At 44.2% G+C, this 144,179-nt stretch overlaps 2 protein-coding genes across 3 annotated transcripts; both read right to left on the bottom strand.

The window, feature by feature from the left end:
* Positions 1 to 2,060: 2,060 nt before the first annotated feature.
* gfra2b (GDNF family receptor alpha 2b) lies at positions 2,061 to 120,054 on the bottom strand. Of its 2 annotated transcripts, XR_005613558.1 has the most exons (11): positions 119,433 to 120,054; positions 115,210 to 115,509; positions 73,665 to 73,742; positions 46,354 to 46,553; positions 43,281 to 43,468; positions 24,224 to 24,333; positions 22,863 to 23,003; positions 18,760 to 18,944; positions 8,130 to 8,177; positions 3,335 to 5,694; positions 2,061 to 3,047 (listed from the first exon to the last, which is right to left on the bottom strand). XR_005613558.1 is itself a non-coding variant. In XM_039614191.1 (10 exons), the coding sequence occupies exons 1-10, from the start codon at positions 119,503 to 119,505 to the stop codon at positions 5,551 to 5,553; spliced, it is 1,467 nt and encodes a 488-aa protein (XP_039470125.1). In that variant the 5' UTR covers positions 119,506 to 120,054; the 3' UTR covers positions 2,061 to 5,550. The 2 variants fall into 2 exon arrangements, 1 of the variants encoding a protein (XP_039470125.1); XM_039614191.1 differs by having other exon boundaries at positions 2,061 to 5,694.
* A 6,139-nt stretch (positions 120,055 to 126,193) lies between these two features.
* On the bottom strand, positions 126,194 to 130,217 carry LOC116321399 (tripartite motif-containing protein 29-like). The gene is made up of 2 exons (XM_039614727.1): positions 130,198 to 130,217; positions 126,194 to 127,112 (listed from the first exon to the last, which is right to left on the bottom strand). Exon 2 carries the CDS (start codon positions 126,980 to 126,982, stop codon positions 126,194 to 126,196), a length of 789 nt encoding a protein of 262 aa, XP_039470661.1. The 5' UTR covers positions 126,983 to 127,112; positions 130,198 to 130,217.
* Between the last annotated feature and the right edge of the window lie 13,962 nt (positions 130,218 to 144,179).

A 144,179-nucleotide genomic window follows, 5' to 3' on the forward strand; every position in this document is an offset into this window, starting at 1 on the left:
GATTGATCTGCAGCTCTTTGGATTCAGGATGAAATATTTCAGTCATTTAGGGTAAAAGACTGAAGAGATCCTGCTGTCCTAGCGTGAGGGTTTGAGGCTTTTAATGAAAAGCACAGCCTGACATAAACCTGTAGGATCTCTGAGTAACTTCCTCTCACCTTGTTGTGTGTATTTGCTTTAATCAGCCAAATCCAGCAACACACACACACAGACACACACATACACATAGAGCATGTTCTGGTTGTCACGTATGACTCGATGCCCATTGTCACCAGTTTCGATCCCGGCGAGTCCACAGAGTGTTTCACAGCTCCATGCTTAGTTTGACTTGTTCTGATGCTGTCAGTCTGCAGGTTCCTAACTAGATCCACCTGAGACGGACCTGAACGCTCTGCAGTGGAAACACAAACTCTGAGCGTCTGCTTCATCTAACAGAGCCAGATATTTTTCTGGTTAGGTATGGCTGAAGGAGGCAGTAAAGCACAGCCAGCGATGAGAGGATAATGAGAGGGAAAGACAAAGTGATGAGGAAAGGGCCGGTAGGTGGATCTCAGAAATGAAGACATAAAGGAGGCTGAAGCAGACGTGACAGGCGGATTCGGTGTGGAAATGGAGCGAATGGAGATGGATGGAAGGATGATGATTTCACACAACCTGCTATCAGTGTCGTCTGAATCAAAGCGAGAGAATCAGGATTAGCGGGGAGAGAGGAGGAGATGTGACAGAGCTGAGAGAAAGGCAGAGATAAGAGCAGAGAAGCAAAGACACAAACTCTCACGTGCACATCGTTTCTTTTTATTCTCCCGTCTGCTCACTAATCCGTCTCACGGCGTTTCAATCAGCGGCTTCCTCACGCTCAGCTAAAAATACGGAACAGCAAGAGTCAGGTCAGAGTTCACATTTAAAAAGCCTCTTGTGAGCACATCGGGGGAAGGGTGGCTCTCACTTTATTCCTGAGAGCTGAACAACGCAGAGAGGTTCAGCTAAACTGGGAAAGGGTTTCTGATGAGCTGCAGCTCCAAACGAGCGAAACGCGTTACATAAAGTCTGCATCACCTCCTCAGACAGTGACCTTCAGACGCATCAGCACAGAAACACTTCGTTTACCTCCTGCTAATGCTCACGTTAAACTGACAGTGTCTAATAAAGAGTGTGGTCAGTAAACACTGTGAGCCTGAAGCTCCAAACACTCCGGCTATCACAGTTTCTTCTGCTTGCACATTTTTATGATGTCAGTGAGGGCAGATATCCTTATTTGGCTATGTCAGGGACACAGCATCCCCGTGTGAGCACTGAAACTTTCAAGCCTTCTGTTTATGAGGGACAGCCAATCAGAATAAGGTTGGCTAAAGGGGGAGACAGAGTTTCAGACAGAGGATGAAATAAGGAGCTGCACCGAGGTTCAGGATCACACACCGGGACTAAAAAGTACAGGAACTTAAAAAAAAATCAAGCTTGATGTCCATCTTCAGCTCGTAATCAGGATCATGCAGTAGATGTTAGTGCTAACGTTCGACACTAACATTACAGGTACAAACTGTGAGGCTTTAGTGCAGTTTCACAGCCACAAACACATCAGATCTGCAGAGCTGTGCTCGAGTCAGAGACCTGAAGAGTTTCCAAAGCTTTCAAATGTTGTTAACAGAGCAACACTTTACAAAATGAGCCACAGAGGGCCTGAATGTGTAGATTAAAGCCATGTTGACTGTTTCTGAAGAGAGAGTGGTTTTTGAATGAGTCAACAGATGCCTGAAGAGATGTGTTTGGAGCCAACAGCATGGCTTTGCTCTGCTTTCAGCCTCCAGCCACCATAGTTCCCTCTCGGCTGCACACATGTAGGTTAGTTTGATGCTGAGGAAACCTTCACCAAACTGTAAGACCACACAGAGGGATTTCATCAGGCTAGGAGCAGCACTTTACCGAACACCTGTGTGACGTGTTTGTGGCCTTAACTCAGCACCCACAAAGACAAGTGTAGACTGTGTCAGGTACTCAGGCAGAGGTCATCATTCAGAGAGGCTTCAGGAGAAGAAGAACTTGAAGAAGAAATGTTTGTGGACAGCTGTTACTTTTATTTCCAGACACATATTTCATTACACTGCTGAGCGCTGTTAAAGTTTACAAATAGATCAGCAAATTTACAACCTTCCTCGCCGTCACCTTTGTCCTCATTTTACTCTTTCCCAACACACGGTCGTACCAGCACAAAGCCCTGTTCAGTCATCTTCAACACCAACGTAAAATCAGACATCCATCCTGAACAAACAGTTCTTTGTTTTCAAATACAATTAGTAATGAATGAATTGTTATGAATCAGATATCATGGTGTTCCACAGGGATCGATCGTTGGACTTAAATTAAAAAAACTTAAATTTTGCACTTGCGTCAGTGATTTGCTTTAATTTTAGTTTTTGCTGACGATACCATCCTATTCGTTGGAGATAACCACATTTATACAGGAGGGAAATTAAGTACAAATGTGAAAGATAAACTTGCCTGCCAACAAAAACAGAAGTTACTGTAAATATTGCATTGTGACATTTCTGCCATTCATTTCAAATATTTTTCTCCCAAAATTTGAATTCTTCTACCATTAAACAGATAATTTAGTGATTTGTGTGCTGCTGAAATCGAATGCTTTCATGTTGATGGTGCTTGTAAAACCTTCAGGGGACCGTCAAGCCTGCCAGAGATCATCCTCTGGGGATCATGAAAAGTTACAGTAAAGTTATAGAAATCAGATTTTAATAATTTTGTTATTTATGTAGAAAAAAAAAGTTCTGCACTGTCTTGACACTAGCGCTTTAATTCTGAAATAAAACCTGAAGCTTCAGCAGCACTGAGGCAGTGGAGGGATGAACTACCCCTCTGGAGACCATGAATGTTCACACTGTTAATGAAACACTCAGGATCCCGATGTGCAGGGCATCATGAACAGCCAGCATTACGTTAACACTGAGTTTAATGAAAATCACATTTTTATTCACATTTTAAGAGAGAAAAGGCGTCTGGATGATGCCGGTGAGAAACTCCAGGGAAAAATGCTCCTGGAATAAAAGTAGATGAAAAAAGCAACATGATTACGGAACAAGAGGAAGGCCGAGGTGATTAGAAATATATGACTTCATCGTCCAATTTCAGACACAAAAACAAATCTGTCCTAATAATGATGCTGCTGAAAGCCCGAGGGGAAATATCACAATGTTTACAACAAATTTAATAGCAATCTCACTGATTTGGACAATCGTGTAATGACCCTTCACGGACACGGTAATACGTTTTCCTGACCGCTAGCAGGGATGACAGTAATAATCACACTAAAGTAAGGACGCACCAGCGCCTCTGGAACTGATCTCAGGTCTTCCAGCCCACGGATGGCACAAAGTGACGACTACCTCGAGCTTCGACTGGTGACAACCTTGCAGCACAACAGTTCATGTTCTGCATCCTGGTAGCTTCTATGAAACATAAAAAATACCCCACAGAGTGGCCAGAGGTACCGTACACACTGAGAACCCCACACACACTCACATATTAAACACATTAAGGGAAGCAAACGCAGGAGGAAATGATCCAAATGTTCCAAACAGCTGTATGCCATCCACCTGCCAGTCAGAGGCCACGCCCCCAATAATGTAAACTTTATGATCTGTTTAAATTGTAATAAAGAGTTATTATGAAGGGGAAATTATCTATAGAGACCAAACAGTTTGTGTATCCGGCTGTACATGTGTGTTTTGGGGCTGACTGCAGAAGAACCTGAGCCAGTCTGCTGGAAGCAGTGACCCTGCCCTTTAACACGCTAATGCTAGTGAAATCATTTCCTTGAATTATTGATGTTTTCAGTCACCTAGTTCTCTTGGAAGTTTCATTCTCTCAGAAGAGAATTTTTCTTCCCCACTGTTGACGAGCGTTTCTGTCTAATTGCAGGGTCTTAGAGTATAAACGCCCTTGAGGCGACTGCACTGTGCTTCGCCCCAGACTGCAGTCACTCTCACTGTCATTTCTAACCTGAGTCCGTCTGTGCTGAACGGAGTGGCTCGTCTTTGCGTAGCAGACATGACTCAATGGGCAGGACTCTGGTTCTATTCTTATAGAAAAGCCAGTTCTGCAGATTTATCGCTGTCGTGCAGACACGACGTCACTCTTTATTGAGGAATTTCTGTTTCAGGCCGCTGAGGTTCAGGCTGGACTTTGTGACTGAAGACACCAACATGTTTTTTTGCCGTATTATTAGGAACAGCTTGCATTTAATTGCCAACCTGACCTGTTCAGTCACAGAAGGACAGCAGGCTGCATTGCTGTGTTGGTGCTCCAAAGTTGCTCCAAAGTTGGATCTGACTGTGAGCGGTCACAGCATTGTCCACCACCACTGTCCGCCCTGCTGTAACTGCAGCACCAGCAGCACCCATTTAAACTGAGACTGTGTTAAACTGACAGGGGCTCGGTGGTCTAATACCATGATAACAGCTGTAGCTTTGTTAGCAATACACCTACAACCAATCAAGACAAGAGGAGGAAAAAACCTAAAACTCCCAAATTTAAGAGTCTGAAATGAAAAATTTGTTTGGTTGAGAGTACACACACATCGCTGTGTGTCCTGCAGCTGAGTCCTTCTTCCTTTGTTTGCTTCCACATGTCTGTACATTCACATTCAGCCACCGACACTCATGCACAAACACACACACACTCGCACAATTTTACACTTACATTTGTGAAATATACACTCTTTTTTCATATTCCACATTAAATGAAGTTTTTACAGAATGTCGACAACAAAATGAAGAGAAAGACCTGCGAAAAGCACACTGGTGTACAGCATGAGTGTTTGTGTCCTTGTGGGGACCCTGTTTGCCCGCTAACGAGGTCTAAGGGGAGGGTTACAGCGTGTGCGTTTGTATGTATGCAGTATAGCTTTCTTGCCACCAGAGAGGTCCAGGGAAGTGATAAATTGAGCTGACAAACACAGAGGAATGATCCGTCCCATCTGTCCAGCTCTGTCGTCTCTCTCACCATCGCGCTGCCAACTTTAAGACTTGTTCTCCGTGTGTCTGTGTGTTTGTGCGTGTGTGTGTGTGCAGTTTCAAGCTTGAGCCAAAGTCCCTGTGTTTCTGAGCCCAGCTGTCTCGGATCCCAGAAAGCTGGAGGCAGTGAGTCTGAGCTGGGCTGCACACAAACTCTGCAGACACGGAGCTTTGGAAACGAAGTCAATGTGATCGAAAATCCCAGGAGTCTCTCTGTGTCTGCCTCTCTTATTCTCACCCTCGCTCAAACACACAACACACCCTCTCACGGTGTGTGTGCACCGTGCGTGTGGTGCAGAGAGCTGGCTAATCCGAACGTCCTCCAGAATAACTTCCCTCCTCCTCTGAAAGGCAGTTGTTGATGCTGGACGTCTGCTGGCTGACATTTAGGAGTGTGTGTGTGTGTGTGTGTGTGTGTGTGTGTGTGTGTGTGTGTGTGTGTGTGTGTGTGTGTGTGTGTGTGTGTGTGTGTGAATGTGTGCGTGTGTGTGTGTGTGGGCATGTATGTGTGTATGCTAGTTCACATTTATGAGACGTGGAGCAGGAACGCTGGGAGGGTGGACACACACACAGTCACAGGGAGGAGGTGGAGGAGTGGGGCTGATGGCCGGCTGCTGCTTCTGGGCCCTGCAGAGTCCTGAGAGTCTATCGAGCCCTGGGCCAACAGAGCCTGAGCACAGAGGGGGGGCAAAGGCACGAGCATTAGTGCACAAGTGTTTGTAACGCCTCAGTCTGTGGTGTCCTGAAAATCCTACAAACAATGAAGCTGCTTGTTAGCTGGAAATCAATATACCTGTGAATATATCCATGAAAGTTTGTATAAAGTCCCTCTGACCAGCTCCTGTTCTAATTACAGACAGCCACATTTCATTCTTCAGTACTAATATTATAAATCCATAATTCGTGCGTCACTCATGACTGCAGATTTCTGAAACAAAGCTTTTCTATCGAGCGGGTTCAGTTGTGGGCGGTGTTAGAACGTCTCATACCTCATATCTGGCTTCAGATAAAGTTTTCTACAATTAAATATTAATTCTTCATCAATAATTAATTCCTTACTTTTTCAGATGTGTCCTGTTTAATCCTGTCCTGCTATAATAATATAATAATAAATCTACTTACAGCTGTGTGAAAGTCTCTCACCACTGACTGCATGTCAAACTCTCAGATATCCCAAATTGAATTTTGCTGTCATAAAAATGTTTATTGTGGATCAATAATTGATTTATTTCTTTTCTAACTGTCAGCTGTAGACGGCGGCGTTACTTAACCAGAGCAAGCAACTCGGAGCGTGAACCTCTGAAAACGCAGCTGAAGAGGAAACAGAGAGCGTAAAATCTGTGGTATTACACGTTTGTAACATCGCTGCACTTTTATTCTTTATTTTTATTTTCTTGCAGGAGGAGCAGTATCCTAGTGTGGTCACCGCCCTCAGCACAGATGGTGTGTGGAGGCCGAGCAGGAGAGGTGTCTGCTGGAAGGTAAAGTGAGTCACAGAGCTGAGCTTTTATGGGCTGCTAAATATCTGAGTCTAACTCTCTTGCTTGAGTTTCAGCAGGTAATTCATTTTGTGTCTCTCTGTTTTACAGACAGATCTCCACCGAGACGCAGCTGCTCGTTGCTTTGCCGCCACACTCTCTGCCGCTTCTTATTCGTGCATATTTCATGTTGGAAGTTCATCTCCAGCTTCAGGTTTGGCAATAATATATCAATAAATTCAACAAAGTGCTCCCATGTTCTCCATCTGTCATGTGACTCTCCTCTCCAACCCGGGGTGATAACAGCTGCTGATGAAGATATTAGTGTGGCCAGGTCATCAAGTATTAATACAGAGCAGCTTATTGGAGGGAGCCTCACTTTGTTTCCTCACACAGCACTTTACAGGTCAGCCGTGGATCTTTAACCCGAAAACAGATGGAGGACACTCAGTGAACCGGCCACAGGGAGGCTTACACAGGAAGTCTGGCAGCGAAGTCTTAGAAATGAGAGTGGGCGAAAACACTGAAAACTTCTACTGCTCACTTTTTAATGTGCCAGCTGTGAAACTGAGAGCTGAGTACACACAGCATCCCATCATACACCGTTTCCAAAAGACTACAGACACTACACTCATACGGTCAGTCACAGGTAGCCCCGCCCTAAACCCTTACCTGTTTTCTGGTCCTTTCTGACTAACAGGACCTGAAACTCCAAAATGGAAATGGTGCTTTATTAAATCAGGCCTGAAAGCAGCGACTGACACCATAAGCTCATCAGGAAAGAGTTTCCTGAGCTCAGAGCCAGAGGCAGTTTCACCCATCCTTTAACAGTCTTTCCTGAAGATCACATCTCACCTCAGAATGATCTCCTCATAATCTCACTCGACCATAAAGCCCACGCTGTAATAAAACACCACTTAAGTTTACTTTTTCCATTATGTTGACCTTACAACAATAAAAGCTTTCTCTGTGATGTAATAGTGGCCCTCTCAGACACACAATCAGAAAACGTCTAGTAAACAGGTGTCAAACTTCAGTTCTTGAGGGCTGGTGAGGTGGCAATTCAGCCATTTGATTCATGTTACAGCAGCTCATGAGTGAATGAACAAGGTGCAATAAAAGTACTTTTAGAAGTAAAAATTTTCAAACACTTACATTTACTTACATTTATTTAAAATTACTTGAGAAGGGTTAGGGGTTGCCACCTCCGCATGCAGTCAAGTTCTATTGAGTCTCGCTAATGACCTAATTTTATGAAAGGTGTGTTGCAGCAGGGACACATTTAAAAGTTTCAGGACACCAGCCCTCGAGGACTGGAGTTTGACACCCCTGGTTTAGTATAATCAAGAACTTCCATTGTCTGGACTTCCTGTTCCTTTGGGGGTGCTCCCAGGTCTGTCCAGAATGAACTTGCTCAGATGATTTTAGTGAAAGGGCTCAAAGCCGTCTGTCTCTGATAAAAATCATCTGTTCATTTTTCATCTCATCGACTGATCTGATGATGCACGTCAGCGTCATATAAACAACTTGAACACCACATCAGCTGGTCTAAGTGATGAGGGAGATGGAGACCCCTCCACCCATTACTTCAACCATCGTTTTTAAAGTTTTGATCAGAGCTGCTCACCTCCTCGCACTCGAAGTCATCAGAGGGGATGCACTTCTGTCCTCCGTCCTGTAAAACAAGAGCTCACTGTGAGAAAGTATCAGGCTGAATATTGAATAAGATCCATCCATCCATCCATCCATCCATCCATCCATCCATCCATCCAGATCAGTAATAAAATGTGTGAGTGAACAAGGTGGTTTCTGATGAGTTTCAATAGAAAAATCAAGCCATGGTGCTAGACTGAGACCTGCAGGAATTTGAAGTGTCATCTTCCTCTGCTGAGAGTCTTCATCTGTAATATCGTGAAGAAGCTTGTCAGAGAAAGCTGAAGGCTTTATTTGATCTGTAAAAACTCTCAGATTCTCTCATGGTGCACGCAAAGACCTCCACCATATTTTCAATAAATGATGGCGCCATTTTCCACAGAACTGACTGGCCATTGCATGGGGCTTAATCATGCTGTAACCACTGTGAACCCAGAGTTAAACCTCCCTAAAGTCCAAACCCTGTATCACAGTACAGGCCACAGACTAATAATCATAATGATTTTTGTACTTATACTAAGGTTTTGATGCATGCTCAATCATCCAGGTAAGTAAATCCCCAAAAGTTGATTCTGTTCATCTGGACGTATCGTTTTCAGTGGGAGAAACGTTTCGTCACTTATCCAAGTGACTTCTTCAGTCTCAGCTGACTGCAGGTTTCCACAATCTTATAATGATTCACTCGCTTAAATCAAAAGGATTTAGTTCCAAAGAGTACTCAGAGTCAGGTCCATAAATACCTGGACCCCACAGAGGTTTGAAATGCAGCATGCACACTTCAGCTTTAATTCAGAGGTAAAAATTACAATCAGTGTTTTCACAGGCTCTCGGGTTTTCTGCAGATGTCTGTCAAACTGAGTGGAAACAACAGATTCCTCAGAAACAGATCATCAATAATTAAAGCAGATGGTCAAAACCTGAAGTAAAATGTGGTGTTTGCACCACTGTTTCTGGGAGATCGTTAAAGGAAGCAGCTCCTCCACGTTTCAGCCTCCTCGGGTTGTTAAATCGAGCTTCACCTTCATTGAAATGCAGAGTGCTGATGATGACAAGGATGCACACTTATTTGTCCTCAAACACACACATGCCAGCATTTATCTCCGGCCTCCATCAGCTTCTTTGTCAGTGCTTCATTAGCATATCTCCTCCCGCTGCCTGGGTGGGTGAGCCAATCAGATCTTATCGCTCAGCAAGGAGGAAGAAAATTCTTTTCAGCGTCGGGGAAATCATCGCAAGTGGCCGGATCATTATCGTTTCCCTGAAATATACATGCGCAGAGCCACAAATAGGCATCCATGTGCACGCGCACGGGCTTATTTATCCTGATCATTAAAGCGTGCAGATGATTTGCTATCATATGGACATCTTCCGACGCCGGACGCCTCTGCACGTCTGCTTCCTTTAAAAGAGCTGAAAATGATCGCTGTATTCACGAGCTTTGGGGAAAAGACACCATTCACAAAGCAAATTCAGAACAGTATGCATGAGGTGATATACAGCATCAACAGAGACGCGGCGCACAGCAGTATCACATTCCTGCCGTTCCTTTTCTCTCTTTATCTGCCTGTTTTTCAGATGTAACTCCATCTGCGCTGCCGAATGTCCACAGAGCATTCAGACCCACTCCAAACATGCACGCTGACATCGCAGGTCTTTAGAAAGAGGCTTTGAAAGTGCTGACAGGTAGCTGTCTGTAGCTCTCTGCACCTGATGGAGGGCTGCAGGGTGAATTCATACTGTCACACTATGTTAAACGTGCAGTACAGGTGCCGTGAAATTGGATCATCTGACTCAGGGTTGGTCTCCTGTGGTCGCAGAGCATTTACAGGTGCTCAGAATGCTGCTGCAGGCACTCGGGCATAAAAGGGTTGGTTGAAGAATGGAGACAGGAAAATAAACCATCCATCCATTCATCCAGCCATCTATCTATCCATCGTTCTTCAGCAGTAGCCTTCAGCAGATCGCTGCTATAAGGGTGAAAGTGAATTTAGTTATAGGTTACAGGAAGCCAGAGGTCACGTCCCATTTAGACCTCTGTGATTTGAAGATTGTTCCACTTTTTTAAAAAAAAACCCTGTTTCCTCTCACTTCTGCTCAGAGGTTCTCCTTACTGTCAGCTAGTGGGTTAGGTTTAGGTGGGACTCTGCACCTCATGAAACTTCATGAAAACTTGGGTCTGAGCAGACCACAGCCTACAGGGAGGAGGTGGATCGTCTGGCTGAGTAGTGCAACAGAAACAACCTGCTGCTTAACACTGAGAAGACCAAGGAGCTCATCGTGGACTACAGGAGGAATGCTGACCCACATCCACCCATCCACATTAAGGGGACGGCTGTGGAGCGTGTGAGCAGCTTCAAGTTCCTGGGAGTCCACATCTCCAAGGATCTCATCTGGACGACCAACTGCTCCAAGCTGGTCAAGAAGGCTCACCAGCGCCTCTTCTTCTTGAGGACTCTGAGGAAGAACCACCTGTCCTCAGACATCCTGGTGAACTTCTACCGCTGCACCATCGACAGCATCCTGACCAACTGTATAACAGTCTGGTACGGGAACTGCTCTGCCTCGGACCGGAAGGCGTTGCAGAGGGTCGTGAAAACTGCCCAGCGCATCGCCGTAGCACCACTTCCTGCCATAAAGGACATCTACAGGAAGCGGTGTCTGAAAACCCCAGTCACCCATCACATGGACTCTTCACCCTCCTGCCCTCTGGGAGGCGCTACAGGAGCCTCCGGACTAAGACCACCAGGTACCGGAACAGCTTCTTCCCCACAGCTGTCAGACTCCTGAACTCTGCCTCCTGACATCTGACCCACGTTAAACTCATGGACTGAACATACACACACCCACAACCACCTACACACACACACAATGGACAACTGTACCCTCAAACACACAATAATAACATGGACTGAACCACCACTCACAACCACTAGCACTTTATATAGCCTCTGTAGAAATTATCCACATATCTCACTTATCTTAACTGCACTACTGTATAATTCTGTGTAAATAATCATTCTGTACATACGATAATTTTTAATCCTACAACTGTTCATAACTTGCATAGTTCACATTTCGGTATAGCTGTATATCTCATATTTCTGTATAGTTTTTTTTATTTCATATTTATATCCTGTACATGGCTTGTACTCACTACAGCCTGTACATACTTATAGTTACAGAATATTCATAACATACTTCATACCGTGTACATTGTAACATACCATAATAGACCCATTTCTGTAATATACTTACACATCTATATTATTGCTAATATATATTGTAATATATCTATATCACGACTAAAGCACTTTCTGGATGGATGCAAACTGCATTTCGTTGCCCTGTACCTGTGACATGTGCAATGACAATAAAGTTGAATTCTATTCTATTCTATTCTATTCTATTCTATTCTATTCTATTCTATCACTGTGACCTGATGTGGTGTTTGCCAGCTGAGGCCCGGGAGTTGTGGGAAACACTAAACAGGTCATTATCTTTGTTTGTGTTGTCGTTTTTGGTTTTTGGTTTTCTGACTTTTAGAAGAACTCATCCTTCCTGCGATGATCTGCTTTCACCTCGGGTCTTTATACTTTCCAGCTGGTCTCTCAAAGCCACCTTTAACACGCCAGAGTTTACTTTCCATCTCTTTGCCTCCTTAACGCTTCCATCTTTGCAGTCTGTGAACTTCAAATGAAAACACTAAGCTCTGAACACACACGTCTTCATAAGGATGATCCACTGCAGCACTCTGCACCCACTCAGACATTACAGCTGAAATGATGGCCACGATGTGCTGTTCTGTATGTGGACTGGATGCAGACTCATATCTGTGCTACAAGGATGTCTGCAGGCTGGACATAAAGGGAAGCACCATCGACCCTGAGCCCGGTTGTGTTCAGACGACCATCACAGTGATCAACGCTGCAGCTTTGGACTGAGAGATGGGAAAACAGACACTTGAGCTCCGATTCATCCGAACACTGTGCTCTGTGCAGCAAAAGAATTAAACAGAAAGAAATAAAAATGAATAGAAATGGTACAAAAAGCACGGACAATCCTCATGAGGAGGAACAAACTGAGTCATCTGCTCTGTATCTTAAGCCGAACAAATCCAACCCGTAAAGGTCCCCGAATTGCAAACCCTGGTCTTCATTCTTGCTCCACTGATTATAGAATTACAGAAACTGTTTCCATTCCAGGAAAAGAGGACCAGAACTTTGTGCACTTCCTGTCACAGGGACCACCCTAGTGGGACCTTTTTTACCTCACTGTCACCATAAAGCTGCTGATCCTAAAGTTGGAACCACAGTCATCAGAGGCCATGTGAGAAGTAACTGCAACAAATGCAATGACTGGGAGATGCAGCTTTCAATTTCTAACACCAAAATTTATAAACAGCATCATAGGTGGGTGGAGCTTCTGGGTCTGAAGACTGCAGCCACAGGGGGTGATATATGTGGCTGCAAAACAAATCTACACCCTCTGCAAACACTGTCTGATTTTATGTTCAATAACTTATTTTAGGTCATACTGAATAAAACAAAAAGTCACTTTTGTAAATTTTGGTCGTTTGATGTTTCAGAACGGTTTATCTGGGATACACGCACTGGTAACTGTCAGTCCTAAATCATTAGCCAATGAGAGTTCACTTTCACAGTCTACCCCACCCTGTTCTCGTCACATGTCGTTTGGAAACTTTCATCTCGAGCCTTCAAACTGGGACCTCACAAATGAGTAGGTCAACTGAGTACATGATAATGATATGTAATCTCAAATCTGCTAAAAGGGCCTCTGGTTAAACGTCACTAAAGCGCGCACCGCACAGGAAAAAAAAAGGGTACTCCAGGGTAGGAACTTCTAAAAAACTCTGTAAAACTGCAAGGCAGCCAATCAGTAAACCACAGTTACTGTCACTAAGAGGACAAATCATCCTTCAGTTTCAAAGATCTGTAATGAAGTTCATAAGGGTGTATACTTGCTTGTAGACACTGTAAATGGGCACATTGGTTGGCATGAAGCCATGCTATTCTGACATGGTAGCTGGTACATTGTAGTCTTGGTGAAGTTTGGTAGAAGCTGGAGGCCACATGTCACTCGAAGGTGAACTCACCTTCCAATGACAAAGCTCCAAGCTCACCCAGTCATAACCAGAACTTCAAAACCTAGCATAGCTTAACTTCCTTCTGGTTCTGTTGTTGGGATTATGTGTGGAATTTACAGTGTGACTGAAGCTGTTACCAGTTATCAGACCCTTTGAGTCCAGTGCAGTGGAAACAGGCTGAAGAAGTGTCACCTTTACAGTCCTGCATGGATGCATGGCTTTGTCATTGGAAGATGGAACAACACTGCTAATTAAAGTTTTGTGGAGCCACCCGTCAACCTGAACCATAGGTGTTCTTTTTTTTACTAAAATATCAGCTGATTTCCTGTTTTTGTCCCATCATGATAATTCTGACCACTGGAAAGCTGCTGGTGTTTAAGCACAATTTCCAGAAATGCCTGAGATATCTGCACAAAATAGAGCTACTTTTAGCTGGTTCCTCCTTCACAGCGGGGACCTCCGTATGTTTGATTTGGCAGAATTTCATATTGGATGCTCTTCCTTCAACCCCAGAGGGATTGGTGTCTCATCCGCACAAAATATTAACTGTAAAACTCTTTCTCTACTACAAAGACAAAGAGAATAAAAAAAACATATGTTTAGGTGTACGAGTGCACCAAAACAAATTAAAGTCTTCACATATTCAAGACTTAAGATCTAAAACAGAATGCCAAAATCCACAAACTGCTCCACGGAAGACAAACAAGAAGAAGACTCCAGTCTGCAGAACTGCTAGGATGATGTGAATGATGCAGTTTATTACAGACAAATCAGCTTCAGTTCCAGTTTCAGTGATACTAACTCAGTATTTTGTGACTCCAAAACTGAAATGTATTAGAGGTGTTTCAGGGATGGCATGAATGCTGGAGGCAATGTGCTTAAAAAATAAGAACATTTCAGCTTTGGCTCAACTTTTAATTTTCCATATTGGCACAAGACTGCCAACACAGAGCTCAGACGGACCGAAAGAAAAAATCTGTTAGACATTTGGCTGCATGTGAGGAAACCATCACATAGAAACAGCTGAAGCCAAAACCCTCCAACAGAGGATGGCTGGACTTCAAGACTCAACATAAACTCTATAAAGAATCCAACATTTACATTATAATAATAAATAAACTAATAAAGTAGCCCTCATGTCTGTTTTAAACTAAAGAGAGGTATCAGCTTCTGCAGCTAGTTTAAATCATGGCCCTGGAAATGTGTTGAGGATATTCTGCGGTACCAGTCAGTGTGTGCTGGGTTCACTGGTCCACTTTGTCTCCTGCCTGTGGCTCCAGTCTAACACAGATAGTTTTACACTTTACACTTTTCTGTGTGTACATGTGTATATGGTTTTAAATATGCATTGCATGTTTTTTAGAGGTTTTATTGGAATGGTAAAGTATATGATACCATGTCATAATTGAGAACCAACAACAGGAAGTGACATTTGTGGACTGGTCATTTACTTCAGGTTCTGAGGGTGGTGCAGTCTTTGAGCATGCTGATGTTGTTTAGATGTCCAGGCTTAAATAAGAAGATTCACTGATTCATTGACGTGTGTAAATTGTTACACATCTCAGAAACTTATTAAACTCATTGGTTTGTTGCAGAATTCTCTCTTTTCTGTATTTGAGCCCACATTAAATGAAGCTACAAACTCAGTACACACTGACTTGGTTAACGTGCACACTCATGATCAGCAAAACTAATGTTGGGTATTTTTTGTAGACTTTTCATTTTTTCATCATTAAAAGTTATATGTGTACGTAAGTGGGTTAAAAATGTAAAAGTTCAGTAAAATGTCTCCACATCCATCCCATTATATGATGAAGTTTTCTATAATTCATGCTTTAAATCTCTTTCATAATGCATAGCAATTTATTTTGGCCTATATAACCTCCAGCCTTGCACCTCTTCTCTGTACATAATGGATGGGATTCCACTTTCCCACAATGCAGGCAGGATGACGTTAATGTGTGTGAAGGTGAAGAAGAGCGAAGCACATAAAGCTGCAGTGCTCAGACCTCCTCAGTCATACCTGCTGTCTGCATTTCTCTTTCTATAACCACCCGTTTTTATTATACTGCTATAAAAAATGAGCATTTTCAGATTTATCCCTTTAGAAGCAAATATTCATACTTTATTTTTTGAGGCGATCCACACAGTTTGACTTTAGTCACAGTGCTCCAAAGTTACGCGTTCTCCTGCTTTCGTGGTTTAATCATGGCTGTGAAACATCTTCAAAAGGAGAAACAAAATGAGGGCAAACATATATTTTTATGTGTTTTTTTATTGCTAATAATGAACAGACTAACTTAAAGAAAGAAAATAACACAAGACCTTCCACGATTCTTGCTTCCTACTAATAGCTGATTTAATTTTCCAAAAACTGAAAGTTATCTCAAAGATAAAAATATGCTACTGTGGATGGATGAGGTCAGTTAATTCATCCAAACTCGTGGGGCTGATCTCAATACTTAGCCAGGAATCTTCATTTGCTTCTTTATCAACTTTCCTCGGTTAACCACCACCTGATTTACAGATTTATAATCCGCGGTGTGCCGGTAAAACACCTGTGACTGAGCTCCAGATCTCCTCTCCACACAGGAATGTAAGCTGCACTGTTTGCCTACCTGCTAGAGTTCTGAGACTGAGCTGAAAACACACAGGCAGAGCTATCATGTCCTAAGCTTAAACACATTTTTACTGAGCCCCGGCATGGGAAGTATGAGAGGCATGCTCCTGTGGATTATACTGGACTGAATACAACCTAATATTTAAAGTTTTAAAGAGAAACTAGGTAGTTATATGCGCCTTATATTTGATATAGATTTAAAATGAACAGTAGTTAGCTACCTGGCTGGTTATGGATTTAGACTACCAGCATGGTAAGCCAACAGGTCTGTAAGAATCACACTACTGAGGTGAGGGTCACTGGGGTTGGACGGATGGATGTAAATTTCAGTATCAGAAGGTAAGTTTGAAGCGTGAACTATGCATGCATCCTTGGAGTGGACTGAAAAATACAGTAATGAGAACGGTTTGTCCGTGGTGTCTCAGTCAGCTCTGGAAGTGTTTGGTTAGCTGAGGGTAAACTGCACTAAGCTTTCAATTATTGAAAACTCAAACCAAGTTCACAGCATCTCCCCATGTCCTCTCAGCAGAAACACAACCATTAATAGTACAGCTTCTATAATATATGTTACCACCTCAGCCTCTATACTCCTGCATCATTCTGTAATTAATAATCCAGCTGAAAGTTAGGTGCTTTGGACTTAAATCTTCAAACATCTGGCAAACATGGTGGCATAATCTCTGCCACCTAAAACTGCGCATACATTTTTATGCAGATTACACTGTTTTATATGCCACTGGCTGTTCCTCAGATCTGGCCACTGCAAATATACAGTCTGCTTTTGATACATTTCAAAATTCTCTGATCACACATAAACTTATTTTAAACTCTGATAAAACAAAATGCATGAGTGCATTTAAGGTCAACTAAAAATATCCAGCATACAGTGCATACTAAAATCATGGTCATTAAAATTGTTCTCCGTTATAAATATTTAGGACTCTGGCTGGAAGTTAGACTCACTTTTAAAAACCACCACTGAGGAAAGATGAAGATTAGAGTTTCACATAGAAACAAATCTTGTTTCTCATTCACAAGCACATTGCCAGTCCTGGCAAATGGACTGCTTCTTACAAAGCGCTTTTCTACTGTACCTGAGCAGTCAAGGCACTTTATACAACTTGACTCATTCACTCGTTCACACAAGCACTTTTTCTATGTAAGTGCTTTCTATCTGACATTCACACTCTGATGGATGCATCAAACAGCAACTTGGCTTTAGTACCTCTCCACACAGACTGGAGAACCAGGGCTTGAACCACCAACCTTCCAGTTAGCAGATGACCTGTGCTACAGCCACGCCAAAAGGTTTGTGCCTTGGAAGGTAATGTGATTGATTTGGCAGATGTTCCATTCCTTCCTGCCCTGTGTCTGTAGAGAACCAGTGACCTTTTGCTTGCCATGCAAATGTGTCAACCACCACATTATAAGCAGAACACTAACGATGATATTGTTCATATGCATGCTTCTATATCCACCTCGACGCCTCTTGATTTTGTGTATTATGTGCACTGAATCATGTGTCTTTCCAGGCTCTGCTGCTTACCTCTGCTCCTTCGCTGAATTTAAACACAGCAATTACAATGTCAGTTTGCAGGACATTTTGTGCCTCTTGAAAACTGCATTTAAATACTTCGCTGCCTATAAATGGAATAAGCTAAAAACAAACCCAAGAACGGTATTGTCTGATTTCACAGGAACATTTTAAAGGGTTGCATTTTGTTTATATGCAACTACTCTAGTAGGTTTTTCTTCATCTGTGATAATGTGTAATGGCTTGTTCTATTGTGTAACCGACTGTCTCAATTTTTGAATTTTTTTGTACTGACATTTCTCTTGAAAAAAAGATCTCGTTCTCAGTGAGCTTACCTGTTGTAAAGAATATAATAAATAAGGCAGCAGCCATGTACTGTAGCTCAGGCAGAAACCATAAAAAACTACATCCAGACCAAGCCTCTCATATATTCATCGAGTAATTTAAATAACTCGTTGATAAAAAATCCTCACAGCAATTTTTTTCCTCAATGCTTCGTTCCGTCATCACCATGTAAATGCGAGCAACACATAAACAGGCCAGAGATAGAAACTTATTTAGGAGGAGTTTTCAACAAAAACACTGATAACAGAAGAGCAGCAGAGATGATGACGCAGGCACAGTTTAACGTGGAGGCGGTTTGTTTCACACAGAGAAATCTGCAGTGAGTCTCCAGAAGTTTATTAAAATCTGCAGATGAAATGTTAACTTAGTCTGATACGTGTTTAAATTATACAGCTCGCTGAAAGCTGACGGCAGCCATCCTATTTTACATGGAATTGATACCTGCAGCAAGCAGGGGTGAGTCTAAAGAGGGACATGGGGTGTACTAGTCTTGTATTAATATTTCAAAATATAAATATTTTAAAAATGTAAAAATATATAAATGCAATACCATTAAAAATGTATAAGGGCCAATAAAACTGAGGATTGTTAGGGTGGACAGTGAATTATTATTAATATTAATTAAGGTCTACACCATAATAACATCTTGTTTTCAGCAGCACAGAAAGGCACAGCACACACTTCACAATGCTGATACATTTCTCGTCATCGCAGCCACCACATTTTAAGCCTTTTCTTTAAAGGCTTACAGATACAAACTCACTCACTCTAGAGCACAGTTAAACATGCAGACACACACACACACACGCACAAAAACTCATAAACATAAACACACAGCAAATCCACCTCATCCAGGAGATAAAATGCTGTCACAACTCTTTCTGCCTCCTGTTTTTATTATTGCTCAACAATAAGACAAAAGTACTTCTTATCCGATTGCTCAATTAATCAATGAAATAATCACTAGAATACTCGATTACTAAGGCCTAATCCAAACTCACCTGCAGGTTCGCACAAGTGGAAAACATACAAGCACTGTCCAGGGGTTTGATTGCGTTTCCGTGCAGAGAGGGAGCAGGTTTGGCGATGACTGGAGGCTGTGCAGGGGGCAGGAAAGTGGATGACGGCTCGGTTACGAGAAGAGTCCCTCCCTCCGAGCTGTAACCAAACGACTGGATGGCATTTTCTGTGTGGAGATGGAGACGGGCGGTCAGAGAAAAAGTGAGAACTTTCTACACCTGCTGAGAACCACACTGACCTGACAACCAATTACTGTTTTCTCATCAAGAGGCAGCTGCCACCTGGCCTTCCTCCAGGGAGGTAACAAGAATCTGAAGCTGGTCTGTATCCCAAATCCAGATCAGCACACATGGTTCACTGTTGGGTCCTAAATTCCCCCCAAAACAAGCCAAACCCTCCAAACTCAATCAAACTGGTAATTATTACCGAGGCACACCTGTCAGAATCCAGCCCAAGTGTGCCCAAGTCTAGCCTGAAGTGGCCTAATTCAGCTGGTCACCTGGGTGTCTGGAAATGTTTACTATATTATATATAATATAATATAATACATACCTGAAGTCATATTCATGACCAATGAACCTGTTACTTCCTGGTATCTAATCTAATGCTCAGTTCGAAGAACTACAAATCTAAATGGCTGAGATAACTTTTTATCGACAGAAACAAAAGTCATTGGATTTGTGTCACACTGGAGGATGTGTAGTGTTTCCAGTATGTCCCATCTTTGTGCCATTGTTTCATCTGAGCATATTGTGAGAGTCTTTGCAGATTCTGCAACCATTTATGGTCATGCTACACTCCTAGCTTATCACCTCTGCTGTCTGCAGGCTTCAGGCAAACATAGACACAGGTGTGGTGACTGGGAGAAGAGAAGTTTATGATTATGTTGATTATGTTGCTGCTGCTTTGTGAAAATCTGCAGAAGTTCTTCTTCTTCCAGCTGATTCATTTAAGGGTCACCACAATGGATCATCTGCCTCCATCTATCCCACCATCCTCCTCTGTCCTTCCGAATGTCCTCCTTTACAACATCCATGGGCGTTCTCTGAGGTCATTTCTCCTCCTTTACCATCGTAGTCCCTACTCTCACCTCCTCACTCCCGCCTTTCCTTCTCCCTCACTGCCTTCTAATATGCCCCCCCATCCCACCCCGCTCTATGGCCAACAGGAGCACAGTTTCCACCAGCAACCTGTTAGCTAACAGAGGCCGAGGTGGTCATTGTTAACCTGGTATCTGGTATGGGTACAGTTTAGCCAGATACTGGGGCATACTGGGGGATACTGAAGCGGAGCAGCCTCGAATAAAGTTATCTGTCTACCAGTTAGATGCTGACTCACTCCACCTCTCCTTTATTCACAGCCTCCTCCAAATACCTCACTATCTCACCATCAATTAGAAGGACAGCCATGGTATTTAGTGCAGATACCCATGGTTGATGGAGGATGGGGAATTTTGGTGATCTAACATTTACAGTTTTGGGTGAACTGTTAACCCTGTGTCCATCCCAGATCCCCTGAGGATAAATTGGGATCACTTTGGTTATTATCTGCTGTTTCTTCATTTGAAGGAGTCCAAATACTTTGGTGTTTACTGCACTGAATAATGGGATTTTTGAGTACTGAACCTGAAAAACCTTCACAGTAATAAGTGACGCTATGGCTTCAGACCAGATTCAGATTAGATTTAAGACTTTTAAGAGTTAAAAAATGTAACTCATGATGAAATTCAAGGCCAGCATGACAACTATAAAACTGAAGAAACAAACAGACACAGGGTTGGAGACACAGGTGTTTTCTTTCACTGCAAAGACTTTTAAAAGATTCATTTAACCCCAATTATGTCATTTTTAGTTTAATTAATTCAAGACCTTTTATGGATTGCAGGAATCCTGGTTTATACATATGAATAATGCACGCTGAAAATCAAATTTTAACCTTCTTTTGTGCCTTTGAGTGTTTTTTTCTGGTCTTTTTTACATTCCGGGGATCCACTGGCCTTGGAGATGAAAATATAACCTAACAAACAGAAGATGAATGACTATCGACCATTTTCACGAGGGCTGAATACAGAATAAAGAATATACAAGTTAGTATTTACACCACAGTCTGGGTGAACTGTGTGTGTTTATGGGAATTCATACTGAGACCAGCACAGAGATACACCAACAACTTTTTAAGCCCAACACACTGGTCTGTGGAGTCTGTTGGTAGGACCCATGGTGGTCTGTTTGGAGAATGATTAATGAACACAGCGCTGCAATGCAACCCACTCAACACACGGCAGAGGCTGCTGCTGCCTCAGTGCAGCAAATCATGTTCAGATAACTGAAGGTTATTCTTGCATCTGAACACAAAATGTGTTTGTCCAGGTCTGACTACACCTCGACTGCAGAGAGCATTCTCCGCCCCTGTTACACATTAAAGTGCCGCCGCGTGTCTTCTGACAGACCGGGAGATCATGGAGAGGGTACTCAAGCCCTTACGCTGTGCTCAGGTATCTGCACCAACATGTTAGCAGCAGGTGCTTTCAGGCCGTAACCTGGGAGGTGGACCTCCATGGATTGGACTGTGGGTCCGAAGTTCACCTGCTCCGTGATAAATCCCGCCCACTAACAGGAGCCATGATGAAGAGATAATCAGTGTTATTCTCGTCACCTGACAGAGCTCACAGTGTTGAGCCTGATCAGAGCACAGTCCAGTAATCTGAGTACTTTTGGGTTTGAACATTTGGAGACATGTACATCATAAACAGGCTTCATCCTTCATTAACTGACTGACCTTCACATATACATGAATGCATGAAGTTCAATGTAACGGCATTGTTGTGTTCTTCGCTGCCTGCAGCACATGGATATGTATGTTTGCATCCATAGCAGGAGGAGGAGGAGCGGGTGTGTGATGGAGGAGGTGCAGAGGTGATGTTGGAGCTGGGTCAGTGTTATTTAAAGACGGTATCTGGGGATCTTCAACACATCGGCTCGCACTTTTCTGTTTTTCCTCCTCCACTAACCTTTCCCCTCAATTATCCGCCTCACTCACACCTCTGTTTCTTTAACCATGCCAACGTTTTCAGCATTTCATGTGCTGAGATGACACATTTAACAGTAAAATGTATCATGATTTTATTCATCGATTTAACCTCATGCTGCAGTTCCATACCTCTGCACAGCTTGGGTTAGAGTTTGATAACATTTCTCCATTAAAGTCTGAAAGTCTCATTATTTATGAACCATTTAATGGTTTCCCAAAATGAACGCCTACTTTTAAATGTGAATATTATCTCATTTTCTCTGTAATCATTTCCACAATCAATAATTAAGACATTTAAAAATAAGAAATTATTCAGTGTGAATATTTTCTGCTTTTCTATGCTTCATATTTGTAAACTGAATTATAGTGCTCAAATCACTTTCCTTTTATCGAATAATCAATTACACCACTGACAGAAAAACGCATTGATAATGAAATAGAATATTAAGTACATCAACCCCTCCCCCTTGCCCCACATGGATCAGCAAAGATCAGGTCATGTGACAGGTAATAATGTTATTATTATTGCATCAAATCAATCAGTAACACCTGGAGACGTTCAAACTTCAGTGTTTCCAGAATTTGGGAAATTGTTTGTTTACCCTTCACCCCTCCCACCTGTGGTCGTAGATCAGAGCTAACAGTTTTTGGGAAATGCATAAGCTAAATGTGCAACATCATTGATAAGCAACATAGAAATGAAAAATTCTGTTCTGAGTTCTGTAATATGATAGAGCTGAAATTTTGAATTTTTCATGAATTTCCACAGTTTCAGTGTAAAGGGGGAAGATACATTTCTGTGAGCAGCAGCTTCATAAACTCAGATCCATAAATGACTGAATCCATCAGACAACAAACAGAAAACACATGACGTAAAACTGTACCTGCAGGTATGTTCACATCGTGTTACAGCAATGTGACGGCTGATTGGCTTATAGCCTGTTGGATTAATAATTATGTTTTCTGGATTATTTAGGTAAATATTCTCCAGACTAACTGGAGGAGATCAGCACTTTACAGCTCTGAACCTCCTGATCAGGCATGCAGCACTCACTGAGGCAGGTGTTGTGTGTGAAATCGCGGTGGAAAGCTTCACACTCGTGCTCCTGGTGGCCGGTGCCCCTGCAGGTGCACCACAGGCTCATAGTGATGTTGGACGGGCTGCTGTCGCTGTAGTTTGGCGTTACATCCGAGCCTGAGGCAGGGAGGGGGGAGGAGGAGAGGAATAAGAATTAGGGTGGAGATTAGCCGGGAAGAAAGGTAAAGAGGATTTTTGCAAATTGGGAATTGAATCATTGGATGATTTCCAGAGAAGAAATGAGTCACCAGCAGAATGTTTCTCTGCTCTTAATTCTCAACTGAAAGATTTAAATAACGGTCAAGTGGCTGCTGATCACAGCCAGAAACGAACAGGCTGGCTTTACTAAACAGGTCATGTGGTAAAGTTAGAGGAAGGCACAGTTACCTGAACTCATTACATCTAAACAACTAACTCTGTGCTGGAGGCTCTCTGTACCAAACACCTGTCACAGGTTAGGTCAGGTTCTACTGTAAACAGGAAGATTTTTAGAAAGCAGAATTAATTACTAATGTACGGTGGCCCTGAGAGGCCAAACGGACTGCAACTTAAGAAAAAACCAGCAATAAGAAAAACGCTGCAAAAGCACACAAAACACAACGGATAGGAAAAACGACAACGGAAACAGGAAAAAAGAAAACAGAAATAGGAAAAACAGAAATATGAAAAAACAGATTTCCAAAAGCACAAGGCAAGTGTTTCTGGGGAGACAATAATGGACGGACCAGTTGCAGGAACCAAAATATGCTAAGAATTGCGCTGGGAGACACTTAAAAGAAGTGGAGGATCTAACGGTTTTGTGAGGAAAGAAAAGATGAGAGGTATGTGTGTTAGCCTAACTATTAGCCTAAAAATCTGTCATCAGTATTATATGAATCATGATCAAACACACCTACCATGTTTTGGGTTCCTGCAACTGGTCCGTCGGGTTATTGTCTCCCCAGAAGCACTTCCCTTGTGCTTTTGGAAATCTGTTTTTTCCTATTTCTGTTTTCGTTTTTCCTATTTCTGTTTTCTTTTTTCCTATTTCCGTTGTTGTTTTTTCCTATTTCCGTTGTGTTTTGTATGCTTTTGCAGCGTTTTTCTTATTGCTGGTGTTTTCTTAAGTTGCAGTCCGTTTGGCATCTCAGGGCCACCGTACTAATGAAGTCATTCTGATGTCAGTTTTCAGCATGTGTGACCCAAACTGTGATAAAAGGCAAGCAGTAATGTAATGACAGTCTAACCGACTCCATCAAAGACTTTAATTGTGTTTCCAGTATTTGGGGTTAGGGTTGGGGCCATCACCACTGATGACGTACACATCAGAAGGTTAGCCGAGTGGAGGCTAGACTTACCGATGAGGCCGACGTAGGACATGAGGCAGCCGTGGTAGTTATCGTGAGGGCAGGTGGTGACGGTGTGAGGTGTCACCTGGCAGTTCATGTGGAAATCAGCGAGCCGAGACCTGCAACAGGAAGCAACACAACACAAACACATCAGTAACATGATGTAATTTGGCCAACAGCTACCAGCTTCCTGTGTGAGGGGGTGCTGTTGAGCTTGCCTAGAGTGAATGGGGTTCTTTGCCTCTGGAGAATAAACCTTTGGAAATGACCATCATGTTTTCGACCAAAGGGCTTGAGACAACCGAAACACTTCTATTTTTAGATGTTCATGAAAGACCTTTCTGTCAGTTTAGGAAAACGGTGCCCCTCATCTTGAATTGGGGTGTAAAGCGAGCAGAACCCCCCTGTTAGCATCACCTTCGACCACCACAACCAGCTGCTGCTTCTACACACATGGTAGCTTCTGCTGGGCTTTAACGACGCTGCTAACATCTGCTGGAGTCATCGCTTCGAAACGGACACCATTGAGGGAGGAAGACCTGCCCTAAATCCTGAACCGGCCAATCAGCACACATTAGCAGAGTGCCAGCATTTTATGGCAATCACTGTGAGAAAAACTAAAGGACAGAAGAGTAGTTTTCCTTCATGCTGGACTTATGGAAGCAAAAATGAAACAGACTTTTGTGTACAATCAGCTGGAAATAACATTTTGTTCTATTCACTCCATCGAGCGCCTCCTGGTGTACCCCCAGCTGAACCGCAGGGTCAATGAACAGGCAGTGTAATGCTGTGGGTGGTTCAATGTGAGCGTGTTTTTAAATCCTGCATGCTGCTCGTCACGTCTGCAGAATCATTCCCGTGAACACTGACAGCAAACACGTGTCATTTTGGGGGGTTTTGCAGGAAGGACTGATGGTCACATGACACTGAGTGGTCCTTAGTAATTAAGCCTAACAATGGACTGTAATAAGCAGCAGCTGCACAAACAACCTCTGGGGCTGACTTGTTTTTAAATGGGATTCATCATCGGTTGATGGAGCACAACAGCTGGTGGAGGTGATTTAGCAGGTGTCATTAAACCACAGAAGAAGAAAAGAATGTGGCGAGGTGACGTCAAAGCCCCAGTCAAAGCGTCAACAATGGAGGCGTGTGGGAAACGTGACGTTCAGCTCTGTGTGACCGTTTCGATGCTGAGGACACGCCCTGATAATTGCTGGGCTTCACCCTGTATCTCGCTCAGATCAGCAAACTTTTAAAACAGATGGATTTACAGAGTGACTAACATAAAGAAAGTAAAAAAAGAGCAATTTTATTCAGCTGAAAATGATTCACAGATGGCATCAGACGCCGTAACAGCTACAGAAATGGAAATGAATGTGAGCCGACTCTCGCAGATGTGAAGGGGACAGTTTCTCCTCTCTACATTTATCATACAGACCTGTCCGACACTCACAGACGAGTGGAAGTAAATCCAACAGATTATGTTTGAAGTCTTTCACACCAAAATTTCCAAAGACAAAAAGTGGCTGATTTGGACTCCTTTGAAAGAAGACGGGTTGTTTTGGCAGCAGCATGGATGCTAATGAGACACTGGGGGAAAAATATCCTCCCCTCATGAAAGATGGGCGACGGCAGTGCCACAGTTGGCTGCTTATGAGAGATGAACAAACTGTGTTGAATAAGCTTCATGGGCTTGCCTCTCACTGCCTTGCAGTCTGAACCTCACGCCGAGTCCGATTCAGCCCTCAAAACAAACTGATGAGTCAGCTTTTTGTGCATGTGTAAAAAATTCAGACCTGACTGAAGAAAGAGAGAGAAGGGCCAGACTCTGATGGACTCTTTGCAGGAAGTGATGTCACTGTCCATGCATGCATCCAATTCCTGCTATTTATGAGGGCCAACATAAATGTTAAACCACAGTCCACGGCCTCGCCCACAAACCAACCAGTAACTCTCAGTTAAAGGTGCAGTTTATCAACACATGTTTAGTCAAGAGGAAGGGCGGCACACCAAAGATGCAATAAACATGCATCCCTACGTGAAACCAAACTCTATGACTGACTGAAAACAGGGGAAAACAACCACGGTGAGAGAGAGCAGCCATTTATAAACTACACTTTGGGTGCTTTGGGTGCCTTGAAAAGCGCTATATAAATCCAATCCATTATTATTAGTATTATTATTATTACACAATTTAGTTAACGAGCAGAGAGCAGAGCTACTGTTTCTCCACGAAAAACACTGAATTATCAGAGGTTTGGAGATCGGGGACAGGACCAAAACACTGCTGCTGAGAGCAGGCTCTGTAAAATAGCCGGATGTAGACAGGAACCATTTAGCAGCTGACATGTGGACAGACTAGCCCATGGGTTTAACCAATCAGGTGGAGAGACACATTCTATCTGTTTTGTCCTCGGTCTGTTCCAGGATCCCATCCCGCTGTTTGGATAGGTGATGAGCCACCTCGGCTGACTCCTTTCGATGTGGAGGAGCAGCGGCTCTACTCTGAGCCTGCCTCTCAGGCCGAGCACAGACAGCTTTGAAGGAAGCTTTATTTCTTTTGTTTGGATCATCTGATAATGCCACCATCAGGAAAACTGGACCAGACTGTGAATCAAACGAAGGGAGAGGGTCTCCCCAGACAGATGGGCTTATGGCTGAGACCCTGCCTGAAAGAGCCTGCCCTGCAGTGTTCCCACCACCCGGATGAGGTGCTATAGGGGTCTGATGGTTTGTCACTGGGAAGGCAGTTCAATCCCTGGTAACCAAAACAGCTTGTAAGGACATAATTTACTTTATTTCGATGACAGATTAATCTACTAATATGTTTCCAGTATTTTCTGATAACTGTTTCAAAGAGTCTGCTCTTCTGGATTTAGTTCTTCTTGAGGTAAAAACACAGACATTTCCCAGCCAACCAGTTCAAATCATTCACGCCATGCCCAGTTTATCCACTGAGCAGAGAGATTTCAACACAACGCCTCAGTGTTAATGCTGTTTAAGTGCTGTGAATGGAGTAGAAAGTGGGTATGTAGCACTCAGACTGCTGTTATTTGCACTGTCGAAGTGTAAAGTCCTTCAGAAATGCAAACAGTGTTAAAAACAGATCGAACAGATGCCCAGCAAACTCTCCTGGGAGCTGAAAATCCTCGTGGAAATATCCGCCTGATTCATGCAGTAGTTTGGGAGATTATCTGCTGTTCCTGCGTGCATGTCCTGCAGTATCCACTACATCATGCATATGTTAATGCACAAGAAACTGTCACAGGCAATAAGAGTAAAGCTGCTGAGCTTAATCTACTGCCTGTCCTACTTTTGTGTTTCACATCCCGTCTCTCTTCTTGGTTTCCTTTGTCTCGCTCTCCTCTTAAAGCCTCTCTCCTGCTTCGTCTCTTTAACGTCGCTCTTCTTCTTCTCTCTTGAAAAATGCAACAATGCAGCGTGTTTGACAGACAGGTGAGGTGAAAGGTGGCGTGTGGTGACGGAGACGTGTGATCTTGTCGCTGTTTGAGACCGAGTGATGGGCTTTGTGTTTACGCCGAGCTTTAGCTGGCCGCCATCACAGGACTGCATCATGTCCTCAGAGAGGACACGAGAGCGTGACACGGAAGACATGACTGTGTGGCGGCTGTAGAGAGTGATTGGGTGTGACAGGCCGACTGCAGAGTGACTTTCAAACAGAGGTCACCGAGTGTGTGTCTGTGTGTGTCTCTGTGTGTGGGTCTGCGTGCCTGTGTGTGTGTGTGTGTTTACGCAGGCACATTATGACAAAACTCACTCACTCGAACACATCCTCTAAGCATCTCCAAGGAAGGCTGTCACTGATGAAGGTCAAGTGATCTCAGCTTTCTCAGACCTGCTGCTAAACTTCACAAGTTCCCGGGCCTCAGCAGAACCAGATCCTCCAGAACTTGGTGGAGGCTGGACCAAAAAAATAAAACTCACAAGAACACAGTGCTTTATCGGTCCATCCACTGCAGGCCTGTCTCTGTGAGTGAGTGATGATGTTGTTGTATTTCTGTATTTTGCTGAGTCCCATGTGCTCGTGTCCCGGCCAGTCCAGCTCATAGAAACAATGCGGGGACGTTATACTCTCCAGGAATCTGCTGACATCTGTGAGTCCTTCTGTTGATGATTATGATTATTTTTCTTTATGTTAAGATGATGAGCATTATTCTCTAACTGATAGATTCACAGGAGGAACTGTTGGTGCTGAACAGACCAATGACAGTAGCTGTAGATCTCTAAAAAAGTGAAAGGTCAGGTTACACCGCTGGTTATGGCGCAGATTTCCAGCTGAAGCATAAATCCTCAGTAAGCGTGGAGCCTGTATTACAGCAGAGTGTTTACCACACGAGGCTGTTTTTTAAAGGACTTCAGCCCGTGACCTTCCTGCAGTTTTCCTACTAATGATTCATGGAGTGACCTGAGGATCAGCTCCATCAGTCTGACTTCAAACCTTCATGTTTACTGGGTGAAAGCTTAAAAAGTAGGTCTGCACCTCTATAGTGCCTTTTGCTTTGGGCTTTATGAAGGGCTTTCATTTATGCCTCCTTCTGTCATCACACAGTCACAGACGAATGGTAGCACATATCCTCACCTGCCATCAGCACCAACCTGCTGCTCAGTTTCTTTACTAATGACACTTGTGTACAAGGAAGGCCCAGCACCGAGGACAACCTGCTCAGTGACCTCTCAAATACACAACAGTTTTAGGTAGCAGTATTTAAGGCCAGTTTGAAGCTCTTGGACTTGTTTCAGTCGGTTCAGACGGACTTACCGAGTCCAGTTGGTCTCTCTGTGTTTTCACCACCTTCCCCACAGTAAAAGCAAAAAGCACCGCCTTCATCAAGTTTGCAGCAGTATCACAAAACTACAAAGACCTCAGCTGATCTACCAGCTGATCTATCAGTAATATATGAGTGCTGGCAGTACAGTAACAGCTATAAATCAGTCAGGATGGCCAAGTAGAAAGAGTGAGTGGGTAACGTCCAAAGGTTATCGGGCTGAACCAACACAGAACTCACAATGTTTGATGCTTCAGTTCAAAAAGATTCAAAGTCACGACGAACAGCTTGAAGCAGGAAGGTCATCAAGCAGCGTTTCTAATTCTGTGATTCGAGTCTGCAGACAGCACAGCAAGTCCTCTGTGATGATTTAGAAGGAAAATCTGGAACACAGAGCAAACTACAAGCTCCTGCATTCCAAGAACGGTTGAAGGGAAACAATGAGTGAACATGCACGGGTACGACCAAAGCCTGTTACACCATCTGCACCAGTTATGCTTCCTGTTATGAGTCACCCTGGTGACTGTTGTGTACCTTATGATGGGTTAATTTGGGGGCCGTGCATGTGGCCTGGGCGTGTGTCTGACATCAGCACCAGTTACACTACTGGTACACATTCATAACTCTAGCACCTCCGTCTCCTTCTATCCCAGCATCCTTTCTGTCATACCAGTCCTCAGTATGTCCTCGATAACTGCATCCATCAGTCTTCTCCTCTTGCCTGGCAGCTCCATCTTCATCCTCAACCCTCCCTCCTCTGCACATGTGCAAAACCATCGCAGCCTCTCTGACTCTGAGTTGTCTCTCTGATGGAGCAGTTTGGAACAAGTTAGGCTAAGACTGACGTCAAACACCACGCCTGCATACTTACTGTCATCTCAGTGTTTGGTTACTGCAGTAAGGACAAGGACTGTCGTAAGCCTCTACTCTGCTGCAGCAACACAGTTTTCTAACCAACGTCCTGCTTCGGTTCTTTATCGGCTCTTTGGGGTCAGGTTCTGGAGGATGTCCACCTTCAGTGTTTCAGATTTCTGTTCTCCATTGGCCAGAGGGGGTGGGGGGTGGGGGGGATGCTGAGTTGTTGCTGCTGTTTATCACATGCAGGCTTTTCTACAGTGCAGTTAGAAATATGAGTGCCGAGTTTAGCTACCTTTGACACAGGAAGTCTCTTTTTCCCACCAAAAACCCTTAAACCTCTTTTTCTATTTCTTTTTTTTTTTTAAATAATCATATTTTCAGATCTGTACTTTTTAATTGGGCTTTGGGCTCATTGTGAGGCACTGAATTCACATCAAGTCTGTTAAATATGTCACAATCCTGTCCAGCAGTGTCCAGCACGTGCCTGCACCCGTTCCTGTTTCCGCTGGAGGCTCAGGTGAGCCCATCCAGCAGTTTTTCTCGTGTTCTGGAGGCTTAGGAGAACCAGTTCAGCTTAATGCTTATCCACCACCACTACAAACTTCATTACAACAACTCTGTTGTCAGCTCTGTTACCTGCTCAGCTTTCAGCTCAGTCTTCAGCTCAGGCATCAGCTCCGTTTCCAGTTCACCCATTAGCTCTGTCACCAGCTCAGTCAGTTGCTCAGCCACCTGTTCAGCCGCTTCCATCCTCTGCTGGAAGCTCTGGTGAGCTCATTCAGCCAGCAGGGGACTGCATGTCACTAATAAATCCCGGACAGACTGTTTGCACTGCACAGCCACAGCCGTTGCATCCTGTGCCAGCCATGTGCCCCGTGCAACTACAGTTAGCGTCCCTTCTGCTGGAGGTCTCCATACCTGCTGGCCCTGCCTTTGTTCCTGCTGGAGGCCCAGGAGAGCCCCTCCAGCACTCCGCGGCTCCCTGTTTCCTGGGCTCCTGTGCCTTTCATGGGCCTTTTGTTTTAGACTGTTTGAGTTCCAGGTTTTCTTGTGAACCTTTTTGTTTTATTGGTCAGTTTCAGGGTCAGTTTTAGGTTGTTTATTTAGTCTCCTCTTGTTTGCCTTAGTATTTTTCTATCAGCCATATTAAATGGCTCACTTTGTTTATATCAAGTTTTGTTTCACGTTCATTCGTGTCTGCATTTTGAGTCCACTCCTCACTACATACAGTCTGCCTCAGCCAGACTGTGACAGAATATTTGCTGAAGTTTAGAACGCTCAGTCAAATTAATCAGCTCTTCAAACTTAATACAACAGGCATGGAAGCCATGACCCAGAAAAGTGGAGTCACATCAAATTTTAAACCTGGCTTATAACACTGAACATCTTATTAATCTCTTAATTAATATTTTACTCATGAACAGAAAGACTGAGCAGGCACAGGTTTGGTTTTGACTCATCTTTGGGACCGGATGTTTCAGACTCTTTCCTCCACTCTGTGAGACCCGAGAAGACTGATGACAGGAACCTGAGGGCATCATTGACGGGTTCATATCCAGACTCTCTGAGATCAAAGCTCCTACCATCACCACTAAAATAATCAGAGTATTTTACCCTGAAACAAAGCGCTTTACCCGTGCAGGAAGTAGTTAGCATGGTGACAAATGAAGGTCAGAGAGCGATGATGGCAGAGCCAAAGACAGCAGAGGAGTTGGGGCAGATTTAGCTGAGGAGTGCAATCTGCCGCCTCTGAAACCACTTGATCAAATCCTGCCGAGCGCTCATCTCCCTGCAGGGCTCGTTAAAGTTTCATCTCCAGTAATCATCAACCGGCAGAGAGATGGAGCAGATGTACTGTATGCTGCCTGACCCAGGATGTTTCCTCTGAATTAGACTCAGACCCTCGTAATACCAGGACTCTGGAACAGCATGCATGAAAAAATATGTTTGAAAAAGTGCAGGTTACTGCGCTGAGGCGTTCGTGTGACAGCGGCAGGAAGTTCCTGAGCGTTCAAGTCTTTCTTTGATTTGATGTGTTTCCATCATCTTGTGTTCAGACATGTTTGTATGAACTTCTTCTTACGGTCATTACATTTAGCACGCTCTTTGAATTTTGGTTTAAAGGTACCGGCTTTACAGCCACTGCTCAGACGCTCCAGGCAGCAGCCATCATACAAGTCCTGAACTTAGCCGTCTACATCAGATGACAACCGAGGCTTCGGTTTGCTGCTCCACTTCATGGAGATTTATTCCATTAAGGGACCAATTTCAACTCATTAGCCTCTGATTAGATAACACTTTTATTTGTAACATTAGCTAAGATATTTTTCCATATTTCCTTTAATAATCATTAATATTTTTATTAGAATTTTAGACAGCAAGTGTTCATGAGTCATGTCTACCCTACAATATCTTTTGTTTAGCTGCACGTAGCTAGCCTTTTATACCATCTGTTCAGATTTATGTTCAATCATTTTATTATATTACACTGAATTTTTATGGGCTGTGTCCACAGGCAGGGTTCTCTCTTCAACTTCATGAACATGAAGCCAATTTTTTGAGTACAATGTAACTGAAGTATATAAAATCAAAGATTTATTTACCCAAACAATTAATCTTTAAGTAAGATGTGCTCAGTGTGAAATGAATGTGTAACAGTTGAGTAAATTTAATTCGAGCAGAACATTTTATATTTTACAAAAGTATATCGAAAATTTAAAATTAAAAAGTCAGAATTTCAATGTGAAGTTGAAATTCAGAGTCTCTTCAGCAGAGAGTTTTTTCCTTGCTAAGGTCACAACACAAACACAAAATATAACCAATCAGGATGGAGAGTGTGCAGACATGACAACATCAACACTGTAAATACCCACGGAGCATAAATGCATCACTTGTTCCCAATTAATAAATAACACATTCACACAGCACAGACTATTGCACACACACACACACACACCCACGCACACAAACTCACACATTAATATTTAGTGTTTCTGCGATAAATCAGATCGTCCGTTTCCTCTCATGACATTTCCACGAGTGTAACGGAGTCCTCGCTGCAGCTGCATCGTCTCTGAGCTGCTCTCATTTATCGCTGTGCGGTGTGTTTGTGTCTGTGTGTGCATGTGTGTGTGCGGTGGTGTGTGTGTGTGCAAGTGAAGGTGAAGAATATTAAAATGAAATTACAGCGAGGCTGAGTGAGTCTAAATGCCCTCATTACTGACTGTCAGGCAGCATGATGTATTTGCAGTGACAGACACACTCAGGCCCTGCTGGAACGAATGAATCCAATTAGCTCTGCTGTACATCCTGACAAACACACATTAAAAGTGTATATGGTGATTTATAAGAGCTTCCATCAGCCGTCCATGCAGCATGTATGTTCCCTTATCCTCCACCTCCTCCTCTTCATCATCGACCTCGCCCTCCTCCTCCTCCCCCTCTGACCCTGACTTGTCAGTCATGGTGTAACAGACTCACAGATCCCTCAAGAGTTATTCAATTATCAGGTTTGCATTAACAGGGATAAACAAAGCACAAACACACACACACCTATGTGAATACTCAGCGCAGATTAATGCTCACTAAACAGACCTGTGTGGCGTGGGAGAAAAACAGGACACCAGTGGAAATAAACGTCCTCAAACCTGGAGAAGCTTTCGTGAGCGGGGTATTTCAGCTTTAGGGGGCTCACACTCTTCTACAGTGAGGTGCGTCCATCCTTCAAGAACCCAAGAGGAGCAGTGCAGATCATTGAACCAGCTCCTTGCAGCCTCGAGGGCGTGTGAGAGTTTTTCCAGACAGTCTCTCGTGTTTTCTGGACCTGGAGAAGAAATCTGACTGCAGCCCCTGTACACGTGCTTGGTTTGCATCACCATAATGGACAAACAGGTGGGCCTCACAGCCTGTTTGATGTGTTTCTGCGGGTGTTACCAAGCAATGAGTCCACTGCGGCACTTTCGCCTCAAGTCTGAGGCCAGGGTTCGAGAAGCAGAGCGCTGGGGTGAAGACTGAGGAGAGTGTGAAGGATGTTCTGCCCTCACCTGCTGTATCGAGGTGTGGGCGGTGACTGAGGTGGAAATGAGCTTCCACTGAAGGAGTGTGAGGGCTCTCCATAGGAGAAGAGCCACTGCTCCTTCACATCAACAGCCGACCACAGCTGGGCTGGTTTGACATCTGGCCTGCATGGTGCCTGGGTGACCCGGGGTCAGCGCCGGGACATTACGTCTCTCTGCTGACTTGGGAACGTCTGGAGAAGGAATACAGTTCAACCTTCAGATGAAACAGCTAAGCTGCTGCTAACTTTATAACTCAGCTGAACCTGAATCCTCTCGTTCAGGGACGCCTCGATCGGCGGTGCTGATCCTGTTATTGGAGCCTTTCAGCGTTTTTAACTCAGCCATGTCTCAGACTGATTTTGGGTGCAGAACTGTTTGTTATCAGTTAGAGGATAATCAATGTGACATGTCATAAGCAAACGATCATGAAGTGATCACAAATCCATGGTTGATGAATATGATATGCAGATTTTGTGATGGGCCATTTAATTATGATTAGTCATCTATGGTGTGTAAATGCTCCACATGTCGTCATGAGTTAGGCACACAGTGCGAGTGAGTTCATTCATTCACTCATGTGTAATAAATGATTTATGATTTGAGTACTTGTTGGTGCACATGCCTCGACAAACTTTTGATCTGATTATGAGATTTATTGTGCATGAAAAATTAAAGTGCAGACACTCCAAGGAAAACAGACAGGTTAACACGGTGGATTCACACCTGTTTAAAGAACCACCCCATCAACTTATCAGCACTGAGAAAACACAGGAATAAAAGTTCCACAAAACAACAAGACGCAGTGAAGCTCATCGCTACATCAAGAGCAGCAGAAAAACAGAGCACTGCAATCGCACCATCACACCCATCACTGCTGACATTATAACGAGTTCAGCTTTCAGCAGCTCAACATTACACGTGTGAATACTCCAGGGTCCCTGGACCACTGCTGAACCCCCACATGTTCACTGATGAGAGGATATAAAACTTGAATAAAAGTCTGTGGATGCAGAGGAGTGAAGCTCAACATCAGGTTCCATGTTCAGAAGCAATCAGCGCAATTAGTGCTCACATCAGAAATGTCTGACAGCAGGATGGACTGTCCCTTTAATCCTTCCAGCTGCAGCGTGTTCCTAAATCCAGAAATAATACAGGACCAACAGAGCGCTCTCGTGTGCACGTTTCCTGTCCCTGTCCTTGTAAAGACCTCAGGACATGAATGTGACACCGCCGGGCGCCGCACGTACGTAGATATAATTAGAAAAAGATTCAGTGCATGAGAAAGTGCAGAGAAAAGCCCCGCAGCATGAGGGTAACTGAAATCAGATAACTATAAAACAAGCAGGATGTTCACATCAGTAACACTGAGCTGTGACAGTGGATCATAAATCCATACGGCCGTCTGTATATAAGTACTTTATATGAGTATCACTTTGCTTTCTACTCATTTAGATGAGTAGAGCACCTGAACAGCAGCGTGGTGCTTTGAGCAGAGTCTATTTCACATGAATCTGAGGACGTATATGAGGTAAAGTGTTGAGGGGTCCCACAGGGATCCATTTTGGGTCCCGTGTTAATCACCATGCTAGCCCTGGGGCTAATCGTGCAGAGCGATGGCCTTGGCTGCCTGGTCTCTATGTCCTGTTAAAGCCCGTCAGCTCTGGTGACTCATACACTCGCTCTGCTTCATGGTGCAAAATAATCCCACCCAGCACAAGCACCGCCATTGGTCTGTTCTCTTGTCTGGGCCTCGTGACCTCAGAGTGACCTTTGACTCTGACCTGTCTTTTCTGTCTCAGTAGGACTCAGAGCAGGTCATCCACGCTGTCCTTTGTCCTCCACATCAGTCATCCTCTCACACAGTTGAGCTTCACCCCGGTGGAAATCTGAAGAGCTCAGACAGACGAACTCTGCAGCCTCTTCCTCTTCCTATCTTCTTCTCTCCTTAAATTTTTTAAAACGATGAATGCCGTCTGAAAGTTTGACCTCCTTTTTTTTCATGTGTGTGATTGTAAGAATACTTGCTTTCTCTCATTTCCACTGAGTTAATAGTGATAACAACTGAAATAGTTGAAATAGTTGTTATCACTTAAAGTAACTAAAGGTAAAGTAATAAAGGTCCCTGTGTTTGTTAAGTTCCTGCTGATGATTAACTGTGCAGTTCTCTGCAACTCCAACACTACTCAGATTTCATTAGGAGCCTTTACTCTGCCAGGTTTACTGACATTACCCTTTGTAAGGTGAGTAACTACAGACTGGAGCAAGGAGGTTCATAAATGATTGGGAGGGCAAGTTAGCTCATGATGGGCAAGTTAGCTCATGGTGGGTAAGTTAGCTCATGATGTCGGTGTGTTTCTTTCCTGTCCTCCTCAGTATTTGGAGCTGTTATGGGTCTAAAAGCAGAAGAATTCCTTTTTCTAAATTCTGTGAACTGATCCTTTAATAACTCCTAACTTAACTTGTGATAGACTTGTTGGAGATTTCCGCCGGGACACATCTGGCAAATGTGAGGATTTATGTGCATCAGATTCCTTGTGACCCCCATCAGACTGAGAACGCTCGCTGTAATGACAGCAGGGCGTATGCAAACACATACACACACTCATGTGCCGAGGTGCGTGGCACTAAACTGCTTCCCCAAACCCGCCAGCAGCGACGGAGGCAGCGGCTCAGTGCTGTTTTAAGGCGAGCGAGCCAATCTAGGAGCAGCAGCGCTCCATTACACGGTCAGTGAGGTGGGGTGGTGGCGTGATGGAAATAGCTGCCTCTTTTCTGTAGGTCACAGAGGACGCTGGTACACGCACCAGGCCCGCCCGCTCGCGCCGGCGTGCGTGTGATTCATCGCATTTCCTCTGCACTCGTCTGAAGCCTGCTTTACAGGGGGGGCAGTAAGACGAGCTCACCCTGTGAAGATGGAGCAGAAAGCAATATAACCATGAGTGTGACCGAGGGCGAGCCATCCTGATGCAGACGCTGGCTTGTCAGCTATGCTAATATGTAAATATGCAAATGAGCATTCCCACTCAGGGACTCTTAATTAAAGAAACACCGAGAGAAAACAAAGCAGCTGATCACCAGACACAGACAGGAAACTGCGTGCAGCCAGGTTAAACATTCAGGAGGAGCGCCACGGTGATGCCACCAATCAGAGAGCAGCCCCTACCTGCCGCTCGCCCTCATATTCAGAACAAACAGCGCCATGTTTGCTCATCGTAATGAGATCCAAACCAGGAGCTAAATCACTCCACGGAGCGCTGTTTGGAGTTCAGAGCAGCTTCAATGCCTTGCTTTGTTCTCAGCCCCAGAACCACAGCCGGAACCACAGGCCCAACTAAATACTCACGCCCGAGCCCTCAGACCAAACCGCCGCCATGGCCGGCCTCAGAAAGACCACACCTCTGATACCAGACGCAAACACCACCTCTGTAGACGCACTGAAGAGAGAACATCCACCAGGTCACGGCAGCCACGTGCTAAACAAGTTTCTAAAACCCAGTCACGTCAAGTTATTTATGAGCATGGTGGACCAACGTGCCACACAACTAGCTGGAAAAAAGCAGAGCAAGAAAATACTAAAGATTAGAAGAAAGAAAAGTGTCAGAAACTAAAGATGTAAAGACTTCAAACAAAGGTTTTAAAGATGCTGAGTCTTGGAGAGGTCATAATTTGAAGAGCCAGACCGCTGAGCCGCTGACCTTAATGAGCTGTTAGCACTGTGCTTAGTTAAAGTTCAGAAAGGTAAGAGTGCTAATCCATGTACTGACTTCAAAACAAACAATAAAATCTTAAAATCAATTCTAAAGCGCACTAAAGTGAAAAAGAGGGAAACACAATCTCGTTTACGAGCGCCTGTCAGGAGAAGAGCTGCAGATGCTGGAATCAATAATCAAGCCTGGATGAAGTGAAAGCATGAATTACTTCATCAAAGTCAGCAGATGAGAGAATGTTTTTAGTCTCTGCAAGTCTAAAAGATGATTCCCTTTCAAGTCAGGTGTTATAAGTACAGTTATGTATACCAGGCATGAACAGGTCCACACCTGTATATGGACAAACCCTCAGCAGCCATGATGGACACAAGGACAGTAAATCGTGTAAATTAACAGGTGGTGTATACCATGACTCCATGCAGAGATCTGCAGGTGAAGCCTGAGTGCACACAGGTGAGTGTGTGCTGACAGCGGGAGCTCTGAGAGCTGCCGCCGTCTTTGGCTCAGTGAAAATGAACAGTAGGTGTGACTGCGCTCTTATTTGAAATGCAAATAAAGTCCAAAAACCTTTTAGAGCACCCCGTAGGTTTCTCCTACATTACTTGTGGCAAAGGCCATATTTAATTACTCCTCCTGTCACTCAGAGTCCCTCCCCCAGCAGTCGCTTCATCCCGGCTGCTTTCAGCCTCAGCGGGAGACGAGCCACCCTCCGAGGCCGCCGAGACCCGGAGGACCTGCGGGATTCCCGCGATTATGCAGCTCTCCGCTCTCCATCCGGGGTTAATGGAGGCTAAAAGGAAAAGAACGAGCCTGCTCCGGATTCTATTTACAGGCAATCAAACACGATTCATGCTCCATGTGTGATACCGGCGTGAAGCCGTCACCTGCTGCACAGTGCACTCTGAGGGGCGGGAGGGGACTCGTGGGGGGGTCCTGGGGACATTTATTTGGATTTTTGCCTTCTGGCTCTCAGCTCTGCAGTGCTGAGGTTCTTTTGGTGGTCTTACTCCCACTCCCACTTTCTGATGTATCTGCTGCTTCTCCATAGGTCACACTTAGACACCGAAACCACAGAAACCTCCTGGTGCTGTCACCGAGAGGAGCTTGTAAAAACCTGGGAGCTGTCTGCAGCGGCAAAGGATCATCTAAATACTCCACCAATAACCACGTCATGACTTTTGGGCCACGCCGCGCCCACCCAACAGCTGACATAACCTCTCCATACATAACCCAACATGAGCCACTGCCCGAACTGGACTCTGGACTTCTCTGCCAGGTTTCTCAGTGAGTCCTAAAAGCAGCCCGGGTTAGACCCCGAGGAGTCATCGAGGAGTTGAGTTTCTGAATCAGCTGATTGAAGAGTGGAGGAGCTTTCCTGCATCATATGTTTGAAATACACGTTCCTAAAAACAACCTTTGCACATGTGGGAGCAATAAGAGCATCAATCCATCACCTTCACAGGTTCTTCACAGTGAAGAGATCCAGCCTGCTGTGGAGGAGCATCACTGCTGCTAAAGCAACAAGCTGCTTTTGATGGGAAGGGAGCTCAGCCCAGCAGGCAGGTCAGCTGTTTACATGCTTCTCTCTAAGCATGCTCAACCCGCTGAACTGATACCCACATGGAGGACAAGGTTTGACAGAATATGTGACTGAAAGCTGACAGCAGGACGGATAGAGACGGTAAACCCCGGAAAACTGGCAGAACAACCTCAGAGTGAGTTCTCTCCAGCCACCGTGTGAGAATTAAATATGCCGTCTGGTGCACTACCAAAGGATCTCAGTTCATCCTTCAGGTGTTAGCACCTTTCCTCGAGATTAACAAACCGTCCCACCCACATCGCTGTTTGTTTCATCCAGATGGTTTAAGGTCTGGATTCTGGGAATACCTTTAGCTTGCATCTCCTTCTGGGGTTTTTAAAGGTCGCCTGGCATTTACATGTAAACAGCCAAGTGACTTCAACGTAAGTCACTGTGATTCTTACACCTGCTTCAGAGGTTATCCTCCAAACTACTGTATTTTTCGGACTATAAGGTGCACTTAAAATTCTTTAATTTTCTCAAAAATCGACAGTGCGCCTTATGTATGAATTCTGGTTGTGCTTACTGACCTCAAACCGATTTTTTGTGGTACACGGCGTTCAAAAATCTGTCAAAAATGTTTGAAGCACTGTGCTTCAACATAATATTATGGTGTGTTTATAAGGACCCCAAAATGGCACTTGTTAAGAGACATGCTTACGGGCCGAAATCGCCCACCTGTTAAACTCAGACACTGAAGATCAAGAATTTGATGGATTTCTGGAAGAAGAATGAACTGAAAAAGTGAGTGTATTGTTCTGTATTTTATGTGTTACAACTGAACAATGTTGAGAGTTATTGTGAATGAGTTGAATAAAGTTTGAATTATGTGACAGTTTTGTTTCGCTTAATGCACCTTATAAGCGCCTTATAAGCGCCTTCTGTAACAAAATAGACCCGTTCATTGATATTGTGCCTTATAATCCGGTGCGCCTTATAGTCCAAAAACTACGGTACATTATCAGTTGTAATCACACATAAATAAATCCAGGACCAGGACAAGAGTGGGAGAAGATCCACACAAGGACCCTCTGGCTGTTTGCTGACCGCTGTTTCATTATCAGCTCATTTGAAAAAAGGACCTGATCTCCTCTTTAAAGGCTGAAACTGAAGTTCACATGAAGAGGTGGTTGCATAAATCTTATCTGGACCAAAGCTTCACTTTGTTCACTTTACTGTTTCACCATAGGCACCAAGTGTACTAGGGCTGGCATCTGGAACAATACACAGCTAAAAATGTCATATTAAATTAAAATGTAACATATTTCCAAAGCATAAAGAGTACTTTATGAAACGTACCTGTACATAAAGTTAACCTTCATGTCACAGAGCTTGAATTTCCACCAAACCGCACCAGTGGAGCTCAGGGTGCACTCCCCGTCATCAGATACATGCACGAAACAAACGTTTGACCTTTGAACTGCACCCCGACACTAACACAGAACCAGTGAAAGGACGCTAGCGTTCACAGTGATTGAATGGTTCTGTCTGCTCGAGCCAGTAAGCAGCCTTGGTATTAGCATTCAGAACTACCTGAAAACAATCCAGGGCAGATTTACTAGTTAGGGAAAAAAGCGATCGACAGATATCCATACAGGACGAGACTGAGTACATCAACTTACACCATCTTACACCCCAAAAATCCCTCCAGAAGCTTCAACTGGTTCAAAACTCTGCTGTTTGCATTATCACCAGAACCCCCTCCTACCAGCACATCACCCCTGTTCTTCAGGAACTTCACTGGCTCCCTGTGAAATTCAGGATAATATACAAACTTCTTCTGCTCGCCTTCAAGACCCTTCGTAACCTTGCTCCTCCTTACCTTTTTGACCTGTTAAGCACTACCTGTTCTGCCCACTCACTTCGATCCTCTTCTTCTATCCTCCTTCTATCCTGTGCCTTCTTTCCGCCTCACCACCGTGGGAAGCAGAGCTTTCAGCTGCTCTACTCCCCGGCTGTGGAACTCTCTACCCCCAGATATAAGAAACACTGATTCCCTCCCCCTGTTTAATCTCAACTCAAAACCCAACTGTTCAAATCTGCATATTCACTGTGAACCCACTGTTTGTTTTTGTTTTTATTGTTCTTCATTTTGTCATCTCTATTATATGTTTTATCTTATTGCTAAGTGTCCTTGGGTGTCTTGAAAGGCGCTTTTAAAATAATTTAAATAATAATAATAATTATTATTATTATCATTATTGTTAATATCTATAGAAACTATATACAGGTATAAGTAGGTATGGAAGGACAGGGACTGATGGAAGGCACATTATGAACATCAAGAACAGACGCCCTAAATTATCACTGATCAGCAGGATCACCACGTTTCATAAGGCAGCAGCCATAACCTCTGTCTGTGTGGTCCCTGGCAGCACCCAGGTTGTTATTGATGCTAGCTACGTTAGCATCAATAACAACCTGATCGATATATGGATGACTGATAAACATGTGTCAGAGTTGACTGTATGTCCACTGTGTTCGCTCATTATCTTCCTGCCGCTGTGACGGCTCACCCTGCTCTAACTTCAAGTTCCTCTTCATGTTGTAAGCCCGACTCGTGCAGGTAATCAGTCCTCGTTACAGATGTCTGTGTTTATTTGTATGAAACATCTGGAAACACCGGCCTGACTGTGTGACTGCACATCTGATATTTCTGTTTCTCTGCTGAAGCAGCTTCATCACTCAAAACCACGAAAAGACAGCATGTGCTCACTTTAATCAGACAAGTCCATCAAGTGCTTAACCTCCACCCTCAAGGCTTAGTGCGCACACACACACACTAACACACAAACTCACCACTCATACATGAATAAGCTTGATGAGATGAGTCTGACCCCAACTCTGTGCTGAATGTGTGAAGGTGCTGAAAGGAAACAGTTTGAATCATTAAATGATGGCAGTGAGCTCTGTTAGCTCAGCCTCAACGGCCAGGCTGAACCAATGAAAATGCTGAAAATGTGGAGCAGAAAATAAAAAAACCAAACAGGGAGTGACAGACTGAAGGTGGCGATAAAGCTGACCTACAGGAACAGGAGGCCTGATTCCAGCGTGAGATCTGCTTCCAGAGCCCGACTAACAGGTTCAGGTTCAAATGGTCATCAATCCAAACACAGCTCTGTGATATTAATAAATGACTGAGCTGTAGTCCATGAAGAGCATCCTCACGTAGCTCTTCCTGTTCTCCAGATGGCTCAGCGCTCTCTGTGAAGGGCGATGGACCAATTTGCTCTGGAAGCAAACTGGTGTTGGTGGAGTGAGGGGGGTAGAGAGTCTCTGATGTACAGTTTTCCTCATATTTTCTCACCACTCTTTTCTTCCCACATTTTCATATTTGGAACTTTATTATATAGGATAAACTGTTTTCAGTGTTTTGATTTTTCTAACTGAGGGACAGGAACATATGCACTGTGAGTGCTTTTAAGGTGATGATGAGATTAAGCTTGACTGTCTTCAGATGCGGCTAGTTCAGTGGAGAAGCATAAATCCAGATGTTTAGAAGACCCGACCTGCACATGTGGAAAAATAGATTTCTTCTGTTTCAGAGTGTAAATATTTTCCTGCAGCTGTGGGTTTGAAACTGTGCATAGCGTTATTTCTGATGATTCCTCTAAGTGTGTGGCACTAACAGCGCTGTCTCAGGTCAGGTGCTGTCTCCATCAGTGGATTCAGCTCATGCTCACGCAGGGAAAACCATCCAATCACGTGTGAGCCTTTTCCCGCCAGTGCTTCCTTCTCAAGGACGCCTGGCCTGTAGTCGCTAAAGGCAGGTGTGTGCATGAGTGTATGTGCATGTGTGTGTGTGTTTGTGTGTGTGTGTGTGTGTGTGTGTGTGTGTGTGTGTGTGTGTGTGTGTGTGTGTGTGTGTGTGTGTGTGAAATGCTGACTTGCCCACTTTGAGCCTCTCTCACCTTTAAAGCCGGTGCTTATCAATCAAATGTGTAATTTGCACCTGAGAGGCTGTGAGATTTCTCCCCATTAAGCTCTTGAGCTGCTGATTTCTTTGATTAGCTCCTCCTCTGGCTTGGCGGTTATCATGCTGAGGAGCCCTAATAAGGCCTAACAAGGGTGACTCACCTGCACAGGGCGTCTGAGCGGCAGGTGCGCCGCAGCTCCAGACAGCTGGCTTTGTGCCTCTCCTGGTGTGAGCAGGACGGGACGATGGTGCGACGGCGGCGCTCAGCACACGCCTGGTCCGGGCACGAGCAGAAGAGCAGGGGGTAGCTCAGCTCCCATGACACCCGCTCGAAAAACTGTCGCAGGGCCTGAAACACACGGCGCAAAAAAAAAGGTAAACAAGACGAGGAATGGAGGAATGTGGTACAGGTGATTGAGTGCAGCGAAAAAAGTGGGATTTTCGCTAAAAACACGAAACTATTATTCCTTAATATGAGAAAAGAAGCCTGCATTAACAGTATAGCACAGCCTGTTAAATAATAATATCACTTTCCTAAGTGCCGAGGGAGACAACCGCCTGGCCGGGACTGGTGTCTGCATTTATCTGGAATATAAACTAGAAATTCCCAAATTAGGAAAAAATATCTGGAAAGACAAAGGGGCAAAGTGGTCTGTTTCACTGAGGAGGGATCTGCAGCATCACTGGTCCCTTTGATTTAATCCTCACTAGCTTTACGACAAACCAGTGAGACTGGTGTCCACAGGTATCCACATGGTCGGGACGCTGAGTAAAATGTTAAAAAGAAATCTGAATGATTCAAAAAGAGCTTAGATTTTTATTTAAACTGAATTTCCTCAGTTTAAACACGTGACATGTTTTCTGTTTTCTACTGAGAATAAAATCTAGATTTCTGAGATCACTGCATTCTCTTTTTATTCACGTTTAATTCAGTGTGAAAACTTTGTCAGGATTGGGGTTGTACATGGATAAAAGTTGTTCACGTCACACCTGCAGGAGGCCCTCAGCGTGAAGCTCCCTACACACAGCTTCTGTGCTGATGTTAATTCGGAAGGAGATCTGGAACGCCGCAGTGACCTCAGTACTAACATAGCGTTCCACTAATCTCACTTACAGCTGATTAAGGAACAACCAGGAGGAAACACTTTTTCAAGCGTTACAGCACAGTGACCTCTTTAAACGAGTCATTCTTTCACTAATGTTTGTAGAGGCGAGGTGCTGGATCTTATACACCGGTGTGAACGGGTCTGAAACATCTGGGCTCAAAGATCAATAGGTCTAAATGTTTTTGTTAGAATCCCGGTGAAGGCCTAAACTTCTTTGGAGGCAGCTCATTTGTTTTGCTTGTTAGACTTGTCAGAATTGTTTGCGGCATCATTTGGAGTCATAAACTGTAGATAAAAGATGGACTTTGCGTGCAGTCTTTCTCATGTCCATCAGGGGGTGATTCCTCTTGTCTGATTGGATAGAAGTCTGATCGAGAAGTCTGAGCGTCCTGTTCGACTGGTCTCTGAGCTCAGTTAACTGTTTCCTGTCAGGTGTGACTGAATCAAACAGGATGTTACCTTTTGCATTATTATAATTGCAGGGTCGTGACCTTACAATATAAAACGCCCTGAGGCAATATTGAAGCTGAAACACGACGAGTCCAGAATTACTTCAGCCGTGATGTTTCCTGACACGCTCAGAGAGGCTGCTCTGGATCCTCACAGTAAAATCTGCTGCACTGAATCTGTGTTTGAACATCTTCAGTGTCACTGACTCACAGTTGGTTAAAAACTCCTCACTACTCTGAGCTGGGAGCAAAACTGGCAGTTTTTCTGTAGGTGTTTGGCTGTGGCCCGGTGATGAGGACACACAGACTTATTGGATTTTGGAATATTCCCGGGAGTCTGTGATCCATGGAGCCCTGAGGTGTTCAGCTCAGCCTCGGAGCTGTGGAGCTGAATTTAGATGCTTTCTCAGGTGGAAAATAACCGTATTAAAAAAGCATTTTAAATGCTGCACTTTTACTTGACTGTTTTTAAAGGTTTTATTCCAACAAACAGTTTGTGTAATTCTGCCACTGATGTAAAAGCAAAAGCAAGGAGGAGGAAAATGAAACGTTAATAACCTTTTAGCCTTTAGAAAGCTTTTAGCGTCACAGCCTGCACAGCGCTGACACCATAACACCAGCTCTGCAGTCCAGGCGCCGTCACATCATCACCATCATCAGAGAGAACCTCGGACGGTTTAAACATGGAGGCCGCGAGGTTTGAGCCTGAGGGTGCCACAAATGCTATAAATGATGCTCGATCACTGTGAAGTGCGCTGAGACACGGGCAGCTGTCAGTGCTAGCTGTGTGCTAACTGCACATGTGCATGTTTGTGCTGGTGGAGCATTTTTAATGACATCATCTGACCAATAATATGGCTGCTATGAGGTTACTGTACTAAAAGATCGTCTGAGAATAATTACATAATTTACACCTGCAGGTATCATGACCTGATAAACCGATCAGTCTGTGAGTGCTGCATGCTCTCAGTTTACATGAACTGGTTTCAGTCAGAGGCTCATGTGGCTCAGAAGGAAAAATAGTTATTTATTTAATTTTTACGTTGGCCTTATTGACAGATACAGTGAAGAACTGGCAGGAAAGCAGAGGGAGAGAGAGGGGAAGACATGCAGCAAAGGGCCGCGAGTCAGATTTGAACCCGGGCTGGCCGCTCTCAGCCGTACGGCATGTGAGTGCCTGCTCAACGCACTGAGCTCAACTGCCAACCCGAGCAGTTATTAACGAATCAGAAGGTTGGAGGTTTGACCCCCTGCTACTGCAGTCTGCATGTTGAAGTACCGTTGGGCAAGATACTAAAGCCTGGTGCATCCATCAGAGTGAGTGTGAGTTAAACCACTTGCTTCAGTACAGAAAAATGTGCCTGTGTGACCAGGAGGATGAGGTCTGAAGGACTTTCAGCACTCAGAGTAAAACAGGGCTTATTAAGCATCCCCTGCCTGTGACCTGCAGCCTGGGTCAGAGCTACGTTCCCTGTCTTTAAACCGCCTCCCCGCTACATTTCCCACATTCCCTGCCTCTGACGCTGGAGCAGGATGCTGTTGTGGAGAGGTTCTGAGTTTTTTTTATCTACGCTGTGTGAAAGTGTGAAATAAGCTGAGCTTCGTGCAGCTGAGCTGACCGCTGGGCAGTTTTCTCACTGCTTCAGGATTTCCCCTCAAACTTGAGGCGCTGCACCCACCTTCTGACACCGCTTCCTGCTACACGGCTCCTGATAGCCCGCAGAGGGTTGCGGGGGCGTGGTCTTGCTGCAGATGGAGTTATAGGCAGATCGGAGACGTTTACACGTCTCGTTAAGGTTACAAGCCTTCGCCGCATCCAGACAGGGGTTACAGGGTTTCCCTGCCTCAGAGCAGGGGCTCATCTTGGTCAGAGATGAATCTGCAGAGAGAGAAGAGATAAAAGATGAATTAACGAGACTCATACACATCTTTGTGCCCGAGCTTGCACTAATTTGTGCGCTTAATGAAATAATCTGCTGAAAGATAATTGAACGTTTTCAGAGAGCGACTTGACTTTCTGCTCCAATCAGCAAGGCTGTAATCACTCCACTCGCGGTGCTCTCGCATCTCCCAAAAGACACTTTTAGACTGAAAGCTTCGATTTCTGTTTTTCTGCTTCTCCACTTACTTTGAAAAGTCCAAAGGCCGGAGGTCAAAGAAAAACAAAAGCAGAGAAACTCAGAGGAACAACAGAAAGTCACCTTTGACAAAATAATAAGAACACTACTACGGCATGCACCATTAGACACTTCATACTCGGATGGCCACAGAGTCACTCAAAGTCCAAATGTAAGAAAATAAAGGAATTTAACATCTATGAAGACAGTTTGAATAATAACTAGGGATGGGTATCGAAAACCGGTTCTTGTTGAGAACCGGTTCCCACTGTTTCAATTCCTTGGAATCGTTTGCCATTTTTGCAAACGATTCCTTTATCGATTCCAGTCGCCCCGAATGACGTCACCACGTTGCGGAGCGTCGGAGCGTACCTGGCAGGAAACACGGCGCCTAAGCGGCTCAAACGCTTAAAAGTTTGTTTCTACTAGATATTTCATTAAGGGAGGAAATTCAATTCAATTCAATTTTATTTATATAGCGCCAAATCACAACAAAAGTCGCCTCAAGGCGCTTTATATTGTACAGTAGATAGCACAATAATAAATACAGAGAAAAGCCCAACAATCATATGACTACGAATATGCAAAAGCATTTGCTCACAAAACACGCGATGAACTTAAATGAATGTCTTTAATTCCGCTCCGGACTCGTGAATCTCAACCTAGCAGCAGCAGCGGTAACGTTTGCACGTCATCTCCCGTTAATGCGGCAGGTAAATAATCAACTAACAGTGCACATTATGTTAGCGCGATCTGCTTAATTACAAAACCTGCCATTGTGCATTTAGGTGACCATGATGAGACAGACAGAGTCTGGCTGGCGCTCGCTGGCAGCTGTCGCTGCAGTCTACCGGTAGCGTCTCTTTTCAGGCCCGCATGTCACCGAGCAGTGACTAGTTTGTGGTAAAAACCTTGCAGCCATTTGCCACAGCAGATGGTAAGTGAATGTGTTTAATTGTAGGCAGGGACATTACTGGATATTCTTGTGTAATTGCTACAGAATAATTTATGTTATGTTAAGAATATTTATTTTATTATTTTACATTTACATTTTTTTTTCCCGGGGACCCTGTGACACCCCATTGAAGAGCTGTAGGCTGTGGATCTCTTAAGATCTCACTGTTGGGTTTGTAAGGCCATGTTACTCCTAAATTTCTATCTTGTTGAAAGAGAAGATATAAAACAGTTCTAAGCTAATCGACCTTAGTGTTCTCCTTTTTAAAAACAAGAATCGATAAGAGAATCGATAAAGAATCGAATCGTTAAACAGAATCGAAAATGGAATTGGAATCGTTAAAATCTTATCAATACCCATCCCTAATAATAACTACAGAGAAGTTTCACTTATTGTAGAAAAGTGAACATTTCGCCTCCTGTCTATTCTGGCCGGGCTTGTCCTCCAGAGAGGAGGTTAGCCTGGGAACGCCTTGATGGTTCTGGATAAGCTGGAGGACGTGGTGAGAGGGAGGTCTGGGCTTCCCTGCTGCTGCCCCCGAGACCCAACTTCAGATCAGCAGAAGAAAATAACTGAATGATTTAATGTGTTATTTTAGATTTTAACTTTTATTGAAGTGGATGAACAGCGACCAACTTCGATAATGCACGGCACATTGTTCAGTCACAGTTTTAATAACACGTGAACTTTTGTATTAACATGTTTTCATACAACATTTAACATCAGTTTATTTAAAGTGTTTTTCTGCCTCGCTGTCTGGAGTATAACGTGTAATGTTGATAATGAAGCGGCATGGTTCATTATTGAAGAATCTTTTTTTTAGTAGACTAAGAAATTAGTCGCCAGGAACATCTCTGATTTATCTAACCTGCGATCTTTGTGTAAACCCAGTGACATGTTTGTACTGAATAACATATTAAAACCATACGAACGATGTGTGACTGATTGCTCCGTCAGCCCTCTAGCCTGCACCCGCATGTTCATGCCTAATAATCACAGGATGAGAGCAGAGTGATCACAGATCACGTCCATCAACGTGATTGGACAGGTTAAAGGTCATCATTGTAACTGTGTTTCTTCCTAAAACGGAAAACTCTAAATACAAAGCTGAGATTTTATAAATGATATTTTTATCAGGATGTCTGAGTTGTTGTGATGAATTCAGATAAACTTAAATGAAGAAGAGCTGTCTTTCTTTGGCACGCTGTACGAGCTCATGTGACTAATCCTCTGTAATCCTACGTAAACCACTTACTGCTTAAGTTTGCTCCATCATTCAGAGCCAATCAGTCTGCATCCTTCTTCAAATATATAAAACTACTTTTATATATTGGACGTGTTTAATAGAGAGACTCGACATCCACAGAAACATTTTAACAACTCAGACTGTGAAGAAAGAAAACCACACAAAACAGCAATCAGCGCCGCACACAGACCCACAAACAGACACAGAACATGCCTCCGTCAGTCAGGGCTCCCTGCTCTCAGAGCCAGCTCACTGTGACACAATCCTAAACAGCACAGCATCCACCTGCTCGCATCCACCCAACAAACAGCAGCACAGGGGTCTGTCCTCCCTCCATCAACACCTTCAGCTCCATCAGTGCACTCACCATGTGACCTAATTAGGACTGTAACAAGAGGCAGTGTGAGTGGAGGAGATGGAGGTTTGGTTCTGTCCTGCAGCTGTGTTAGGGTTTAACAGTGTGCATGCTGCAGGAGCAGTGAAAGTGCTGTAGTCGTGTCCATGTCAGGTCTGAGTGCTGCAATCACATGTATCCACATGTATTCACATGTAATCACCTGCATTCACATGTACGGTGGTGCTGATTAGCATCTCCTGCCTGTGAGGCAGACTGCTCTGACCACCACCGCTGTGCAGGACGTTTCTGATGAGAGCATGATACACAGGGACATGCCCAGACTGGCTGACCCTGGGTCAGGTGCTAACAGGCAGATAGTCTTATGTGGAGCAGAAGCGGGCCGAAGGACTGGCGGCATGTCTGACGGGTCTCTACTCACTGGCTACAGAACATTACAGGGAGAGGGGGTCAGCTGACAGCCTGTGAGGTGCTGATTAAACGATATCATCAGTAACGTGGTAAGACACCATCAGCATCAGTGTAGCTTCTTTGTTAACAAGCTGAGCTTCATTGAGTCTGATCTGTTTTACCTGAGTTTCTTCTCATGAGCGGCTTCATCCAAATACTGAACATCCTGAGTTTAGTGGGTTTAAATGAAGCTCTCCCTGATCGTACCCAGCTCCGTGTTTCACTCATGGAATTTATCAGAGCGGCTTTGCATGATTCAGTGTTAAGAATCATCCTTCTGTATTATCCTGTTCCCTGATGGCCAACGTCTGGAAACCTACTGAGGGGCAGAACACAGTGTGTGTGTTCATTTCTTTACATTTACTTGCCACCAATGTGTTCTTAGACTTTAATTAAACACTGGCCACTTTATTAGTTACACCTTGTTAGGGTGTGGATAGACTCTTTTCATTAAGAGCGGCTTTAATTCAACAAGCTGCTGGAAACGTTCCTCAGATTTTGTTCCATGGTATGACATCATCATGACATCATCACACAGTTTCTGCAGGTGTGTTGCTGCCTTTGTGATGAAGGTGAAGGTGCTCTGTTGGACCGAGTGCAGCGAACTTGTCGTCATGTTCAGAAACCAGACTGTTTTGTGAGTATGAGTTTCTTGTTCTTACTGACAGGAATGACACAGTGTGGTCTTCTGCTGCTGCAGCCCATCTGCTTGAAGGTTCAGAGATGCTCTTCTGCAGACGTTGGTTGTAATGAGTACCTTTCTATCAGCAGTCTGTCGTTTCTCTTCTGACCTCTGAGCTCAGCAGGGCGTTTTCTCCCAGAGAGCTGATGTCCACTGATGTCTGTGATGGTGGTTTGTGGTCAAATCACAGCAGATTAGCAGATTGTGCAACACTCAGACCAACAACCGTGATGCCCTCAGGCCCTTGAAGCAACTTTCTTATCATTCTGATGCTCAGTTTGAACTTGTGCTGCGCCACTCTGCAGATTGGTGTATATCCTACGCCAAGTAAATACAGGGCCAGTACCACTGATACCGATGCCGATAGTGATATTTTTAACTACCTCTAAAGGCAGCTGATGTCGGGGAGCGCAGTGTGTCCTGATTTATGAGATGAACCATCATCAGTTTGCAAATTCTGAAGACATTTTAAGTATCACTAAATCACTGTGACTTTTACTTTAAAAAATAAGGCATTAACACAGTAAAACACACCTTCCAGCTTTTATTTTGAAACTGAGCTGAATGTAGAGTTGTCTAGCTCAGCGTCTGTAGTTTAACTGTGCTGCAGGCTGTAAATAAAGCAGACAGTCAGCACAGACATGTTTCATAGCTCATGTTCGGGGTGTCGAATTTTATTAAAAAATAACTTATTTACCACACTTCAGTGAGCTGAACATATAGGATAGAAACAAAGCATCGATCTGATACTATCGATACCTGGACGAGACCACCTCTAGTTTGAATTTCAGCACATTTGCACACCTAAAGGCACTGAGCTGCTGCCGTGCGATTGGCTGATTAGACATCAGTGTTAACGAGGGATTGAACAGGTGTACCTAATAAAATGGGCGGTGATTATGTATTTAATGGTGTGCTCAGAGACTCAGGGTGGGTGGGTCGTGATGTTTGTGGCTCTACCTGCAGCAGCAGAGCTGAGCACGTCTGTTGCACTCACACACGATCAGGATCTACAGAACAACGACACCTCCTCGTCTCCAGGGCTACAGTGAGATCCAATCACGCGTGTGAATGTCACACCAGCATGTCGAGTGTGAACACACATGTGTGGACACCATTAAGTCTCAGCCTAACACATCCAATCACACAACTCCAATGGAAAAGACAGCTGTATCTGCGGCTCAGGGACGGATCATGAAGCGTGGCATCGTGACATTTCCCTCAGTGTTTTAGCACATTTACATCAGTGACTGACAACACCTCCAGATTCATGCCCTCCAGTGCTGAGCAGAGAAATCAAAGGCTTCCTGTGAGGCAGAAAACTGGGCACGATCAATGAAGTCCCAGAAAAAATAATCTCATGCAGAGAGTCCTCGAAGGAGTGGAGCCTCCAAACCTCAGAAATATGAATTAAATTGGCTTTTCCTCGGTGGAGGTGTGAGCTCAGTGCGCCAGTTTCTCTGTTTACACAAAAACCATCGGGCTGAACCTCCTCACACTTTAACAGTGAGAGCAGCACGGGACATCGGAGGCAGATTCATCCACTCTGGGTGAGCGGGGGATGACGTCAATACTGCAATCTCAAATACCTAACATGCTGTGCGCTAAACTGAAACCTTTTAAAAATCACTTCTTTAAAGATGATTATGATCATTAGGAAAAGGTGGAGGTGGTGGGTTTTTAGGTAACAGCTGGTCCCTGCAGGTCTTCAGCCTCAAAGCTAGGAACATTTATCTATCCTAGACCTTCAGACAACTTCACCTCTAACTCTGACCTCAAGGTCAGAGGTCCGGTTTTTACAACTCCAGAAGGAAGTGACCTTGGATTTTCATATTTATGCCATCTAGCAAAAACCACTGTCAGTATTTTATACAGCAACAACATGCTTCTGCTTATCGCTGATGTCATTTGCTTCCATGAAGACCCTCAACCTGTGATTGCTGCTCAGATCTGCAGCCGTGCAGCAGCATCGTTTCACCCTTTGAACTTTTGTACCGCATCTGTGTCGATACGGCCGGAGTGAGCCGAGGTGACGGAGAGGACACCGCTGTGAGCTGCCATCACCTCCGACTGACGCCTCACTAATTAAATATGAATGTGGTCACCATCAATGCACCTCTGCAGGGTCCTATCAGCACCTTCACACTGCAGATAACACACACACACACAGACGCACACACACATACACAGACATACACACACACACATAGTTACACGCACAGATACACACACGCGCAGACACACACACACAGACACACTCAGGCTCTCCGTGTGCTACACATGTAGAAGTTTACAGGATGGGATGCTCTCTGGTGCTTTAAAACATTTTATTATCAGTGACAGAGTCTGCACTCATGGAACATGTTCTTCTTTGAGCTCAAACATCTACTGACAGAGTACAATCCACACACACACACACACACTAGCCATTGTGTGTTTCCAGGAAAGCTCGAGCTGTTGAGGTGTTGTTTCGTCGCTCCATGAAAGCAGAAAGTCGAGCCATCGTGAAGACGTCTTCACCACCCACACGTCTTTCAGGAAGCATCACTCGTACTTTGAGTTTTTTCTCACAGTTGTTAAATCTGATGCAGAAAAATAAAAACCAGAAGAAAAGTCTAACCCAGATCTGTTCCAGGTGCTCTTTAAATGACTTCCCTGACTCTCCTGTCAAGTCCTAAAAACTGTGGAATCATTCACATTGTTGGTTACTTATAAAGAGCAGTCAAGTTGCATGAGGAAAGTGGAGATGTTATCCTGCGGGAGCATTGTTTTGATTGTTCTCATTGTTTTCTACTCTGCTTCTATTTTGTGCTTTTACTTGCTGGTCAGCTTGTGGTTTTGGTTCTAAGGGTCTTAGCTGAATATTTACCCTGACACCTCCACAGCAGCATTCCAGGCAAACCCAAACCCACAGCAGGCTGCTGTGGGTTTGGGTTTGCAGAGGCTTTAAGGTTTGGGCGTTGCCCACCCACAGATGTACTGAAAACTGACTTCTGATGAGGAAAAGAATCAATGATAATTTATGAAGGAGGTCCTTTGACAGAAACTGATAATGTTTGAGAGGGTGAAGAGGCAGAGATGCTGTGACTGAGTGATGCTGCTTTATGCATAAACTGCACAAGAGCCAGCGTCCTACATTCCCAGCAGGTGTCTCGCTCATGCTAATGATCTGCAGAAAGTTTTTGTTTTAAGCACTTTCCCCAAAAACTCTGTCTGCCCATCATCTGAGTGCAGAGAGTGAGTCGTCTGGAAATGATGGAGCCGTCCACCGTCGAGCGCTTCCAAACTTTTCACTTTATCCAACTGAGCAGAAAACGTTTGACAGGCAGAGAGAGAAGGTGGAGGTGGAGGTGAAGGAGAAGGAGTACGCTGAATGCAGAGCGATGAGCTGTAACTCTGTTTGTCTCCCACAGCAAACTTTGATCATACTTTTGGGTTGGTAGATCTTTCTCCCAGATCAATCATGAATGAGCTGACCGGGCTGGCAGAGCTGATGATGAGGATGTTTCAGAGCCTCCTGAAGGGATCAAAGATGTTGGAGAGGGCTGCTGATTCACTTGAAGGCCGTCAATTGGGTAGATGTTGTTGACTGTAGTAGATGATGTTGTGCACGGCCTCAGTGTCGCCAACTCTGTAAATGTCTTACCTCAGAGCAACTCCCTGAGACTCGTTCCTATTCTCATTAAAAATTAACATTTTAATTAGCTGGCTGCCCAGTTATTCACACAGCTAGATGTCTGACTTATTTTGGAAGGTTGTTGCTTCGCCTGTTGATGGCGCTGAGCTGCAGATGTGACATGAAGTTGCTCTGATGCAAAAATAAACATTTGTATAAATTTGACTTCAATTTTCTCAAAATATTAAAATATACTAGATCCATTGCTTTGATTTTGTTATTGGTTCATTCAGCTACTGGGTAGTTTTTAGGAGGAGTTAGAATCTTTATACATTTTGATCCAAGCAGTTACATCACTGATACAGCTCATACGGACCAGAGGGAGAACCGGTGGTAATACTGGGAGAGAAAGAGAGATTAACGCAGGAAGGAAACACTCACAAGGTGTTCCTAATTCAAGAGTCTCACTTTCTTAGAGATAAGCTTCTATCTCCTACGTGATCAAGTTAGTGTGTTCAGACGTTATCAGCCTATCATGAGGCTTTTTTCAGTTTTAAGCACCTCCCCTCACAAATCAGAAGCGGCATCTCACCATCCGATAATGTTTTTCTTAGACCTGACCAAGTACTGTTTAAACCAAAGGCAAAAAAACCTCTAAAATAAGTCTTTGTCCTTGAACTGACAGCCACTCAAGGCCTAAAAGCCACTTCATCAGCGCGACATCAGCACCATTTAATAAGGTGAAAACAGATGACTGAGCCTACAACCAGGTGTTGGTCACACCTACTAGAGCTATGCACACCAGTGATGCTGGGCAGCTAATGAGCTGATGAGGTAATCAGGTGCATTAAAGCCAGTATGCAAATATAACTGAGGACAGCGAGGCTGTTTGAACCTTTCTGACTTGCAGCTCATTTACCAGCTTTAATGAAGCTGCTTCATCACCCTGATCGGCCTGATATCACCTCTGCCTCCACAGCAGCTTCAGTAGCTGAACGCACGCTGGCCTGGTTGGTTTCATTAAAGTTCAGCGGTTTGGAGTCGTTCTCGCTGAGCTGAATGTGGCGGAAACTCGACACCTTCATCCTTGACAGACAGCACAGATAAAGCGACAATGTGCTTATATTCCTGCAGGACAGCCGGAACATTCTCATTCTCCACATCCAAACAGCGCCGGCTTTGAAGTGGGACAAAGCAGCGAGAGAACATGCACGAGGATTTAACAGCTTATGTCCAGAAATCGAAACGAAGGTAGCTCAGCGCCGCTGAGGTTTGTGCTGCGCTCGTTATGCACACTGTTTCACGGCGCGTTCAGAGACATACAGGAAACTTGTGCTTCCAGCCCATGAATAATTTCTGAATTTATGCAGCCTTCTCAGTGTTTCCATAGCGTGCTTAGTTAAATGGGCGTGTTTGGTCTCTGAGGGGCAGCTAACACCTCCTCACACCCGATTATATCGATTCTGTGAAATGAAGCAGGCTTCCCCCGCTCCACACACACTCGTCTTAATTTTAAGGCCTGTTTAATGACAGCAGGATAAAGACTGCACAGCAGAGGCAGCTGCTCCCTCTGTGCAGGTTAGAAAGAGTCCATCACCTGGTTAGGCCGTCACTGTAAATATGACACTAAATTCTACATCAGTACATCAACGAGATCGCGGATACAAGCGGCAGAAATGAGCTTCCTCCGACGGGTGGCTGGCCTCTCCCTTAGAGATAGGGTGAGAAGTTCGGCCATCCGGGAGGGGCTCAGAGTAGAGCCGCTGCTCCTCCACATCGAAAGGAGCCAGTTGAGGTGGTTCGGGCATCTGACAAGGATGCCTCCTGGGCGCCTCCTGGGTGAGGTGTTCGGGCACGTCCCCACCGGGAGGAGGCCCGGGGCAGACCCAGGACACGCTGGAGAGATTATATCTCTCGGCTGGCCTGGGAACGCCTTGGTGTTCCCCCGGATAAGCTGGAGGAGGTGGCTGGGGAGAGGGAGGTCTGGGCTTCTCTGCTTAGGCTGCTGCCCCCGCGATCCGGCCTCGGATAAAGCGGATGAAGATGGATGGATGGATGGAATTCTACATCAGCCTAAGGGAATGCATCATTATCAATTTGAACTGCAGAATCCTCTTTAATGCTCCATAACTGAAGAAACACTCAGTTTGGAAGCACAGAAAAGCTGCATAAAACCAATAAAAGGTCACATTTGTTTTCAAAGGATGGCACTTTTTTTTTAACAAAACAGCATAAAGTCGATCAGAAATGTTAATGATTAATGACATCACAAATCACTAATCATTAATGATCTTAATGGGACATCTACGCAGGTGTACAGGAGGATGTTTCCATTTCTTCTCACAAGAACGTCATTATGAGTAAAAATCATAAAGATGCTTGTTAATGCCTTTGCTGTATTTTTTATGCACTCCCTCTTCATGCTGCTCATTTGTTAAATAAAAGTTTGAAAGAAACTTTTCTGGGTTGCCTCAAACTCTTGAGCCATAAAAAGTTCTTTAAAATGAGTATTATGCACTATTAAAATATAAATTATGAGACTACAGCAGGGTGCCAGATTTCCACTGACTGTTGTGTAAAAGTGCTTCACATTGTGCATGTTGCACTTGGATGTGATAAAAATAGCTGCTGGGTTGGAGGATATTTTCATTAACTGTGAAATAACAGCTGCACATTTCAACAGAAACTCTGAGAGCTGCTTTTTTATGACTGACGACAGTTTTTGTTTTTAGGGACTTTTTTTCTTTTCTTTTCTTTTCTTTTTTACATGGAAGCTGCAGACACCAGTATTCACAGACTGGGGAGAGGACATGAATATGATGAAAAGTTGTGCATGTGATTTATTATGGAGCAATAACAAAGAAGAAAAACAGAAAAGCAGCAGAGGCAGCAGTGAGCCAGCCCCCACAGACTCCCATGTTAAATCTTTACAGTAAAAATAAACATGTTTACAGCCTGATACACAAACTTCTTGGTCTCTGTGGATAATTCTAACACCTTCATATCACTTGTACAGTGGGAGGATGTTTTTATAACTCACCTGTTAACTTCCACTGTGGTATAATTGCATAAATTTTGGTAAATCATCCAAATATTTGACATGGTGTCAGTGTCAATTACTGAAGGCATCCTTCAGTGTCACACAGAGAAGCAGAAAAGCTGTGGTTAAATGAGCAGTAGACCTGCTGTATGTATTAAGAGACTGAACACTTCAAATAGCAGCATTTTCTGTTTTAGGAAAAATGAGTCCACATATAAATTAGGGTTTTTCTGGAAGCAGTAACCATCAGAGATCACCGTGAGTCACAAGAAAAGAGAACAGGGCATCACAGAGTTTTCTTGGGGTCGTGGCGTTCCACAGGGCTCTATTATTGATCCTCTACTTTTTACACATTTAAATCATGTTCTTGTTTGTCACAGCACAAAATGTTTCCTCCTTTATAACAACGTTATGGGGCAGAATGTTTTTATAACTCACCTGTTTTAAGGCTTAAAGTTTGCATTATTAGGGGCGTGGCTTCTTTAATTAACAGGTGGATGGTGACAAAGGTGGCTGTAGCTGCTAGCTGTCTGCTAGGCTTTACCTAAACTGGACCTCTGGACCGTGTTTGTGCTGCTGGAGCCTTTTGGAGCATTTTTAATGACATCATGTGACCAATAGTATGACTGCTATGAGGTTACTGTGCTAACAGACCATGCAAGAAGAGCTCCAATTTGGGGGGGTGAGGCAGGTATTAGCAGGTGACCACCATGCAAATGTTGAACAGATCATCATACACTAGTGTGAAGCAACAGTTCAGTTATGTCTATCTTTTATATACCATCCATACCATCCAAATATACCAGTCAGGGAAGCCTGCCTCCACGTGTCATTCATGAACTGGACTTTCTTGTTAAACCTGACTTTAACATCAGCTGTGAACTAAGAGTAGAGAAAAGCTCCATGAATTAAAGATGTACAGGAAAGCACTTTTCCCACTACTGCAGGTGAAAAGATTTCCAAACCTGACTCAGGTACAACGTTTAAATCCTTCCTCACTTCAAACTGCTTCACACCGCAGCACATTCACACCACAGCGCTGCAGAGCTCTGATTGTGTGTTAGCACAAGCTGAATACATAACAGAGCCGCTTCCTCCTCCTTCAGAATGACTGTTTCATTAGAGTCTTTCTCGCTGTTTAACCCTCTCGACCCGCGGCGTCTTCCTCCCTCTACCCGGCTTGCTCTACCTTCCAGCAGAGAAGAAGAAGAAGAAGGAATGATATGAGCGCAATGTTTGAAGAGGAGCAGATATATATAGAGAGAAAGAGAGCGAGTATCCGGGGCAGGAGTGCGGGCCAATTAGAGAGTTGCCCTAGGTTGTCCTGTTATCTTCCTCACAAACAGCCTCAACAGGATATACACACAGAGCCCCGCTCAGGGCTATACGCACGCACACACACACACACACACACACACACACACATAATGTTTTATTAAAACACTGCTCCAGTGTCCGTTATAGATATATACACACCACAGAGACACGATCTAACGAGGTCAGAAACAGAACTGGAGGGAGGATGTGGGCGTAGGAGAGAGAGCGAGCGGGGAGATGAAGGGGAAAAGGAAAAGAGGTCGAGCTGTAACAGAGTGAGAAGATGAAGACAAGAAGGGAAGACGTGACTGCAGCAGGATGGAGCACACCCACACCACCTGCAGCTCTGTCAGCTCCACCTTTCACAGGTGACCCCAAACAGCCTGAGGAGCATTTCTGTGGTACACCGGGGGGTTCACACCTGCATTCAGGGTCACGTGGTGGAGAAATGATCCACCACCCACACAAATAACCTGCAGTCATAGCTGCTGAGTCTGACTGGCTTAGCTCTTTGACTTTCTAAACTTGACGTGTGACAAGTCCATACCCCTAATGAAGAGTTCTGACACTTCCACGTGTATGAGTGAAGATGTGGTCTGAGCACCATTTGAAGAGTCGCCGGGTTTTTGTGAGTGTAGCTGCACTAACTTCTGAACAAACCCAGGAATGTGGTTCTTTAAGCAGCCTGAAATACAACAGAAACCTCACAGCTCAGCAAAGAGCTTCAAGGGTTCCTGCTAGCAGGCTCTCAAGATTTAACGAGTTAATCATTTTACATGTGACAGAATATTGTACCACAACAAGTTCTCCAAACTTCATACTGATACCACTAACCATGTCCAAGTCTAAATCCTCCTTCTCTCCCTAAAAATAACTCCGAGTTAAAAAATAAATTGATGAGTGTCTGTGCTTCCAGCTGTTTCAGTAAAGTTCCGTTCTGACTGAACTAACAAACAACATACAGCACTGCTGTGCCTAAACTAGATTATATAAGAATGGATTAACTGCTGGCTAGCTACCTGCAAAATGGAGGATGAGGGTTACTCAGTAAAGTTCATCTTCAGGGTCCCTGAATGGCAGAGACAAACACCGTCACATGACAGAAGAACGATGCCGAAAACAGAAACCAGGTGAGAGAACGTGAGATGATTCATCCACAGCAGGAGGTCCGTCATTAATCTGCTGGATTACTTGCTTTGGAAACGTCCTGATTTTTAGCTGGGCACAGATAGATGCAACACGTGGCAGCTCCGTTAGAGTACGGTCACAGCCAGAGCAGAGTGAAGACACAACAGCAACACACCTGGTCCCCGGCTCAAAGGCAACGGTTGCTATAACTGCAGTCTCCAACCAATGTTCATATGAGCCTCTCATCTCTCACAGCGAGCATCACTTTGGAGCTGACGGCTCCATACTGGTTGCCTTGGTAACCCAGTAGTGTATCTACCACACTATCATATTAGCGGTGTCCTTTGATCCAGTCCAGTCACCAGCATCGCAGAACGAGTAGTTATTCTGAGTTTCACTTCATCAGCTCTGGGGGTCAACATCCTGCTGTTTGCTCCTGTGGACAGCTGAGCTCCACATATCCATCAGTGAATGTAAGTTCAAAGTAACACCAGTTCATCCAGTTGTGAGATAGAACCTCTCATCACAGACTTCCTGTTTCAAAGCTTTTCCCTATAGATGGTCCAAACCAGGTGGAACCTCTACAAGAACAGATGGACGTTAACCGACACCAGCCTCCACCCGAGCCCTGGATGAGCCGCCGCTGAGATGCTCTGGATGTTTGTAACATTTTCACCATGCTTTTCATTTCAAAAACCAACCCTGAAGTTTGAGTCAAGACAAGATTCTGGAAAGAAAGTAGCTGATTATCGCCGTGCTTAGAGGCTCAAAGGAAATACAAAAAACAAAACTCTAACCAGGAAGAAACTCAGCAAGGAAACATGGTCCTCACACAGCATGAGTGGATGACATGACAACAAGCAGAGGGAGACTATGGAGATAAATACACAGAGGATAACGAGAGAACGGACCACAGTTGGGAACACAGCTGAAACTTGACACTGCAACCCGGGATATACAGACACAGAGGCTCTGAGCCTCTCTGAGGCTCTGTGTGACATAAATATGACCAGCAAACTACGAATCACAGAGAATTTCAATAAACACCAGTAAGTCGGGAAACACAGAAACGCCTGTACCATATTTTCGTTGTAAGCCAATGAGTAAAAAGTATGTGTGGTTCATTACATAACACTCAGAATGTCTGTTTCAATTATGGAAGTGTTGAAGTCTTAAATGAAGAACACTTTAATTTTGTCTTGTAAATATTTAAATATCACGTGTTGTATTCGGGCTGCTGGTCTCCAAAGAGTAGCTGTGCTGCATCGTGTAGCACCGGGCTAATCCTCATCCTAATCCAAATCCTAATGCCAGTGCTAATCCTAATGTCCCCATTAAAGTCAGAATCAAATGGCTTTCTGTAACTATCGTGCTTTTCACACATTTTTCATTAGTTCATGCTGTTGTTGTGTCGACCTGACGGCGGCGTGTCCAGCTGCCTGCTGCTACACAGAACGTTCAGTGAGATTAAACCTAATCTGCTAATTTCATTATGACTGCGAAAGAGCAAAACACAGGAAATATGCTTACTCTGGTAAGTTTTTACTAAAAAAAACAAAGGGGCTTGAAAAATGCACGTTAACAGAGTTTTTCCTGGTGTGTTGGTTTGACAGATGACTGACAGGGTGTGATGCGTCAAACAGGGACGAGTCGGGCAAATTCAACAAAGGGAAGGAAGCTGAAGAGCTGAAAGAAGCCATTTCATCTCTTTTCCTTAAAAACAACCTGAAGGGGTTTGAAGTGTCAAATGATGTTGGAAATAAACTGAAATGTAACCTCTGAAAGCAGATAAACAACACGGGAGGATAAAAGTTTAGCTGTTAAAGCACTGAAAGAAGTGGCAGCCAGAAAACTGCTCCTGAATCGAAATGAACTCTAAAACTAACTGTTAAAGACAAGTTTTCTTTCTTCTTAAAAACAGAGAGGCCGGGGAGAGTGCGAGCACTTAATCACTTAAAGCAGGGGAACTCACAGATTAAAGGACTTGGTGAAAAAGTTGAACTGAAGGTCAAAACAGAGATTCAGAGATAAGTTTAGGTGGAGCAGAAACTAGAAACTTAGGCTGAAGTGGAAGAAGAAATCCAGACGCAGTGGAGCGGGAGTCAGCTCATGTCCCAGAGCTGAGGAAGTGATGGTGAAAGGTACAGGTACAGGTGCAGGTGAGATGTAGCGCGCTGCAGGGACTTCAGTGGATAAGCTGTGTGCTGATGGAGTAATGACATGAAAGCAGCTGAGATCATGAGTCAGGTGACAGCGATCAGACTCCACTCGAGACTCCACTGGTCTCCATCCGGTGCTGTGATGCAGATGAGCTCTGTGGTCCAGGTCACAGTTGGAGCTTTCAGACGTGGACAGGGGTCAGAGGTGATGCTCTGTGCGTCCTATCAGAGTCTGCATAAACGTTTGAGGTCCAACAGCTCGTCTGTTGGATCGGACCACATAGCCAGCCTTCACTCCCTATGTGCATCAATGAGACGCCCATGACCCTGTCGCTGGGTCACCGCTGTTCCTTCCTTGAGTCACTCTGATAGATCCCGCCCCCTGCAGACCGGGAACGCCAACAGTGCTGCAGGTTTGGAGATGTTCTGACCCAAATTGCACATTTTTCTTCTTCTAATATCAACTCTGAGGACAACATGTTCACCTGCTCTCTGCTAGATCCCGCCAACTACCATTAGCCATGATGGAGAGCAGTCGCAGCGCTAGGCCTGAGGATCCTGCATGCTGACATACCTGCAGCACCTTACCTGGCTGTCCTCTGACCTCAGCTCCGTTCAGGTATACGTTCGGCTAACAGTCAGTGACCCCCTCTATACTAAACATAATTTCTCACTTTGCTGTGATGATGAAGTGAACAGTTGCAGGGAAGTGTATGAAGTCAGAGTGAATCTCAGAAAAACCCACTTGTCTCCTCTGAATGCGGAGGACGCCGGGCGGATGGTGTCCTGAGCGAGCGCACAGACGAAGCTGCGTCAGAGGAAACGTCTTCCTCCCCTGTGGTTAAATTATCTGCTCCGCTCTCCTTTCTGCTGCCATCAACTCTCCTCGCTTTCTGCTTTTCCAAGCTCTCGTCTCACATTTCTCCTCCTCTCTTATCATCTCCACTCCTCTCGGTTTTCTTTCCTCCCATCGCTCCCTCCGGACCTCTGGCGTCACCGTTTCTTTCCTTTCCTCATGTCCTTTCCTCTATCTATCCTTTCATTTTCTCTTGTCTCGCCTCCTTTGTCTTTCTTTCTGTCCCTCTCATATCTCTTCCAGATATAATTGAGCCCAAGCTGAAGTTGAACTGAGGACAGCTGAATCCTCACTGTGTCTTTGTATTGTTGTTTCAGATGTAAACGTGGACTCTGAACAGGCTCAGACCTTGATCAGGTCAGACAGCTGAATAAGGGGAAACATCTGGAGCTGTAGAGTCTCTGAAAACATGCAGAGGGGTGTAATGAATGCAGATTAGGGGCTTTAGAGATGAAGATGAAGAAGATGAAGAGCCCTTTATTTGGATGAGTGGTGATGATGAGCCTGGCCATCAGCTGCAGCGTGATTGTGTCTGATTAAGTGAATCATGCAGTTTCTGAATCATCAGCACAAAGAGGAAACAAACAAGCCGTATTTAAACCACACGACCGTGTACGGATGCTTTTCAAAGTAAAACACATCATTACAGTAAATCCAACATTAAAGTGACCACACAGAGACTCTAACTGCTGCTTTTTAGTTTCCAGAGCAAGTGCATCTAAACACCATTAAAAATTGAATACATGCAACACTTTATTTACAACTACAGTATTTCATTTTAACGTCTTGATGCATTCTCAATCATCCAGGAAAGTAAATCTCCAAAAGTTGAATCTGTTCATCTGGACGTAGCGTTTTGTAGGAGAAACGTTTCGTCACTCATCCAAGTGACTTCTTCAGTCTCAGCTGACTGCAGGTTTCCCCAAACCTTATAAACAGTACATTTGCATAATGACTGAAACCAGCCCACTGAAGGAATGGGCTGTGAGGTCAGTTCCTTAATCATAATTATGCAAATTCCCATGACCATTGATCAACAATCACTGACCAAAACCCACTGATCAAAAAACACTGATCAATGGCCATGAGTACCATTCACAGAGAGTTGGGGAATGGCTGCAATCACAGCGTTGTAAGATGGCGAAAGATGTACCCTTAGGCCGCCTCCTCGATCCTTCAGTTCCTTCAGTGGGCTGGTTTCAGTCATTATGCAAATGTGCTGTTTATAAGGTTTGGGGAAACCTGCAGTCAGCTGAGACTGAAGAAGTCACTTGGATGAGTGACGAAACGTTTCTCCCACAAAACGCTACGTCCAGATGAACAGATTCAACTTTTGGATATTTCATTTTAAGATAATTAAAAGAGTTAACATGCGGTAAAATGTTATCCATGACGCTGAGCTGCAGATGTTCAGATGTTCACTGGGAGTCCATCAGAGTCTGAGATGGTTTGAGGATGTGCAGAGGAGGGAGGGTAGAGGATTAAGGTGGAGCTGCAGGGAGGAGGAAGGTGTGAAGGAGGACATGAAGAGGGCTGGTGAGACAGAGGAGGATGCTGGGATAGCTAAAGGAGAAGAACTGAAATTTTATAACAGGATGTTATAAAGTTATAAATGTTATAATTTTTAGCAGGGTGTTATAAGTTAGTGAAATGCACCCTGGGAGTTGTAGTTGTTCACAGGATTTTTAATGATCCTTTTGATTGATTTTCTAAAATACTGAGTTTCGCACTTGTCCGGTGAGGTGATGTAACGTACAAGTTAAAGGAAGTTTCATTGTTTAAGGGCAAGTTTTGGTAAACTTGAATTCTGCCCCGGGTCCCAACCCGATCAGCCTAACACCAAACTCCTCCATCAGAGTGAACCTAACAGAGTTTGACTCTGACGAACTCTCAAGTTGCTTCTGTTGCATTATAATCACAGCTGCTGCTTCTGTGGGCTTTGCTCTGCACATTTCCATCTTTGGGAGGATGAACTCTCAGCTCTGTGGCTGCTGTGTAAACTGAGTCTGACAGCAGCCTCTGGGTCTTTCTGCAGGTCTCTGTCCAGCATCAGCTTCACTTACAACACCTGACAGTGTAACACTACATGCTGCTCACTATAGTATTCTCTCATATCAGATCACATACCTGTTACAGCGCCGCTTCTCTTGCTGCTTAATGACCATCTTGCTTTCTAAGACGCCATTTAGCTTCTGAGCTGCTGTCAGTTTATCACTTTTTGTGTCTGTGAACACAACATTTCATCCAAACTCAAAGTTTACCAACCCATTCATCCACCCACCCACCCATCCATCTGCACATCCATCTACACATTAGGGCTGTGCGATATGACCAAAATCTCATATCCCGATATAAGACATTTATCATCCCGACAACAATATATATCACAAAAAATTTACATTTTCTGGAAATTTTGTGAATCTCGGGCAACTCGACTTGCGTGAAGTGTTTTCAGCTGGGCGTCATGTACCTGGAGTCGAGTGTTACATAAGTTGAAACAGTCACAATTTTCTTTGTGAGTATTTATTACACGGCGTGCTGCTGGAAAAAGCCAGTTCTAAGGTTTATTTTTTAGCACCTGATGGCTCTTTTTAGCTTCTTGTCCGTAAACACTGCATACTATTTCACGTGATTCAGTTTATTTTGAAAAATCTCAACAGGATCTTCAGCTTTTGTGAAAGGTTTATGTGGAAAATAAACAAGCGGACGGCGGAGCCACGCGATGGTTTTACCATCGTTGTTGCTAACGACAACGCATAAAAACAGTCGCTTGTCCATCTGTAGTGTGGTTATATTAAACTTAAGAGAAAGAGAGAACTTTAATAAATTCTACAGTGACCAACAAAAGGATGAAAAAATATTGCCGTAAACAGTTTATTTTGCGACACCACGAAACAAACGATAGCATAATATGAAACGATAGACGTTTTCATATTGTCATCCGATATATATGGTTATATTGAACAGCCCTACTACACATCCATCTGCACATCCATCTATACATCCATCCATCCATGTTCTACTTGCTGTCTTTTTATTTACTTGAGCTCTGTTACTTTTTCTGTCTCAGTAACTTTACCTTGTCAGACTCTGTGTTGCTGAGTTTGACCTAAATATTCTGTTATAGGTTGCACATGAATTTTGCAACTTTTGAGAATAAAGTATATCATCACTGCTTTGCTAACACACCCCTCCACCCTGACCTCCTCTCTGTGCTGATTTTGTGATTCTGGGGAGCTTTGCTGTCCCGTGTTTCAAACGTGACGGATGATGACTGACAGAGGGACACCGCCCTATCGTGCCTCTTTGACTCTCCAAATCTCCAAAATAAGCTTCATGCTTTATTCAGTGCGACCTGAAAGCAGTGACTGAGACCATGAACTCATCAGGATGATGTTCACTGAGCTCAGAGATCAGGGGAGTGGGAGGCTCAATCTCTTAAAGACTTCTATACAATGAGACAGCCAGAGGAGTCGCCCCCTGCTGGCCATCAGAGAAATTTCCAGTTTAAGACACCTGTGCAGTGGATGGGTACCAACATGCATGTTTCATGTGTTCAGGTTATGGCTGCACTGGACTGATGCAGTGCAGACAGAGGAAAAGGTAGCAGGTAGAGTGGGCTTGGCCTTTATTGGAGGTGACCTCAGGGTGGCCGGAGAACTTGATGGATGGACCACATATCTACGTTTGCTGTGGACTGCTGCAAGTACATCAGTTGCTCGCAAAGGACAATTTGACTTCATTCATGTTTCAACTGACATGACAGGAGCTGCCCCCTGTTGGGCATCAGGAGGAACGCAGGTTTAAGGCGCTTCAGTCTGCAGACCCACAAGCTTTGCCCATTTTTTCCGCCTGTGGTGGCGGCGCTCCGAGAATGCAAACAGAGAGTTTGTTTAGAGGAGATCTCCACGGGAACGCTTGATAACAATATTTAAATTTTATAATCAGGTTTGCAGCTGCTTGTACGAGCTGAATCATTACAGCTCTAATTCGCTGCACACGCTAAAGTATTCTCACTGCGCCTCGAGTCTGCAAACAGTTAACAAGTTCTTGAGCACACACACTCACACACTCACAAACACACACACACACACACACACACACTGTATTCACAAACACTCTGTCACGCTTAGCCTTTCCCTCCAATCAATTTGCGACACTCTTGTCTGAAACGTACTTTAATGTTCCAGGGCTCTTTCTTCTTGCCACTGCTGTTTAACACACTTCTATATGATCCTCTTATCCCCCCACCCCCATCTCCTTTTATCAGCATGGAGCATTCGAGCTTCTCTCGCTGTACATCTTCAAATCATGCAGTCAGACTCCTGACGACAGGTGATCGGACTGCAAGCCGGCCCCTCCCCCCACGCGCCTGTCCTGCACACGTGTCAAGGAGCGGCCACAGACTGATGTTGTGTTTGGTGACGCCGTGCTAGAGGAAATAAGGGAAACTTTACTCAGCACCTGCACCAGTGTCCTCTGTGTGTCTGTGTGTGTGCACCATGTTTACATGACTTTGTGAGGACCAAAAATTGCTACTATACTTGCAGGGACAAACAGTAACTTATGGGGACAAAGTGCCCGTCCTCACGAGTCTGAAGACATTTTTGAGACTCAAAATGTGGTTTCAGTGTCAGGGTTACAGGTAGGTTAGGATTATGGTTAGGGTTAGACGTTCATTTTTGATGTTTAGGGTAAGCAGCTAAGGAAAGGGTTATGTCATTTAGATGTCCTCACTAAGATATGAAAACAAGTGTGTGTGTGTGTGTGTGTGTGTGTGTGTGTGTGTGTGTGTGTGTGTGTGTGTGTGTGTGTGTGTGTGTGTGTGTGTGTGTGTGTGAGAGAGAGAGTGTGTGTTAGGGACAGAAAGTGCTTTTGAAGCTGCGTTGGTTGCAGCTCTCCTCCTTTGACCATGTTGTTTGTACTCGTGTTAATCTGAGAGAGCAGAAGCCAATTTACAGAGCTGTGAGTCTATTTCACAGCTGTTTGACCACACACACACACACACACACAGCCACACACACACACACACACAGAAAGAAAGTGTAAATGACGCTGTATCGCTCAGAGCGTCTGACATTTAAACACTCCTCAGAAACGTGTGAGGCCGACACGGAGAGCCATGCACAGCTTTAATGCAGTCCTGCTAACACGCTGACGGAGAGTGAAAAACGCATTTTTAATACATCGATTCATTTAAGTGCATCTTTTCATGAAATCCTCCTTCGACAGCATCCAAAAACATCAAATCCTTTCAGTGTTTTATTTTTTGGTGCTGGCTCACTGCACGAGGATAAAGAAGATAACTCTGCAGGGATCCTGTGGTGATGATAACTGAGTCATCAGCAGCCGTGATATCAACAGCGAGGAGGAGAACACTCTGAATCTACCTCCATCACAGCCATCAGCGTTCTTTGCAACGTATGAAGGAGAAGACTGAACGAACTAGTGCTGGGCGATATGGAAAAAATATTTATCACGATATGAATTATTTTATATCATGATAACGATATATATCACGATATACCACAATGTTTCCAGTTATTCTCTGAAAAGTTTGACATATTTCATTCCTCACTTTTCTCCAACTTTATTTTGAAGAGACATTTAACGGAACTGTCACAATTGAGAAACATACATTTTAGTATAAATGTATCAAATGAAAACAGCTGTGGCCTTCACATTTTTTCCCAAAACGTACATTTAAAATGAATTGTCAAAATAAACTTAAAGTGCACAACAGTTTCAAGTTTCTGAGAAGAAAACTCAGATTTGCACAAAAGTTCAGCTATAAAAAATAAAAAAAAATATTTCTTAACTTTCTGAAATCTGTAACCTTGTACTGCAAAGTTTGCAAACCAATATAAAGTGACAAAAGTAAGCATCAGGGTTGAACAGAACTCTGTTTAAGGCATTAAACATAAATTAAAGTGCAAACAGAAAATGGCTACTTTGCAGAAGTAGATATGTTACTGTTGAATTTACAGGTTGAGTGCAAGGAAGACTAGTTGGTCAACTGTGTTTGGCTTAAGACATGACCTCTTACATGTGACGATGTTCCCACTCGCACTGAAAGCCCTTTCAGATGAAGAAGTAGTAGCAGGAATGCACAAGTACTTTCTGGCCAGTCTGGCCACCAATGGAAAGTTTGTCTCATGCTGCTTCCACCACTCCAGTGGGTCAGTCTCTGAGTCAGGCCCAGGTGTCTGAAGATACATGGAGAGCTCCAGTTCAATGGATGCTCTACTGGGTTGGGAGTGGGTGGTGGATTGACCTGTCTTTTTGAAGTAGCTACCTAAACTTTTCTTTTTCTTTGTGGGACGGGGAAGCTCTGGATCATCTTCAGCAGCTGGGGGTGAACTGGAGGCTGCTGCTGTTTGTGCACTTTCTGGTGCTGTTGCTCCCACCATGTCCACCAGCTCTGCTGCAGCTCTCATCTTTATGAACTCCACCCTCTCTTCCTTGAAGCCGTGGGTCCGTGGGTCAAGAAGTGTTGCCATGTCTAGGAGGTCGTTGGTGGCATGGTCATCATACTTTTCATTGAGGTACTTGAGGATACTGTCTTTGACTGCTTTTGTGAGCTCTGTGTCTCCATCCATCTGACTGAGGATTTCGTTGTTGAAGAGGTGCAGAACTGGCTTCAGAAAAGATACGCTGACGTAACTCTCCCCTGACAAAGCGTCAGTAAACTCAAACAGTGGACCCAGTGCCTTGTTCAAGGACTCTAGCAATGCCACGTCTTGCCGGCTTGGCACCAGATGTCTTGTCTAAGTCAAATAGCAAAAAAGAAAGGGGAAAAAAAGGTTACTTTCATGAGGTGGTGAATCTAGGCTGCAAACATAATCAGAATCCAAAATGAAAAGAATCAATGTGCAATGTCCAGTGGCTGTCTCACCTTCTTGTCTGCAAGGAGAACCTGTGAAAGAGCTTTCTCCTGCTCCAGGAACCTGTCTATCATCATCTGCCGCGAGCCCCATCTTGTAGGGCTTTCAGTGATGAGCTGATGAGGAGGCAAGCCCAGCACCGCTTGCGCCTTGGCCAATTCACGTTTTTTCTTCCATGACTTGGAGAAGGCACTCACCACCTTTTTACACACTCCAACTGCTCGTTCCACAGCCTGTTTTGTAGATACTGGTGTGAGAGCTTTTAGAGCATTCTCTGTTGAAATAAAACAAAAAAGTATGTTATAACATATTTTGACAGCAACTTTATTTTTTATCATAATGTATCACTTAAATTACTTATGAATTGACTTAATAATTAGATACTGTGAGCAGCTAGTATCACAATTCATTCTTTACTGTGACAGGCAAAAAAAAAAAATATATAAATAAAACTTGTTCAATAATGTTTTGTACATGGGCTGATCTAATTTAGATTTACTAATATTTTTGGTGCTACTATACTACTGTCAACACAATATTACACTAAGCCATTTTTAGATTGTTTTACACTAACCAATGGCTAGCTGTAGGCGGTGACCAAAGCATTGTAGCCGTTCCCACTGGTTCAGTTCCATTGCAGAGATGTTGTTAGTGGCGTTATCCGTGGTGACACAGACAAGGTGGCATTCTTGCAATCCCCATGACTCCAGTGTATCTCTCAGACCTAGACACATTAATTCTTAATTAGGAGTGACTCAGAATTATTACAGCCAGAACAGTAGCTGAAAATATTTGTTTTACTAACATGCATATCATATATGGTAGTAAAACTAGTGTGTGTGTGTACATATATATATATATTAGTACTACATGCACGTATATATGCACATAATGTACTTTATGCACGGTTAAATATGTAGCAATGGCGGACTCATACCTTGGGCTAACATGCCTCCAGTGTGGTCTTCTGGAAAGTACGCAGTCTGTAAACAGCGAGAGCAGAGGGTCCAGTCTTTGTTGATGAAATGGATGGTTACGCTCATGTAGGGCTGCGTATCTCTGCTCGTCCATAGGTCAGTAGTCAAGGCATAATGCATGACACTGCAAACATCCTTCTCTACTTTGGCCCGGCATGCGTCATATAAGCGAGGCAACTCAACTTTACTGAAGTGCTTACGACCGGGCATGACGTACCTCGGATCAAGGACTTTGACGAGGTCACGAAAGCTGTCCTTCTCAACTACGTAAACAGGGGCCATGCCTTTACAAATGTAACGTGAGATGGCTTCTGTGATTTGTTTATGGCGCTGGGACGTTTTCTCATACGGCGTCCCTTGTGCGAAAGACTGCTGTATCTTCGGCTGGCTATAGTTTTTCTTTTCCAAAATTGCTCCCGTCGTTCCACAGCTTGGTTTAGCTCGGATTTTCTGGATTCTTGAGTATTCTTTTTCGTGGGCCTTATGTAGGTGATAGAAGAGATTTGTTGTGTTGCCATCGGGCGCGGGAATAGTTTTATAGCATAGCTTGCAAATGGGCGTCTTCTGCTCCGTGTCAGTGCTGTTGAGCCCAAAATGTAACCAAATCTCAGATGTACCCCCTCTTTTCGGTAAAAGTGCTTCTTCTTGGGCTGCCTGTGTAGCTGTCTCTGCCTGTTGCATGTCCGGGCATGAAACTGCAACCTGTCGCGTGTCCATCGTTTGGAGTTTTGAGCATGTCGCAAATCTGGATGCATGTAAAGCAGCACCATGTCGCAAAACCACAAGACGGAGTTTCTTTGTGGATATTTCTTCACCGAAAAATATGATTTTTTATACTTCATTTTCTCTTGCATAAAGTTAGAGTATGAATAGTGACAAAACAACATTAATATATTTGCCCCCAGGCTATTTTATTTTATTTTTTATGTATTAATTTTTAAAATTAGAAATGATAGAAATGATAGAAGACAAATGGCACGATAGACACTTTTCTATCGTCCACACGATATATATCGTCATATCGCCCAGCACTAGAACGCACACATCCAACAGTTTCACTCAGTGACTGCAGGGCGTCTGAACCTCACAAGCAGCTTTCAGCACCTTACATGACCCTGGTAGATTTAGTGCCTGACCCTAACCGCTTTTCTGTTCTCATTTCATCCTTCAAACAGTCCTGATGAGTAACTATGCGTTACATATGCCTTGAGAAAAACCAGTACTTTACCAAAATCAGTTTAGTGAAACTCATTTAAAATTTTTGCCATTTGCACTTCAGCGCATCTGAGAAGCACAGGTGGTACCAACAGTCATGTGACACATGATACAAAACTAGGATAGGTCCTAAAAACTCCCTGAAAAGCCTTTCAGTTATTCAAAATGCTGCAGCAAGAGCATATTTCTCCTATATTAGTTTCCCTTCATTGGCTCCCTGTTAAATCCAGAATTCAAAATCCTGCTCCTCACATACAAGGTACTGGATAATCAGGCTCCGTCTTATTTTAATGACCTTATAGTACCATATCACCCCATTAGAGCACTTCACTCTTACACTGCAGGCTTACTTGTTGTTCCTAGAGTATTTAAAAGTAGAATGGGAGGGAGAGCCTTCAGCTTTCAGCCCACTCTTCTGTGGAACCAGCGTCCAGTTTGGATTTGGACACACACTATCTCTACTTTTATGATTAGGCTTCAAACTTTCCTTTTCAATAGAGCATATAGTTAGGGCTGGACCAGGTGACCCTGAATCCTCCCTTAGTTATCCTGCAATAGGTGTAGGCTGCTGGGGGATTCCCATGATGCACTGAGTGTTTCTTCTTCACTCAGTATGTGTTTATACATCTCTGCATTTAATCATTAGTTATTATTAATCCCTGGCTCTCTTCCACAGCGTGTCTTTGTCCTGTCTTTCTTCTCTCGCCCCAATCGGTCATGGTATATGGACGCCCTTCCCTGAGCCTGGTTCTGCTGGAGGTTTCTTCCTGTTAAAAAGGAGTTTTTCCTTCCCAATGTCACCAAAGTACTTGCTCATAGTCTGATTGTTGGGTTTTCTCTGTATTATTGTAATGTCTTTATCTCACAACAGAAAGCATCTTGAGGTGACAGCTGTTGTGATTTAGTGCTGTATAAATAAAGTTTAATCATGTTAATACAGGTGAGGATAAGTGAGATTTATATACCAGGACCTGTGAGTATATCTCATTATCCTGCCATGGTCTCACTCTGGATGTTTTATAGTTAGAAACAACACGTAACTCTGCCACTGATCTCACACAACACTATGATTACACACATACAGCAGCACAGCAGAGGACCGTCTGCTCCACCAGCAGCACTCTCCACAAAGACCTGTGCTAATCAGAGCTTTTTATTGGCCACTAAACGAGCCACACCACCCACACCTGACACACACACACACACACACACACACACACACACACACACACACACACACACACACACACACACACCTGCACCCCTGTGGCTGTACACACAGGGGTGAAGAGTGAACAAAGGACATGGAAGGACTGCGAGCCTGTGTGCTTTAAACAAAAGACTGCATGACATGCAGAGCGGTTTGTTCCAAAACTGTGAATACTTTCAACTTTCCACAGCAGACGTTTCCACAGAGGTGCGGTGAAAAGCAACAGAAATGTGACAGCGGGAAAAAACTTGAAACATGTCACATTCAGCTCTCCAAAAGTTACTTATGAGCTTTTTTGCAGCATTTTTTCTGCATTTAATAAACTTAATATTTCATAATTTCATTAAGAGTAATCTGCAGGTTAATCAATAATGAAAATATAATAATTAGCTGCAGCCCTGAGGACATTTCCATCCCCACACTGATCCATGTGGGATGTCAACAATATGTGACAGCCTGTAATGAAAAGGAGCAGAGGTTATCTTTCTGCCCTCTGAATAATGAGCGCAGTATGTAGAGGCACAAACGCATTTTGGACGGAAAATAGGTTTTTATGAAAGAGCTGCTTCAGCTGCACGCTCTCTCACACGTCTGTAATTACAAAGACGCATTCATTCACGCACTCACAGATGGAGCGAGTGGCCCGAGCTTAATCAGCCCCTCCTCCACCCACATCAACCTCGATGAGTGTGTGTCCATTGCTTCAGTCTGCTCCCACACACACACGCACGCACACACGCACACACGCACACATACACACATACACACACACGGTGGCGTTACCTGAGATGATGGAGGCATGTCTGAATTCCTCAGAGAAGTGGATCGGCTCGTACGGAGACGTCTCGTAAAACTCCTCCCCTGAGGAACAGGAAACAGAAACATGTTCAGTGTACAGTCCCAACCGTCTGCATCTACTTGCACACGACCTTCAAAGGTCACCTGTCTGTGCACGAAAACTTTTCTCAACCTCCAGAGCCAAAAACCCAACCCTACAGTTCCTCTAACGACCAGCACAGGCAGCAGTGAGTCCCCATGGACTTCCATGTTAACTCACCTGTTTAAATTGTATTGTGGTAACTTTGGTAAATCATCTGAACATTTGACATGGTGTCAGTGTCAGATAAAATACTGACGATAGCCTTTAGTTTCACACAGAGAAGCAGAAGTGCTGTGATTTAATGATACTGTATATATATTAAAAATACACAATAAACTTAACAGAAATGTTTGTGTTAAGAAACATGAGTCCGCATGTATGATGAGCCTCTGAAGGTCCGACCTGAAGTATTTTACATTGAAACCAGAGTTTTATTGGAAGCAGTAACCATCAGAAATCACTATGAGCAACAAAAACCACCACAGAATGCCTTCTTACAGCTCATGGTGTTCCACAGGGCTCAGTCATTGATCCTCTACTGTCAGTCAAAGGGGCGTGGCCTCTTTGACTGACAGGTGGATTGTAACAGAAGTAGCTGTAGCTGCTAGCTGTCTGCTAGGCCTCACCTGAACTCGACCTCTGGTCTGTGTTTGTGCTTCTGGAGCCTTTTGGAGGCTTTTTAATGACATAATGTGACCAATAATATGGCTGCTGTGAAGTTACTGTACTAACAGAGCGTCCACGAAGGCAGAGCTTCAATGTAGATGGGGGTTTTTTTTATACAATTTGGGGATGCAGACTATTAACCACACAAATATAGTCCAAAAAACCCAAAATGGCGATGGCTGAAACACTAAAACCTATGTACAAAATTACGTGCCTTTTTTTTTTAACACTGAGCCTGTTAAACATTAAAAAAAGCATAATCATTTGTCTCCTTTATGAACATTGTGTTGTTTCGAGAATTAAAGAGTAATTTAATGTGAGAATGTGTTGCGGGAACAGTGAAAAACGTTCCTGTATGACAGTTATTTTCTCTTCTTGATCATATCCCCAGTAATTTTTTCCTTTATAGGACTTCCACGCTGAGCCGAACCCGACTGTCATCATTTCTCATGTTTCTAATTTTGTTGGAGCTTTACCCGCCAAAGGTTTCTGTTTGACTGTCAGAGAACGCCGTGTTCACACATCTAAAATGAAGCGAGGACGACAGACAAAAGAAACAGAGCGCTACAGAGAAACCAGGCCTGCAGCACTGAGTCAGACACTCAAACAGGAAATGAGCTCGATCCGGATCATTCTGGAAACTTATCATCACTGCAGCTCATTTAAATCAGACAGAAAACAAACATGGCTGATTACAAAGCAATCTACATATCACGCTTCCGAGAACATTCAGAGCAATTCAGTAGCAGTTTCAGTCCACAGGAGCACAGAAAACAACTGTTAACAGCAACTTTGGTGTACCTGATCTTCTGAAATATAAACAATTTAAGGCTTAAACAAGCTACTTTGACACCATTCCACTTCCTGTTTCAGCTCTACAGCCGTTCATGCAGTCATCGTGCAGTGAAGCATGTATGGAGCATAGAGAAGCTTACACGAATAAAAATAAATTATGTAAAAATAAAGTTATGAAGACTGATGTGACTCACACTGAAGTTTCTGAATTGAAAAATAAAGAATGAATGAAGAATTCTTCAGATGGTTTGAGCCGTCTTTTGGGAATACCCACAGAATTGGTAACCTGAAAGCAGATGGACTGCTCGACAGAGGCACATCTGAAATCTTTCTTGGAAACTGACTGAAAACTACTGAGCACTGCGTCTCTATGGTCGGCAGGTAATTGGATGGAACATCTGTCTCTCACAAATCAGTCACCTGGAACTATTGAATAGTTTTTTTCTGGAGAAAACAATTCGCTGCTGTTCTCTTCTCTCAGAAATCTGAAGGAACAAAAATCTGTAAGGTGTTCCTCAAGGGTCCGTTCTTGGGCCTCTTCATCTTGATGTTTCATAAAGTCTCCTAACATCAGAGCTGAAGATATGACTGATATGATATATGATATGGTGAAAATCTAAATATGTGTTGTATATACGTGGAAAAACTAAAACAACGCAACAATAAGTTTCTGTACACTGTAAAAAAAAATCCTAATATAAAAGTATTTTACTGTGTATTTTACAGTTTTGTTCTGTTCTTCTAGAATATCATTAAATTTACATAAACAGATTGTGATTTCACATTTCAAATGTAAAGTAACATAAAATCACTGTAATGTAATAAAACATAATTTTCTTGTTTTTTAAATGTATTTGTCTGTACATATGCATATTTAGATTGTTAAAATACATTCACAAATGTATCATGATTTCACAAATATGTGTCCATTATTTGAAAGATTGAACTGTTAAATTCAAATGTAATGCTATGGAAAAATATATAAAATGATCCTCATAAACTTTTTTTACATCAAATAACTATTATTATCATTGCTATATAGGGCAATCGTGGCTCAAGAGTTGGCAGTTCGCCTTGTAATCAGAAGGTTGCCGGTTCGAGCCCCGGCTCGGACCCTCTCGGTCGTTGTGTCCTTGGTCAAGACACTTCACCTACCACCTACTGGTGATGGCCAGAGGGGCCGATGGTGCGATATGGCAACCTCCCCTCTGTCAGTCTGTCCCAGGGCATGCAATCCATTATTATTTAAACCAACTGTTAACTGTATGTTTCTGTACATTTAAGTATTATTATTCATATTGCCACATTCATTGACCTTGTTTATAGGTAATTTCATTGTTTAATCACATTAACATGTTCCCAATTTAATGTTTAAAAGCACTTGAAAAAGGCAAAATCCCATGTAACATTAGGGCAACAAACTGTATTGTCATTACTGAAAATAACCGTATTTTTATGAGAAAGTTATTTTCTGTTATTTTATGGTATTATTTTGGCGCCCCAGCTGCCGGAATATTACTGTTTTTCTAGGATTTTTTTTTTAACAGTGTACTCTGTACATCACAAAACTCTGTTTAACTCTTACATACTCTTCAGGTCAGATCTGACACATTTTGACCTTTGACAGCAGTAAAATACCCTAAATTTCATTATTTCAACCTGAAGTTTGATCACTTTTCTCAAAGTGACCTCAAGGTCATATACATATAAAAAAGTTATATACAATGAACCTGTTCCAAATTAAATTTGACCAGTGTTTACCGAGACGTATTTTAGACGTCAAATCAAGGAAAACAGTGATTTTTTGGGAATCGTTAATCTTGAGACCGGCACCAGCTGGACAGGACCATGGTTACATTCTGCTGCAATATGAAACCCATTACTTCCTGTGGCTTGTACTTCATATGAAAGGTTTGCAGCTGCAGTGCAGGCGGACACTCGTATGCCATGACCATGGCATGTTGTGGCAGACATTTTTGAGTGTAAAAGCACACAGTACCCATAAAGACCACGGCTAAGGAAATGACAGAGCAGAGCGTAGCAGGCGGCATTTGTCCAACCTAGTGGTCCGAATAGTGCCTACCCCTTTCTATAATACTGACCATATATGATGGGGTCATACAGAGGTCAGAGGGCGCCATGGTACAGACGTGAGTCCCCTGTGCACCTGCAATCACAAGCACCGTGAGGAGTCACCTTAGCTGTCATTTCAGTGAGTGCAGGAAACACCAGTCAATCTCCCGTCACCGCTCTGAGTGCTCAGGAAGCAGTTCGCAGCCAGTGTGAGTGAAAAGTGTTGATTAATGTTAAAGGAATACTGGTAATTATAGCTGGTGGTCATTAGGGTGTTTTGATAATGTAACAGTGAGGACGGTGCTTGATGGTTTTAATGGTTATATAATAAATCCCAGCAGATCCAGGGTGTTGTTGCAACTATCAGTGAAATATGTTGAAATGATTTTTGCTGTTGTGTTTTCACGTGTTTGGTAACACAGGACCTGATATTGTTCAATAATTAATGTTTTTCTCCAAAAATGAGTGTTGTGAAACCTAAAAACGACACTCTCCCTGCTCTCTGAAACATGAATCATCAGTTTAAAAAGCCAGGCCTTCGTCAGGAACTGGAATTATTGTTTTTTATCACCAAACAATAAATTAGAATCAAAAGGTCACTCACTCAAAGTCCAATACACAAAAATCTACACTTCAGAGCTGCAGGTGAGCCGATTCATTTAACATCCACTTGAAGTGAAACGGTCCTCCTTCCCCCTTTCGAGCAGAGCGGGAGCGACAGGATTCCTGTCTCAGCCAGATATGGAAATAATTTGTGGAATCGTTTATTTTCAGCAGGCGAGACGGTTTTAATTGTGTCTTCACAGGTCTGAGGAAAAAATCACTCAGACAGCTGCAGCTCGTCCACACGGCTGCTGCCAGAGTCCTCAAACACACCAAGAAATTGGATCTGTCCTTAAATAACTGCGTGTCACAGCACACATTCAAAATCCCTTCACCTCTTTAAAGCTCTGACAGAGATGCCCACTCCTCTGCATGAAGAAGCAGGTCGAACCAGGAGAGGTCCGCTCAAGGTGAAGTGGATTTTATCTGCTGAAGCTCTCAGCTCCATTAACCTCTTCAGGCCCAGCAATGAAGAGGCCGATTTTTTTTTTTTTAATCAAGTTTGGCAGATTCCTCAATAACATCACTGAGAATGTTTTAGGCCTCTTTAGGCTGATAGTTGCTGTCTGAGTGGGCGCAGGTACAGCTGACAGCTGATGATGGAGTCTGTCGACCAGGAAAAACCAAAGGAGACTTTTTGTGTTTCCAGTAAAGCTGATAATGTTTTTATTGTTTTTTATGGAATGAGCTTGCCCCACCTCACTCCTCTCTCAGCAGCGTCTATACAACCTTCTCAAACTATCATTTAGATTTTTGTGTGACTCGTCCTCCCAGGACACTGTGCACCGCTGCACAGCCGAAGCCTGGAAAGACAGAGTTTCCCACTGAGGTCATCAAGTTTTTACATCTGTTTTCATTCCCGAGTTTCTGCATTTGTGAGAATGCTCGGCCTCTCCTGACACGTCACTCCCATGTGCCATGTTTCAGCTGCTGTGAGAGCTTTGAGCAAAACCATAATCTTTTCCTAAAACTAACGGAGCCATTTTTCATGCCTAACCCTTACCTGCAACAGAACATACAAAACATGAAGGACAAATTATCCTCTCACAGTTACTTTGCATAACTTTCAGATAAAGTTACTTCCTGCCATAACTCTGCATCTGCCGTACATCTTTAATTTGCTGTGATGTCGGATAAAATGGAATTACAGAAAAAACTTGAGACTTTCTCTGAAGGGACTCCTCTTTCCTTTACAACAGCACGACCAGTGCTGTGGTTGTGCTGCGCGGGGTCCATCAGAGATTCCCGTTATTTTGTTGGTACAAACACAGCACAGGAAGGACTGAACGTGACATCAGGATGATCTGCAGCATCGTCAGCATCACTTTCTGCTGCAGAAATGCTCAGAGTGCAGAGAACGAAACCCACAGACATTGAGAGTCTGAGAGTCCACACTGTTGGATCAGCAGGGAGGTTTGAGGGCCAGACCAACTCCTACCAAACTTCTTCACCTGAACTTTACACCTGTTAACAACCAGCTGTGACCAGCATCATTGAGACTGAATGACTTAACTCTGAAAACCTGCTCAGCTCCTGTTTCTGCCTCACAAGAACAAACAGCCCGCTATATCCTGGAGGGTTTTGGGGTTACTGAGTTCGGGGCTTTCCAGTTTGATCTTCCATCAGAAGCTGCTGCGCTGCTGCTGTTTCTCCATGGCTATGAAGCCCACTAACACAGGTAGGAAATAAAAGTTCCTCAGGTCAGTGTTCTGCCCAGCACACATTAACACTGACTCCACATTATAATCAAATACAGAACTGCAGAGCACATTTTTCAGGTGTCAGGCTGCTGTGGAGGGAAACCTTAAGAAACAGTAACAAACAACTCCATCGACTCTCAGCGTGACTTTGAAACAGCGTGTTTGAATAGGAAGTAGAATCTGTCTGCTGCTTGTTGGAGGGTCTTCAGAGGAGGAAAGCAGAACCGCAGCAGCTGGATTTTCTAATCCTGACCTACTTTTAGCTTTTAATGCCTAAACCTAACCAAAGAAGACGAGTAAGGCCTCACAGGGTCACACAGGCCTACAGGCGACTGATGACGCCACGCCATCCTCACTTGACTAGGGAAAAGAAGCCTTTTCCAGCCAATGTGCGAGTCCTGCTGGATGTCACTGGGTAAACTGTTTTTGGGTAAACTGAGTACGCTGCATCGGAGGTTCATGGATCACAGGAAGGACTACAAAGCAGACTGGTGGGTTCCTGAAACGTGTCTTCCAGTTTGATCGAATTAAGTGGAACAAATTTCCTCTCAGTGTGAATCTGGTATTCTCATAAAAGATGGAAGAGGATCGCTGACTTGAAGAACGTGGAGCGTTGCATGCTGCTGCGTGCATTAGCACGTCCTCTATATTTATACCTGAGCTTTAAGCTGTATGTTCTCTCCCACACAAAACATACAACATGACAGGCGATGAGGCGGCGGGTGGGTTGCAATTATGCAAGCGCCTTTGTTTCCATCTGAATGTGTTGGGCTCTCATCAAGTCTCCAGCAGCTGTTCCTTCACTGCAGCATATACATAACACTGTGCACGAACACCTCACAGACCGACAACCACATGTGATCACACTTCCTCTGTCAGGACAATCCAAACAGGAAGCTGGATCTCTGCTGCATCACAGCGCTGTTCTCCTCACTGCACACCAGTCTCTGTTAAAGAGATGTGTCCACACCAACTGGTGCTTGAGCTGATTTCTTTATTAATGAGTTAATGATAGAAACCTAACCGGCTACAGAAGCCGTGGTTTCAGGCCTCTGCTAGAAGCTCTCACAAGTTCCTGTCGCAATAATGCTAACAGAAACCAAGAGGAAACAGCTTTAACACATTAGCTCAGTGTGTGTGTGTGTGTGTGCACAAGCGTGTGCATGTGTGTTTGTGTGTGATATCAGCGTGCTGCCTTTGACATATTACGTGATGTTTACATCCTGATGTCCCGCTGCTCAGCCTGCAGCAGCTGATATGAGCTCACCGGTGCCTGCAGCACACGGCCGCTGGAAGTCCGAGTGAAACCTGGTGAATTGATTTATTTCATGATCATATTTATTTGCAAAGTTGATTCTGAGCTACAGAGAGTAGCACCAGCTCCACCTGTGCAGGTTCATACTCAGTTAACCCCAGAGTTGGCCATTCACTTCATACAGGAATCCTTAGGGATGGGAATTAGAGATGGGAATTAGAATAAGAGTGTAGCAAATCCGATTCTGTTATCGATATCAGTTATCGATTCGATTCCTTATCAAAAATTAATCACATGCCACATGCTCAAATGCGCGCATGCTGGAGGTATTTCTTCTCTTTTTTATGATCAGTTTTAGGGTCATTACTCAAAAAAGTAATTATTGCACATATTGCACATATACAGAATACTTTTCTTAAAAGTAATGCAGTATGTTACTTAATTACACCCAGGATAAAGACATTTGTTACACTACTTGTTACGTTACTTTCATGTTACTCTGTAAAATAATCTGAAACACACTGTCTCATAATCACCAATCAACAATATAAACCTACAGACGACAGCCCCACACACCAACACAAATCCCTGTCCTAATGAGGACACACGTGATCTTTCTCTTAGTGTTTAGGTATGAACACAAAGCCGATAACACAAAGCAAAGATGAAAAGGCTAAACTCAGCTTCACCATCACTCTGGGTTCTTGGCTAGCTTAGCGTTAGCATGCTGTCTGTGCAGGTGCTTGCGAAGAGCTGAAGTTGTGCTAACAGTATGATGCAGTCTCAACTTTACAATCACGCTCTCATCCTTTTGTGCAATAAAAATAAAAGTAATGTCCATATCCACGCTGGAGACTGACTTACTATTTTCCTCACACACGAACTGAAATCAGCTGATTGTAGCGAGAGTGCAAGAATGGATAAGCGGGAAACTGACGATTGAAAGGAATTGGACTACTGGGAACTGTTCGCTACAAGAACCAGTTCTCGATTCCCATGCCTAGGAATTCTTTTACAGACTTAACTGTTACACTTTTCACCATCGTCCTCATTATCATACAAATCAAACTACTTCTATTTAGACACTCAGAACAATCACAACCTGTGACTCTGTGATGTCATCATAGTCAGGCTGTTTCATCCTTTTTACTTCAAACTAAACAAACATGTGGTTTAAAATCTTCCAATTACTGAAATATGGTCAAATGAGATACCAAATACCGAATAGAATACTTGTCAACAAATGATCCCATAATCCTGCTCAGGGATGTGAGTTAGGTCTACATCTAGCACTATCTGAAGTTTTCAACTGTTGGTCAGCCCTGTGAGGTCAAAGGTCAAACTGTCTGTAAGAGAGCTGATCTGAAAGCTAATATCTGCTAGTAATTTTATCAAACTGTGTTCTTTGTGATCCTGTGTTTTGATCTTCATCTACTTTAAAACAATAAGCATGTCGCGAACTTTGAACTTTAATTTCATTGTGTGATGGTCCTGATGAGGGAAACTCTGCTTTTTTAATGATGCATGTGTGTTTGAGCAACATCGTCTCAGGACCAGACCTAATCAGGAACCGGTGCCCAGGGCAGCTCCTGATCTCACCAGGACCTCAGCCATCTGGCAGGTGGGCTTAACGCGACTTCCAGTGAGTGACTCACGTGAGGCTGTGTCAGGTGCATCATCCCCTCTTCTACATACAGCAGGTATGGTGCTCCTCATGTCACGTCGCGTGGGTCACGTGTGCACGTTCTCAGTCCGCAGCAGGGCGATGCTTCCTGCCGTATGATCATTCCTGAAACACTGACCTAACCGCTGCTCGTCACAAACACTGAGTGTGATGTTGACATGCGAGCTTAGCAACACAGCCGCCGATCAAAGAGCTTTCATCCTGCAGCTGAAGCAGAGAGCGGCTGATTCACCCAGCCCTCAGATGCAGGGCTGGGTGAATGTGACATTTCACAGCGTGCTGAGCCAGGACCTCCAAACCACCGGCTCCCGTTCTTCTTCTGCTGCTGTTTTGTTTACAGGTCTACACTGAGCCCGGAAACCTCAGCAGCTGATTTACTGCCGCATTAACGCTGAATCCCCCCCACAATTGTTTTCCACCCGCGAGCGTTCGTCTGGCATTTAGCAGCACCGCGCCCCCCGCCGCGCCGCTGGCACCGCTCCTGCCTGTAGTCACAGAGCTGAGATCATCGCATCCTGCCGAGTTTCAGCTAATTTACTCTCACAGAGTAAAATGATAGTTTGAGAGAGACAAACCGAGCTGCTGCAACAATAAACAGAGGGAAACACTCCCGCGCCTCACCTGCCCGTCTGATCTCGTTTCATGTGCCGAGGCTTTGACACCAGATGCTCGCTGTGTTCACGAGGAAATAAGAGAAATGCTGACTCCCGTACGGGAAGGATTTCTGATCCAGCAGCCTCTGTAAATAAATGCTGCCTATTTCTGTCCACAGATTGGTACTGAGAGCAGATGAAAGGAGAGAGTGCCACTGTGTGTCTGCAATTACTGCCACGAGCGGCTTTTGCATCCTAAAAATGCATTTTTACAAAGAAACAGCAGAGAAAAGGTCACTGTGACCGGATAACCAACTCTGGTAATGATGTGAGGAAGAGAAACTGGAAACGTAGGACAAAACCAAAAAATGTTCACATATTTAAATCAACCACCACAAAACTCCAGTTACTCCACCATTGTGGTGTAGCTCACCTACATCTGGGTGTTGTCATTCTAGAGTAGCTTTGCATGATTCTGGGAGGGGCTGCAGTTCCTCCGATGCCTCTGTGACATCACACAGACCCAAGCAGAAAAAAACATAATAAACGGAGTGTTTAGAGCATTTACTTGGATCACTGTACCCACACTGAGCTCTGCTTGTGTTTCACATGAACATCCAGCAGATTAAGTCCAGTTTTAGTTTTCTGCTCTTGGGGAGCAGCTTCAAGAGAGCTAGCAGCTACAGCCACCTGTGTCACCATCCACCTGTCAGTCAAAGAGGCCATGCCCCTAATAATGCAAAAAGGTGAGTTATAAAAACATCCTCCCGTACAGGTGCTATGAAGGAGGAAATTATTTACAGAGACCCTGAGAAGGATGAGCGGAAGAGAATGGAATGATGGTTTACGGGGACTGACTTGCATCTGCCTCTGATGGACATCAGAGGAACTGCAGCTTTTGAGAGCTCAGTGTAGTTGTTGTATATTATCTGGATATCCAATCATTAAACAGTGCCTGCAGATATAAGGAAACTGGAAGTGTAGACTGCGCTCTGATCAAAACAATTAACTGAATCAATGAAACAAAAAACTTGTTAAACAGTAAAAATATGAGTCAGAATAATTAAATTTGGTTTTATGAGCATATCTAAAGCATCACTGAGTTAGCTGATATAATCTCAGAGTGTGCACGGCTCGGTTTGATGTCTTAATCACTCTTTACCGGCTCGTAGCTAACTCTCACCTTTAATAAAAGAGGAAAGGAGTTGAGCTCAGGTTTGGACCTTGTAAACAGTTTGTCTGTCCTTGCTCTCACACAGCTTTATATATTCTAATTGTCATTCTTCCCATTTTTCACTCGACCTGCTGCAAACAGAGTAACGTACACTGAAATAAACAGCGAGCCTCCGAGCAAACAGATGCGCAGCAGCCTTAAAGCAAGCCAACAAATACATGCAGTGACCTTAAGATTAAAAAGGCGGCGTAATGAGCGGTCACGGAGCGCTGACATCATTTTAATGCACGTCCTCATTTAAATTTTCTGCTCAGCCATACGGTTAATGATAACACAGCGACTGTCTCCACCTGAAGGTTAATTATCAGCAACGTGTTCCTGAATGATGAGCCACCTCGAAACCAGGAGAGTGTGTCAGGAGCAGAGGAAGTAGAATCATATTCTAATGAAGAGTGTGTGTGTGTGTGTGTGTGTGTGTGTGTGTGCGCGTGTGTGTGTGTGTGTGTGTGTGTAAACAGGTAAACAGAGCTGCTGATTTCAGCCCGCAGGCACACACACCTGCAGTGGCATGCACGTGTCCAATGACTGCCTGTACACATTATGAATACCTGGTGTGAGCTGCAGTACGTCGTACTGACTCATGTAAATACTCTCATAGGATCAACACCTTGTAGTTTCAAGCAGACGAGACTTTTTGTTTGTGTCACGCTCAGCAGAACTTCCAAACGTGTTTCCTGTGAGTCTTTGTTTCTGCTCGGGTTCTACAAATTCAAATGTCTGTTTTCTTCACTGATTCCTCCAACTACAGCTGTATAATTAAACTCACTGCATAAAACAGTACTTTTACAATTGGGACAGATATCGCTCTGTCTTGACTGACTCCGCCCCTAATTCCTTTGAGCAACCTAAGATTGCATCAACTCCATGTTGCTTTACCATTTAATGCTGGAAGGCAACCTGTCTCCCTTAAAGCAGATGACTCGTAAGCTGGAGAGGAAATGGCAAAAAGTCAGAGCTCTGTTGAGCCAACCATTCCTTTATTGTTAACTAGTAATGACTTCATGAAGTTGTTCACAAGTAAAATTTTAACCATTAGAGAAAAAATGACAGATGTAACATTATCTAAAGCTACTCTTAGTACCACTGATATTCATTTAGTCTTTTTCTCCAATTGAGCTTTCTAAGTTAATTTCAGTAATTAGTTCCTCCAAACCATCAAGGTGTCTTTTAGACTAGGGTTGGGCGATTGGACGAATATATTGACTATCGTTTTTACAAGGGCGATTTATTTATTATAGAAGCAGTCAACAGAAAAAAAAAATAATAGCACTGTTTTAACAGCACCCTCTTTCATCTGTGAGCAGGTGCACCCTCCTCAGACTGCGCCCAAATGCTTGTTGATGGTGCTGCAGAAGCTAGTGATCGCCACATACTCAGCCGGATGGTGGACACGTACATGCTCATGCAAATTAGTCGTGTTTGAGTACTTTGCTCATACTATACATCTGGACAAGTGGCACACCGCTTTGGTTACATCCTTAGGTTTACCTCTTTCATCTGGTTTAAAGCCAAAGAAATCCCAAAATGGTGACTTTATATTCTTTTAATGCTGTCAGCGTTAACACGCCGTCATCACGACTAACATGATTAACCATGAACCCATCTGGAGCGCAGACTGAGTCAAAATCCTTGAAATGTCTCTGGCAACGCATTTCGGGCAGTTTGTCCAAAGTTTGTTCATTCTGTGCTCCAGATGAGATTATTGGACTGACGATTGTCAGTCCGAAAATTTTTACATATCGCCCAACCCTATTTCAGACACCATTCCTACAAGACTGCTCAAAGAAGTCCTGCCATTAATTACTGCTTCAATCTTAAATATGATCAACCTATCTCTAATAATCGCACCACAGGCCTTCAAGCTGGCAGTAGGACTGGGTGATATGAGGAAAATCTAATATCATGATATGACAAACAATTGTTATTTTCAACCATATAGTGCCTAAAGTTGCACTTATTCAAACTGACCATTCAATGTTTTCTACTTTGAATACTAAAAATCTGAATGAATTGAAATGTTTTATTTTAACCATCAGCTGCACACAGAGGTTTTCCACGAATGACAATACTGTAATAGTAAGTCTCTGTCTTTGGTCAACATTAGACCTTCAACAAACACAAGATCACAGCAACAAAAAAGGACATTAAGCAAGAATTCACGAGACAAAATAAAACAACTGAAATTGAAAAGGTGCTCTTTGTGCTTATAACACATAAAAATTGTAATATAAAAAATGTGATGGCCAAGAACAGTAGAATGGGAGGCAGAGCCTTCAGCTTTCAGGCCCCTTTTCTGTGGAACCAGCTTCCAGTTTGGATTCAGGAGACAGACACTATCTCCACTTTTAAGATTAGGCTTCAAACTTTCCTTTTTAATAAAGCATATAGTTAGGGCTGGACCAGGTGACCCTAAATCCTCCCTTAGTTATGCTGCAATAGGTGTAGGCTGCTGGGGGATTCCCATGATGCACCGAGTGTTTCGTCTTCACTCACTATGTGTTTATACATCTCTGCGTGTAATCATAAGTTATTATTAATCTCTGGCTCTCTTCCACAGCATGTCTTTGTCCTGTCTTCTTCCCCCAACTGTCTGCCCCTCCCTGAGCCTGGCACTGCTGGAGGTTTCCTGCTGTTAAAAGAGAGTTTTTCCTTCCCACCATCGCCAAAGTGCTTATTCTGTTTGTTGTGGTTTCTCTGTAGTGGGTATATTGTAAGTGTATTTACCTTACAATATAAAGCATCTTGAGGCGACTGCTGCTGTGATTTGGTGCGATATAAATAAAATTGAATTGAAGTAATGGATGTTTGGATGCAGATGTTTTGAATCACTCTGAGTGCTGAAAGGCTCCAGTGTGAACTGCGCTGCTGTTTTCAGATGCATGCCTGCCTAACCCCGCCCCCATAACTTAGTTAGCGACAGCCTGATGATGAGGAGGAGTGATGGCGGTACAAGGACTCTGTCAGCAGCTGGTCTGATGAGCTGCGGCTCCTGTGTGAAGCTGCACGCCTGCTTCATGTCCAGCCTGTGCGTGTGTGTGTGCGTGTGTGTGTCTGTATGTAAAACGCTGATTTTGAAGAATCTCAAAGTGCTTAGTTGCACTCCTCCCTGCTACTCCTCTCTCCTTTCACTCCCCCTGTTTAATTATTCCTGACAGGAGGGAGAGCGTGTCCGCCCTCTGCGGCTACCATCGCCGCCACACATCTTCTTCTACTCTCTGTCAAACGCTTCATCTAAAGTACTCCGGTATCAACTCACCGCCTCTTCACTGTGGGTCCTGTCATCAGCTGCTGCATGAAAACACGAATAATTAATAAATATCATTCACAGCTAACGTCCATCTAAACAGCCGCTGGACTCTCAACCCTCAGACTAAACTCTGAAGCCTGAAGCTGGAGGGTCCTCACCCTCAGCAGCCGGCGGATGCCCCCTGTCAGTCCGTAAGGTACAGTAAGATGTAAGATGAGTGGTGATATTTTAATTCTGGTTCTCCATTGCATTCAAATTAATCTTTATTTATGCATCATGCAGCTCTTTATGCAGCCACTCAGTTCCTCATGTGTGAAACAAGCTTAGACCCAGAAACCACGTCCTTACTTTACACCAAACCTTTGTTTTAACCAGGAACTGAAATCTTTGAGATTAAAGCCCAGATTATACTCTGTTACAGATACAGACAGCCGGAGAGTCGACGCTCGACAACTTCCTGTTACGAGTCAGTTCACAAAAACCAGGCAGGCACACAGACGTCCACTCGGTCCCTCACGTTTGTCAACTGATGGCATTCGAACTGAGTGGACTCTAATTTAATCCAGGATGAGTCGAGCTAGCGAGGAACAGTGATTGCACATAGAAGGGTTAGTGGGGCAGCAGGGATCACCTCTGAACCACAGTGCCATCTGACCATGTGACCTTCACCCTGGTTAGGTGTTCTAGGCCCGACTTTGACTTGGTGGGGGGCATTACTTGCACTTTTACAGATTAATGGTGCCACAGTTCCAACCTACACAACAAATTAAACCACCTGAATCTGAGTCATCAGCCTGCATGCATGAGAACCCAAAACTCAAAGGATGCTCACGCTTTAACGTCAGCCTGATGAGCTGATGACCTTTTCCTGTTCCAAAGACATTTGACGTGTATCAGACTTCATCTACGACTCCTCCGCCTAGCTACTATTACCCCAATAATAATATGGCTTCAGGTGTTACTACAATAACCTGTGGGAATTTAATATTCCCATTACTACATCATGTGACTTCATGTTACTTACAGCTGTAAAAGGAAACTTTGTGAGCTGTTGGACGAGCCCACAGCCTCGTCCACAACGCAGCTTTTTAAACCTGTCATACGCGCTGTGGTCAGGATCTGTTTTGGGGGTCTGAGGAATCATAATCAGACTGCTTGGACCAATACAACACTAAGATAGAGAAGGAGAATTCTTCTAAAGAAGAGTATTAGTACCATTCAAGGCGTAAGAGAGGCAAGGTCATGATATCACTTCCTGTGCAGGCTCTAATATTTGTCTGTAAGTAGAAACTGAAACCTCTGAGTAGAATAACTAAACACATATTCACTCAGATGTCTGCAGGTCCTAACAGAAATCAGAGTGTTTGGTTTGAGAAGTCAGATTAATAATAAATCATTCGTGTGGGTTGTTGGTAAGCCGTGCCAGCAGGATTCAACTTCTCCACCCAACCACAAACAAACTTCAGCAAAATGTAGCTGAAGTCAGCGGCTGAATCCCCACACAGTTATTCATTCATTTGCTGGAACATTTCCACGTGGCCTCTATGGATATTTTTTAAATGTAACCCCAATTTAAACACACTTATCACACTCATGACCCAGCGTGGAGAAAGGTTTGAAGGTTTCTGCTTAAATTATTGAAAAAGTCAATGAGGTTTTTAATGTGGCTGGAATTCCAGTTTCAGCTCTGTCCAAACACAGCCTGCATCTCCACAGCACTCCCACCTGTGGGCAAACACAGACACACCTGCTGGTGTGGTGATGAGACTGTGGCAGTGCTCTGATTGGACGGTCACAGCTCAGGAGAGCTGGAGGTTGATGAGTGCAGGTGTTCCTCCAGAGTCCAGTTTGACTCCGCTGCTTTCCAACAACAAATGTTTCAATCGATTAGTGTGCGCCTCGAACGCTGTCGTTACTATTCCTGTCGAGTGTATGTCTGTCTGTGTGCGTGTCTGTAAATGAGTAAACACAGAGAGAGCGAGTGAGCACTGCCAAATAAGAAAGTGAGAATCATTTCAGGCCTAATCACTGTAATTACTCTGTGTGTGTGTGTGTGTGTGTGTGTGTGTGTGTGTGTGTGTGTGTGTGTGTGTGTGTGTGTGTGTGTGTTCATGTTGTGGGGACATAGCTGTGTTTGCTCAGAGGCAATGCACGGACTCAGTTAAGTCTGGAGTGAGCTCTGGTTTAGATTAAGATCATCTTGCTTCATTCACAGTGCTGCCTTAAACCCACGAGCAAACAGACACCTGCACATGGCGAACAGCTGTGATTGGTCTGTTCACGCTGCTCTTAGACAAATTTCACACAAATCAGAGACTTCAGACCTCAACATGGACAGGAGTGCCTGCAGCCAGAGGGGTTCTGGATTAGTTTGGGATATTTTCTTGAGAACATCAAGATGATGATGTTGGACTCTAACCTGCAGCATGAGTTACCATGGTGATATACCTCAGTGAACCACCTTTAGTGCCCAGAGCCCAGGGTTAACCTTAAGTTACCTGGATAGGGCTAAATCCTGGCTTGCAGTGCAGGGTTCTGGTTTCTCATAGACGTCCATAGAATCAGGCTTCATCTAACACCAGAGGAGCGTGCTCTGATCCAGCTTCAGCTTCACTTTTATTCAGTTCATCTTCAGCAGCTGAACTTTTTCTGCCCGACATTAAAGACAAATGACGCTTTTTAAAACTGTGAGATCTCTGAAATTTTCTGTGTTACCATATTCACTCTGTGTGTGCTGTGAAGTGTAGTTGCTCGCCCCCCCCCCACACACACACACACACTAAAACATACACACACACGTTAATTGTCGATCGGGGAAGTTGTGCAGTCAGCAGCATCCCAAAGCAGCCGATAAACGCGGGCACACTCCTTCTTAACTTTCTGTGCTTTCAGATAATCGATGGCATGCCGTGTCTGGTACCACTGTGTGGCATTAGAGCCGGACCGTCTACTCATAAATAATTAAGCTTCCAAAGAGCTCTGCTGTTGCTATAAAGCTCCACTAAACTGTCTTCTGTTGTGAAACTGCAGCTTGCTGCTTCGATCTTTGTGCTCATTGACTGAGCAGTGGAGCGTTTGAAGACTGTGGGACTAATCTATACCGATTCCTGTCATGTGCAATATCCCGTGTGCGTTACACAGCTGTGAGTTTGCATGTTACAGTTCCAGGTAGGTGTGGGTGTGTGAGGCTTTAGAGAACATTTTTAGGCTCTTTAATGTTTTTATTGTTTAATGTTTAACAGGACGTGTCTATTTGCTATTCTGGTTCAGACAAAAAACATCTCACAAAAACAAACACATTATGTTTCTGTCTTTTCTTATTAACATCAAAAGTTTCTAACTGGCTGTAATTTTAACTTTAACACTTCAGCACATCATCTCTACTAGTATCTGGATGCCACTCATAATGGTAAAACACTGAGGGTGGAATAATTCTCACGGTCAGCAGGTTACCATTATCAATGAGTCCTAATCCAGAAAAGTGAAATGCCCACAGTCTTTCCTAACAGCTCACACCAGAGCGAAAAAACCTCCTTGTGAAAAGCAAAAATCAGTTTTTTGCTGTCATAAACCAACTTTGCTGGTTGCCAGCTCTCCCACTGACCAACTGGTTACCCAGAGTTCAAGCATGCAACTCGCACAACCTCTGAGGAACCCGGTGGAAGGCAACCCGTGTCTAACGATCACAGTGTGACTTGGACCGACTGTGGTCGCTCTCTGTTTGCTGAAGGTTAAATCATTTAAACACACACAGAATGCCAACACGACAGGACCACGCTGAGCTGGTCTGCAGCGATGAGCTCGGTTCATCTGTGTTTGCAGCGCTCGGCTCAGCTGGTCATATTCTGCTGCCGTGCCCATATCACTGTGCAGACACTGCGTCACCGTGTCTGCACCGTTTGGCTGGACTCTGAATTTTTGTGTTCAATCCACGACAGCTGATCACAGTGTCATTAAGAACAGACTGCATGCAGTTACCAACGTAACCCTGTTCGCAGAATGATGACAGACCGACTCAGCCTTAGACAAACCAGTGTCACCTGTCCCCGCCTTCGAAGTGACCATTTAAAAGCCAGTGAGATCGCAGCTCCACTGCACACGGTCGTTCTGCAGCACTTTCTTTGAGTGATGGTGTGAAGTTCAGAGTACGACTCAGAGTTAGTGTTAAGTTGAGGAAATGAAGCTAGAATTAGCTGTTTTCTTTGCGGCGTCCCTGCAGAAACTTCTGCTGAGATGTGAAACACAACGTCAGGAGGGTTTATGTTGTTGCACACAAACAGGGACATTTTCTGCTGCGACACTGACCCGGGCCCTCAATCTCCTGCAGACATTATGACACATGCTGCTCGATCACCAGGATTCAGATTACTGCCATCCCAGCATGTTAGCATTAGCTCTCCATTCACTTTTGACTTCTTGGGTTGGGAGGTTCGCCCTGCATGGGTTCACCTACGAATACCTGTCATGACTTTGTCTTCTCAATACTAAACTCAGCTTTTAGGCAGAGGTGGAAATGCACAGCTATGCAGAAAAGAGGTGGACTTCATTTACAGCACAAGAAATCTGTGGAAAATTACCTTGGAAAAATGGACGATTTATCCTCTTTATGGTCTCATAATTGGTGAAAGTTAAAATCAAATTAAATTCCGATTAACTGCCCAGCCCTGGTTTTTTCTCACGGTTCCGGTGAGGAGAAGGAATGGGTGTGGATTTAATCTGAATAAAAACCTCGTTCTTATGTGTGACTGCAGTCGTTCCCTGCTCACGCTCGCCACACACACACACACTCCGACTCTGTGTGTGTGTGTGACAGGCAGCTGAGAATGAGATGAGTAAACAGCGAACAGTGGTGTCTCTCTGCGGAGCAATACTAATCAGCCTCCAGCTTACTCATTAGCCCGCATGCTAAATACCTCGCTCATTAGCCCGCATGCTAAACACATCAGTCATTAGTCAGACTGGTAAATTAGCCGTTTATTGACTGCATGCTAAATACCAACGTCAGTGTTAAATGTGTAATTTAGCAGGCTGAACTCCAAGCACCTCTGTGATTAGGTGCTGCTACGAGCCAGTCACTGGACAGAATACTTAAAGCCCGGCACATTAGCATGCGTGCTAAATGGCTTCGGTCAATACTAAGTGCCCTGATCTATTAGCTAAAGGATTTGGCAATCTACTCCGAGCAATTACTTAAATACTGTCAGGTCACTGTGTGCCTGAGCCACAGGAAATCCTGCGCGTTCAGCAGCTCGGGCAGCAGCGAGCTGCACGACTCCCAAACGCTTTTATTCATATCTACACAAAGGCAGGAGAGGCAGCTCCACAGGAGGTCCCTGCTACAACAAAAAGGATTTTTACTGTGGCCAACAAAACTCTCGTCTTTATGGACGATTCACTCACTCTGAATGCAGACACAAAGACACCAAACCAATAAAATCATTACAAAAACTGAAACACTGACGGAGGTTATACCGCCTAAAACATCCCAGTCCAAGCCTGCAGACTGTTTATTCCTCACTGTCGTGTAAAGAAACAACCAGCACAGTAATCCCTGTAACGAAGCTCAGGCTGCTTTCAACACTGAAGTTATGGCAAGCTCAGGGATTTTTATTATGTCATACAGAGCGAGAGGATATCCCTGTCCGCCCCCCCCCCCCGCCCTGCACCTTCAGAATGATGGATTGTGCATTGAATACTTTCTTCGTGTCACCCAGGCCGTCTCCCCCCTCTATGCTTTGCAAATGCAACCTACTTCTGGGACCTGTGTTTGGAATAGTAACTAATTTCTTGTTTCAGTGACTTGAGTTTCACGCTTCCGCCCTTTTTCCTCTACCCCTCTTCCCAGGTTCTTGCTCTGGATATTTCCCAGTGTCGGGTTCCCAGCCATGTCCACGACAGCCCCAAGGCTCCCTCATGTACTCCCTCACTGACCACTTAATGATTAATGCGAACCATGTATTCACTGTAAATGTGTACATAGAGTGACTCAGGTAGTGCCTCTTTCAGTAGGGCAGCATCTATAGTATTCACCTGGAGTGTTTTTGTATTGAGCTTGTGTAACTTTCCTAGATTCCAGGGAACCTTAGTTTAACCTTCATAGTGTGACTAGTGACATCCTGTTCTCTGCTGCAGGGATTTATTAGCTCGTTGTGATGATAATCAATTGGATGAACTAGTTGTGTTTTCATTATTTGAAGTCATAGCTGGTCTGAATTTAATTGATCTCCAGGGTTTAGGAAATCATGCCAGGTGTCGTGTTTATTTGAGTTGTCACCCTGTCGGTTCTGTTATATGTTGTAAATAAAGTTTCGAATATTTGCATTCGCTTCACATGTCTCCGAGTGGTGTCTGCACTTGAGTCCTTCCGCCTGTGTCAGCCTGCCGGCCGTGACAGTGGCCCTTGATTAATTTGGCTCAATATCTCTAAAATTAGCAGCAAGCATGCTGACAGGGAGTAGAAAGAGAGAGCCTAGTTCTTCCCAGGTTTCTTCCTGTTAAACATTACTTTTTCCTTCCCACTGTCACCAAGTGCTGCTTATAGGGGTCATGTGATCATTGGGGTTTCTTTCTAATACTGTAGGGTCGGTAAGAACTTGACTTGATACCTCCTTATTCCAGTGTGCCTGGCTTTAAGTATTTGTAGGTAAATATAATTACACTGCGATTTAAAATAAAATATGCTGACATGACATGTAATTACAAGGGAATTACACCCTTATTAACAGGCTTCAATATAAGGTGTTACTGTAGGCTTTTTACCTTACATTAAATAGCACCGGAGGACACCACCTGTGTCACTGAAGGACATTATTTTAGTGCTTTAGAGGGAAGGTGAACAGCCTGGAGGCCTCAGTGTCATATTTAAATGAACCTTAGTTGAACAAGGACAATGTGTAAACGCCACAGTGAAGGTTCTCGGCCTTGTTCCACAGCGCTGTGGGTTACATCAGTCGCTCAGCCTCAGTCTGCTCCCAAAATGAACTTTACAACTTTATTGTGAAACAATCAGCTTCTTCTGTTTGTGTCGAAAGGTTAAACATGATCCTGATGTTTGGCTTCATCCAGCTCATATAAGGTCACCAACAACTGAGGAGCATGATCTGTCCGAAATATGAGATTAAACGTGTCGTCACCCTGTCACCTCAGTCTGTGTTCATGGCTGACATCGAGTCATTTCAAGGTTCCCTCGTTAGCTCTTCTACTGAAAGCCTCAGCAGTAGTATCATGGTAGTGTTGTAGTAGTATTGTAGTATTTTGATTCTGTTATGTGCCTTCCGCAGTTGTTGTTTGCTCATTCGCACTCGCCCTGAGGGGCCTGCCTTCGCTCTTTTTGTCCTAGTCAGCAGCACAGCCTTCATGCCCTGCAGACTGGATGGAAGTGATAGCATTTTCCTTTTTGTTACTTTCCCACATCCCCGGACTTTCAGGAGAACATAACAGGTTGATAAAACAGACTAAGCAGCTCAGGCGTGAGAACGACGTTATATCAATAGTGTTCCAGTGGACGCGTGATTTAGTAAATGAGACTTGTAGTAAAATAGCACTTTGAGTAAGTATATAAGTACCATTTATCATTTATTTATTCAGCAAAAACAATTTCTACCAAACATCTGACTCTAAACAAATTCAGCTTTACTTCAGTTTGTTCTTTGGCTTTGAATAACTGCTCTGAATCTTATTTCAGCATTTTGAATATTTATTTATTTTTTGCAGCCTTTTCAAATGTATATTGTACAGTATGTGTACAATATAACAACACATCCTTTTTATCCTCCATTATTCAGCTGACTGTTCATATTGCATGCCCTGTGTTTAGCTATACGTTACTTTTCATAATGATCTGCTCTTTGAAAGATTTTTATTTTTTGGACTTTTCTGGCTGCTTGTTAATGAGTTTTCATGGCCGCTCTCTCTCTGAGGCAGCACATTGTTTTAAGTTTATTTGGATCCATTACTTTCTTCCTAAACTCAGTATGGACATATTTTTAATATTAAATCATAATTTCCATATTTCCACATTAGCTCCTCGTGCCTGCAGGAAACCGCTGAGCCGTCCTCTGGGATTACAGCACCGCTGGGTGAGAATTATGTGAAGCTGAGGCACTCACATCCTTTATAGTCGACTTTAAATCGTTTCCAGGACAGAAGAGCTCCGTAAATCTGAATATCATTAATGTTCGCAGGCAGATAGGCACAAAAAAAGATGAAAACAAATTTGGGTAAAATTCAGAGAATGTTAAAAACAGCATCTCTTTATCTGAAAGTCTAATTTAAAGTGTATTTTTATGCAGCACTGCCAGGCAGTGAAATAACCTGCCCCATGTGTTCAACTCTAAAAACATCTGGATTTGACGCACATCTGTCACTCTTAATGACTTCTGGGTTATTTTCCTGTAATCGTAAGAAAGCAGCGAGACTGAAGCAAACACAAAAAAACATAAAACCATTAAAGCTGCACATGCGTTTTACCTTTGTGCACAAAGGTAAAACGCATGTGCAGCTGATACATTTGAGAAAGATGGCTGAGGGGAGAATATCTGTATATCCTCAGTGTTTCTGCCTCCTCTGATCACATTAACATAATGAGAGTGCTGTTTACTCGAGCTCTGCCGTTCCCACATTACTCTCTTAATGACTTTTTAATTGCATTTCCATGTAAACTGTGAAGATCACAGAAAGACAGAACAAAGACAGAGGAAGCAGCGCTCTCAGAGGCTGTCGTGGTCACAGTGTTCCACAATTATAACAGAGGAAATAAGCCTCAGACTGGCTTATTTCAAGCAGAGTGCATGCTGAGCCCCGTGTGTAACATTTGTGGTCAGACTACTTCAGACTACTACAGCTGTGACCACACCCACAGGTTCAGTCTTGAAGCCTCAAGCTTCACCGTTAAGAACTGATAGTGATGTCACAAGGAAACATCTGGCCAATACCATCCTTTGATGAGGTGTCAGTCCTTGTTTCTATCTGGCAACCATGGCAATGGTGGCGGTGTGGAGGTGTGTTTCAGGTATGACGCATGCAAACCTGCTCTAATGGAGCACCTGCTACCTCCACAGGTGGCTTCGCCTCACCTACCTCCTCTGCATGTTTCAGCTGCAGGAGATGGAGGTGTTCGGTCGCAGTGGGAGCTCGGAGCGGAGCTGAAGGAATCAACTGACAATGCAGAGAGCTGACTAATGCCTCCCCTCCTCTATCCAACTCCCTCTGGGGACAGCTTAGACTGGCCCAAACCCTCCACCCTCCACCCTGACTCCACTCCCAGCCACACTCGCTCAGATAAAACAATAACTCTGTTCTTTTGGTCCACTCATATCCTCTCATATCCATTCATCTTTCTGTGTGCTAGTCTGTCACAGTGTGACGAGTCCCAATGTGCTTCATCTCTCAGGGACTAGAAATGTGTGGAAGAAGACTGGAATCAAAGCTCATCTTCAGCTCTTGGTTCAGTCTGACAGAAAGTGAGTTATCGTCCTTTCGCCGTACTTTCGCCTGGATGTGCGCCTCCGAGGCGCGAGAAAGGCCAGACGTGTTGATTTCACCCCGATCTGCTGCGACTCTGTGAGAACAAAAGGCTGAATCACACCTCTAACAGCTGTTTGTGCTTCTGTCACTGGCTTCATGCTTTTATTTTCTGTAAAGGTGGCCGTCTGTTGTTACTACCCACTCAGCTTTGTTGGCATTTATGTCTCTGTATATTTTCAGGCAGAAGAAGGTGATTTGTTCTTTTAAGGGCAGCTCAGCATCCAGTGGGTTAGAACTGGAGCTGAGACATGTTGCTACCTGAATCAAGTCTCATCCAATCACATCCATCCACACAGCAGAACACTTTTCATCTTTAACATCTTAGAGGGCAAAACACTAAAGTCACAGAGCGTGGCAGCTGTGGACCAGCAGCTCCCGTGTCAGTTAAAAACGATCCCCGCAGCTGGGGGTCACCGTGAACCCTTCGAGTCTCACATTAGTTGTGATTTTGGTTATTAAAGACAGGAGGATTACACCACATCCACCAAATATGAATCAGTGCAGATGAACATAACGCTCTCCTCTGGATAAAGTAGTCCTGAGCTCTACAAATGAGTTCAGGCCGCTATAATAAAGAGTGTCTGACAGTGAATATTATAAACAATATCAATTATTCTCTTTAGGTGGCTAAAATCTATTTGGCTGTTCACTCTGTCCTGAGGATATATGAAATGGTGGTCCACACCATCTCCTGTGGGTAAAAACTCAATTTTGCCCACGAGTGCCTCATTCAAGCTCAGGTCAAAAACTCAGAACTATCCTTTAAATGGAGAAGAGTCTGTGCAGGCCACACTCAACATGGATGAGAGGCAGTGAGCTCCTGTTTCATCAGCACTGAAATATTAAACAGAAATGTTAACCTGGCCAGTGAACGCGTTATCTGTTTAGAGGTTACCCAAATAACGTAGCTGCTAGCAAACTGTAGTTAGATAAAGATGACTAATTATAGAGGCTGAATGAGTCATAGATGGAATACTGAACAGTGACAGAACGGACTGCAGACATATGAAGCAAGCGAGATCCTGCTGTGCAGTGCAGCGGGGATAACATAGCTGAACAGAGCAGAGAGTCCGGAGCGTGGAGAACCAATCAGAGCAAATAAAGAGTCAAACCTGGACCAAAGCAGCCAATCAGCAGAGGCTGCTTTATTTTTTGTGATTAGTTCAATCTTTCACAGTTAGAAATGTTTTTTATATCTGCTTTGTACTTTATCCAAAGGACATTTGAACTTTTCCATAATCCTCCTCTTCTACAATAATTAAATGATTTAGATGTGTTGGTATTGTGTTGTCTTATTTTATCTTCACACTCCGTGATAAAGTGATCCATCAATAACAATCATTTTAAAAAATACATAAAAACTCTAAATTTATTCTTAATGTATTCTTATTTTGTTCAATCTCACTAATAACTGGAAAAATTAAATGAAAAGAAGTTCACTTTTTTGAGATATCAGTTTTTCGACAATTACTCCTGTTGTTGAAGGACGGGGTCGAGATCTTCCCCATGATATTAAAACAATGGACTACCAAGTATTATCAGGGTGTCAGTATTGACCTTGTCAATCCTCAGGGCTCAGAGGAATTAGAGGATTTTCAAGCTGATGGAGGGAAACAGAGACTCGCCTCAGCACTCCTCCGGCAGTGAAACGATTCAGAGCAAAAAAGCCAAAAGCGCCAAGACTGGACAACAAGTCGCTCATTCACCATTAGACTAATACAGCAGGTCATCAGTGACCAGTCTGCCATCAGTAAGACTATTTAAGGTCAAATCAGTTTTACTCCCAAGTGGAAGGGCACCAATAATAATCATCTGTGAGAACAATAAGATCTGTGTATAGAAATGGCTGTGGTTTCTCTGCAGTGATTAATGCATCATTTTTTACTCTACCCCTCGAACTGCAGCTCAGCCTCTGCCCTTTAACCCCACATTCATCACAGAACTGTAACATGAATGCTTGCCATCAAGATAAAACACCAAAAAAAACACCCAATCTGTTTGTCTTCAAGCATACAGACATCAGTGCACCAAATAATCTTTCTTTATTAGCATTGGATATCCAGGCCCTGTGCGGCTCTTCATCAGCTGCAGATGTTTGTGAATATTTCCATTTTTCTCTGCTTCTGCCTTTAAGTGCTTCTCTTCTCTTTGTTTGTGCTCAAGGACACAGAAACGCCGTGATGGTCGTCACTCTCGGCATCGTTTAATGGACCGGCAAGCGGCACAAACACGTCACCGTACGGCGGGCAGGCACCACGCATCGGTGCCACGGTGATGGATCTGCGCAGGCCAATCAGAAATCAAGTCTCCATACATCACCTCAGCAGCTCGACAGGCCGTAATCAAACAGCCAGCCACTGATTCATGGAGCGTTTTACAGCTCCTGCCACCAAAAACCAGCAAACCCTCCTCAGAGTGAGCGGTGTAAACGGGAAGACTTAACCTGCACCCAAGCTGCCGGTCCGAGTCCTTTAACGACCAGCGGCAGAGAAATAGAGGTTTGTGTCGCCCACCTTCTCGTCTATCTGAACTCATCTCTCTGATCTCTCCCTGCTCTGCTCCATTTCCTCCTCTTTCTGCTCCCTGTCCTCAAATTGCATCTTCGTCTGTCATCTGCTGTCATCACACTTTGATCTGATTCCCGGGGTATCAGTCTTTGATCTGCTGATCCTCTGAGTTACCCTCAGCCCCGCCGTCTCGCTGCTGTTCACACAAACGCTGCAGTTTAATCAGCAGCTTGTTCCTTTCAAACAGCCCGCAGACTCATTCTTTTAACTCCATGACTGCAGACAGCTGTGCACATTAATCTGCTGTCAAACAATATTTGTATGCATTGTGTAAGCAATTAAATAACGCTTAATAATGTAGCTGCATAAGATCTACAGTAAGAGTTGGAATTCATCTCCTACTGATCGCAGCTCAAAACCGTGAACTAGCAACCGATTAAACAGAGAGAAGCATCCAGTTAAAGGCATTGCAAAAACCATAACGTTAAAGGGATCAACAGGAAGCGATACTTGCAATACCTGCTGCAGCTTCATGTGCAAAGGATCTGTGCACGCTGCTGAAGACACATGGGTGGGGTATATCCATCCAATATTTGGCTTGGTGACATTTTATCAATATCAAGGGCCATCAAAAATGGCAAATGGTCTGATTCTTATATAGCACTTTTCTACTCTCCCGGAGCTCTCAAAGCGCTTTGTACATTCCACATGCCACATTCACCCTTTCACACCCACTGCTTTCACAAACACGGATGCAAGGAGAGTGGAAAAACTGGTGAGGAGGGCTGGCTCAGTAATTAGAGTTGGATTGAAAAAAACGAAAGGGGGGGTGGGGGGGTGGATAATAAAATAATACAGTACAAATAGAAATGTATAACATATCACTGACTGCTGCTCCTGTAAGAGAAACAAACATACAGAACCTGGAACACAATACAATAGTTTCTGTGTATTTTATACAACATAAAATACACAGAACACTCCTTATAGTGTGTGTGTGTGTGTGTGTGTGTGTGTGTGTGTGTGTGTGTGTGTGTGTGTGTGTGAAAGAGAGACTGTAAGAGAGAGAGTGAGTGACAGTGAGCAAACACCCACATCCCAGGGAGGGACAGGAGCATCCAGCGCAGAGCGGGACCATGACCCACCAGGGCCAAGGCCCAGCTAGCCCCAGTCCTGACAGAGTTTAACTCTGAGGAAATAATGTGCAGTTAAAAGGTGATAAATCAATAAATTGCAATGATATCATATGATAAGTGAAGTATCGTAGAAATGTCATGGGGATTCACACCTCAGCGAGGAGATGGTGCAACATAAGCTCTGTCAGATGTTATAAGCTCAAAAGAACGACTGCACATGTGAAAACATCTTAACACACTGCCCAGTGAAAGACTGACCCCTGCAGGTGAGTGGTTTTGCAGACAGTACAAGTGTAGTGGTTAACATGGTTACCTAACAAGGCAAAGATCCTGGGTTTGATCCAGGTGGAGATACAAATGCCTTTGGGCCACTTCAGGAAGGACATCCGGGTTAAAAATCTGCCAAATCATACTCGTGGAGGCTCCTGCTGTGGTCACTTGGGAATCAGAGAGCAGCTAAAATCAGCGTCACTTGACTAGTTTGAAAAACAGAAAACGGCCCAAACAGACCTCGGGCTACCAGATGATGTCAGACACAGAGTCCAACAAGGTTGATTCAGGACTGACTGGAAACTACTGATCACATCCTTCGATTTTTAAATCAGATTTTAGAGTTGCTGAAATGTTTGGCTCTTCGCTTCATGCATAACAATCCATAAACTGAGTGTGGCTCACAGTTACAGTTATACATCGGTTCACTGTGACATGGCTGAGCAGCGATGGTTAGCAACAGAGATAACAAGTGGACCCAGCCTTCGTGACATCACCCATCACAGTTTGATTAATATATAATATTTATTAACATATTTTGATCATTTGGCCTAAAGCAGCCTGGTTATCAGTCAGCATCCACGGACTGTACGAGAGCATGTCTCTCACTCACTCACTCACTCACTCACACACACACACACACACACACACACACACACACACACACACACACACACACACACACACTCAGACTGTTAAACAGTAACACACAATCAAAATCCTAGATTTTTGGTGTGCACCCAGCAACTACAGCAGCTCAGCGAAAGGCCATAAACCGTCTTTTATCTACAATCTGTGGTCTTAGAAACGTTTGCTTTACAAGCTGTGTGTGTGTTAAAATAACTGCTTTACTGAAAACGTAGTTCTTTTGTTCCATTGAGCCGTTTCCTGTTTGTAGTTCCTCCATCGTATACGTTTGTGTGTGAGTGTGGTGTGCAGATGCTGTGCTCGGCTGTTGCTCCCGTGTTGCTCGGTGGTCTGCGCTGACGTGATAAATAACATGACTTCTACGGCACTCACCTCCAGGCTGCTGAATAATGTCTGAAATCATCAAGTCCACAAACAACACAAATTAGGATGGATGATGAGCTTTTGCGAGTGGTATTCAAACACAGCCGTTTTATCAGTGTGAAGTCTAAAGTAGGCCAGCGGAGAGGAGAGCCGAGCGCCTCACGCCTCCTAATTGAGATGTCACAGATTCAGCCTGTTTACCTCAGTAAGTGCGTGCTGCAGGAGGGTGGAAAATCTCTCTGGCACACAGGAGGCCGTGAATCCAGAATTAGGACCAAAATAAAATGTCTGTTGAACAGCAACATGTTTAATAGATCCATCAGACAAACAGAGACGTCTGGTCCTGAAGACGGTGTACTGCATGTGTCAGATATCGGCTCTACAGACCAGCTAGAGCTCAAACTTCAGGTTCTGATCCTGATTGCTGTCTCACAGCAGAGAGGTGTGAATGAGTCTGCACTGTTTTCATTTTCACACTTACTGCAGTAAATGAAACGCAGCACACTCCGAACTGCAGGTCAGAGGCTGCATTCACACAGACCCTCCAGCTAGGTGTTGTCCATGTTTCAGCCAGAGAAAGCTGTAATCTTTGGGGTTCGGGGTTGGTCACAGTCCACCTGTGTTTGTAGAATTTCTGCTTATTTGAAAAGGCCAAATAAAAAAGCTATGGAAGGAAAACTGAGAGGTCAGAATGAAACTTCATTTGTCTGGCTCAGGCATCTGAAGGGGATGCGTTCAGGGCTCTTTGGTGGAGATGTTCTGGGCATGTCCAGGGCAGACCCAGGACATGTTGGGTTTCCCAACAAAGTCAAAGAATGTTCCTTCCACCAGTGCTTCTCAAGATCCATCAAGTCATCGTGAACCACTTAGTTGCGTTTCAGCCACATGTTTAACTAACAATGTCTCAGAAACTCCAGGACGTTAGCGTTCACATCAGTTCTCATGTGGTTCTCCTGTAAAAACATTCAGGCTTGCCAAACAGGTGAATCTTACTGTAAGGGGTGGAGATGTGAACCACGGCCCGTCTGGCTGGGATGCGGTGCAGTCTTTGTAGCTGTAAAGCTGGAAGTGATTCACAGCCATGCAGTAACCTTTGATCCTAGAAAGTGAGCCACATTCAACAACATCATGTGATTCTGGGCAAAACAGCGGCTGGTGGCGCAAAGTGGGCAAAACAGCGGCTGGTGGCGCAAAGTGGGTGGGACCTAGGGTTGAGCGATTGGACAAATATATCCACTATAGACGATAGGATCGTTTTTACAAGGGCGATTTATTTATTTATTTGCCCATGAGTAAGTTTGCTATTAATGTTGCTTGAAGCTAACAGAAGCAGTCATCAGAAAATATTAACAGCGCTGTTTTAACGGCACCCTCCTTCAGCTGTGAGCCTACGAACCCTCCTCAGACTGCACCCAAATGCAGCAGCGATTCATTTACTCAAACTCAGAAAGAAAGAACGGCAGTAGCCTATGTTAAGAAAAAACAAAAACATTTTATTTAAATAAAAAAAGCAATGGTGGTGAACGAAAACAAAGAGAAACTGGCTTCTTTTTCCACTATAACTGTGTTTACAGGCTTTTCCATTGTTTATCTGTCTTACACACTCGACCAAACAACAAATACAAAATTAAACAAAAACTACTTTAAAAATCAAAATGTCTCTTCCAGTGCACATAAAAAGATATCTCTGACATAAAGTTAAGTCTTTTGTGCAATTTGGCGCATCTCAAATAAATAAATGAATAATCCAAAAAGTAGCTATATTAATAGTGAAACAAACAAGAAAAGAAGGTAAAATATTCCCTCCAAACAAAACTTATAAATTATTCCATCGCAGGCATCCAGGTAAGCCTGGTGGGTCGCCGGGGGGGGGGGGGGGGCTGCCAAGCCCCGGAAGGCTACATGTGTTTTGGTTTTCCTCTCTCTCTCTCTCTTCGCCGCTCTGCCTGGGCGGAGCTCACTGCGGGCTCCCGCTCTTGGCCCACACACCTGTTCGCTATTATGTTGCCGTTATGTGTCTACCATTTAAGGCCAGGACACAGACCTTCTCGTCGCTGGATGATTGTGCAAGACACGTTAGTGATCCTCTCTGGCTGTTGTGAACGTTAGCTTGTGTAAGATTCGTGACTTTGTGTAACCTGCCTTTCCTGTGTGATAGTTTTCCCCCCCGGACCCGTGACCTCCACGCTGTGTGGACGTGTGTGTGTTTAGGAGAAGAGAACGAGTGCAGGAGAGTTTTCCCTTGGACCCTCAGAACCCCGGATTTTCCCCCACTGTATATATTCTGCACTTGGTGTTTGTAAATAAACTCTGTGTTCAGAACTGACAACCCACTCTGCGCTTAAGTCCCTGCAACAGTTTGTGACAGAATCATCCAGCCACAAAAATGGACTCAGCAGATTCAGCGACCTCGACCCCCACTCTCGCCACATTGGCAGCGATGCTGGAGCGTCATGAGCAAATGTTTATCCACATTCGAGGTGAGCTTGCAAACCTCACGCAGGCTGTGGCCCAGCAAACACCTCTGGCGGTGAATCCACCCACCACACTCCCACAGGAGACGCCAGCACCAGTCGTAAGTGCCACACCACCAGCTCCTACACCTGTTCTATTAGACAGATTTCTCCCTACACCTAGAGCTTTTTCTGGAGAACTTGGTAAATGCGCTGGTTTCCTCACTCAATGTTCCCTCCAGTTTCGTCAGCAGCTGCAAGTTTTTTCTAGTGATGGTGCTAAAATTGCTTATATTGTCCAGTTACTCCAGCATTGCGCACTGACCTGGGTGCAAGCAGTGCTTCACGCTACCCCTGAAATTTCCTTTTCTGACTTTCTTGATAAGTTTTAAAATGTGTTTGACAAAGAGTCCGCTGCAGCCGCCGCTGGCCAATGCTTACTCGCTCTCAAGCAAGGTAAGCGGAGCATGGCCAATTTTTCTATGCTCTCTTCCACTTTGGCTGAGCAGATGAAATGGGGGGAAAAGGCACTCAAGAGTGCGTTACTGACTAACATTAATGATGAACTCAAAAATGAACTGATGCTTCGTGAATTGCCTTGCTCCCTAGATGCTCTCATGACCCTGTGTATTCAAGTGGACAATCGAGTACGCGCACACCGGAGTTCACACGCACGCTCCAGTTATGAACCTCTGGGGCTTCACGAAGCCTGCACAGCGGCTCGTGGGCTGCGCGAATCTGACGCCGGTGAAGAGGAGGAGGAGGAGCCCATGCAGCTGGGATGCTCACGGTGAGTGTGTTTATTGCGGCCACAAGGGCCACTCAGTTTCCTCCTGCCCGGCACTGGCAAAAGGGCACACCCACCAGTAATAGAGAGGGTACTGGTGGGCGATCTGTCGAGCGAGAGTCCTCTCCCCAGACTCCTTTTGCCTGCTAAACTATGTGTTGGGACTGTCTCCTATTCTCTCTCAGTTCTTATCGATTCTAGGGCGGAGCAGAATTTCACTGACACCTCGCTCGCCACTAAACTGAACATCACACTAGAATCACTGCCGAACCCCCTCCGTGTTCACGCACTGTCAGGTCAGCGCCTGCACAACATTACCCATGTTTCAGAGCCTCTCTCTCTCTCCCTTTAGGGCAATCACACAGAGAGTTTGTTTTTTTGCATTTAAGGTACCACTCACCCCACTGGTGTTAGGCCACCCCTGGCTTGTGCTCCACAATCCGCACATAGACTGGGAGAAAGGGGAATTAATGGAATGGAGTGTCAACTGTCACATGCTTTGCCTCCGGGCCGCCACTCCACCCATCTCGCCACAGCCCACTAATGCGCCGCTCGACTCCCCGGACCTTTCAGCGGTCCCGCGGTTTTACCACGACTTGCGGGACGTGTTTTGTAAAGATCGGGCGCGGTCCCTCCCCCCTACTGCCCGTACGATTGCGCTCCTCCCCTCAGCCCCGTTGCCATCCAGCTGGCTGTACAGCCTCTCCCGGCCCAAGAGAGACACCATGGAGCGCTACATCACGGAGTCCCTCGCGGCAGGCTTGATTGGCCCTTCCTCTTCTCCTGTCGCGGCCGGGTTTTTCTTTGTGGCTAAAAAGGATAAGTCTCTGCGGCTGTGCATAGATTATCCCTTGACGTTGCTTTCCTCCGCCTTTGAGCTCCTTCAAGGCATGACTGTTTTTAGCAAGCTAGATTTGCGCAACGCTTACCATCTAGTGCGTATCAGGGAGGGGGATGAGTGGAAAACTGCATTCAACACCCACTTGGGCCACTTTGAATACCTCGTGATGCCTTTTGGTCTAACCAATGCTCCCGCAGTGTTCCAAGCCATGGTTAATGATGTGCTCCGTGACTTCGTCAACCGTTGTATTTTTGCGTACCTGGATGACATGCTTATCTTCTCAAAGATGCTTGCGGAGCACCAAGTTCACGTGAGGCAGGTCCTCAAACACCTCCAGGAGAACCGGCTCTTTGTGAAGGGGGAGACGTGCGAGTTCCACGTGACCTCGGTGGCTTTTCTGGGCTATATCATCGAGAGGGTGAACTTAAGGACCGACCCTCCAAATCGTCAGCAGCTGCAACGTTTTTTGGGATTTGCAAACTTTTACAGGCAATTCATTCGTGATTTGAGTAGAATCACTCTCCCACTCACTAAACTTACTTCTCCCAAAGTTTCTTTCCAGTGGGATTCCGCCGCGCAGCATGCCTTCACCCTGCCTTCACCCTGCTCAAGGAGAGGTTTTCTACAGCGCCCATTCTCCGTCAACCAGACCTCACCCGGCAGTTTATTGTGGAGGTGGATGCATCGGACTCCGGAGTGGGGGCGGTCCTATCCCAGCAGGAGGATGGTAAGCTCCACCCATGTGCCTTCTACTCTTGCCGCCTCTCTCCCACAGAATGTAATTATGACATCGGAGACTGGGAACTATTGGCCATCAAGCTCACCCTGGAGGAGTGGAGGCACTGGTTGGAGGGAACAGCGCAGCCATTCATCGTGTGGATGGATCATAAGAACCTGGAGTACCTTTGTTTGGCCAAATGCCTCAACTCCCGGCAGGCCAGGTGGGCTTTGTTTTTTACCCTCTTTGATTTCACTATCACCTACAGGCCAGGGTCAAGGAATGTGAAGCCGGATGCCCTTTCCCAGCAGTTCGCCACCACGGAGGAGTAATCGGACCCCGGACCCATCCTCCCATCCGCCTGTGTTATCGGGGCAGTTTCATGGGAGATCGAGTCGCTCATCCAGGAGGCACAAGAATCTGAGCCGGACCCGGGAACCGGCCCGCCCGGCCGCCTCTTCAGTACTACATCTGTTCGCCCTCAAGTTCTCCAGTGGGCTCACATCGCCCATTTCTCGTGCCACCCGGGGTTCCTCCGCACCATATCCTTCCTCCGACGCTACGTTTGGTGCCCCACTATAACAAAGGATGCCAGGGAATATGTGTTAGCCTGTTCTACGTGCACCCAGAATAAACTTTCCAACCGTCCTTCTTCAGCCTCTTCCCACACCGGCTCGCCCACAATCACATATCTCCCTGGATTTCATCACTGGATTACTGCCCTCCTCAGGTAACACCGCAATACTTAACATTGTCGAACGTTTCTCCAGAGCCGCTCATTTCGTCGCCCTTCCGAAACTTCCCACGGCCCTGGAGATGGCTCGGCTCCTCACTGCCCACGTGTTCAGGCTCTACGGGATCCCCGAGGATGTCGTTTCGGACAGAGGGCCGCAGTTTACGTCCCTAGTGTGGCGGCGGTTCTGCTCCACTCTGGAAGCAAAGGTCAGTCTCTCTTCCGGGTTTCACCCACAGAGTAATGGACAATCTGAGCAGGCTAACCAGGAGCTTGAGGCTGCCCTCCGCTGCGTCGCCTCCCATAACCAATCGACCTGGGGTGAACAGCTTCCGTGGATTGAGTACGCGCATAACACCCAGTTGGAAAATTTTTACATATTGCCCAACCCTAGTGGGACCTGAGATAAACTTTTCGATACTTTAGCCAGTCCGGTTCAAGCTACTACCAATGAGCAGGACATTATTCTGGGTCAAACAAAGGTCTGCAGGAAAGAAATCTGTGTACGTCTGGTCCAAGGCAAAAGTGCCATGAGAGCCATGAGGGAAGCAAACAAAATAAAATTATGGAGCTCAGACGTGTGTTGTTTTGTAAAGAACTAACCTCCCTGTGTTTTACAGAAAAAAGTAGGTAAGGCCATTTTTCTCTCTGTTCTGGATTATGGAGATATGATTTATAGGCATGCCTCTGCAGCCGCTCTTAAGCCCCTCGGTGCTGTTTATCATTCTGCCCTCAGGCCCCGGCTTACAGTCATCATCACTGCATCTCAGATGGAAAAGCTGAATGGTGTTTTCTGTTTAAAGACGTGATGGGGCGATATTATTGTTTACCATTCTATATTACCTTTATGATAGAACAACTGTGGGTCCACTCACTAGTGCCCACCAAGAGGATGCTCTTGTAGTCCTCAGAGAATTAAATCACATTTCACCTTCTAGTCATACCTGACTACCTGAAATAATCCTATTCAAAGATCTGATACCATCAGGCCTCTGTAGACTAGTGCTTTACACGTTCACCTGACAAGCAAGAGCTCACAGATGCATTTGTGGCCCCACCCCCCAAACCCATTCCTGCTAACGGGATTAGCTTTGCCATGGTTTTATAATGTGTGCAACTATAGCTATGTCTTGCGAACAGATGTGTGTTGCAGGCCAAGTGATGAAATCCTCAATCATCAGTCCACCTTAATTTGGTGGAAATAAAATAAAGAAATATATTAACAAAATGACAGTCAAAATGTTAAACCAACAGATGATGCAGGTCGTTCCACAGGTGAGTCATGGTGACATCACAGTCATCATCATCATAGCTACCACAGTAGCTATGATGATGACGAATAGATTTATTCAGCCTCTCTAATCATATCCAGGTTTTTATTCTCTGCCTCACTTTCTGATAATTTCTAAGTTTCCTTCTCCTATTAAGGTGCTTCCACTCACCTCCTTCACATTCACAGTGCACATAATAACAGGTGGGAGGAAACCTCTGAGAATCTCTGTCACCCCACTTTGTTCCTCCTGGGTGAGTGTTTCCTCTGCAGCCCTCAAAGAACGAATAATGAAAAGAATGCCAGAGGAAAAGCTTTCAGGAAAGACTCCAGTCCTCCGTCTCTGGACTCGGCACTCTCCACCCACAACCAATTTTCTGTCCCTCAGCTCATTACTCATTTCCACCCTTCCCTTCAACACCTTCCTGGCGGCTCTCGGAGGATCTGCCGGGCAGAGAGACTCACTGGAGAGTCTGCAAAGTGAAACCTGGATGCTGCCGTCAATCACAGCTCTCCTAATTAAGCCACAGGCTGCTGATTTACTCAAGTGATTCACAAAGACCATATTTAAGACTAAGTGAAAGACTCTGTATCAGACTATAAAAGCAGCGTCACGCAGGAGTGAACTACGTGTAATTAGCAATTTAAACACATTTCCAGAGCATGCTGGTATTTCACAGACAGTTATCTGCATACATATTCAACCATTTCACTTCTGACTCTTTTCTCTTTCTGTGCACTGAACTAAAGGATCGACAAAATATTTGGAAGAAAAGAAATGATTACTGGCTGTTGCTGGAAGGCAGGTGGGCACGTTACAGAAACCAAAACCACAGTGAGCCAATAAACTAAACAATAAATCCTCAGAAACACAATGACAAGTAAAGATTTCATCACATATTAAAGACTACATTCAGGACTGAAGATGCACTCAGAGAGGATGTGACAGCATTATTTGTGAAAGTTAGCATCACACAGTGACCGAGTCTTCGCTCCTCTACATGAACTTTAATAACAATTGAAGTAACTCTTTGACTAAAAACACACAAATAACCTCCTTGGTGGAAGCATTGCAGTCTCGAGAGGAAAACCTTTCACGGAAATATGTAGAAATGTCTGGAAGGTCTCCTGAACACAGCGCTGAGCCCAGCAGTGAGCAGAGATTAGACTGAAATTTACAGAATTAGGCCTAAAGACAAGACTCAGGTCTAAATGTAACACTAAGGACTAGATGATCTCCGTGAGGCCCTCAGCGACCCCAACCTCTCATTTCCAAAACAAAAGGCATTTCGTTGTGTATTAGTTTGAAGGTTTATTTTTTATTAGCAGCCAAAAATCTGATAATCTGACAGGACTAATCCTGATTAGGTTGGAATTTACTGATGATGATTTAGGCCAGAATAACACACAAAGACTTGGTTAAAAACTTTAGACTGGATTAAAGATGTAAGAATGAAAATCAGACTAAAGACCAAGTTTGAGACCGAGAACTAATTCAGATTAAAAACCTAAGAGTAGATTAAAGATCTCAAACTGGATATCTGCTGCACACTTTAGTTTCCCTCCTGTGTTTGTAGATTTTCTGTGTGTGTGCTGTAACAGTCATAGTAAAATTTGTATTATTATTATTACTATCATTATTATCATTATTTCTTAGTGACATTTTTGTTGTTGTTGTTGTTGTTGTTCTTATTATCATTATGTAGTTAAAGACTGGCTCCTCTGATGACCACAGCTCTGAGTTTGAACCTCTCTCCTAAATCCAGGCTCTCCAGGCACATAAACACAGGCTGAACCTCGTACTGGGAGAAACTTCGGAGTCTTTTTAGCCTCACCTGTTCTTCCTCCTGGCTTCTATTATAAGTTTTAAGCTGAGAAGCCAACACATCCCCTCCTGCTCGTCATGCATGAACGAGACAAACAGTGCATGAGAAAATCTTTTGTTCAGTGTCACATGAAAGAAAAATATAGCTGGAAGCCAAAACTGCAGGAGCACAATTTCTATAAACCCATCAGAAGCAGGATGTAATTAAGCGAGCAGCAGATGAACTTTCCTGTGAGAAACCTTTTAAAGCTTCTTTGTAGTCACGCTGACGTTCGTAGCAATCTGCACAGACTGCTGCCATGTTCAAATCATTTTTAAGATTCATGACTCAAGGCTGCGCGCCACATCAAGCCATTTACCTGCACCCTTGAAATCCTGCTCATTAGCTGAAAGTGCACAAACACTGTTTGAGTTTTTAACTTTGAGTTGTCACCTTGTTCAAGGTTTGGAGAGGACTGTAGCCTCTGATGCGACAGCTTTGTAGCACTGATCATCATCCCTCATAGCCACTAAAAAACAACATAACTATTGATTCAATTCAATTTTATTTTAAATTTTATATATAGCACCAATAAAAAAAGTCACCTCAAGGTGTTTTAATACTGTAAGGTAAAGACACTACAGGATCACAGAAAAATCCCAACAATCACATGATCCCATGTGAGGAAGTACTTTGGCAACAACATGAAGGAAAAACTCCCTTTTAACAGGAAGAAACCTCCAGCAGAACCAGACTCAGGGAGGGGAGGAAGATGGGACATTAAATAACTGAGCTTGTGCAAGTTACATCACATGGACAGATGAGGTATATTATAATAAACACACTCCAATGGTTACCAAATAACTTACCAAAAAACAAACTGTGTGCCGTCACCATGGTAACCCAAACCAGGACCTCACCAGTTCATTCTAGGGTTGGGCAATATGTAAAAATTTTCCAACCGACAATTGCCAGTCCAATAATCGACGATGGGCGATATATTCGCGCATGCGCAGACTTTTTGATGGGTGGAGCAATGTAATCATGCACAGACTGATTTGCACATTTACAAAACAGAAGAAGTCCAAACATGGACGAACTAATTTCCCCCAAAAAATTAGGGCTGTCAGCGTTAATGCATTAATGCAGCGTTAACGCTGTCATCACGATTAACACGATTAAAATTTTTAACGCTCTCAACCCATCTGGAGCGCAGAATGAATAAACTTTGGACAAACTGCCCGAAATGCATTGACAGAGACATTTCAAGGATTTTGACTCAGTAGCGTCGGATTAACAATTAACACTCCAGGTGGGTTAATTGTTAATCGTGTTAGTCAGTGCTGTCAGCACAAAAAAAAATATAAAGTCGCCAATTTGGGATTTCTTTGGCTTTAAACCAGATGAAAGAGGTAAACCTAAGGATGTAACCAAAGTGGCGTGCCGCTTGTGCAGACGTATAATGCAAGCAAAGTACTCAAACACGACTAATTTGCATGAGCATGTACGTGTCCACCATCCGGCTGAGTATGCGGCTATCACTAGATTCTGCAGCTCCATCAACAAGCATGTGGGCGCAGTCTGAGGAGGGTGCATTTGCTCACAGATGAAAGAGGGTGCTGTTAAAACGGCGCTATTATTTTTTTCTGTTGACTGCTTCTATTAGCTCCATCATTATTAGCAAACTTACTCATGGGCAAATAAATAAATAAATCTCCCCTGTAAAAATGATAGTCAATATATTCGTCCAATCTCCCAACCCTAGTTCATCCAGGTGTCCATCATCAGGCTAAATAACCAGGTAATCCTCAAACATCTCACCAAACCTGGAGACCCATCTTCGGTACCTCCCCAGGAGGCTTCCAGCTCTTCTGAAAGAGGACAGCAACAGGCCGACTTCTGCCAAATACTTTCAAGTCATTCAGACGCACAATCGCCTCTACTGAAGCTCCGTGTTGGGAGCTTGATGGTTTCTGAACTCTGCAAGCTTTACTTTGGCCTGAACACCATTAAGTGTGAAGTCATGGCTCCTGTTTCCTTTTCCTCTGCTTTTGTGCAAGTTGGGCCCAGTTGAGGACTGACTTTCAGTTCCACCTCCTCTCGGGGTCCAAACTGGACATATTCTGTGACAGCTAGCATCGTAATTTTCACGCTCAGGTCCTGCCTTTGAATAAACTCAATGTTTCTGGTCATCAGCCTCTAGCAGGGCTGGAGGATTGATCAGATTATAATTTGGCTTTTAGAAATGACGGAAACAAGGCAAGCTCATTTGATTTCGTGTAATAAACCAAACGCTCCCTTTGCCCCTCCCTAAAAGTCATTCGCTGTTGGTTCAGCTTCAGCTAAAAGTCACTAAAAGAGAGATTTTAGTGAACAAGATCAGTGGAGAGGAAATAATAAAGGTTTGGGAGATCATTAAGGACTGCAGGTGACTCTGTCTCTGGATCTCCAAGCGTTTCTCACTGGTCCACCTTCAGCTGTGTGCGACCGAGATGTTTGATCGCCAGGTTAAGATGTGATGCTTTAATGCAAAAAGACTGAAACACACTGCAGAGCTCAGACACATGAACACAGCACGAAGGAAAGCCGTGTGAGCATGTGCGGTGTTAGTGGGTATAGATATTTGTTCTGCTGCGTCTCAGACAGCATGTTTGTGTTTCTGTACATTACAACTTTGTCAGGCTTAAACACACGGCCTGTGTGTGGCCGCACAGCGTTGAGTGTGTGTGTGTGAGCATCTGTGTGTGTGTGTGTGATGTGGAGGCTTTGCTAGCTTTGCTGGCACTACAGAGACATCCTCAGTGGAAAGGAGAACAAAGACAAAGGCTCTTAATGAGCTCTGCCACTGCCGAGACCTAAACTAGGCCAGCCAACGAGCCGTGTGCACGTGTGTGTGTGTGTGTGTGTGGCAGTGGGATGTGGACGAGCCACGGGCGTTATCCAGGTGACTGAGAACACAGCAGCTCTGCAGCGAGCGAGCGTTTCATGTGAGCGGCTCGTTTGTTGTGCTAAAATTCCCAAAGAAGCATCTCGGAAAGCCGTCAGAGGCTCGTCTGTCGGCGCACCGCTGGAGCACTCGCAATGGACACTTTAAAAGGATCAAAATCATTTTTAGGTTCCTCTGCAGAAAACCAAACAGCTAAACAAACACGCCGCCCTCCCTTTGTAAAATCACAAAGTCAGAGCTGACAAAGTTTGGAACACAGCCCCAGGTGAACCTCAGCGTGGCTGCAGGTTTATTTGGACTGAGAGTTTTTGGGTTTTGCAGATTTCAGTTAAACAGGAAGGGACACACTGATGGCTGTAGGGGGTCTGCAGGCAGCCTGGGGTACAGTGCTCTGCTGTAAGAACTGTGTCTCATATACACCTGACCTGGATGTGATGAAGTCACATGTCGAATACATGCTGTGAAGCTATGCTACAGCTAGCTGTCTGTTATTATAGAAATTAAATGGTAGTAAAGCATCTTTACTCTGAGCCTTTACACAAGATTTACTGATAGATAAAAACAACACTCTTTGACTTCATGTATTTACAGCTAACTACCATTTGCTTTTTAAAAATCATTAACTGAGTCCAGTCTGGGGGTCCATAAACACCAATCCCACTTTTGTCAACAGCCCAGCTCACACTCCACCCAACCCCAGGCCCTCTGAGGCGGTGGGCTCACTGAGCAGCAGATCCATGTTATTCAGGAGGTGTCCAACCAAGCCTCACGGACCCAAAACCAGGCACTCGCCTTCAAAGATTGATGAACACATGGTTGGATGGACGGACAGATAGATGGTGGGATGGTTATCAATATCGGCCCTAAAACTCCAGCATCAATAATGAAATAATAGTTTGGTGAAATAAGAGTAATCTTAAAAAAATAGCACAAACACGAGTCGATCTGAACCAGCAGCTGTTCCAGGTTAAAGGTCACCCACTAATCAACATGATTGCAGCAATTTTGTCAAACAATCAGTAATAACTCCCTCAAACCTGACCGCACAGACACGATCCCATCGTCATTAGATTCAGCGTGGCTCATGCTGCTGAGAATTTCACTACGTCTACTGTCCATCACACATAAACAGCCACAAAAACAACTCTGCCCAGGACGCAGAACCTGCAGAGATTGAGGGATCAGTGATGCTTCCCTGACAATCCAGAGGAGCATGAAGAATCCAGCCAATTCAAATTATACTGATGAAAAACAGCAGGGCTCGCACTGCAGACACAGTGTAACTCATCCATTCCCCATTCCTGTCAAATCTCTTCATACTCTGGTGATGATGTCTGAGCTTCTCCTGATAAACATACTTCCTGTCACATCAGACTTCAGGCTGCTCCCCTGCACTCGCTCACGTCTTTACCTGCTGTTTGCAAATGCTCACTGAGTAAAACTTTCTCTACTTTCTGTCTGCCCTCCAGGCCAACAGACGACCTCAAAGTGTGAAGAGAAGACCTGACATAAAAACACCAGCAAGCTGCTGTGCTCCATTGGCGGCAGCAGGAGGCTTCATTAGCTCTGGACAGGGCCCAGCACGGGAGGCTTACCCTCAGTCAGGCCCATGTGGATGCTCCAGTAGTTCTGTAGGCACTGCAGCTCCTTCTTCATGCCTCTCTTGCAGCGGCAGTCGTAGAGCGGCGAGTCCTGCAGCACCTCCAGCGCCCCCTGGCACTCCTTGGAGGCCAGCATGGCGCTGCGCTCCTTGTCCCCGCCCGACAGGCACTGGCGCATGATCCGGTAACGCGAGCTGCACTGGCTGTTCTGGTTGCACAGCTCGGAGGCTCGGACACAGTCCAGAGGTTCCCTCCAGCCGGGGGCACCCAGCTCCGAGTCACAAACGCACACATCTGCAGGAAAACAGGGAGAAGGCGGGAGTTAGACACAGAGGTGTTAGCTTCACTCACTTCCTGTTTACTTTTGTGATCATTTTATGGTAAATGGCCTGTATTTGTATTGCGCCTTACTTAGTTCCTAAGGACCCCAAAGCGCTTTACACTACATTCGGTCATCCACCCATTCACACACTGGTGATGGCAAGCTACATTGTAGCCACAGCTGCCCTGGGGCGCACTGACAGAGGCGAGGCTGCCGGACACTGGCGCCACCGGGCCCTCTGACCACCACCAGTAGGCAACGGGTGAAGTGTCTTGCCCAAGGACACAACAACCGAGACTGTTGGGGCCGGGGCTCGAACCGGCAACCTTCCGATTACAAGACGAACTGCCAACTTTTGTCTCTTTGTAGTTTTTGGCGCCTGTTTACTGTCACTTATTGCTTCTTTGTGATCTTTTTCCATCTCTTTAACATAGCAAAGTAATCAGTTCAAACAGAGCTCGTTTAAAACTAAAAGTCTAAATATTAATGGGACTGTTGGTCAGATAAATGTGCGTCTCTGCAGACTCAGGCAGGCTTTTCCTCTGGTGCAGGTGGAGGTGTGTCTGTATGCTTTGCCTCAGTTTCTCAGCTGTGACTCAGGATTGCAAATTGAAGGCTCACTGCTGGATCTCGGATTGAGATGAGGTGATCTCCTGATAAGAAGCTGAGAATAAAGCCAGCACGTGCTCATAGAGCATCATATCATATATGTCTTCCTGTTGTAAGTTATTGTTGTTCCAGAAACATATCAAACTGAAATAGGAAACATTAGAAGGCATCGCGTGGATGTCCTCAAGAAAATATCCCACACTAATCCGGCTCCACATCTCCTCCAGGGCGCACAGACTCAGTTCCATCTGTGCCGAGCGTGGCCTTTGTCAGGCAGTTCAACAGCTTCCATCCAGCAGAGACAATAACATGTGGGTGAATCCAATTAAGCGAGCATCACAGGGACCAGATAAGGGCGCTCTGCCGCGCTGAAATGAATGTTTACCTGTCGGCAGCCGCAGATAGCAGGTGTGTGCGTTTCGTGGGATTTCGAGGGTTTTCAGAAACAGGAAGTGTGTGTGTGTGCTGCTGGAGTCATTATTTTAGAGACATAACATGCTGAACGCCAACAAACAACACGATCTGACGGTTAACCGGCACAAAACCAGGCAGGAGGGTAAAAGTAATCTATTACATTACATGCCGCTGACATTTTACAGTCCCGACAATTATCTAAGAAAACCAGAAGCATAATCATATAATAAGTCTGTGAATGAATGCAAAGGCTGTGTTATAGAGAGGAAACACGATGTGGAACAAACACACTTTCAGATCCTTGTCCTTCAGCTCTGATTGGTGTCTTTGAGTGCTTCACCTTACAGAAGCGTGCGCAAAGCACCATAGTCCTTCTTCCAAATTAAAAATGTAAAGCGCTGCAGTTCTTCAAAATAAAAGTGCGAAGAGCTGCAGTTCTTCAAAATAAAAGTGCAAAACGCTGTAGTTCTCCTTCAAAGTAAAAGTGCAAAGAGCTGTGGTTCTTCAAAATAAAAGTGCAAAGGGCTGTAGTTCTCCTTCAAAGTAATAGTGAAAGGACTGCAGCACACTCCTCCTTCTCTGCAATTCATAGTCCCACTCTGCACTTGAGGCAAAAATCAAACAGGCACCCAAACACTGATCGATGCAGAGCCTCTCTGACCTCAGCAGATCTGAAGTTCACATAAAAAATTATATTTTTCTGTTTCTTCTGTGAAATGTTTAAACCAGCGAGAAGAGCTCATCACGCAGCAGGAGGCTTAATTCGCTTCCTGCAGGCTAAATCAGCTGTTCACCTTAATGCTGGAGTGAAAGCACCATCAGCACCTCCACAGACTCGTCAGCATCAGTGACACGCCCTGACTGTGACCTCAGCAGGCTAGCAGGTCAGGGAGTGGCAGAAACTCCACCCGCTGAGTGATGACCTGTGCCATGTTCCTTGTCCCTGGTGCAGCTCCTGTAACCTCACATGTGGACCTGAAGCTGGGGATCACGGCTTTCACAGCGAGTAATCCAGACCATGAATGGCTGACCTCATGCTGTGGACGGATCATCTCACCCATTCTCTCGGCTGAAGTTTGGTTCGTTTGGCATCTTCTTTGTGCCTTCTGCCCATTGAGGGACCCTTAAAGTAAACTTTTATTTAGGAAGATTTTCACCCTCATCCTCAATCTTCTCTGTGTTCATACGAGCCCAACCACAGCTCTGCAGGTAACCACTGATATACCTCAACCTGCCCTCCAAATATTGCTGCTGTTCAGTTTTTTCCCAGAGTTTGAGGTGGTAAGATCAGCAAGATGACATGAAGAGCAGTGCAAAAACTAAAGCTAAGCCCACCTCTCGACGAGGCAGCTGTTTCTTACAGGTGAGCAGTCTGTCACAGGCAGGTGGATCGTTAACCCATTACTCTCAACTAACCATGAACCTAAACTCTTTGTAATCCGTGTGGAAAACATTCATGAACGAGGCTGTTACTGTGGGTTCATCCTCATCTTTATCTGTAATTCTATCATCTGCAGTGAATACTGATGTCCCACAAAGGCTGTGGTCCCTGAAGTCCTCCTTAATCCTCACAATCACTCGAGGAGGCTCTTCCTGTCCACCTGGTCTAAGGAGAGCACTGTGGAACCAAGCCACCTCAGAGCAGGAGCTAGTGGAGCTGCTGGAGCTGGTGGCCAGCGCTACACCTTTAAGCTGACTGGACCGGGACTGACGCCTGAGACCTGAGCTGGCCTTCACTGAGCCTCCTATGATGAGTAACTCATGGAAGCTGTGGGACACTATGCAGGTTCCCCTCATCTCACACTTTATCAGCACCTGACGTGATGCCTTCAGGGGACATCTGCACATTGTATCTGTAAAAAATAACCTGGGTGACTCTCCAGACTTTCCTGTGGTTGGTGCTAGGTCAGTAGGGCACCAGGCGCCCCCTGCTGGACCAGTGGGGTAAAATCCTGTGCTGCTCTCATGAAACGTGCATTTAAACTCTGCAGAGACAAAAAAAAAAAAAGGTGGCACGAAAAAACAGGGCTCCACACTCTATTTGTTCCACTGCAGACAGAAACGTTCCAGCACTACGAGCTTGTGTAGCCCACCCCACAGCTCCACCTCAACAAGGTGCAACATATCAGACCAGCGCTCAGAACCAGGGGCAGAGGAACAGCTCCCACAGGTGCGGGCCACACAAAGAGCTAATTACTGGACCTCGGGGTAACGATGTGACCTTTCAGGGGTACGTGGATGTTTGTGCAGCAGTAAAAAGTTCAGATTAAAATATTCAGGATCAGAACGAAGGTTCCTGAGACCTGCTGTCCTCAGTCCTGGTATCAAGCACGGTAACAGCATCTTTTAGTAGAAGTTCACAGTAAGGCAGAGGTGTAGAAGTACTCAAACCCCCGGGGGGTACAAATAGCTACACCCTGTCAGGGATAAAATGGTAGTACCTCAGAGAGTACTGCACCTGAACACACTTCATTTACTGAATGTAACAAAGATGCTCCTTTATGGCTCTGATGAACAATAAACACTGAATAGAAAAATAATAGAAATCCAAACAGAAAGTACAGCAGAGTACACACAGTACTCTGCACACACAGTACTCTGCACTATGCTAACACGTCACAGCTGGTACATGGGTCTGAGGGTAAGGGCGCGCGCTGTTTGTCTGCGGAGGTTTAAAAAAAGTTAACTTCATGCACTGCAACATTTTCACTTGTAATGGAGTATCTCTGTGAGTATCCGAGTACTCCTGCTGACGGTTACTCGGTGTTTCAGAGCGCAAGAGCATCTTTAGACCTAGCTGACTGACAGAGGCGCAAACTGAGCCTCTGCCCTCACCTGTGCGCGTGCACGGGGGCAGCGGAGGTGTACTCACCAAGCACGAGCAGCAGGCAGATGATGCCGATTAGGATCATGTCGCGTGCTGCTGTAATCCCACAGGAAGTCATGGTTCTCTCGCTCTGAGCGTCGGGGTCTCTCACTCTCTATCTCCGCACAGCGCGCGGACTGCCACCGACATGGTGGCGCGAGTACGAACCCCGGACACGGTGGGACCCCCCGCCCCACCCCGCCCTCCCGGGCTTACAGCAGCCCCGGCAGGGACGCAGAAGAAGAAGAAGAAGAAGAGTGGGAGTCCGGGCAGGAGCGCATGCTCCGGAGCGGCTCTCCCGGAGATGGAGCTCTGTCCTCGGTGAAGAACATCAGCTGCCCCCGCTCACTCCGCAGCTGTACTCCAACTTTCCGGGCTCAGTGTGACTCTGTCCGCTACTCTTCCTCCTCTTCGTCACACACACACAGACACACACCGGAGCTGCCCGGTGCGTAACGGCACGCGCGTCTCCCGCCGGTTAGATCCACTCCACCAGCAGCCTCGTGCGTCCTTCAGCAAGCCCAGCGCGTGCGAGCACTGAGGGAAACCTCGAAACCTCCTCATCCTCCTCACCCCCTCCTCACCCGAAACTCAGAGACTCTCTCTCTCTCTCTCTCTCTCTCTCTCTCTTTCTCCCTCTCTCCGGGCGTCTAACGAGCGCCACGCACGCGCGTTTACTACTTACGTTGACCCGGAGTGTGACCTCAGAGCAACGTCATCTGACTGAAGGACACGATCTGCTATTACGTTTTATTTATATTCATTTTTTATTTACATAATAATGCATAGTTTTAATTTAATTTTTTACTTTACATTTTAATTATTGTTATTATTAATTATTAATTTATTTTTATTCTTCGTTTTATTATTTACTTTTTTGTGTTGTAGTTATATTTTTTCTTATTTCCCTTTTCTAAACTTATAATTAAATAAAATTAAACTTATAATTATATAATTATAATTAATTTTTTTTATTATAATTTCTTCTTGACATACTTTTTTTCATCTACCTTTATTATTTTAACATATATCACATAGATTTATTATGTCTTTTATTTGTAATTCCTCTCCAACTCCATAATGCTGTTGTAATTTTATTTCTTTTTCAGTATTCCTGCTCTAATTATTGCTTTTTTAAATCTTTTTAATCTGTGTACTTGATTATTTAATATTTTTTTTAGTATTTGTTTTTTATAGGGGGAGTAATTAGATATAATTTATTTATATAAATATATACATTTATTTTGAATTTTTGATTTAGAGTTATTTTTTATGTGGTCCTGAAGCATTTAGTAAAATGTTTTACATAATATTTTTATTTTATTTATAGTTTTTATCTCAACATTCCATTTGCCATAATTTTTTAAATAATCATGTGTGTGTGTGTGTGTTTGAGGTGTGTGTGTGTGTGTGTGTGTGTGTTTGAGGGCTGTGTGTGTGTGTAAGGAGTGTGTGTGAGGTGTGTATATGTGTGCGCACGCGCGCGTGTGTGTGTGTGTGTGTGGCTGACCGATAGTTGCAGATCGTGGACTCTGTGTCTCAGCTCACAGATGTCGCTCTGATGCTGGTTCAGGATGAGCTTCTGATTGTGCTCGAGCAACAGCACCACCACCACCACCAGCAGCAGCAGCAGCACTCGTCCTGCTGAGCAGTGAAGATGGATGGACAGTCGGCCTTTATCATCCCTGGCCGACACATTTAAATTCACCGCCTGTAGGTGCTCATGTCTCCCAGGAAGAAAAAAACAGAGAGGCTCAGAGCTCAAGAAGAAGACGTATGAATACACAGACTGAGATCTCAGAGCATGCAGGGTGATCAGTCATAGCAGCAGGAGCTGAAATACACTCCCAATGAGCAGCATCACAGTGCTCATTCCTAACTCCAACTCATTGCTGATCTCGGATTATTTGGCTGTAAAAGCGTGAGGTCAGCATGACTTTAACAAACAACAAATGATAAAATGTGTTTTTGTGCTTCCAGAGATGAGGAAGTGTAACAAAGAAAAAAACAGGGCAAACTTATGAGTTCATTCTTACAAAAAATCATTTTAATTTTACTTTCTGTAGATAAAATCAATTAAAAACTTATTTTCATTCTAAACCCTGAGTACAGCCTGGAGGCGGCTGGCATCCAGATGTTATACACAGACAGATGTGGTCTCTGTGACATAAACAACAAAGCTTCTGGGCTTGTGGCAACCACCATGTTGTTTTTCATTTGTTTTGTTTTTTTGGAGCCATAAGTGACAAATGCTAAAATATCACCTAATGCTAGGTCACTTAGGTCACTTGGTTAGACCAGACTATACGAGAGTATCAAACACGTTTTATTGTGTGAATATTCAATGCATCATTTATTCTCTTTTTTTGTTGTCATATTTCTACTTGGACTGAGGGTGTTGTTCAGTGAGTCATTACCCTAAAAACTTGTTTTAACCAAGCCCGGATCGAGAATTTTAGGTCACACTGACTGACATAACTAGGTCCAGATATTTTCTGTTATATGAGTGTTTTATGAGTAACTGAATAAATTTGTGTTTGAGTCATTTTGTTGTCTGTTTTCTGTCATTTAGCACCAGGGGTGCCTCCAGAGATATGGGACATAAATAATAATATCACTTTTTGCACCACCCAATAATACAAACACTGTGCAGACATGAAAAATGGATAAATAGAATTATTGATTTCATGCAAGGTTGATGGGATATATGCTTTTAATAATTTTAATGATAACATTATTATAACTTTATTTGTTTTTTTAAAAAATTTTTATTTCCGTTGATTGGTACCTTACACAAAATACAAATTAAATATACATAAACCTTTGAATAGAAATAAATTTATATTCTCATCTATAAAATGGTGTAAAAGTATTTTTACTGCTAAAACATTTTATTTATAATATTAAGTATTGGGAAATATAACTTAAATAATCCTTTGGATCTCAGTGTTCAAACAAAGTAAATCCGTGTGCAAAATATGTGCAGAGCAACACACACGTCTCCAAAGCCGCTCTGTTAATGTGGGTTATAGGGATAATGTATTATTATTACCAAATAAATAGCGTGTAGAATAAAAATACATTTCCCATGGGTCCTCCTGCGGTCAGACACATGTTTTTAGTTAAAAGAGCTCACCTGTTTCTTCAGGTGTCAGTGGGCTGGTTCAGTGTCAGCAGTGTGGCTGTGGGGAGATGTGAGTGGGACAGCTGAGCCTGAGCTAGAGGTGTGATCTGTGTGGCAGCAGGTAAGTAACGTAGTGCACACGAGTACAAAGGGTCAGGCTTCACCGAGCACATGCTTCCTGTTAGAGATGAAGTAAGCTAGCGGGGATACGCAACAGTTTCTTTCACTTCACCACAAGTTAAAGTTCCACCTGTCTCTCTTTCATTTTTTCAAACCCAGACTTCACTTTTGATGGAGCCGTCCTACCGCAGGCCAGGAGCATGTGCACGTGGAACAAACCAAATCATGAAATAAGAGGGGGGGTCAAAAACACATCCAACTAATGATAGAAAACAAACATGTTCATAAGTACCCACGAAACAAAAATAATTTTATAGTGATAGGTTCTGTTGCGAGTTCAAGCAATGTTGAGCAATGAAACAAACCAACAGAAGCCCAGAAGAGTGCAATCAAACGATGAGTTTATTGAAACACACACAGGAGAAGAAGTATGCAGCATCACATCAGCACACGTCCTCTGCCAAAAATACATTTTGAGAATACTTGTAAAGCATCAGGGATAACGCCCCCTTTATGGCGTCGATTACAGATCAAAGACGTTGATTACAGTAAATGGTACATCTTAAATGGCTAAAAACAGACACCAGAGTTCCTCTTTATTTGACACCTTCCACGTATGGCAATAAATTTGAAGCCCAGAAGGTTCTTAGGGCTGATACTTCTCTTGACTGGTCTCCTGTCATCTGTTACCAAGCAAACTAAAATGCAGTTAGAAGTTAGATGAATTTTGGGCCCTTGGCCTGGCAGATTTCTGGATTATGTGTTTTATAAGCATGTATGTGGCCTTCTATGCTCTTAAGTCACTTACACAATAGATTGTGAAGACATAACGCTTCACAAAGGTTGAAACCTTCAATAGACTGAGCATCAACTCTAAGTGAGCACAAAAATGCAATGTGTGTATAAAATAATTATGGCTGCACCTGTAAAGGAAAGGTTAATACGGTGACAAACATCTTCACTGCAATATCAATGCTGTAGGGTATATTGTTAAGGCAATGTTAATATTATTATTATTTTGTAGCAATAAAATAATTTCTGTATCTCCACAGTTCATATTTTGTAAAAGATTTTTTTAAAGAGATTTAAAAGATTAACTGACTGTTTACTGTTTTGGAATGCCCCTGCCAGTTGCTGTCAGTCGTGGGCCTTTAATATGGTCATCACTTTCTTGTGGGAGAAATACCAAATGACACATGGTGAGCGAACACAGGTGTAAAATTTTGCTTTATCTTAAAAGAGGAGTAACAGCGTACGCAGAAACCCAAATTGGGGAAGTCTGTCCATCACTTTTCATACACCTAGTGACAGAACATAAGGAATTCCTTCCCATATGTTAAACATAGTGAAACTAGTGGGGCTGAATGTGCAATCAACAGGGGGGTGTGTGTGTGTGTGTGAGTGCATGTGTGTGTGTGCTATGTTTATCATCAAACAAACTTTCCTAAAATCAACTATTGGATAACTCTTCTGGCTTTTCCCTATCATTTATGCTATAAGACAGGGGTGGGGAACTCCAGGCCTCAAGGGCTAGTGTCCTGCAGGTTTTAGATATTACCCTGGGTGATAATGATTAGTTCATTATCAGGCCTCTGGAGAACTTCAAGACATGTTGAGGAAGTAATTTAGCCACTTAAATCAGCTGTGTTGGATCAAGGACACATCTAAAATCTGCAGGACACCGGCCCTTGAGGCCTGGAGTTCCCCCACCCCTGCTATAAGGGGTTCTGCTCTCTCTGCAACAGCAGGTTGATTCATGCACCACAAGCAGAGGTTCCTCTTCATGTGCTGAGAGTCTCACAGAGGGAAACATTTCAGCCTCCAGCTCACTGTCCTCTGTCTGAATGTTGGGTGTTCTCTGTATTATAGTAGGGTCTTTATCTTAAAGTATAATGCACTTTGAAGTGACTATTGATTTGATGACTGAAAAGCCAGACAGCAATAAGACATGACCAGGGGAGCAAAGAACTGTAGATGTGGTTAACCTGTAAAGGTGAGGGTGGAAACTCAGACTCTTGGTCATGAGGGTTAGTCTTTGGAGGTGAGTTACAGCTGTGACTGATTTAAAATGAGTCCCTCTATCATTTCTAACAGCCTGTTCAAACAGCCTGCTCTTAATGCCTTAAACGGCTTCAGTTTTTTTTGTTCAAACCCCAACAGTCAGACAACCCCCTATGAGCAGCAATAGGTGAAAAGGGCAAGGAAGAACTCTGGGTTCATGGATAACGCTGGGCATCATCTGGTGGGCAATGAAAATTTTTGCAGTGAAAACAGTATGACTCTGAGTACACAATCCCAATGAACTCCAGTGTGAAGAAGACTCTTTATATTAACAAAAAAACAGACCCTGTTGGATTAAAATGATTCAAACCACTGCAGCACAATACGCTTAATACATCTAAAAATGAAGAGCATGCAGTAAGCATCAAAAAGCATTCACAACAGTCATCTTATTTCCATAGTGGACACTCTAAGGGGCTCAGCTGGAGAAGAGGTGGAGAACATGGATGTATGAATATTTACAAAGTTCTTTGAATATTATCCTGTCTTATCAGTTTTCAGTGAACAGATCAAAAATCCTCACAGACCCAAAATAACCAAACCACTTTTTATCCAGCATAACTCCCCCTCAGCTGAACCCTGACTGCTCCGTATAACACAGACACGTTTTTATATTCACTCAAAGCATTTAACAAACTTGATGAAGCTTTTTGACATTTATTCTCTGTTATTTGGTTTTCATTTCAAGTCTCCATTAGTGGGAGCATTTCCTGATTCAACTTTTCTTCTGTTTGCATCAAATTCCATGAAAATCAAATCAAAGTGTAAATCAGAGTCCCGATAATCATATTTTATTAGAAAACATGGAGACTGTAGAGTATTTACACTGAATATGTTCATTTGTTCCCTTCAATAAAAATCAATCAGTTCATCAAATAAAATCAGTCGTTGATCGACTCAGTTTGATTGACAGGACAGATGATCAGAGGTGCAGAGTTTTTACCACCGTCTTTGTTACAGGGACAGAAGAATGGATGGAGTTTGTGAGTGAAGGAGCAGCCAGTAAAGGAGTAAATAAGAGCTGCAGCACCTACATCATAAAAGGAGACCAGACCCTCCTCATAATCCACAAACACCCCCACCTTCTCAGGACCAGACTGAAGACAGAGGGGGACTGAAGGACCAGCAAGAGCTCTGTATTCATTTCCATTTCTTAGCCACACAGTCCAGAAACCATTCTGAGGAGACAGTGGGATTTCTTCCTTCCTGTTGATCGACTCTCTGGCCACTCCTAAATCCCATTTTGTCTTTCCTTTAACCTGAACCTCAAAGTAAAATCTGCCTGAAGAGAAACTCTGCTTTCCTAAAATATTACAATAACGTGTAAATCTCTCTGGGTTGTCTGGAAGGTTCTTCTTCACATCACTATGATACACTTGTTTTCCATCATCAGACAGGATGAGATAAGGATATGCTGTATTAGGATCCAGAGTCACATCCACTGCATACTGCTAGACCTTCTTCAGCTCAGCCTCAGGTGGTCTTCAGAGTGTGAGAGCTGCTCCACCTCAGATCTTCTCTTCATCAGCTCAGAGATTTCCTGTTCCAGATCTTTGATGAGACCTTCAGCCTGTTTCTCTGTAGTTTCCTGTTTGTCATCGATCTCCTTTATGAGCTCCTTCAGGCCTCTATCAACAGACTCTTTCAGAGCAGTGAAGACCTGAACACCTTCTGCTTTCTGTCTGTCTGCAGCACATTTACTCATCTTCACTGACTCTTTGACCTGCTGAATCTTCAGTCGTCTCTTCTGGATCATCTGCTGAATTTCAACCTCTTTCTTCTCCAGCTCTGCCTTCTTTCCTTCATATTCTTCTCTCAGAGGAACAAACTCATGGTTCTTGTGGTCTGAAACAGAGCAGAGCACGCAGACACATGTCTGGTCAGTCTTACAGAACAGCTCCAGAAGTTTATCGTGCTTCTTACACATCCTGCCTTCCAGGTTCTCCACAGCATCAATCAGCTGATGTCTTTTCAGGTCTTTCTTTGTCAAATGAGGCTCCAGGTGAGTCTGACAGTAGGACTCCTGACACACCAGGCAGGACTTCAGTGCCTTCAGTCTGGTTCCAGTGCAGATGTCACAGGGAACTTCTTCTGGTTTGACAGCTTGTTGCTCTGAGCTGCTGCTGCTGGCTTTCTGCTGAGCTTCACGTCTGAATTGAGCGACCACCTCAGAGAGCAATGTGTTGACCCTCAGATAAGGTCTAGTGTAGAAAGTCTCTTTACACATGGAAGCCTGACACATGACATTCATGTCCCAGTGCTGAGTGATGCAGTTTTTGCAGAAGTTGTGTCCACATGGTGTGCTGACTGGATCAGTGAACACATCCAGACAGATGCAGCACAGAAACTGATCTTCAGATCACAGCAGACATGTCTGCACTCTGACGGAGAAAGAAAAGAAACAGATTTGATTTAAAATTCACTTTAAATTTCATTTTTGGGAGATTATGTATCGGAATTTCAGGAGCAGGACCACGCCTCCAAACACGCTCCTTCCAGTTGTCATCTATATAGGTCCCCCAGTTCTACAAGCTGTTCATTCTCGTTAACGTGCAAACAGGATCCATTCTCGGCGAATACCTTTAAACACAGCTCATCTCAAAGGAGTAAAGTAATTTTACTCACTCTTCCATTCGCTACAATCGCCCTCTCGTCCGTCAGCGCGTCAGAAGAACAACTACTCAAGCTTGGCATCCCAGAAACACACCGAATATCACAGTGGCGCTTCCGAGAAACCGAATGCTGACAACCTCCTAGCAGTTTTCTCGCCACCCGACATACGGTCTGCTACGTCCATCAATCCAGTCGTCTTATCTCCGCTAAATCCAGTTATGAAGTAACTCCGGCCGCCTGCCACTTCAGCGAAAACCAGCGGGGTCGCTCGCCAGCAGAACTCACAGCTCCTCTCACGTTGCTCCGAAATGGGCCACAGGCCGGGCGAGTTAGCCAGAACGCCGACGGACGTCAGCACCGAACCCACGCTTCCAAACAAATCGCAGCTCCAACAGCAAAAGCTACAGCGTACTTCATATAGTGGCTTGCAAAAGTATTCGGCCCCCTTGATCTTTCCCACATTTTGTCACATTACAGCCACAAACATGAATCAATCTTATTGGAATTCCACGTGAAAGACCAATACAAAGTGGTGTACACGTGAGAAGTGGAACGAAAATCATACATGATTCCAAACATTTTTTACAAATAAATAACTGAAAAGTGGGGTGTGCGTAATTATTCAGCCCCCTGAGTCAATACTTTGTAGAACCACCTTTTGCTGCAATTACAGCTGCCAGTCTTTTAGGGTATGTCTCCACCAGCTTTGCACATCTAGAGACTGAAATCCTTGCCCATTCTTCTTTGCAAAACAGCTCCAGCTCAGTCAGATTAGATGGACAGCATTTGTGAACAGCAGTTTTCAGATCTTGCCACAGATTCTCGATTGGATTTAGATCTGGACTTTGACTGGGCCATTCTAACACATGGATATGTTTTGTTTTAAACCATTCCATTGTTGCCCTGGCTTTATGTTTAGGGTCGTTGTCCTGCTGGAAGGTGAACCTCCGCCCCAGTCTCAAGTCTTTTGCAGACTCCAAGAGGTTTTCTTCCAAGATTGCCCTGTATTTGGCTCCATCCATCTTCCCATCAACTCTGACCAGCTTCCCTGTCCCTGCTGAAGAGAAGCACCCCCAGAGCATGATGCTGCCACCACCATATTTGACAGTGGGGATGGTGTGTTCAGAGTGATGTGCAGTGTTAGTTTTCTGCCACACATAGGGTTTTCCATTTTGGCCAAAAAGTTCCATTTTGGTCTCATCTGACCAAAATGCACCTTCTTCCACATGTTTGCTGTGTCCCCCACATGGCTTGTGGCAAACTGCAAACGGGACTTCTTATGGTTTGCTGTTAACAATGGCTTTCTTCTTGCCACTCTTCCATAAAGGCCAACTTTGTGCAGTGCACGACTAATAGTTGTCCTATGGACAGATTCCCCCACCTGAGCTGTAGATCTCTGCAGCTCGTCCAGAGTCACCATGGGCCTCTTGGCTGCATTTCTGATCAGCGCTCTCCTTGTTCGGCCTGTGAGTTTAGGTGGACGGCCTTGTCTTGGTAGGTTTACAGTTGTGCCATACTCCTTCCATTTCTGAATGATCGCTTGAACAGTGCTCCGTGGGATGTTCAAGGCTTGGGAAATCTTTTTGTAGCCTAAGCCTGCTTTAAATTTCTCAATAACTTTATCCCTGACCTGTCTGGTGTCTAAATCCAATCGAGAATCTGTGGCAAGATCTGAAAACTGCTGTTCACAAACGCTGTCCATCTAATCTGACTGAGCTGGAGCTGTTTTGCAAAGAAGAATGGGCAAGGATTTCAGTCTCTAGATGTGCAAAGCTGGTAGAGACATACCCTAAAAGACTGGCAGCTGTAATTGCAGCAAAAGGTGGTTTACAAAGTATTGACTCAGGGGGCTGAATAATTACGCACACCCCACTTTTCAGTTATTTATTTGTAAAAAATGTTTGGAATCATGTATGATTTTCGTTCCACTTCTCACGTGTACACCACTTTGTATTGGTCTTTCACGTGGAATTCCAATAAAACCGATTCATGTTTGTGGCTGTAATGTGACAAAATGTGGAAAAGTTCAAGGGGGCCGAATACTTTTGCAAGCCACTGTAGCTCCACCCACCCGCCAGTGCCAGGTAGCAGGGGGAAGCTCAGCTCTGTGCTCCTTCCTACTAACACCATTTAATGCAAGCTGGAAGTCTGTCGCTAGCTCCATACTCTCTATTGTTCTCCATCGTCGTGATGTTTCCATCCCTCCTTTCGCTAAATGCTTAAGCAAGTTGGCACTGGGAGACCCGGTTCTTCCCTATCCGCCATTCGCAAACGCAGCAGCAAGCTTCCTACCACCGAACTGCCAGTTTTTCAGCCAAGACGACACACACAAAAAAAGGCACCAGTTGCCAGTTCTCCATCCCTCGGTGGCAAAATGCAGTGTGCTTCGGCACCGAGTTGCCAGGTTCCCAACCTCTCATCTGCTAAACTCCGCAGCAAACGTTGGCACCGAGTTGCCGGGTTCTCGGCCACCCATCCCTCCTTTGCTAAACTCCGCAGCAAACGTCGGCACCGAGTTGCCAGGCTCTCAGCCACTCATCCCCCCTTCGCAAATTCTGCAGCTAACCTCGGCAGCGGGTTGCCAGGTTCCTTTCTCCCTCATTCGCAATAGCAGCAGCAAGCTTTTTGACCACCGGGTTGCCAGTTTCTCAGCATAGTTTAAAAAAAAAAAGGCACAGAGTCGCCAGTACTCCATCCCTCCGTAGCAAATGCAGCATCCAGCTTCCCTACTACTGAACTGCCAGTTTCTCCGCATCTATCATTGCAAGCAGCGGCAAACCCTTCTAGCACCGTGGTGTCAGGTTCTCGCTATATCTGTCATTTGCAAACCGCAATGACAAGCTTCTTACATACCCCTGAGTTGGCAGTTCCTGTCCACCCATTATGGCAAAAGCAGCAGGGAATCCTTCCAGCTGGTTCCTTGTATATCCATCAGTTCGGTACGCATATGTATCGAACAATACAAAAATTTTTATTTATTTCATCAACTTTTCTTCTGACGATGCTGTCTGTGTTGAGAGCTCAGTGAACCTGCGTTCGACTACTCCGCCTAGGCTGCACTGTCGAGTGCAGATCCACTTAGCGCAGCAAGCTAGCAAGACAGAAGCTAAGCTCGTCGCAACATGGCAACTGCCTCAACGCTACCCGAAATTGAACCTCCCCCACCCTCATTCAGATCTGGCGTTTGGAACTATTTTGGTTTTCATGTGAAGCATGAACTGATGGTAAGCGCGTCATGGACAAAAGTAAAACAGTATGTCGGATGTGCCACGCTATGCTCAATTACGGGGCGATCCGCGGTAACTCGTTAACGGAGATTTGCCGCGTTATGGTGTTAATGTCATTTTAACGAGATTAACGCTGATAGCACTAGTGGGAACACAACGAATATGACTGCACATTTACGCCAACATCTTCCTAGTGCAAAGACAAGTGGAAGCAGACAAAAACAACAAGCACGCATGCTACAAACTTTACCCGAGTCATTTAGACAGCCATTAGCACATGATTCTCCTTATGGGGACCTGATATGTTTAATATGCTGCTGAGAATATAGCCTAGAAGAAGCGTATAGTATAGCTTTTATTTTGGAAAGAGCCATTTCTCTGTAATAAACTCTCTTTTCCAAAGATGAGTGATTTCTCAATCAGATTTATTTTTTATTATTATTTTGTTGTTTTAGCAACATTAAATTTAAAAACTGTACTTTTGAGTTAAAATATGTATTTATAATTTTAATAAATGACAAATTAAAAAGGCATGAACATTTTTTTGTATCGAAAAAATATCGAACCGTGACACCAATGTATCGAACCGAACCGAACCATGAATTTTGTGTATCGTTGCACCCCTAGTAGCAGGATGCTTTCGCACCGCGATGCCATGTTCTCTTCCTCTATGCCCCTATGCAAATGCAGTCGCAAGCGTTGGTACCGGGATGCCAGTTTCTCTTCCTCTATCCCTCCTTCACAAATGCAATAGCAAGCTTGGCACTGAGATGCCTGGTTCTTCTTTATCCCTCATTCGCAAAAGCAGCAGCAAGCTTTCTAATATAGAGTTGCCAGTTTCTCTGCATTTATCACAGCAACGCAGCAGTGAATCCTTCTACCGCTGGGATGCCAGCTTCTCTGCATCTAGCCCTCCATGCTAAGCAGCAGACGTTCCTTTCGGCACCAAAACAGCAGGTTCCGTGTCTCTTTTCCCCATTTGCAATGCAGAAAAAGCTCTTCTTTCCGTGCCCTAAGCAGCTCACCCTTCTGGTACTGGATTGGCAGCTTCTTCCATCATCACTTGCGCAAAAAAAAATTCCCCTCTCCAGGTTGCCAGTTTCTCAGTTTCGTCCAGTCTTCCACCAGATGCAGCACCAAACCGTTCCGGCACCGAGATCTTTCCTGCCTTTGCAAATCACCAGTGAACCTTCGTGGCACCGGGATGCCAGGTTCTGTCCTCTATCGCGATTTTGGGGCTTATTGTTATAGAAGATTATTTTCCTCTAATCCAGAGGTTCCCAAAGTGTGGGGCCCGCCCCCTAGGGGGGGCGCAGAGCCATTGCAGGGGGGGCGCGGTATGAAAAGAAAAAAAAAAAAGAGCGCTTGGACACTGCTAATGGTAAATGGCCTGTATTTATATAGCGCTTTTCTAGTCCCTAAAGACCCCAAAGTGCTTTACATATCCAGTCATTCACCCATTCACACACACATTCACACACTGGTGATGGCAAGCATAATGGACAGGTTTTTGACGGGGCTCCCACACAAACGCAAAGCAGGAGATGAAGCATCGCCAAATATGTTTCCAAACCAACTTCCTTCCAAGCCAAAGACTAGAAAATATGGTGAAGCGTATCTTCCCTTTGGCTTCACCTGCACAAGTGCCAAGGTAGGTCTCCCCTGCAAAATTAGTTTCCCTGCATCGGGAGCAGCGCTGGGCTCTCCAAATCACGGACAAACGGTATCCCACATTCTTGATTTTTAGTTCACAAACACTTCTTGTAATGACTAACTACTCCTGACATTTTGGACATGTTAGCTCTTTATGCAGTAAAGTTACAGTGGGATACAAATAATATCAGGCTGATCCTGCCGTAATTTGTTCCCCCCAGTTCAAATCACGGACAAACAGTATCCAACAGCTGTTTTTGTTTTTGAACCCATTTTGCACAGAGAGGCATTTTTTGAAAAATGTATTGACAGCAATGTTGAATATAATTACACATGAAAAAACAACTACACGTAAAATAATTACACCGTGAAGCCTCTGCCTTTCTAAATGGAGGGACAGTAACTGTGTGTGTCTATGTAAGCGTGTAAAACCTGAAGATAGTCAGATTAACAGTAACAGTATTTTGTCTCTATCTGCCATTCTGCAATCCATCTCATGTAAACAATAACGTGGCGCACAGCGTGACGTGAAAAGAGGCACATACTTTTGTCGTTGCGTGACGAACTCTGTAATCCTCGTCCACACATAAACGCAAAAAAGGAGTTTTAAATAATCTCCGTTTTCGGTGAATCGCAACGCCGTTTACGTGTTGACGAAAGGCCCAAACGCATAGAAACAGCTGCGTTTTCAAAAATACCCGTGTAGGTGCGGACGTAGCATAAAAGAGTTAGTAGTATATTTTATTACTACCTGTAATTTATTGCCGTTTACTTGTATTTGCTTAATTGTTTACTAAATGTTTGAGGTGTGAAATAGAATAGAATAGCTTTTTATTGTCACTGTTACAAGAACAGTGAAAGGCAGTTTGGCATCTCTCCATGTGTGTGAAGTACACAATAGCGTAAGTATTTAAATAAACCGCAATGGAGCAAAATATGGGTGTGTGTGTTTGGAGGATGTGTTGTGCGTGGGGGGGGGCGCGAACATTTTTCTTGTAAAAAAGGGGGGCCTGGCAAAAAAAGTTTGGGAACCACTGCTCTAATCAGTCTTTCAATTCATCACCTCTTCCCAAGCTGCTGCTGTCACTTCTGTTCATTCAGAAATCAGCTGAGTGGTTATCGCTACCTTATCTGAAGTAATTAACCAGCTAAGCACCCCCTCTCCATCTTCTACTGAAAGACAAGCTCACACAAGCATTTCGAGCCGTCAAGCCCTACCTCAAATCTCAAATCCAGCATTCTTCTCTGTCAGAGCTTCAGCTCAAAGGTGAGCCATGTCGCTACATGATTGAGGGTTCCCCTCATTCATCTATTAAGATTTCCATTGTTCGCAATTTCCTTTGAGCTCTTCTCCCGCCATTCCTTCCTAATTGTCCGAGCTCATCCACTCCACACCACGGAGCGACGTTCGCTCTCCCTGCGCTTGTCTTTGTCGCTTTCTCCTTCTCTCTCCTCAACCGGTCGCAGCAGATGACTGCCCCTCCCTGAGCCTGGTTCTGCTGGAGGTTTCTTCCTGTTAAAAGTCTTTCCTTCCCACTGTCGCCAAAGTGCTTGCTCATAGGGTGTCATACAATTGTTGGGTTTTGGGTCTGGACATCATCGTAGGGTCTCGAGGCATCTGTCACTGTGGCTCGGTGCTGTATAAATAAGTCGAATCGAAAATCTAATTATTCCACTGACATCTTCGACCTTCGTATCGCACAGTTATTACTATTTCTAGGGGATGCCTTTTTTGGGGATCTGCCAGGCCCGGGAGCCATCGCCAGTCTCCTTCGAGGCCTTCCCCAAACTGCAGCTCAATTCATGTCCAAGCATTCACCTTTACCTACTAAAACACTGTCAAACCTGTGAGGATGTGGCCCCAGCTAGTGAATTGGAGATTATGTATCTCCAATTCACTGAATTTCAGGAGCTGGGACCACGCCTCCAAACACACTCCTTCTGGTTCTCATCTATATTCCCACAGGGGGTTGGGAAGCGTATCTGCAACTGGAAGGTCGCCGGTTCGATCCCTGGGCTCTCTGTCCTGGTCGTTGTGTCCTTGGGCAAGACACTTTACCCTACCGCCTGCTGGTGTTGGCCAGAGGGGCCGATGGCGTGATATGGCAGCCTCGCCTCTGTCAGTCTGCCCCAGAGCAGCTGTGGCTACAACTGTAGCTTGCCTCCACCAGTGTGTGAATGTGAGAGTGAATGAATAGTGGCATTGTAAAGCGCTTTGGGTGCCTTGAAAAGCGCTATATGAAATCCAATCCATTATTATTATTATTATTATTATATAGGTTCCACCAGTTGTACAAGCTGTTCATTCTCGTTTACGTGCCCCACCCTCCCTCCCTCCTTGTTCTCTATTCTTTAACTTCTTCACTCCTGTTTAGTACATGGGGATCTGCCAGGCCCGAGAGCCATCACCAGGCCCCTTCGAGGCCTTCCCCAAACGCAGCTCAATTCATGTCCAAGCATTCACCTTTACCTACTGAAACGCTGTCAAACCTAAAATGAGGACGTGGGCCCAGCTAGTGAAAGAAAAGAAAGAAATAAGTGTCAGTATTGTACTCTTTACAAAAACAGGTGTGACTGCCTTTATAAGTAAGGTTTGTGAATTCCTGAGGAAAAGTAATACATCGTCAGCATATGGGCTTATCTTATGGTCTCCATTTTCAGTTTGAACTCCTTGAATATCTATATTTTGTCGTGTAGTTGCAGCTAGTGGCTCAATAAAAATAACAAAAAGTAAGGGGGGAATTGGGCAGCCATCTCTAGTGCCCAATTGTAGGTTGAAGCTTTGTGAGATAAGCTCATTTTTTCCTAATGCAAGTATTTGGAGAGCTGTACAGTGTTTTAATCCAGTCTATGAAGAATGAACCAAATCCAAATTTATGTAGAACTGCTGGTAAAAATTTCCAGTTTACTCAGTCAAATGCTTTCTCTGCATCTAAGGAGACAAATGTGGTTTCTAATTTGTTGATAGAGCAATAATCTATTATGTTTATTAGTCTACTTGTATTATTCACCAAGTGTCTGCCCACGATAAAACCTGTTTGGTCAGGATGTATTATGAATGGAGTGATTTTTCTTTTTTCTAATCTTCTGGCAAGGACTTTGCGAAGTATTTTAGGTCTACTTTTTTAAGTGAGATTGGGCTGTAGCTGGATGAGAACTTAGGATCCTTGCCTTGTTTAAGAAGTAAACTAATGATGGCAGAGTTCATGTTTAGAGATAGAGTCTGATTGTTCTGAATTTGAGTGACCATTCAGGAAAAGGTAGGCGCTAGCATAGGCCAAAATTCGTTGTAAAACTCTGCTGGAAAACCATTTGGCCCTGTGGCTTTATTGTTTGGGAAAGGCTGTAGGGCTTCATGGAATTCAGACATTGAACAAGATGAATCCAGAGCCATAATCTCTTTATACTCTTAATAAATTTTGCAATGTCAGTGTCGGAGGAATTGCAGAGGGACAAGTTTCATAAAAGTCTTTAAACGATTTATTTATTTGTTGTGGATCATGAGTAATGTTCCCAGTAGAACCCTTTATAGAATAAAAAGTTGTCTTTTCTTTATTTAGCTTTAACTGGTTAGCAAAGAATTTCCCAGATTTATTACCATTTCCAAATTCTCCAAATGCAGCCTTTGCATCAGAAATTTTGTCCTCTAACTATATCATTTAATTCTAGTTTTAGTTTCTCGGGTTTTTAAGTGTATGTTCTTTTGACGAAACAGCATAGGCAGATTCTTCTAATTTGAATTTTTGTCCTAGTTCTGATACAAGTGTTTTTTTCTTATATGAACAGTAAGATAGTATTTTGCTCTGTATTACTACTTTTCCTGCTTCCAATACAACATGTAGTGATGATCCTGGCAGGTTATTATCTAAATATGATGCCCATTTCTTTTTGAAATAATTAATGAAGTCAGCAGCTCGATGTTTCTATGGTGGATCTGTGGCTACAGGAAACAGGAAATGCGATCAGCTGCACTCATCACTGTTGCTGAGAGAAACCTGATGGACTCCGGTGAATCTTCTTTTAGAGACACACAAGACTCAACTGCAGCTCTGCTGCTGATCTCTCACACTTTTACTTTCACTTCTGGAAAATGATGTTGAACTAATCATCTTGCTGCTCCGCCTCTTCCTGCAGCTGTTTGTCTGGTTTTGGTGTCTCTCTCTTTACAGGAGGAAAAATCAGCCAGTTTATACTCAGCAGAGTGAGATCTTCTGGTGGCCACTGAAGGAGGTCATAGATGTTTCCTCTGAGCTGAAACGAGGCTTTAAATGGAAAATGTTAGAAATAAATTCTGTAAACCTTTGAGTTTGTCTCTCCTTCCAGCCTGCTTCATGTACCACCTCTTCTCTCCTGCTAGACTGCTCTTCCTCGTGGTGGCTTGCTCATTAAAACAAAAGAAAATAAAACAAATTTTTTGTAAACAGCCAAATGTATAAAACATATACATATAAGGTAAATATGCAATGTTAGATTACATTAAGATAGCTCAGAATAGCTAGTGTGTAAAGGTGCAGGTTGAAATATAACTATTTTTGATACATTTTATTTGTTTGACACCTTTGGTCCTCCATATGGAGAGTATTTGTGAAGAATCTCTGCAACATTAATCAATAACGTTCTGTCTTCTTTGACAGTCTAATAAAAATAAAGTAAAGCGATTAATGTAGTCAGAAATTCATGAATAATTTTTCCCAAAATCTTTCAGCACCTCTCATGAGTCAGTGCTTCAAATCAAAGGGGATGAAGGCGTGTGACACACTCCTAGCCGCCCTGATGCTTTGTTATATGTAGTTTTAGCTTCTAAATTGCTGCTAATTTAGCCATTAAATACTCTAAGGTATGTCAGCAGGTCCACCTGGATGCAACGCTCACTTCTAATTAGCTGCCCATTCGACAAAAGGTGAGGCATTTATTTCATGAACAGCTCCTCACAGCATGGCCCTCAAACCTTTCACTGATAAAAGAATGACTGTCCATTAAATCTGAATTCAGTACGCGCACCACACTGGCTCACCACAGGGTGCCCTGGAAACATTACTCTAAGGATCTGTCAGTGTTTTCACACTGATGGTGATGGTGGAGTGGGAAATGAGGAACAGCTCCATCTTTCTTGGCTCTCTGGCTCCGTCCTTCCCTTCTCTTTTCCTTGATATGCCCTCCATGCGTTGTGTGGCCTGTGTGGTGAGGTCCTGGGGTCCTCCCTGTGGGTCCACTGCCCTGTCCCTGAGCCCGGCTCTCTGGGTTGGGATGGGTGCCTTTTGCTTCCGGGATTGGTGGGGGTCCAGTAGTGTGGGGCTTGGGTGGACCCCTTTTGGGGCTGGTTGTCTTGCGCCTTTGGGGGTGAACTGAACACCACTCCTCTAAACCTAACCAAGTAGTTTTTAGCACCCAAACCTAAAAACAACCTAGCAAACCAAGTGAAAAAGTGCCTCCCTTCCAACCTGCTAATCTGACGTTTGTATGTTTTTAAAACATAGATACTAGCCATGGCAGGTTTGCCACAGCATCAGCATCAAAGGATATCAGGTCTGCACTAAGGAGATACAGGAGGTATTTGACAAAAACACAAGTATACTATGGCTCTCAGTGAGAACACAATTATCTGTAAAAAGGTATTTTAGCTCCTGTCTGTAGTCAGTGGTTTGAGTCAGTGCTTCTCGCATTTTTAGTGCCTCACTTCAGAATCTAAACAAAGTTCACAAGTCACAGCTCACTTTTTTTTAAAATTAACTGTCAATAATAAAAAGCATCCAGATTTAACTGTAGTGAATCAAAAATCTAGATCAAAAGGATCAAACTCCCTCTTTGCTTGTTTTTCTTCAAAAACATTCATATTAGTTTCCCTGTAATCTCGAGTGAAATTATGCAGGTTTCTTCCTCCAGGATGCTCTCTTCATAGTAAAGTTACAGACTACTGGGTAAAATGTGCTTTGGTATGAAGTGCATGTAAACACTGGACCAAGCAGCAGTATGAAGCCTGAGCTAAGGATATGTCCGGCTTCTTCTTCCTTCTAATAAACTAGATGATGCATTCAATTTGTGATGTGTTCACCCAACCAGCACACTGCCACAAAGGGCAGCATGCAGCCCCCTCATTATGTCAAATTTGCCAACACAGATCAAAGCAGCTGCAGAGGGAACACAGAGCTCTGCATCAGCCGGTAAAAATACAACTCATTTAGATGGAAGAGGAGCAAACAACCTTCCTCAGACTAGCCCTCAGTCGGCCTTTCCTTCAGAGCAGGAGCTGAACCTGCTGTCCTGGTTTTTGTGAACCTCAGGTGACATGGATCAAAACACGAAGACTCTGCATTTATAATTTTACTCTGAAACCTGCAGGGAGGATTACAGCAATTACCAGACTTCTGTCACAAAATATGAATCTCATCAGGGAAAGTAATTAGTCACAGAACCGTAAAAACTCCGCCTCCAGTGGAGTTTGCTCAGAGTAAGACAGTCTCATCTGTTGAGGGCAGCAAGTCAAGGATCGGAACCAGAGGGAGAGGAATCTGCTGGATGTGAAGTTTCATGGTTGGTGCTCTGTGGCTTGGGCTTGTTTTTCCAGCACACTCCACAGATGCCCAGATCAGATTAAGATTTGAAGAAATTTGAAGGATCTGGTTTCTTAAAATGTTGCTAAAAATATCTAAAACACTGCTGATTATCATGCTTAAAGAGGCCACTGCAGTCATGGTGACCTGTGACCATCAACTTAATCTGATCATTTCTAAATCCAAATACGTTACTCAGTTTTGGAGCCAGCCTCAACAGGACATTTGACAGAGTGCACTTCCAAGTTGGCTTAATTTTTAACCCTGGAGGTTACTTCTTTTTCTGTCTGGCTTTCCATGTGAGCTCTTGCTCCAGGACAACGTGTTGCAGCTTTGAACTTTCTGTTTCTTTGAGGTCTGAGTGCAATCATTCAGATGTCCAGAGGGGAGTTCAGAGCTGAGTCTCTTTGTGTTAAAAGGACCCTTCTGAGATGGTTCAGGTATTCCTGAGTCTCCTTCATTGATGCTTTTCCAGGCATCGTCTGGACCCAGAACACAGTGGGGAGATTATCCTTTTTGTTTGTACTTAAAATGTCCTGGGTTTTGTTAGGCAGAGGCATGACTGGAGTACCATGACCACAGAGCGGTGGACAGATGCATATATAAATAGGTGTTCATGTTGATTCGCAGCCATTAACAGTCTGTTATCAGAGATCTCATTGACTTGTGGCGACATTAAAGCAGCAAGCTGGGTTCATTAGAAGTTTTCTGAGCATGCTGTCTGGATGTGCTTGAAATCGCAGCCTGCAGCAGAACGCTGGCCGATGCCAGATTTCACAAACAGTGGAGGAGTTTCTGCAGTGGCGCTGGCTTGGCTGCAACACAATCACCCTCACATCACAAGGCACAAAAGGGCGTTTGAGATAACAGCTCCTACAAAGAAGCTTTGCATTTTCTCTTTCTACAACAGACTGAAATAGACTAAGATGAAACCCACAGAATCTATATCATGATGTCTGAACAGGAACTGCTCTGTGCCGCAGACTCGAGCAAGAGGCAAATATTGGATGGTAAAAAGAAATATTCCTGTGTGTGAAAATTAAGTGGAGAAAGTGTGACAATTCAAACCAGATGCAGTCTGCTGGGAAATCACTTTTACAACAAGCTCTCAGGATTAGTCTGCCATGATTTCCATTCTCATCACCCTCCCTGTTACATGCCCTCTACTCATCCACGCCTTCATTCCTATTTCTCGTTAAAACTTCATCTCTCTGATTGCTCTTCTCTGCCTCTCTCTCTCTCTTTTGTTGCTCTTTTTTCCCTCTTATGCAGCAGCACAAACCTGAACTTGCTGCAACGCTGACCTCTTTTACCTTGGTCTCTTGGCACTAATTCAATTACAACAGCCACTAGAAAAGGCATTTATAATTAACACTGATTAATGAGGTGAAGTCAGAGGATACATCCGAGATAGAGTGATTGGACAACATTAGTGGGGGACAATTACGGAGGCAAGCTATGAAGTGAATCACACCCACAGTCATTAGAGGAGGAATCAGCGCTCGCTGTGGGGAAAGCAAGGCCAGAGGTTTACGATGTGATCAACAGCAATCCAAATCCGGCCCACATCACTCTCCCCTTATCAGAAGCTGTGTGACTCCAGGCCAAAGGTGACTCTGAAAACAGAAAAACTACCTCTATGTTGATAACAGACTGTTGTATTGTATTGTTATCTAATATATGGTGACTATGTCTGCTGAAATACGAAGAAAGTCCAAGAAGGCATCCTGCTGCTTCCAGATGCGGAACCACTTTTGATGTGGAGGAGTAGCAGCTGTACTTGATTCCCTTCACCCAACAGAGAAAACTCATTTCTGTCACTTGTGTCTTCAGACACATTCTTTTGGTCATTACCCAGAGCTCCATCAGTGAGGATAAATCAACAGCTTCACCTTCACGCTCAGCTCTCTCTTTATCACGTAACTGTAGATGCCCCACCTCCTTTCTTCCCTCACTTGTGAACAAGACTCTGAGATTCCAGAGTCATGGATGAGGACCAGACTTGGAGCTTCAACTCATCATCCTCACAGCTTCACTGAGCTGTAAGCATCCCCAGTGTGAGCAGCATATCAACACTGAATGAACGGTAATGGTCATCCACTGCTGAAGTTAAAATTTCACTCAGAGTTTCATCAACCCTCTCCTATATTAGCCATCCAGATAAGAAAAGGCATCGTGTCTCTTTACTGTCTGCAAGGAGCTGTGCAGTGCTCGTGGACCACTGTAGAGCCAAACAACCAGCAGCATCATCGCTCTTTTAAAAGCTTCATTGAGTCTTACCTTTTTCAGGCTGAAGACATACAAAATGTATTGTAGCTGCACGTTACTCTGTAATTAAACTGTCTGAATGCTTTTGCCTGCACATAGTCATTAGCTTTTTATGAGGAGTCACTTATGGTGCCATACAACAAAATCAGTGAGGAAGTGAAGCAGAAAAGCAGTTAATGGTGTATCAGTGTTGTTTTACTGACATGTTGATTCTTAGTGCTGTCAGAACAGGAACTACAGTTTTTCATGCCATTGATAATACAGACATATGATAAGACTCAATGGAGAGGTAGCTTTATCTATTTAAACCCAACAAATGGCTCTTATGCTGTTTTCAAATAAACCTGGCTGGGATTACTTACACTGGTTTCTGGAAGATATAGTGAGAACACACTTTAAATACCGTATTTTTTGGACCATAAGACACACCGGATTATAAGGCTCACTGTCCACGAACAGGTCTGTTTTCATACGGCACACCGGATTATAAGGCGTATTAAGCGAAACAAAATCAGATAAGTCAAACTTTCTCTCGCAGCTGCTCTATTCCCATGTTGTTGCAGTATATTAATGACTAACCTCATATTGTGGATGGATGATCTCAGTTGTTCTCCTGACTGAAGTTTGGTCCATTTACAGCATCCTGCCATGCGATTGCATTTGTCCCTAACCACTGTCCAAAAGCAGAATGCTTCATGATCTCGGGGGCTGATGATGTTTATGGAACTTCTGGATTCCAATTTGTCTGCATGAGTTATGGGTCTGGTTAGGTTTTTTCAGTGTTTGAAGTTTTAATTCTTACATTTGGCTGGTTGGGTTTGGATTCCTGTTTTGATTTTCTTTGATTTCATTTCATACTGAACTATGCAACTGTAGTTACTGTCTTGTGTAGTTACTGTCTTGGCTGTATCATGGCTTAGTGTGAGTTTCTTGCCTCTGCGTTTCATATTTGACCTTTAGGTTATTCTTTGAGCTTTAGACCCTTGCTGTGATTGTCATGATTACTTTCAGCTGGGTTTCGTTTTTCCGCCATCATCCCTGTGTATAAATAGCCCTGTCTTCCTTGATGTCTCTATTGCGTCCTCCTATCTTCTTTTAAGTTTCCTGTGCCTAGTTATTTACTTATCGTTACACTCAGTGTAAGAATGAAGAGAATCCTTTATAAGACTCAAAGGGAGATTAATATAGGTTTAAACCCTGTCATGATAGGAGGCAATAAGACGCAGGGTTCTTCAGCACGAACCACTTTTATTGAACTGTGGCAGCAGTGTATGTGGCTACATCAATTTTCTGAAAAACATATACACGTACAGTGTTCTAGCGACCTCTAGTGCCCGCCCCCATGGTAGCCTTACTAGGACAACATAAACAGATCTCACAACATCTCCCCCTTTAACAAAAGTACTTTAAACATAAAACAGTGTTGTTAGAACGCAGGACATCACAGGGGTAGACTATCCTCAGTCCTGATAAGGGATTATTCTGCCCTTAGAACATAGAAAGGAGATAGTCCTCAGTCTCTGAATCTGAGAGGTACTTTAATCCCCCGCCCCCTGGAAGTCACTCTCACAGGTGTGGTAGGGCGGAGAGGAGACCCCGGGACAGGGCCTGGCGATGCCTGGCTTACTGGTGGTTCTTGGGGAGCAAGCCGTCAAGCTTCATTACAACATCCTGGCCTGGGAGAAGCTCAGGAAGTGGACCAGCTGAATGTCTGCGTTTGTAGAAGAATCTGTAAGAGTCCTTAGCTGCAGCATCCCTTTGGCACACCGTGTCCCTAGTGACTGGACTGGGCAGCAATGTCTTTTCGAGTACTGGGACGGTGGTGTGGATTTGACGTCCTGTCATAAGTTGAGCTGGGCTTGCACCGGTTGCTGAAATTGGTGTAGAGCAGTAACTCATTAAGGCTAAGCAGGGGTCAGGCTGTTTGAGAATGTACTTGGCCGTTTGGACAGCTCTTTCAGCAGCTCCATTTGACTGGGGGTAATGAGGGCTCGACGTAGTGTGAGTGAAGCCATAACTCAGTTTGAAGTCTTGGAACTCGATGATGTGAACTGCGTCCCATTATCACTTACCAGTTCTAATGGGATGCCCCATCTAACGAACATGTGTTTAAGCTTGTTAATGACCTGTCTGCTGGTTGTTGTAGTGAGGGAAGCAATCTCAATGTCTCTTGAAAAATAATCAACAACGACAAGAAAGTTCTTACCCTCCAACTCGCACAGATCAGCTGCAATCTTTTGCCAGGGGCCATTGGGCAGAGGAGTAGTGACGAGGGGTTCCCGTTGCTGTGTAGGCTTGTGCTCTCTGCAAAAGTTGCATGACCTCACCTTGTGTGTTATTTGAAGTCCAATGTTGGGCCACCACGCTGTTGATCTTGCGTGCTCTCTACATTTAGTTAGTCCTTGGTGGCCTTCATGTAACTGGTCAAGGACACCGGGTCTGAGTGCTGTGGGAATTACGATGCGATCATGGTAGAGCACTAGACCATCTGATTCTGAAAGGTGGCTTCTGGCCGCATAAAAGCCTTGCAGTGGTGACCTCTTTGCCATTCTCTGAGGCCACCCTTGTCTGATGAAGATGATTGCTTTTTGAAGCTCTGGGTCCCTCTGTGTAGCACTGCGAATTTCCTCCAACTTATGTGACTTGATAGGTTTGTTTGTCACTACGTTGCTCACATATGCCTTGACCTGGCTGTCTGTCTCGGACTGGCAGCATCCGTGCAGTGGATGTCTGGAGAGTGCATCCGCCACCACTAACTGTTTACTGGGAACATGCTCAGCAGTGACATTGAATCGCATCAGTCACATCAGCAGTCTCTGACATCTCAGTGGCGTTTTGTCAAGGTCGTATGAGTTGATCAAAGGCACCAAGGGTTTATGGTCAATTTGTAGACGTACATGACCCATGCCTTGGATGTAGCAGGCAAAACGTTTGCAGGCCCAGACAGATGCTAAACACTCTTTTCAATCTGCGAATATCTTTTCTCTGCATCTGTGAGCGTGCAAGAACAAAAAAGCAACGGGCCGTAACTCCCCGTCATGGTCCTGTAACAGTGCAGCACCCAGGCCATAGCTGCTGGCATCTGCACTGACAACTGTTGGTTGGCCTGCATCATAATAACAAAGTGCTGGTGCAG

The sequence above is a fragment of the Oreochromis aureus genome, linkage group 7 (genome assembly GCF_013358895.1).
Source record: "Oreochromis aureus strain Israel breed Guangdong linkage group 7, ZZ_aureus, whole genome shotgun sequence".
NCBI lineage: Eukaryota > Metazoa > Chordata > Actinopteri > Cichliformes > Cichlidae > Oreochromis > Oreochromis aureus.

What these genes read in the sequence shown, in the direction of transcription:
- gfra2b (XM_039614191.1), bottom strand. Translation starts at nt 119,505, where the DNA reads ATGACTTCCTGTGGGATTACAGCAGCACGCGACATGATCCTAATCGGC. An exon ending in CGCTCAGACGCCCTGTGCAG is followed by an intron (nt 24,334 to 43,280) that starts GTGAGTCACCCT and finishes TTCCTGTTGCAG; the next exon opens with GTCTCGGCTCGCTGATTTCC. An exon ending in GTCCTACGTCGGCCTCATCG is followed by an intron (nt 23,004 to 24,223) that starts GTAAGTCTAGCC and finishes TCCCTGCCTCAG; the next exon opens with GCTCGGATGTAACGCCAAAC.
- LOC116321399 (XM_039614727.1), bottom strand. Translation starts at nt 126,982, where the DNA reads ATGAATGTCATGTGTCAGGCTTCCATGTGTAAAGAGACTTTCTACACT.